The sequence below is a fragment of the Lithobates pipiens genome, unplaced genomic scaffold (genome assembly GCF_037356315.1).
Source record: "Lithobates pipiens isolate NorthernLeopardFrog02 unplaced genomic scaffold, aLitPip1_a1.2 Scaffold_8, whole genome shotgun sequence".
NCBI lineage: Eukaryota > Metazoa > Chordata > Amphibia > Anura > Ranidae > Lithobates > Lithobates pipiens.
The window spans coordinates 657,770,538-657,914,716 of record NW_027507903.1 but is presented as its reverse complement, the minus strand read 5'-3'; the positions used below and the strand labels follow the sequence as shown (position 1 = coordinate 657,914,716).

General features: G+C 46.7%; 2 protein-coding genes and 1 long non-coding RNA gene across 3 annotated transcripts; all 3 read left to right on the top strand.

The window, feature by feature from the left end:
• The first annotated feature begins 49,465 nt into the window (after positions 1–49,465).
• LOC143961760 (uncharacterized) lies at positions 49,466–120,649 on the top strand. The gene is made up of 2 exons (XR_013270547.1): positions 49,466–50,658; positions 119,914–120,649. It is a non-coding gene; the product is annotated as an uncharacterized LOC143961760 (long non-coding RNA).
• On the top strand, positions 112,772–120,649 carry LOC143961758 (E3 ubiquitin/ISG15 ligase TRIM25-like). The gene has a single exon (XM_077471099.1). The coding sequence runs from the start codon at positions 112,883–112,885 to the stop codon at positions 114,452–114,454; it is 1,572 nt and encodes a 523-aa protein (XP_077327225.1). The 5' UTR covers positions 112,772–112,882; the 3' UTR covers positions 114,455–120,649.
• A 20,523-nt stretch (positions 120,650–141,172) lies between these two features.
• Positions 141,173–143,076, top strand: LOC143961755 (E3 ubiquitin-protein ligase TRIM11-like). Its single transcript, XM_077471097.1, has one exon. It carries the CDS (start codon positions 141,231–141,233, stop codon positions 142,800–142,802), a length of 1,572 nt encoding a protein of 523 aa, XP_077327223.1. The 5' UTR covers positions 141,173–141,230; the 3' UTR covers positions 142,803–143,076.
• The last annotated feature ends 1,103 nt before the right edge of the window (positions 143,077–144,179 follow it).

Here is a 144,179-nt window from a genome sequence, read left to right as displayed (position 1 = left end):
CAATAGTCAAGGACAACACAAGTAAACACAAAATGCAATTTGTAAATGAAGGTGTTTATTATTAAAGGTGAAAAAAAATCCAAACCATCATGGCCCTGTGTGAAACACTTTTTCACACCACTGTATATCCCGACCTCGAGCTGTCACCACCCACAGTGGATCAGGAATATACCCAAGGGACAACTCATGCGGTTATATAGGAACTGCAGTAACATAGCGGATTTTGAACAACAGGCGGAAGTTATCATAGGAAGGTTTATATCGAAAGGGTATAAAGAAAAAGATCTTTGACTTCTCAAAGAGAAAGTAATAAAGATGGAGAGAAACAAGTTGATCGAAGGAACAAAAAAAAACATTAAAAAATTAAAGAACGTAGAGACCGCCTTCCTTACAGGCTTTAACAGACAACACAAGGAAGTAAAAAAGATTATAAAAAAACATTGGCCTATCCTGAAGACAGATGATATACTCAAGACGATACTGCCAAACAATCCTTCCTTTATTTATAGAAAGACCCCAACCCCAAGGAACAAGCTAGTAAGAAACACAATTGACCCCCCAAGGGAAATTAAGATAGCTAAGAACCTAAAAGGAATAGTCGGAATAGTAAAAAAAACAGTAGAAGAGCAACCACCTTCACTTCAACTACCAATGGAAGGGAATATACGATCAAAGAACTGATCACCTGCAACAGCACCTATGTTACCTATGTCATTGAGTGCCCCTGTCGTAAACAATATATGGGACGGACCACACGAGAGTTGCATAACAGGATTAGGGAGCACATTACCAACATCAAAAATGGGTACCACAAACACAGAGTCTCACGACATTTTAGAGATTTTCATAATCGAGACCCGAACCAGATGACTTTTTATGCAATTGATAAGATCAAGGGACATTGGAGGGACGAACATAAAACAATCAAGGTCTCACAAAATGAAACCAGATGGATTTTCAACCTGGACACCTTACAGCCAGCAGGATAGAATATAGATTTGGACCTTAATTGTTTCTTAACTAATTTCTGACCCCTCTGATATGACTTTCGGATGTAATAAATTTATTCACATGGAGTATCCCAAAGTTGGGGATAAATCATAGAATTTATGTAAACTTATAGAAGGATTATAACAACAAATCTGACCCTTTTTGTTAGGGAGGGTTGTATATGATACGTATTTTACATATCCTCCAGGATAATATATCTGGTCACCCCTTTCCCTCCTCCCCAGGGATAGATAATACACACCCCGGCCAAGCCCCAAGGTGGCTATATATTTCTTTAAACATCTTTCCCTGTGTCAATAGGTCCTATTGATATAGATTTCAGGATGTCTAACAACAAAAGTAGATGCCTCTCATACATTCAATAGGCGGCGTTTGCCCTTTAAAGTTGACTGGACAGGTTTCTACAAACAATACCAAAATCCATGGTTCAGGGTTTTCGGGTAACCCTACAGATAAAAATTGCAACTATACGGTTCCCACGCCAATCCCAAGTGCAAATCTAGAACTTGGGATTCATGGGTCGAATGTAATACATTCAAATGTCTCAAATCACTTTTTTTTCCCCCTATTTCACAGCTTTCCAACTTTTTACATATATAATAACATTGGACATTTAAGTTTAGAAGAAATACTCTCCTTTTTTTCATACTATTCACTCATTTATTCATTCAATTTAATTTTTTCACTTCTCTCAGCTATAATAGTGGCTATAATTTTTTATTGATTTTTCACGTATACTTTACCTTACAAAACTCCATAACATAATAGGAATATAATTTCTATATATCTTTTGTCCACTGAGCATAGTCATTTAAGCACTATGCAGCTGGATGCACTTACAGTTACCATTTTATTACCATTTTATTTCTACCCCACTTCCCTTGGATATGTGTTTCCTTAAGAGACGGATTGAGTGTTCAATCGTTCCACTCTTTTCCTTATTTCTCTTTTGGTTTTATTCCCCCCTTTTTTTTTTTCTTAACCGTATATATGTTTTCCCCTTATTTGTAAACAATTTCAAATATACTTTTTATTCTTATTTACATTTTTATTTCTATTTCATTTTTAATTAATTTTTTAATTAATTTTAAAAAGGTTTATTTGTGTTGGTAATATTGTATAGATTAAACATTAGCGTAAATATTATTGTTTTAATAATCCATTTATATGGTATGGCCATAATTTGCCAGGATGTATATAGAATCTATGCAGTTCCGACGCCGCTGGTTTCAAGCTGATGGTATCTGACCAGCTCCCAGCCACTAGCGGCCCCGGACGAAATACCATAATTATGCAAGTATGGGATGCAGTGCTCGCCTTCCTGCAATACATTTTCAGCCTTTGATGTTAGCCAGGGAGGGCATTCCCTCATTAAAAATGGCGGCAATCCGCCGCACAGGCGCAATACGAACCAACAAGCAAGGGGTATTCCCTCATCTAAAAAGGCGGTGACGCGTCACGTGCAATACGAGCTGTACTGGTAAATAGAGAGAGAGGGCATTCCCTCACTCAAAATGGCGGCAGGTTGTCCGCGCAGGCGCAATAGAGCACTGCACTCTATATAAAGTAAAAGGTGCACGAAGATGGCCGCTCCAGATGAGGTCGGTGTGACGAAACGCGTAGGGCGTGGCCATACAACGTGCACTTTCTACATAGACGGCAAGCGGCCGGCGGGATTTTTAAAAAGCGATCTGTGATCATTTGTTTTGTGAGTAGCATTCTTCTTTTTAATAAAACAACTGTCAATACATACTACACCATGGATGTGTCTTTTCCTCATTATACATAACGTGGACATAATACCAGCGGAAGAGCAGGCGTCTCCCAGGACAACATCAAGCCAATGCCAGAGTGCAGCACAGTGGCTCATACTGTGGAGGCTGGTCCACCCCAGTAGGGGTAAGATTTCTGGTGAGGGTAATCACATTACTATTCACTGTGAAGCGCACCGGAAGAAGCTGTTTGTTTTATGAAGATAATCAGCATTATTTATCATTATTTATCATTATTTATTTTTTGTGCACAATCCACTTTTGTTTATTTATAAGTGCAGGACTTTCACTCATTGTTATTATTTTTTATTATATTCTTTTAATATTTTTTTTGATTGATTTTGTGTTTTTTTTGATGTTACCACCATTTTGTGATTATAAACTGCATTTATGAATTTCTTTTAGGTGGTTGTTGCTAGCATATTAAGCACTTGATATATGGTACTTATAGTGATTTAGGCACTTAGAACAGCACCGTCCTTCCTTGTTTATCATTTAGCATTTGTTGGGACTTCTCTGTGTTTTTTTTTTTGTGTTTCACATCATTAGTTCATTATTTACCAGCAAGCTGACAATTTTTCACAATTTTTCACATATAGGTTTTTTATGAATTTTTTCACTAATATTTTAAAGGTATAGCGCCGGATCTACTCCCCCTTCTTCTTTTTTTTTACAACATACAACACTTTTTTGCACTCTCTCATACTAATATTGTTTTTTGTTAGTGCTACATTTTTGCCTCTCATGTTCTAAAAGGTGAATACATCCTTTAGGTTGGTACACATGCACAGGTGTTTTTTTTTTCAGATCACTAGCTGACAGGTTCTTGCACCTACACAAGCCATGCAGATGCAGGAATCCCCCCTGCTGGGGCACTTTAGTGACAGCGGGGACTCCACCCTGTTATTACACACTTATTAGTGCTGCAGCCGATTGGCTACAAGCCACTAAGTGAACAAAAGGCTTCCAGCAGTCCTGTTCAGGAGAAGCTGATCTAATGATCGCTTTCTATCTAACAGGAAGGGCTACACACACACTGAAATTCAGGGGATCCCTGCTGAACTGGATAAATCTCCATCCGTGTGTACCCAGCTTTACTTTATTCCTTGCTCCTGCAAGCTCCCTCCACTGCTGTGACTTGTCCCCTTCTCGCTGTACTAATGTCAGATAGTTAGTACAGTGGCTACTCCTGAGTGGTCAGCCTGCTGTGTCAAACGAAAAAAAAAAAAGACTACCGGTGTGTACTTTACTTACTATGGTCACAATCCAGCCTCAACATCATACCATGGGTTAATTAGACATGTGCATTCGTTTTCGTCCGAATGCATTTTCGTCCGAATTTCAGGTATTTTCGTTTTCGTTTTGACAAACGATAACGAAAGTGCAGAATCTGAAAAACGAAAGATCCGACATAAATAAATGTTTTTTTTTTTTTTTCGTTTTCGTTGATACAACAGTTCGATATAGAATAGGAGATTCGAAGTGACCGTTCGATATAGAATAGGAGATTCGACGTGACCGTTCGATATAGAATAGGAGATTCGACGTGACCGTTCGATATAGAATAGGAGATTCGACGTGACCGTTCGATATAGAATAGGAGATTCGAAGTGACCGTTCGATATAGAATAGAAGATTCGAAGTGACCGTTCGATATAGAATAGAAGATTCGAAGTGACCGTTCGATATAGAATAGAAGATTCGAAGTGACCGTTCGATATAGAATAGAAGATTCGAAGTGACCGTTCGATATAGAATAGGAGATTCGAAGTGACCGTTCGATATAGAATAGGAGATTCGACGTGACCGTTCGATATAGAATAGGAGATTCGACGTGACCGTTCGATATAGAATAGGAGATTCGAAGTGACCGTTCGATATAGAATAGAAGATTCGAAGTGACCGTTCGATATAGAATAGAAGATTCGAAGTGACCGTTCGATATAGAATAGGAGATTCGAAGTGACCGTTCGATATAGAATAGAAGATTCGAAGTGACCGTTCGATATAGAATAGAAGATTCGAAGTGACTGTTCGATATAGAATAGAAGATTCGAAGTGACCGTTCGATATAGAATAGAAGATTCGAAGTGACCGTTCGATATAGAATAGGAGATTCGAAGTGACCGTTCGATATAGAATAGGAGATTCGATGTGACTCAATATCAATCTGTCTATAGAACATGTGGTCGAATGTACCTAGGTTTCGTTTACCTCTATTAGTCCAAGATTATATAGAAAAGCTTTGACAGAGAGTAAATATTCGATGTAGAGAGAACAGAATCGACAGAGAGAAACGATTCTGGAATTGGGTGGGGGAAGTAAAATAAAAAAAAATAATGATGATGATGAATGTTATTGGCTGATTGTAACCAAAGAGGAGGAGCAGTAAACTAACAGAACACGTGTACAGCCAACTTACATTCACTTACGATTTGCTGGCAGAGAGAGACACACACTGAATTATTTCAGAAGACAGTCAATCTTAGGCCGCGTACACACGGGCGGATTGTCTGGCCAACTAAGTTCGTCAGACAATCCGACAGACAGCCCGTTCAAAATTTGCATGAACGGACTTGACCACACACGATGAGCAGACAGTCCACTGAAAGCTTGCGCGATGACGTGTACGACACGTACGACGGGACGAAAAATTCGACGTCCAATACACTGCAATGCAACCTTCGCCGTGTAAATCCTTTCTGAGCATGCGCCAAACTTAGTCTGTTGAACTAGCCTACTCACGAGCGGATTGTCCGCTGAAACCAAGTTTGGACGGACTGTCTTACGGAAATTCCGTAAGACTTTGTTCGTCAGACAATCCGCTGAAAAAGTCCGCTGAAGCCCACACACGAGCGGATTGTCCGCTGAAACACTGTTCAGCGGACTAAGTTGGGCAGACAATCCACCCATGTGTATGCGGCCTTAGCTCGTCCGTTTGTGTTCCTGAATCATTTAGCAATCAAGCATAAGCACAGCAGCAGAACAATAGTGAAGCAAGCTACAGTTCAACTTAGCTTTTTCCTAAAAATCTGATGCTATAGTGTTAGTGTGAGAAGCTTAGTGATTCTAGTGTTGCTATGATAGCCTCAGAGGCTGCCTGTGTTGTGTGGGGATTTATTAGACTTGTTACCTGTCTGATCATCAGTGATCGCTATCACCAGTCCACCAGTTTCTGTTTGAACGAGTACTCCCAGTTTAAATTCCCTTGTCTCTTGAATTTTTAGTCCTGTGCTGTGTCCTGATATCCCAGTGTGAAGTGCTGCTACTAATGCTGCCCAGCTCTGCCCTATTGTTTTGTACAAATGACTCACCTGCAGACCCTGTGTTTACATGTAATCATATGTAAATAGCTGCATCCGACAGGCATAGATATGTAAATAAAGGCGGCATTCATATGTATATCATGCCACCCTACAGTGAGGAGATGATGTGCTGTAATCTCTAGCAACCAATCAGCTGAGCAGTATTACTGTACAGTAATCTCTAGCAACCAATCAACAAGCAGAAATCGTGCTGGAACCTCTAGCAACTAATCAGTGAGCCGTAATGTATGCTGTAACCTCTAGCAACCAGTCAGTAAGCTGTAATGATACACTGTAACCTCTGGCAACCAATGGCAACTGCTGCCTGATCTGATACAGGAAACCTATTTCTAAGTCTAGCTGCTATTTATTGTATGTCTTAGAGCAGGTGGAGAGAAAAATTGTATTTTAGGGGGGCCCAAGAAAACATTTGCCCCGGGTCCAATCAATATTAAAGACGGCCCTGACACAGCCAGTGCCACTGCCCAACTCCCCAAAGAAGCAATTGAGGAAGACAGCAGCAGAGACAGAGTGCGAGACTTTTTTGTCATTGGCCCAAGAGAATGATTCTGAATGTGATGCTCCTCTTTCCCCAACCACTGCAGACGTTTTATACACTCTTACCCCACAAGAGTTGCAGCATGACGTAGAGAACGTGCAAGAGGAATATTCTGTGAGGAGTAGGACAGGTAGAAGTCCACTTTTCTCATCTGCTGCTAACTCCCCTTCTCCCTCTGTTATTATAGAGGAAGAATCCTGTGATGATGATAACACCGACCTCCCCAGCACCCCTGCAACAGCTTCCACCACTGGTGTGCTACCTGCTGCAGCTATATCAGCCCATACTACTACTACTACTAGTGATCAGGGTAAAGGGGCTGCATCCCGCCGCAGCAATGTGTGGAAATACTTCCAAACAGTGGAAGGCGGGTTCTTTGCAAAGTGCAAGTTGTGTGGGAAGCAAGTCAGCAGGGGTAAAAAGTTGGGACATTTAACCAATGCTGGCATGAACCTTCATCTCAGAAATCACCACAGTTCTACTTTACTGTGGGCAGAGGCAGAAAAAGATGGTAGCGCAGGAAGCAGCATAACAGACTCTGACTGTACTGGTGGTACCTCCTCAACCACACCACAGACTCAGAGCACAGCCCATAGAGAGGGTTCAATTAGGACAAACCATCCACATGCAGTAGTTCCACTGCAGGCCCAATCAGGCTCCTCATCCTCCCAAGGACATTATCAGCCTACCCTAGACAGTTTTGTTGGCTTTAGTTCCAAGGGCATGTCAAAACAGCAGGCCAACAAGATCACCCGCCTCATTGGCCAATTCATTGCTGTTGGAGGAGCCTCTTTTCGCATGATTGAAGGGGAGCCATTTAAACAGCTGATGCATGCCCTTGCTCCACAATTCGTTGTTCCTGCACGAACAACTTTCAGCAGAAAGATTGTTCCAGCACTATACCATTCGTGTGTTGCAGTATTAAAGGAAAAAATTGCCAAAGCTGAGGGTCAGACAATTCATTTGACCACTGATTTGTGGACAGCTCCCAGCGGTCAACATGCTTTCCTGTCTTTGACTGCACACTGGTGGCAGGCCACTGTGCCTGTTGGTGGTGGCACTACTGCAAGAGCTCAAACTTCATCAGGAAGCAGGTCTGCAGCTCAAGACCAGCAGCGTTATCAAGCTTTCCTGCTCCACACAGAAGTCCTTGATGAGAGACACAGCTCTGCCAACATATTGCGGGTAATTAGAGCGATGTTGGCCAATTGGTTTGGAGAGCGGGCAGTCACCAATGTTTCTGTTGGGTTCATAGTAACAGACGGAGGTTCAAACATGGTCAAAGCGCTCCAAGATGGATCTTTTGTCGGTGTGCGCTGTTCTGCACACATACTGCATTTAGTGGTCAAGGGTGCAATCCCAGTGGAGAAAAACAACAAGATTGCTCACATCTTGGACCTATGAAGGAAAATTGCAGGGCATTTCCACCGCAGTGTAGTTGCTAGTCAACTGTTGAGGGAGGAGCAAGAACAATCAGGACTCCCCATACATCACCTGAAACAAGATGTCAGCACCCGGTGGAACTATACCCTGGAAATGCTGGAACGCATTTTGGAGCAAAAGACAGCCATCCACAATATATCATCTCACCACAGCATTGGGATTGATTCCACACTGGGACGTGATGACTGGTGTATAATTGGCCAGCTTGTTTCTGTCTTAAAGCCTTTTCGTAATGTGACGGAAAACTTGAGTCAGAGCAATGCCAGCCTAGGACAGGTCATACCCTTGTTTACCTATCTCATAGATAAGATGCGATCATTCCAAGAAAGCAGTGAGCCTGTTTGTGGCAGCCCACTTCATGCCGATGTGGCGTCTTTCATCAGAAAGTTACAAGACAATTTAAAAGATCGGCTAAATGACCGTGTCCGCAAAAGCCCTGAACTCATGCTGGCTACCCTGTGTGATCCCAGGATCAAAGGTAAACTGGCACTGAGAGACAACAGCCTTTCCTACTGGAAAGAAAAACTCATTGAAAGAGTCCATAATTTGCAGCAACAAAGAGGTATGCTGAATGGGGCTGATTTGGAACATTCACCTGCAATGACTGCTATTTCAAGGCCTGACACCGTCACTCAAAAACAACTGAGTGGAGCATGTGCATGTTGGGTAGAGGCACTTGACAATCTGGTGGATGCAGGTCAAGCAACAGGTAATCGAGAGGGGAGCAGTGCCTCTGAAATGGTCAGGGCCTACCTATATGAAGCCCCTTTGCTTCCTACAGAGGACCCTTTGACCTATTGGGATGGTAAGAAAAGTGTGTGGCCTGGTCTTTGCCTGGTTGCCCAGAAACTACTATCCTGTCCTCCAACCAGTGTGCAAAGTGAGAGAGTTTTCTCTATTACTGGGAACATCCTTAATCCACACCGTGCACAACTAACAACCTATTTGATGGAACAAATAACTTTCCTCAAATTGAACCTCCCCAAGCTGGGTTACCCTACCCTTAACTTGTGAGACCTGAATCATTGCCACCATGTAAAGAAGATACATGGGACTCAGAGGAACCATCCAAATGCCGAGGAAAAGCATTTTTTTTATTTTCTTACCACTTGAAGTTGACATTGACAATAGCAGTTCTCTTCGGTGTGACCCCACGATTTAAATAGAATTTGTTTTTTTCAAGCAATCCTAATTACTTCCTTTATTCCTTCCATCATCCTTTTTTGTAATGAATGTGTAATTGTGTATGTGTAGAGTGACTAGAGTGTGTGTGATTGCATGAATGAATGTTGTGTGAATGGACAGTAGCAAGGGTTGAAGCCTTGACGTGGCGCTTCTGCTCACGTGTTGCTGTCTTTGTACATACAAATAGCAACGTGTGCTAATTTAACCATTTTTTGTATGATGGTCTGGAAATAAGAGACAATGATTGATTATTATTGATGGAGCGACTGTCAACTCAAGAAAAGTGATTCTATGCTAGATATGCTAAGATAGATTAGTTGGTCACTGCTGAGCTGCACCCAGATGCCCATGACCCCTCCTATTTGCCATCTCTGACCCTGGGGACACCAGGGCCCTCTCTGATCCTCCGCCTGTCAGGTCACCTGAGACCAGGTGACAGATGCACTCCGTAGAAGTCAGAAGTGCGCCGCTAGGTACAGGTAGCGGATCTTAGGACTGACTGCTGCGGATTGTACCCAGGGAGATTCAGGACACAGGTCTACAGGATCACTAACACAGATCCCAATGGGAGCTGGAGCATAGATTCCCCAGGGCGCGGAGTCTAAGAGCCAGCAGGTGTTCACCAGAGCCTCCAGTGGTGAGGATGGACTTCACTGCAGTCTGGCTCCAGGTCGCGGCCCCTAGGGTCTCACAGCTCACGCTCTCAATAGACTACAGGAGAAGGAAGCAGCAGGCTGGGACGACAATGATAGTAAAGGGATAAGGCAGAGTTTAGGGCAACTAGCAGACAGGAACAACAGAGTACACGCCAAAGGTTCCAGGTCACAGGCAGACAGGGATGATTGTAGACATGCCAAAAAGTCAAGGTCACAAGCAGACAGGAATCGCTGAGAACATGCCAAGGTCGGTAACAGAGACAAATGTAGAGCACACAGCAAGCAGGAACCAGGAAGCCAAACACACCTTGGATAGTGGTTGCTAATCACCGCTAGCTTGCGGTGCACAGGTTAATATAGGGTTCCCTGATAGGGCCTGGGGTGGAGCCATGCTTAGAGGAGAGGTTATAAAAACCACCAGGTGGAAGCGGCTGGCCTCTTAGTCTGAACACATGAAGGGAGGAAAGCAACAAGAGGAAGATCACTGCATAACAAATAACAATGACACCGCCTGTTTCCTGACCACCTGCAATTGTCTGAAGTCACCGGTGTAAGTAATCTACCCTGCTGCCATGTTACTCAAGCCCTGGAAATGATGCCTGCCCTTTGAGCTGTTGCCCCTTGTGATTGCGCTAGCCTCAGCCTGTGAACCTCTGTCTAGTTAACTGTTGCCCTCATGATTGCAAGCCTTCAACCTATGCCCTGTAAACTGTTGAGGGCTGTATGGTTAACCCCTGCTGTAACTATCTGCTGTGTATTCTGGTGGGGGGAAAGCTGAAAGGCGTGACTGGACACCAGAGGTGTAACTAGAAACCGCAGGGCCCCGGTGCAAGAAATCAGGAAGCACCCCCCAAAAAGCATTATTTTGATACTATGTTTTTTTTACAATGTATAACAAAGTAAAACATATCTGTTTCTGATTTAAACTTACCATACCTGTCAAGAGGAAGCTTCTATGAACAACTTTATCCATGCCCAAAAAATGCAGCCTGCCCCTGTCCATCATTGCAGCCTGTGTCCCCAATGCAGCGTGTGACACCAGTGCAGCCTGTGTCCCCAGTGCAGCGTGTGTTCACCAGTGCAGCCTGTGTCCCCAGTGCAGCATGTGACACCAGTGCAGCATGTGTCCACCAGTGCAGCCTGTGTCCCCAATGCAGCGTGTGACACCAGTGCAGCCTGTGTCTCCCAGTGCAACCTGTGTCACCAATGCAGCCTGTTACACCATTGCAGCGTGTGACACCAGTGCAGCATGTGTCCCCCAATGCAGCCTGTGTCCCCCAGTGCAGCCTGTGTCCCCCAGTGCAGCGTGTGTCACCAGTGCAGCGTGTGGACACCAGCGCAGCGTGTGACCCCCAATGCAGCGTGTGACACCAGTGCAGCGTGTGTCCACCAGTGCAGCGTGTGTCCACCAGTGCAGCGTGTGTCCCCCAGTGTGACCCCCAATGCAGCCTGTGTCCCCAGTGCAGCGTGTGACACCAGTGCAGCCTGTGTCCCCAGTGCAGCGTGTGACACCAGTGCAGCGTGTGTCCACCAGTGCAGCGTGTGTCCCCAATGCAGCGCGTGTCCACCAGTGCAGCGTGTGTCCACCAGTGCAGCGTGTGTCCCCCAGTGTGACCCCCAATGCAGCCTGTGTCCCCAGTGCAGCGTGTGACACCAGTGCAGCCTGTGTCCCCAGTGCAGCGTGTGACACCAGTGCAGCGTGTGTCCACCAATGCAGCCTGTGTCCCCAATGCAGCGTGTGACACCAGTGCAGCCTGTGTCCCCCAGTGCAGCCTGTGTCCCCCAGTGCAGCCTGTGTCACCAATGCAGCCTGTGACACCAATGCAGCGTGGGACACCAGTGCAGCATGTGTCCACCAGTGCAGCCTGTGTCCCCAATGCAGCGTGTGACACCAGTGCAGCCTGTGTCCCCCAGTGCAGCCTGTGACACCAGTGCAGCGTGTGACACCAGTGCAGCGTGTGGACACCAGCGCAGCGTGTGACCCCCAATGCAGCCTGTGTCCTCAGTGCAGCCTGTGTCCCCAGTGCAGCGTGTGACACCAGTGCAGCGTGTGGACAACAGTGCAGCGTGTGGACACCAGTGCAGCGTGTGACCCCCAATGCAGCCTGTGTCCCCAGTGCAGTGTGTGACACCAGTGCAGCGCGTGACTCCCAATGCAGCGTGTGACACCAATGCAGCCTGTGTCCCCCAATGCAGCCTGTGACACCAGTGCAGCGTGTGTCACCCAATGCAGCCTGTGTCCCCAGTGCAGCCTGTGACACCAGTGCAGCCTGTGTCCCCAGTGCAGCGTGTGACACCAGTGCAGCCTGTGTCCCCAGTGCAGCGTGTGTCCACCAGTGCAGCCTGTGTCCCCAATGCAGCGTGTGACACCAGTGCAGCCTGTGTCCACCAATGCAGCCTATGACACCAATGCAGCCTGTGACACCAGTGCAGCGTGTGACACCAGTTCAGCCTGTGTCCCCCAATGCAGCCTGTGTCCCCCAATGCAGCGTGTGACACCAGTGTAGCGTGTGACACCAGTGCAGCCTGTGTCCCCAGTGCAGCGTGTGACACCAGTGCAGCCTGTGTCCCCAGTGCAGTGTGTGACACCAGTGCAGCCTGTGTCCCCCAATGCAGCCTGTGTCCCCAATGCAGCCTGTGACACCAGTGCAGCCTGTGTCCCCAGTGCAGCGTGTGACACCAGTGCAGCCTGTGTCCACCAGTGCACCGTTTGACCCCCAATGCAGCGTGTGACACCAATGTAGCCTGTGTCCACCAGTGCAGTCTATGTCCACCAGTGCAGCCTGTGTCCCCAATGCAGCGTGTGTCACCAATGCAGTGGTGGTACTGGAGGGGGGCAATGGTGGTACTGGAGGGGGACCTCTTACTGATCCCATCCCCCCACCACCGATCTCATCCCTAAACACTGCACAGTCGCAGAGGGGAGAGATCCTCCACCGCCTTCAATGAATTGGTCTGCCCAGTTTTTTACGTGTCTGCTCCACCTCCCTTACAGTCTCTCTGCCTGTGGATAGGCGGGGGCGGAGCGCTTCTCTCTCAAGGTCTCTCCCCTTGCAGTGGGTGAAAGCCCCCCTCCCCGCGGCATGAACCCGACAGACACAAACCTTGGACAGGCAGGTGGGCCCTTCACACGTCGGGCGGGCGGCCAGTGGGCCCCCTGAAGTGGTGGAGAACTACAGGGCCCTATCTCCTGGTAGAGGAAGACACCTAAGGGGCTCAAAGGTCCCTCTCTGAACCCTGAAGCTATTGAGACAAGCTCGCCTACATTTTACCTTCTTGGAGAAGATACAAGAATTTGCTAACTGAATTTAAGAGAGTATGGTGCAAAATCACCTCCCGTTGCTGCCTTATACCATAAATATCTGAAGCCCTTATGCAAACCGCAGGCTCCTATACATATAAAAGTGTGATGTCGATGTGAAAATCGCTCTATCTGCCTAGAGAAATACTTCCTTGTTGTTCTCCTTTTTCTTCCTGCATATTTCTCTTGGGGTGCCCCCATGAAGAAATGTAAAAAATTTGATAAAGCCCCTGAGGAAGCGTTGACCAAAACGCAAAACATGTAGAGCGCCAGAATATATTTAAGATCGGTTCTGTAATTAATACCCTGTCTAGTGTAATCCTTTCTTATATTGAATATTAATGTGCAATTTTTCATTCTTCGGGTATATATAACTTATAGATACAGATATGGTTATTGCCTAAAATGTACCAATGACAGGATATAAAGCAGTACTTGATATGCTTTTACTCTTTTTTATTTTTTATAAATAAATATTTTTTTATATATTCCTTTTCTTTTCTTGTTTTTCCCTTTTGTGTACTTAAATATAATATTACGCCTAAAAAGTCCAACATAACCAACACTTTTTTTTGAGGTTTTTTTGTGTGTGGGTTTTTCTCCCCTTTCCCTGTTTTTTTTTTTCCCCCTCATTTTGCTTTATTTCAAGCTATTTAAAGGACGTGGCAATTGGATTTTTTACCTTTGAGAGTATCCACAGAAACCACCCTGTGATAGATACACACTACTTTTATTGTTAACTACAGGGCCCAGTCGCTCTTGCGACTGTTGCGACTCTGATAATTCCGCCACTGCTGGACACAATATACATGGGATTACCCTCTGCACAGTGAAATAGTGTAGAGAGAAATCTCTTACATTTTCTAAGTTCAGCCTGATGGTTAAATGTAGGAAAAGCACAATGATAAGGACTCTACTAAGTTTGTAACAATAAATGGAGTAGTTAATTTAGATAAACATCACATACATAATGAATCTAACAAAGAAAACAAAACTCAAGAAAACAAGTAGTTCTAAACAACAATTTTTTAAATTTAGAAAAATAAAAACATACAAAAATATATAAAACTAAACTAAAAACGATTTACATGTCCTCCACCAACCTGGTGAGCAGACGCTGTAGGGACATATTGATCCCAGCCATCTGCTCACCAAGGTGCCGAATAGCCTCCAGTTGCCTCTGAAGGCTCCTTCGTCACCTCTCCAGAGCCACATATTGACGGCGATTGTGGAGGCCCAAGGAGCGCCCTAGCCTGCTGGAAAAGGCGTAATGTCTCTCTTGGACCTCCACAATGCGCCGCAGGTAATCCAAATGTGGCTCTGGAGGGGGGGGGGGGGTGGGGAAACCTCGGCTTGAGGCACTGAGGAGGAGGCGGCACCCATGGCTGTGTCCAGGTGGGGGGAGGATAGCGGAGGATGGAAGGGAACATGCCCTGGAGAAGGTTCTGGGGAGGAAGGACGGTCAGGCCAACCAGACGCGGGCTGGTTGGACTCCTCATCCACCGGGTGGAGTTCCAGGATGAAGACTTCACCTGTGAGGAAAAGCAAATACATTAGATAGATAATACAATACATACATTACACATGGCTTCTTCACCGTAACCTTACATAAAGGCAATTATTTATCTCCCAGCCCTTGTAGACAATCATGTAACATCTTGAGATGTTTTCACTTCTACATATACCAGTTTTCCATTTTTGATATTCACTTCAGTGAGATGCACCTAATAAATGTGTGTGTAGAAGATAGTGGTGTCTGTGTCAATTTGCTGCGTCATCCCAGATTTGCAGAGCTGTGCAGGAAGATGTAGTACTTTCCTGTACTCTGACCGTGGCGGAGCTGTGTGTCCTCCCGGCCAGAGTACAAAGGGATTCCCCTCTATACACCGAGCCGTGGAACTGTAAAGGGGAATCTCCCAAAGATTTTATCCGCTTGGTCGCACGGCCGGCTGGAGAAAATTTTAAAGTGTAATGGAGGCCTAAGTGCTGACCAGTGACCATGACCACCAGGGGCGGACTGACCATTCGGTCACTCGGTCACGGACCGAGGGCCCGGCAACTAGGGGGCCCCATCAGGGTTGTCAGCCATAATAAAAACCAGGGACAGTATGTAAAAAATCAGTTTTTGTTACTTCTGTCCCTGAAATGTCCCTTACTGACATACTTTTAATGTAAAAATCCCGAGATTGTAGTTGCCCCGCCTCTCCACTGCCTCCTCAGCCAATGGGAAAAGAGTGTACCCGTCCCCTTCTACAGCGCGGCTTATTTGAGATATGAGCAGGAGATGCCGACAGCTGGAGGAGAGAAGAAGAAGATGGAGGGCGCAGCCTGCAGCCTGATAGAAGGTGAGCAACTGAGCTGAATGTATTATTATGAGTGGTTTACCCCTGTCAGCAAGGGGGAGGGGAGGCTGTGTTTGCTCAAGCAGGGCTCTTCCTGTCTCTGAAGCAGTTAGATCGTTTGTCTGAGGAGAAGTGAACGGCTTCTGGAGGAAGTACATGTGCTGAATGTCTCCCCCCAATCTCTGCTACACCTCCCTACTCATTACCTGCCCACCACTACACAGGCACAGTCCCCTCCCCCATCCATTACTACTTCCTGTGTCTGTGAGCTGCTGGGGTACTACAAGTCTCAGCATGCCAGGAGATGGAGTCAACAGTGTGTTCCATCACACTTTTTGGGTAAAAAGTGCTGGTGTGTGTACTGTGTATATGTATACTGTATGTGTACTGTGCATGCTTGTGTTTGTATACTACGTGTACAGTATACTTACAGACACACAGACACACACACACAGTAGTGCACAGTATACAAACACATACGCCTGCACAGTATACACACACACACACACACACACGCCTGCACAGTATATACACATGCACAGTATACACACAGTGTATATACACACACACAGTATATATATATATATACACATGCACAGTATACACACAGTGTATATACACACACACAGTATATATATATTTATATATATATATATATATATATATATATATATATATACTGTGCATGTGTGTGTGTATATGCAAGGCAGGTCTGGGTGCACACCTGTGCAGTGATAACACGGTGCACAGCTTTTATTCATATACCCCACTGCCCGATCTGAGGCCAACCCCAGCAGTTCACTATTCCGCTGGCTCTATGGCAGCACATGTGCAGTTCAGAGCCTGCAACATGTGGCTTTATTTTTTTTAAAGGCCTTGCCCGCCAGCTGCCTACCTCACCAAGCACCAAGGTGTGTGTGTGTGTGTGTGTGTGTGTGTGTGTGTGTGTGTGTGTAAGGGGATATTCATGGAAGGTGGCACTCTGGGGGCTCTGCCGTAGGGCATGTCAAAAGTGTCCAATCTGTCTGCCATAATGTCGCAGTCCCGCCGTCATTACTAGTAAAAAAAAAAAAAATTATAATAAAAATGCCATAAATCTATTCCCTATTTTGTAGACGCTATAACTTTTGCACAAACCAATCAATATACGTTTATTGTGATTTTATTTTTTATTTTTTAACAAAAATATGTAGAGGAGTACATGTTGGCCTAAACTCTGGAAAAAAAAAATGTATGTGTGTGTATATATCTATCTATCTATCTTACTTTTTTTATAGTATAAAGTAAAAAATATTGCTTTTTAAAAAAGATTGTCTGCCTTTTTTCATTTATAAAAAAACTAAAAATCCCACAAAAGAAAGCTCTATTTGTGGGAACGAAAGGACATCAATTTTGTTTGGGTACAACCTCACACGACTGCGCAATTGTCAGCTAAAGCGACGCAGTGCCGAATAGCAAAAAGTGCTCTGGTCAGGGAGGGGGTAAATACTTCCGGGGCTGAAGTGGTTAAGACTCTCCCATTGGCCATGCCCATTGTTCGCCTGGTTCACTAAGCATGCCACAGATCATCATCTCCCTGGTAGGGGTCCCAGTGCAGTATTTTGCCCAGGGGACCATGATGTTAAGGTGGCACTGCCCATGAGAGGCTCGTGGTACCTTTACTGGGTCACCAGCTCTAGGTCTCCTGCCACCCTGCATGTCGCCGAGCTTGGTGCCCCTCCTCTAAAAAAAAAAAAAAAAGGCTGCCACGTGGCGGCCATCTGTAAGCCTGGGGGCCCCATAATCTCTTATTGCCCGGGGGCCCCATAAGTTGTCACTCCACCTCTGATGACCACCAACCACCACGTAACTAATCTACCTCATCCAGACTAACTGACTGTCGCAAATATGGAAGATCAGTTGCACTTGCAGAAAAACATATCAGCTATACCAGATATTAATATCAAGTTATATATTACACTCACTCACCAAAGAGAAGCCATTACATTAGGGATGACCTACTAAAAAAAAAAGTAGTTTCATAAATAATAGCCGGCTACTTTTTAAAGGTTATAAATTTAGTGTGGCCACTGATTGAATAAGCCCCACTTCTGTTCTAGGCTAGGTAGATTATCACTCCTGGGCTAGGATGTATAACAGAGATGACATGAATTACAATTACTGAACCTTCCATATCCCAGTGCTTCATCTGCTCCCCTCTGATACTGCAGTGGTCTGGTCTCTCCCTGAGCCTTCAAGACCTATGCAGGTCATAAAGTGGAGGTCCACCCTAAAGTGGAGCTTCCGCTCATTGGAACCCTCCCCCCCCTCCGGCGCCACAATTGGCACCTTTCAGGGGGGAGGGGGGTGCAGGTACCTGTACAGTACAGGTATCTACACCCACTTCTGGCATAGATATCTGCAGAATCTACGCCCCTTTCCGCAGAATCTACGCCCCTTTCCGAAGGTCCCCCGCTGTCCGGTGGGAAACACACGGATCCCAGAGACAGCGGGGACCATCCTTATTGCGCAGCGCGACTCGCGCATGCGCAGTAGGGAACCGGGAAATGAAGCCGCAAGGCTCCACTTCCTGATTCCCATACCCAAGATGGCGGCGGCAGCACCCGAGAGACGATCGAGAGATCGGCTTCGGGTGCCGACATCGCGGGCGCGCTGGGCGGGTAAGTGTCATTATTTTAAAAGTCAGCAGCTGCAGTATTTGTAGCTGCTGGCTATAAAAAAAAAAAAAAAAGGCGGACTCCCGCTTTAATAACTGAGGGTGCATGGAAAACGTGTCCGACCACCACCGGGGAATGGGGATCCAAGGATCAGTGTGTCTAAAACTTCTAAAACAAAAACCACAAGACACAAATGAGCAGCAGTTAAAGAAAAACTCCAGGGTACATGTAAAATATGTCAGTAAACAAAACAAACAGCCTGTTGCCAATGTGCAACACAACACACTCTGGAGTCTGAACTATAGCCTAAAGACCCCATTTTTCAAGACATTTGCCCGCACAAAGATCTACGAGGTCACAAGGCCATTTACAAGTTTTTGCTTTAGATGATGACAAAGAGGAGGCACCAGACAATCAGACTAGTGATGGGAAGTGCGGATCTTTAAAGTGAATCGGTTCATTTGGAACTGCTCACTGAAATGAAGCGATTCAATGAATGGATTCTTCGGTTCTTCGGATCACTCGCTGAGTCTAGAACCGAAGCTCTGATTCAACCACATTAAATGATTAGCATCAGAAGAGTGATTCACACAGAAGGTTGGCAGCTCCTCCTCCAGACGTTTACTTTGATTTAGTTGATTGGCGCAGAGCACAAGTCTATTGTTGTCAGATGAGCTCAGTGTCATGAATTTTGGTGATACGCAAACAGCTGTGTTAGGCTGTGTTCACACTTGTGCGATGCGGGAACCCTGCGATTCCACTACGGGTTCCCGCATCGCACCCGACTCGCACAACAGTTCACAGCGACATATGCGAACTGCTGGGGAGTGTCATACAATGTTAATGACACCCCCATTTCAGCTCGCATGTCGCACTGCAAAGTGTCAGTTTGGACATGAATCGGATTGCATGGGTGCCATGCGATCCGATTCTGGTGCGGACCAAAAAAAGGTTCCTGTGCGAGTTTAGTCCGAATGTGATACGATTTCAGCCATACTATCTGTATGGCTGAAATCGCATTGCATGGACATCGCCTGTGATTTGCACTGCAGTGCAATTCGCATGCGATTTTGCACTATGCAGCAGTGTGAACTGGCCCTGAGCCTAGGTTTCCGCAAATTTGATGGTTAGCAATTCTAACTGTGAAGTTGCCCCAGAATGCAGTTCACATGCACACTAACCCCGCTTTTCTTTTAGGCTCTGTTTCCACTTGTGCAACTTGTCCTGCGACTTGGGACTGCAAAGTTGCATGACAAGAAGTACCCGATTTCCAATGAGTACCATTCATATCTGTGCGACTTCAAGTCACAGTGACTTCAAAGTAGTCCCTGCACTACTTTGGTCCCATTTTAATGTGACTTGAGGTCCATAAACCTCCAGAATACACAGGCATGGCTTCAAGTCGCAGCAGAATCGTGCAACTTTCCGGCTTTTCAGGCTAACGCAGCCTGAAAGTTGCACAATTCTGCCGCAATTCTGATGCGACTTTAAAACAACGCCTGTGTATTCCGGAGGTCTATGGATCTCAAGTTGCATCAAAGTGGGACCAAAGTAGTGCAGGGACTACTTTGAAGTCGCATAGATACAAATAATACTCATTGGAAATCATAGAGTACAAAGTCGCAGGACAAGTTGCACAAGTGGAAATGGAGCCTAAATGAAAAGTGGGTTTTTGTGCATGTGACCTGCATTCTGATGGGCCAACTTCACAGTTAACATTGCTAGCCATCAGATTTGCCCGTAGCCTTTACAGCGCATGCGCAGGAATGATGATCAGATTTTACTACCACTACCATGGGCGAAGTACCCCTGGTAGTAAAATTCAATCGTTAATGCTATTTTCACACTTGTGCGACTTGAAAGTCAAGTGCTTTTGCCATGATTTTTGCCATGACTTGAAGCAATGTCTGTGTAATCTTGGGGTCTCTGCCACAAGTCGCATCAAAGTCGGACAAAAACTACTTTGAAGTCGCACAGATATGAACTGAACTCGTTGGAAATCATGGGGTGTGACTTGTCATGTGACTTTGCAGTCTCAAGTCGCAGGACAAGTCGCAGGAGTGTGAAAGGGCCTTAGGCTGTCCGTACCACCTGATCACTGCTGCTACCTCATTGGTTTAGTGTATTGTTTTACTGGTGGTGACTCGTGGTTCTTTCAGTGTACTGGGTTCTAAAAACTGATATGATTCTTTAACTCGGTAACTTGTATGATTCTTTAACTCGGTAACTTGTACGATTCTTTAACTTGGTAACAAGTACGATTCTTTAACTCGGTGTACTGTGAACTCCTGACTCTTGTTTTAAGTTTGTATCCAGTTCCTGAGTGTCACTGTGCTTTGAGTCAGCTGATCTCACTCTAGGATCATATCACCAGGCCTGCTCTGCTATGTACTGACTGCATAGTGAACTGTTTCAAACAAATCTGTTCACTCAGATGAATTGATTCATCCAGTTCACTGAAAAGAATCGATTCAAAAGAACGATTCGTTCACTAGATCAGACATCATGAGGAAAGTGTTAATGCATGCATTAGGGGCTTGCCAGAGATTGAACATGTCCAGGGACAATAGCTGCAGATTCTTGTCTGACACCCCCCCTCCAGCCTGCTTTTTTATTCACGCTGATTGACAATTATGATTAACAGTGATTGGCTCAGACTGGGAATCTGAACTGCAGCAAGAAGGTGGCGTGATCAGGGAAGTGACATTGAGGAAGTGACAAGCACAGGTCACGTTAACTGGAAGACTGGAAGAGGGGGACTAATGTAGTTAAGAATTCCAGCTAAACCAAAGCCTTGCAGAATAAAGCACAACCATTTCTAGACAAGGTATGCCACCAGCATTTCATATTTAAAATACTATTTCCCTGGAAAATACTAAAAAAGTTGTACTTACTCCCTGCATCTGCCACGTCTGGCTGGTCACCTTCTGGTGCATCCCCAGCAGCCTCTCCAGGGCAGGTCTCCTCCACCTCCTGATCAGCCTCAGCAGCTGTTGATCAATTTAATATAGAAAAGACGATTAAAATCTGCAGTGTACAACAATCTCACACACATTAGTACAAAAACATTGAAACATGTATGATCACTCAGCAGCAGATACCAGCAAGATTATACTAACTTTCATGTGGGTGTTGCTGCCTCAGCCTCCTCCTCCTCCTCAGCCTCCTTCTCCTCCTCCTCCTCCTCAGTCTCCCCCTCTGACTGGATGATGAGACCTATTTAACCACTAGAGATCCGCGCTATAGCCAAATGACGGCTACAGCACGGACCTCCTTTGCCGGGACGACGTCTATTGACGTCGTCCTGTGCATGAGCGGCCTGCTCACCCCCTGAGGGGCGCGCGCGGCGCGCTCTGTGATCGGCGAGTCTATGAGACTCGCCTGATCACGGATCCGAGCAAGGGGTCGATCCAGACCCCTTACCACGTGATCAGCTGTCAGCCAATGACAGCTGATCATGTGATACAACGGAGCCGGTAATCGGCTATTATTCCTCCTCGCGCTGACAGCGCAAGGAGAAAAAAAAAGGGCCGATCACCGACGGCCATGATCGGGACATCAGTCCCGATCACAGCCAGTCCTGCCAGTGCCCACCTGCCCCCTGCCAGTGCCACCTCATTAATAAATAAGTGCCCCGTCAGTGCCACCCAGCAGTGCCCACAGTGCCACCCATCAGTGCCCACAGTGCCACCCATCAGTGCCCACAATCTGCCTCAACAAAGGCGCTGCACCCCAGTGCCACATATCTGTGCCCATCAGTGTCATCTACCAGTGCCCATCAGTGCCGTCCATCAGTGCCCAGCAGTGCCACCTATCAGTGCCCATCAGTCCCATCTATCAGTGGTACCTATCAGTGCCCCTTCGTGCCACCCATCCGTGCCACCCATCCGTGCCATCTTATCTGTGCCCATCTTTGCCCATCAGTGCCGCCTTATCTGTGCCTATCGGTGCCACCTTATCTGTGCCTATTAGTGCCGCCTTAACTATGCCTATCAGTGCCCACCAGTGCAGCCTATCAGTGCAGCCTATCAGTGCCGCCTCATCAGCGCACTTCAATGAAGGAGAAAAATGACCCCTTTGCAAAATTTTATAACAAACTATTAAACATGATTTTTTATTTTATTTTTATTTTGTATCTTTTTTTGTTTGTTTAGCAAAAAATAAAACTCCCAGCTGTAATTAAATACCACCAAAAGAAAGTTCTATTTGTGGGAAAAAAATGATAAAAATGTCATTTGGGTACAGTGTTGTATGACCGCGCAATTGTCATTCAAAGTGCATCAGCGCTGAAAGCTGAAAATTGGTCTGGGACTGAGGGGGGTTTAAGTGCCCAGTAAGCAAGTGGTTAATAATAAAGGAGAAATTATGAACATTACAATGTTAAAGCTTCAAAGATATTATTACTATAAATAAATACTGTATAAAGATAAAATTAATTATCCATTAGCATGGCAATCCAAAAATAAATAAAAAAAAAAAACTGTAAAAAAATTAAAAAAAAAGGAGGCACTTGCCTGTCCTGGTTCCAGCGGCGAGTGCTAGGTGCACGACACTGATCAGGCGCCTCAGTTCAGAGCGGCGACGTTCTGTCAGATTACGTAAGTTACACAAGCGCTTGCGTTACCTGACAGAACGTCATAGAGGCTCTACCTGTCACTGCTTGAGCGAGAAGCAATGACATTGGAACGGACAATGGAAGGCTGGACAAATGGAAAAGGACCCACCGTATTAGTGTCACTACTACAGTACTTACTGCATGTTGATGCTGAGGACGACGACTCCTCTTCCGGCGGCGCTCCTGGATACCATCTTTACGGTAAATAAAATCAAACACAACATGGTAAATGTCTGATGCTTGACAAACAAAAAACCGTCCTGCACAATGCAATGCTGACACCAACCTTGATGAGACAGGAGCTGGGTGATCTCCTCCTTCCCTATGCCCGCTAAGAGCTCCGCCTCATGGGGGAGGAGAGACACCCGCTTCCCTCTGCACCCCGACTGCCTGCGTTTACGTGTAATGGAGCTGCAAAACAAAAAGAGAAGAGAAGCGGGTTCCATAATTAAACTACATTTGTAATCTGAAAATGACATCAACACATGAAACAATTGTAGAATGAACCAGTAGTATGAAATGCAAATGGAATTTTTGGATTAGGCACTTTTTTCATTTAGCCCAAGATTTTCACATTTTTTTTATTAACCAAATTCATTTTAAGAAAAAGGTATGCTTTTTTGGTCCATAATAAAATATAAAAGACAGGATTGGGATTGTGCCGAGTAAATAAATATTCATATAGATGTCCACTGTGCAGTCCACCTTTCTAATTAGGCGCTTGTGTGAACTGTGTATGGTGTAAATTTCCTTTGTTTCTTTTGCATTAACCACTTGTGGATTTGGACCCCTCCGCATATGGTGGCGGGTCCGCAAGCTGGTTAAGTCCAGCCACCATAACATTTTTTGTTAATTTTTTTATATTTAACTCTTTTTTTCAATAACAAAATATGTAAAACCCAGTGTGGTGATCTAATGCCACCAATAAAAGCTCTATATGTGGTGGGAAAAGGGCATACATTTAATTTGGGTAGTACATCGCAGGAGCGTCCAATTGTCAGTTAACCACTTCCCAACCGGCGCACGACAATGTACGTCGGCAGAATGCCACGGGCAGGCATATTGGCGTACAGGTATGGCCACTTCTATATGCCACCCCGCCATCGTGTGCGTGCCGCCAGTCGGGACCCCCATGAGTCCTGTCGGGTGTCCCGCAGGCTCCATCGCTGTGGGGATACCCGTGATCATCTCACTGGGCAGATGAACGGGGAGATGCCATTGTAAACAGCATCTCCCCATTCTGCCTAGCAACAAGTGACTGATCTCTGATACATGTGATTGGAGCAGAGATCAGTGTTCAGTCACTAACACACAGCCACGCCAAGTTAGTAACACGCCCCTAGGACAGACTTAACCCCTACACTGCCACCCCCTGGTTAACCCCTTCACTGCCAGTGTCATTTACACAGGAATCACTGCATTTATATAGCACTGATTGCTGTATAAATGACAGTGGTCCCAAAAATGTCCTATGTGTCTGCCATATTGTCGCAGTCACAATAAAAATCGCTGATCGCCGCCATTACTAGTAAAAAAAAAAATAATTAATAAAAATGCCATAAAACTACCCCCTATTTTGTACACGCTATAACTTTTGCGCAAACCAATCAATAATCCCTAATTGGGATTTTTTTTTTTACCAAAAATATGTAGAAGAATACGTATCGGCCTAAACTGAGGAAAAACATTTTTTTTTTAAATTTTTCTTTATAGCAAAAAAAAAGAAAAAAAGAAAGCTTTATTTGAGGGGAAAAAAGGCCAATTTTATTTGGGAGCCACGTCGCACGACCGCGCAATTTTCAGTTAAAGCGACACAGTGCCGAATCGCAAAAATTGGCACTGAAATTTAACAGCCAAATCCTCCGGGACTGAAGAGGTTAAAATGTAAAAAAAAAAAATTTTTAATAAATCAGGAACGTTACTTACTGTTTTAGGTCGCTGAATTTTTTACGACAGGCAGTCGGGTCACGCTGGTGGTGGTACATTTCCTCCACCTTCCGGGCAATTTCCTCCCACTTCTGCCTCTTCCACTCAGGCGTGGTCTCCCTGGAGCGGGGGCCACACAGCTGCATCCAGCAAGGAAGGGTTTCCCTTATAAGGACCTGGGACTCTATATGAGTCCAGGTAATGTTTCTATTCCTGCTGGATGCAGCTTGTTTCCCCCTCCTGCCCTGTGGTTTTCGTCTTGGCACATCTACTGCTGCCACAGTAGATGGCCCTGCTTCCTCCTCAGATGCCTCCGAGTGCATAATATTGGTCTCATCTGTCGCCGCCATTTTCGATCTCCACTGACCACCTGGACGCTGGGGCGGAGACGCACGTAGAGTATTATTCATTTGAAATGAACAACGCAGATTCGACATGAACGACGCAGTTTCGACAAAGCAACTTAAAACATACACGTTGGGGGGGCGTGGCTTGGCGCCGGACATGAATGGCCGCCTGAGGAGAGAGCTCCCGCTCGCCGAGGACGAAACCCAGCTCCACGGAGGACATTCCCCACACCAACATGGGTAAGGGAGACCGGAATACCTCCGCGCCGAGGTCCCGGTCCCCGCGGGGGGGAGAGAGCCAGTCGAACAGCGGGATTCCCGCGATCTTCAGGCCGCAACAGCGGGACACGCCGCCACCCTCACAGGCCGCATCTCAGGCAGCGCGCTCTGGTAATCCTAGCCCGGAGCGCGCATCCCTCAGCCAGCCCAGCCCAGCACATAACACAGTGCACTCTACAGCCAGCGCTGCCCAGCCACTCTTCCTGCATGACATGCAATCCATAGCAACAGATATAAAAAGTACACTGGCAGCGGCTATTGGTGACCTCAGGCTGGATGTACAGGCCATGGCCACACGGCTGGACAGAATAGAGCAGGTCACTAGCATGCAGGAAACCGCCATATCGCAAGTGATGCGAACCGCAGACCATCACACCATACAAATAAGGGAGATGAGTAGGCACTTAGAGGACCTTGAGAACAGAGGACGGAGACACAATATAAGGATCAGAAATCTGACTGAAAATGTGGACCCCAGCAACCTTCAACAATGCGTTCAAGCAATATTTAATGGTTTACTTGATAGACCCCCTGATTCGCCAATAGAGTTTGAATGGATGCACAGGGCCTTGCGTCCCAGGGGTAGAGAAGCGGATCCACCCCGCGACGTCATTTGCTGTCTTGTGAACTTCCCCCTGAAAGAAGAAATTCTCAGACGCGCAAGAGAGAGGCGGCAGGTCTTTCATGAGGGCACTGAAATCAAGCTTTTTCAGGACTTGTCACCAATTACCCTTCAGCATCGAAAGGATCTCCATCCTTTATTGGATGTTCTGAGAGCAAGAAATATTGCGTACAGGTGGAAGTTCCCCTTTTGCCTGTCCGCCTCAGTGATGGGACGCACAGCCCTCCTCCGTGTCCCGGAGGATCTACGACAATTCTGCAGCATACTGAACGTGCCTATCCCACACCTGCCTGATTGGCACAACGAACATCGCAGCTCAGCTCCCCGGATTGCTGACCAGGGAGAGGATGCCATGGAATGGAACCCGCAGCGACATCGACGCCAGAGGTCGCCCCCGTCATCACCGCCACCTCAGGCAAGGCCTCCCCGGGCAAATAATAGCCCCTCGGCTTCACCAGTTCACAGAAGGCCTCGACAGGAGGCCTGAGGGGGGCTTACTCCTAATTTTGTCAGAAAAGGATCCACTGAATTCACTTGTTTCCTCACGCGTTGCCATAAACCTTTATTCTACATGTTCCTGGTGAAATAGGTTTCGGTTCGCAACGACTACCTCGTTCCTGGTATCAGTTTTGTGTTCGCTTGCCGTTCATCGGCAGTTTCTGCTCTCTGTGATTGCTTCAGCCTCAGACTACCATCCACAGGAGTATTTGTCTATCCGAACTCTCATGTCCTTCACTGATGTCGATTCCTGCCAGCAAGGAGACCACTTGCGGTATTTTGCCTACAATGGGGATTCCATACCTCGTCTTGAGCAAATTTGGAGCTGGAGTGACTTATCCTACCTGTTCTCTTGCTACTGGCCCTTTGGGCAACTGACTCTACAGATGGGATCGGTTTCCCGTGCCCCGGAGCTCTGAAGTTTGAGGAGGCTCACCCCTCCCCCCATCCTAAGAGAAGGACTTGTTGCCTCATGATCCAGGTACTTCATAGCATCTCCACACACCCCACAGTCACAATGCAGCAGGACTCCCACTTTTTTGACAACACTTCGGGATGATACCGGGTTTAACTGCACTGAGACGGGGTATGGGTCACTAGCTGAGACTATTGTTGATATATTGGGTTCCCTTGCTATATGCTACAACTGTAGGCATGTTCAGCTCGACAGGTGTATATGTGATTATTCTCTTTTATGTATTTTTCGGCTTGCGCAGGACGGGGGGGGGCCCAGCGTCACTTATTGGACCCCTCCTCGGGACCTCTGAGGAGGGGGGTTAGGAGTTTTAGCGGAGACTTCTCTGGCCCCCACCGGGGCTCCCCCATTTCATAACAAAAGAGAGGGGCTTCTCACTCCACATACACACCCAAGCCTCAAGCAAGAACCTCTTCTTGCCTCCCTAACAGTCATTACAGATAGTCATAGTCGCTGTACCCCCTTTTGTCCTGCAGATTCTCAGACACGCGTATACATGTATTAACGGACCACTGAGAGGCCATAGACACGAATCTTCAACTCCTGGGGGGCACATGTTAATTCACTTCACGGAGAATTGTTGTTCCAACGTTTTTTATAGACTTATGCTTTGATTTTTTACATATGGTTCCTGACCTCAGCTCACCTACCTATGTTCACCAATGTACCACTCTTCACAAGTTTCGAGGCGGTGCTCACTAGTGAGTCGCTTCTGGGTCATGTCTCCAGTCTCTATATTATGGCAACCCGTGTGGGTATCCATTTCCCATGTGCAGAACCATAATCTAATTTGTTTCAACTACATGTATGTGCCTCTCCTCTCTCGGTGCCTTTATCTTTGGTTAAGGTTGCAATTTCTGGTCACCAGCCTATGTTTATGTTTATGTTTTTGCTAATTGATTGTCTCGATAAAATGATCCCTCCTCTCGATATTGACCTTGACATGCCCTGCCATTTTATTAGTGTGTATCACTGCTACATTGGACGACTCTCTCTCCACCCACCCATACATCTTACGTAGACCCTCCTCCGACTTATTCACTCTAGTCCTCTGAGACGGGCTGAGGCTTGACACGACTGACCCTTGCTGCCCCCCAAACAGCAGACTTGGTATAGCTGCTGCTTTATTCCGGTAACCAAAGACTGTTTTGGAAAGAATAGCAGGTCTATTTCTTCCACCGGTTTAGATATCCCCTAGTCCCGAACCCCTTGTCCTTGGGAGTTTCTTCCCCCCCTTCCCTTAAATTTTTTTTTTTTTTTTTTTTGTGTTTTGTTGCTCTTACCTTGCTTGCTCCTTCCCTCTCCCCTTTAGCACACACTTATCCCTTTTTTCTGCATATCCATTCATACGTGCCCCCCCATCTCCCTCCCTTACGTGTAGTCCAAACACGACTCAAGTTGCAGCTTGTTCACGGTACATAATAATCCTTTCTACATTTGACTGCATTCAACTTCATGTCTGCCATCAACACCCCAAACCCTCTCACGCTTAAAATAATCTCCCTTAATGCAAAGGGGCTAAACACGCCGGAAAAACGATCACAGGTTCTCACAATGATGAAAATTAACCAAGCGGACGTTATTCTATTACAAGAAACACACTTCAGATCTAATAACATTCCAAAACTAGAAAATTATCAGTACCCTACAGTCTTCCACGCAACGAATCCCCTAGCTAAGTCGAAAGGTGTATCCATATTAGTAGCGAAAAATTGCCCTTTAGAGATTACAGACTACGTATCAGACCCGGAAGGCCGATACCTCTTAGTCAAGGGGCATATTCATAACAGGCCGGTCACCCTGGCCAATGTATATGCGCCTAATGTGAAACATGTCCCTTTCTTCCGCAAATTGGCTTCTATTATCTCTTCTTTTCAATCAGGAATTATTATTCTAGGTGGTGACTTCAATGCACCCCTTAACCCCGTACTCGACTCCTCAACAGGGACCTCGTCGATCCCGTATAGAGCCTTACATCAGATTCAATTACAACTACATAGTCTACTCTTACACGACTCTTGGCGTACTCTTAACCCTGATGGAAGGGATTACACATTTTTCTCGCCTCCTCACCAGCGGTACTCCAGAATCGATTATCTGTTCATCTCACAACAGGATCTACACCTCCTGGCCAGAGCCACCATAGAACCTATGCTTATCTCAGACCACCACCCCATCTCCATTTCTCTTTCTCTTCCGATATCGCTGGAAAGGTCCAAAATATGGCGCCTAGATCCTTCACTACTGACAGACCAGGCCAACATAGATCACGTACAATCATATTTAGATTCATTCTTCCGCATAAATAACACACCAGATACACACCCCATCACGCAGTGGGAGGCTCACAAATGCTCAATAAGGGGGGAATTCCTAATGCTCTCAGCCAAACGTAAACGTTTACGTCAAGCTCGCATTCAAGAGTTACTAGCACAAATTAAAGCGCTGGAGACAGCACATAAAAAAACACAAGCCACTCTGACTCTCCAAGATCTCACACACGCGCGGTCTCTCCTGCTTGACGAATTGAATTTGAAAATCAGAAAAAAACTGACACTTTCCCGCAAGTTATTTTATGAACATGGTAATAAAAATGGGACGCTCTTAGCCAGAGCATTATAGGGGAAGAGAGCCTCACAAACGATTCGAAAGATTAGGAACTCTGATGGGTCTCTAGCTACCAGTACTAAAGACATAACAGCCTGCTTCGAACGATACTACCGTACCTTATATGACTTAGATCATCAGAACTCCCAACAGACCTCTCAGGAACACAAGACTTCCGCTATTAGGGACTTTCTGTCCCAGTACGCACCCAAACCGTTGTCCCAAGAAACTGTCACTTCTTTGGAAAAGCCAATTTCCGGAGAGGAACTCATCCAAGCTCTAAAACAAATGAAAAATGGCAAAAGCCCAGGCCCAGACGGATTCACGACCCTATACTTCAAAACCTTCCTAAACAATCTCAGCGGCCCTCTCTTAACTACTCTAAATTCCATTACACTAGGAGATACCCCTCCTCATCGTCTTCTGGAGGCACATATAACGGTGCTTCCGAAAGATGGGAAAGACCACACTTTAGTTACGAATTACCGCCCAATTTCACTACTTAATGTGGACACAAAAATTCTAGCAAAAATCTTATCCAATCGCCTTCTCCCGCTGGTCCCGCATCTCATCTCCCCTGATCAGGTAGGCTTCATTCCTGGCCGGGAAGCCAGAGATAACACCATTAAAGTTATTAACCTCCATTCTTACTTAAAGTCTTCTGAGCAGAAGGGCTTCTTCCTATCCTTGGACGCGGAGAAGGCATTCGACAGAGTGGCCTGGGATTACATGTCTGAGACCCTTAGATCAATAGGTCTTGGGGACAAGATGCTCAAAATGATTCTTACACTCTACACGCATCCCACAGCTCAAGTGAAAGCCAACGGCCACCTGTCGAGTGCCTTCCCGGTCCGGAATGGGACGCGTCAGGGATGCCCTCTATCACCAATCATATATGTACTCACACTAGAGCCGTTCCTCAACCGCCTCCGTAGCAACCCTGACATTAAAGGTATTATGACTCCGAAGGGGGAATTCAAGGTCTCTGCCTTCGCAGACGACATTCTACTTTCTCTTTCGGAACCCCATATCTCTCTCCCTAATCTCTTGCAGGACTTTAGGGAATTCCAAGCTCTTTCCAATCTTAAAATAAATTTCGATAAATCGCATGCCCTAAATGTTTCCTTACCAGCGGAGACGGTAGCCCTATGCCAAGCCAACTTCCCCTTCTCTTGGAATGCCAAATCCATATCATATCTTGGAATCCAACTCCCGACACAATTGACGGACTTGTACTCTTTGAATTTTTTGCCATTGTTGCGTACAATAAAGAAAGACTTACTTAACTGGGACAATCCTTCATTTTCCTGGTTCGGCAGGGCTGCAGTTCTTAAAATGAATATCTTACCTAGACTTCTTTACGTCATGCAGGCCGTCCCAATCCATATTCCACCAGCCTTTTTTACTACGCTGAAAACCCTATGCTCCAAATTCCTCTGGCGTAATAAACGCCCCCGCATAAAATTTGACCTTCTGGCAACACCTGTGTCTAAAGGGGGCATAGGTCTTCCCGACCTGCTAAATTACTACAGGGCCTGCTTGCTCACTAGAGTGGTGGATTGGAACATCCATGCATCGACTAAACAATGGGTAGACCTAGAAGATCTAATAGCGGAAATGCCCCTTGCAACAACTCCATGGCTACCAGCCAATCGCATCCCGCGCACGGCTTTCTCGCACATTCTTATAGGCCCCACACTCCGTTGCTTTCACAAAGCTTGCTCCAACTCACATTTAGCCATTGTACCGGGCCCTATGACACCAATCAGATGTAACCCGGACTTCCCGCCGGGAATATCCCCGCAGTTTTTGGCCTCTGGGTGGCCACACAATCACGTGAGAGTTAAACATTTCTTTCAGGGACAGTCCCTTTTGTCTCGGGATAGGCTGGCCACACAAATGAAGGACAAGCAATTTCCCTTATGGCTTTACTTACAAATTAAACACTTCCTATCTAGCCCCCAACACAGCCAACATTGGACCAGAACTCTGACTCCATTTGAAACACTATGCTCGGAGTCCACTCCACAAAGACACTTGGTATCCTACATATATCAGACTCTTTTTAGTAAACACCCCAGGAAGCACAAAAACTGTCACTATTGGGAGAAGGAGCTTGCAATTTCCATCACAGAAGACCAATGGGAACGAATATTTGAATACACTCTCAAGGGCTCCATAAACGTGTCCACACAAGAGAATGGCTACAAAATTCTCAACCGCTGGTATAGAGTCCCAACCCTCATCAATAAATATGCTCCGAATACCTCAAACCTTTGTTGGCGGTGCAAATCACACCCGGGCTCCCACATCCACATATGGTGGTCGTGCCCCACACTCCAAAAATTTTGGCAGGAGGTTCACAAATTATCATCGAAAATTACTTCGTACTCCCTGGATTTCTCCCCAGCTCAGCTATTACTCCATCACACCACCTTATCTAGACGCACTTATTTCAAGTCTTTAACAATGCACCTACTGAATGCGGCAAAGTTGTGTATCCCTGTCCATTGGGGCACACCTGAGACTCCTTCAGTTAAGGAATGGTTTATAAGGATTAATAGAATCGCTGAAATGGAAGAACTCATAGCCATTGCTCAGGAAACTATCACCAAACATAATACACGTTGGGCCTGCTGGTACCACTTTAAGACAACCCCAGAGTACAAATGCATCATGCCATCGCATACCACCTGAACGAATTCATCCCCTCCCTCCTTTGAAATTTGCACCTTTTGGTTCCGTGGGGGGGGGTGGAGGAGACTGGTCAAAGTCCGGTGTTAGATTGGCGGCTTGTGCCCCCACCGGACAGGCCCGGTTTCATCCTCCCCTTCCTTTCTACCATCTGCTTCCTCTCTCCACAACAATCCTATCCCCTCAGGGAAAACCCCCTTACAAATTCGAATCTCAAGTGTAACAGAATCCCCATACACACTGTTTTTCAAAAATTTCCTTTTTTTTTTTTTTTTTTTCTTCCTCCCTTTCCCCTCCCCCTTCCTAATCCTATTCTCATATCCCCCTCTAGTAGGTACAACTACAGCAACCAGCTGGTCTGGTTATCTAATAACATCTAAAATACTTACGACCCCAAAGATATACATGACGTTAGCGGGTCACCCGAATGGACACTTACACGTCCTAATTCTCGAACCGTGCATTGCTGATTGTTGTGTGATATGTTTATACATAAGACTTTGTGTCGAGAATGGGGTAACTTACACGCACGATTATAGGAGCACGAAAGCAGATAGTCCCTGGTGCACTATATTTACAAACACTATCTAAGGTCTGTTATAAAGAGCTTTCATGTCAATCTTGCTTTAGATCGCTTACAGCACATGGTTATTATTGTTAGAGTATTTTTATGTTTTGACTCCTTTTCTGGCATATGTATGACATGCTTGTATATCCATTTCTATACTCTTTTTGTCTATAAGGTTGTACCTTAACGATCTGTATTTTCAAGTATGCTCAATAAAAAATTTTGAATGGAAAAAAAAAAAAAAAAACATACACGTTTATAATAATATTTGACGGGATCGTCGCAACTATACGACACTGCAATCGTACATTTCAGCAATTGAATGCTCCGCCTATAGGCTATATAGAGTTTAGCAGCTCCATCAAATCTTCTTTATCCATTCGACACACACCATAAGCCTTCAAAGACAGATTCTACAAATTCATGTGGATTTTCGGACGAATGCAATTTTTTAACGAAAAACGAAATAAATAAAAACGAATTTCGGAAGTAACTAAATAAATGTAGTTTTCGGACGAAAACGAAATAACGAAACAAAATATTTCACTCTGCACATGTCTATTGCCTACCCCTGATCTATCCCATAGCAACGCTTTAGCGTTTCGGAAAACCAAACAATACACACTTATTGGGATTTTTTTTACCAAAAACATGTAGCAGAATTATGGAAGAGCCCTGGGACCATCATAAAAAAATACAGAATTATGAGTTTGAAAAAAAATATATAAATATATATATTTTTTATAGAATTCTGAGTTTGAAAGTCGGAATTCTGACTTTGAAACTCAGAATTCTGAGATTGAGGATTGCTTTTATGTTTAAGAGCCCTTTCACACCACGCCGCCTAGGGCGTCAGCAGTAAAGCAACGTTATTTTTATTGCCACTTCACGGTAGTTTTAGCAGCGCCATTTGGCCCCTAGCATGGTGGTTTTAATCCCCCGCTAGGGGCCGAAAAGGGGTTAAATCTCCCGCAGTATCGCATCGCTGCCCCATTGATTTCAATGGGGAGCAGCAGTGGAGGAGCGGTGGAGCAGCGGTGAGTTCACCGCTCCTTCACCATTCCAAAGAAGCTGCTGGCAGAACTTATTCTGACGCCCTGCCAGTGCACCGCTCCAGTGTGAAAACCCTCGGGGCTTTCACACTGGAATGCATGGAGCAGCTGTTTCAGGGCGTTTTGCAGGCGCTATTTTAACGCTATAGGGTCTGCAAAATGCCCTCAGTGTGAAAGGGGTCTAATATGAGGTTAAGTGTCTGTGAAACAATTCTATTAGTCCAGACAAGTAATCACTCTGATCAATCCGCTATGACCATAGACACTCATTGTCCTGCTGCCTTCAAGCCATTCACAATTCCTTCATGTAGGGACAATAGTGCAATGTTTCCTACAAGTTGGGGTGCAGAGCTGTGCTGGCCATTGTGTTCTGTTATCTATGGAAGCTGTGTCGTCCCCACTCACACACAATACACGCGTTTTCAGCATGGCTCTTTATGTTGGAGCAGATGACAGAGAAGAAGGATAAGACAGCAAACCGAGGAACTATTAATACAGTAGAGGAACCAGAGAACCCGGCACTGCCTGCTTCCCTATACTGCGTGCTGTAACTAAGATAGATTTACATATCCATATACAGACCAGAAGACATGTATGTCTGCAGAATGATGGTCTGTGGGTGTCACTACATTATTGCTCATTGGTCCTAAAATCTTCCTAATAGAGACTACTATATTTATAAACTCAGAATTCTGACTTTGAATCTCAGAATTCTGACTTTGAAATTAAGAATTCTGATTTTTAATCTCAGAATTATTATTTTTTTAATTAATCTTTATTAAGTTTTTTCCATCTTCCCCCCCATACAAGGAATTCCCCTTAATAACTATAATGACATACAATCTTAATAAATATATCTATTACAAAGTACAAAACACCCTTTTACTTAATCCCAAAAGGACCCCCAAGGAGAGAGCAGCTAGTCACGGCTGCTTTTGGCCAAGGACTATCCATCTCAGGATAAAGGGGTCCGTCTATATGTCATAGCAGGAGGAACACAGGGTAGGTACTCCTCCCCCCAATCCTCCTACATTTTATGGCCTATAGACCCTCCCCCCCCCCCATTGGCTCCCCTAAATTTTAATTACTTGGTAGGTTACTATATTTTCCTTTCAACCAGGGTTCCCAAATTCCAATATACTCCTTGAGGCTGCGTCTCCTTACATAAGCTGCTCTCTCCTTGGGGAGGGTTTCATTCATGGCATCAATCTAATTTTTAACTGTAGGAGGCACCCTCGATTGCCATCTTATTGCTATCAGTTTCCTAGCTTGAAACATACTCCTCCAAATTGCTACCGTTGTGCTCCTATTTTCCCCTTGCTCCTGCCGGTAACCCAATAGGCATACCGCCACTTCTTTTTTCAGCCTAATACCCAACGTTTCTTGCAGGGTTTTAATTACCCCTTCCCAATAACGGAATGATTTGGGGCATTTCCACATCATATGTAGAAGGTCCCCGGTACCCTCACATCTCGGGCAGCAATAATCCGCTCTTTTTCCGAACTTGAGTAACCGTTTGGGAGTATAATATGCTCTATTTATCAACATTAACTGTGATATTTTCTGTGACGGAGCAACCAATACCAGCGAGGATGCCTCTAGAATTCTCCTCCAGTGATCCTGTGGTATTTCCCCTATATCGCGTTCCCATTTTAATTTTACTGAATCTATCTTCCCCTCCCCATTGGCCTGTTTGCAGTATTTGTCCATATATTTCTGAGATCAATCCCTTAACAGCACCTAGCCGGGCTATACGCTGCAAAAGGGAGACTTCTATCCAATGCAAGGGTTGATTTCTAAATTGGGATTTCAGGGCCTAAGGCGGACGGACTTGGTCCGCTGAAACATGTTTCAGCGGACAATCCGCTCGTGTGTGGGCTTCAGCTGACTTTTTCAGCGGACAGTCTGGCGGACTAAGTCTTTCGGAATTTCCGTAATATTGTCCGTCCAAACTTGGTTTCAGCGGACAGTCCGCTCGTGAGTAGGCAAGTTGGACGGACTAAGTATGGCGCATGCTCAGAAAGGATTTACACGGCCGAAGGTTGCATTGCAGTGTATTGGACGTCGTATTTCTAGTCCCGTCGTACGTGCTGTACACGTCATTGCGCAAGCTTTCGGCGGACTGTCTGTTCATCGTGTGTGGTCAAGTCCGTTCATTCAAAAGTAGGACGGACTGTCTGTCGGATTGTCTGACGGACTTAGTTGGACGGACAGTCCGCCCGTGTGTACGCGGCCTGACACACCTGGAGATAGGTATAATATGTATTCTGCGATATGTTAAACTCTCTTTTCAACACATCAAACTTTTTAAGAGTATTTCCCACGTACAATTGCTTCAATCTTTATATTCCACGTTTTAATCATTCCTTATTTTTTCCTATCGAGAGGATTTCCTGCAAATTACTGTTGTTCCAAATAGGGGTATATATGTTAAAACCATTATATTTCATCAGCTTTTTAACTGTTTTCCATATTTTGGTGCCCATTATAATTGTTGGATTCCTATAACAAAAGGAGTCAGCCTCCAGTGTCTCTACAATTGTATCATGCAATGCTCCTGTTAATAAAATGTTTCCATTAGGGGTTCCCCCATACATATCCCCACAACCCATTAAATGTTGCAGTTGTGAGGCAATGTAATAATACTCAGGATTAGGCAGTGAGACCCCCCCTTCCCCCGTTGGGAGTTGCAATGTTCGCAGCCTTATCCCAGCTTGCCCCCCCTTCCATATTAGTTCCCTAAATAACCCTTCTATTTTATTAAACCATTTTTTGGGTATCCACACCGGGGCATTATGAAGTATGTACAGAAGTTGAGGCAGCCACATCATTTTTATCAGGCTGCATCTTCCTGCTGTTGATAGTGGGAGCCGTTTCCATATATCAATTTTTTTTTTCATTTATTAAGTGGGACAAGATTTTTGTTTATATATTGGTTGGGATCTTTTGTTATTATTATCCCCAGGTATTTCAGTGTATCTACCACTGCCAATTGGGGCAACTCAGATATCATCACTCCCCTAGTAGTATCTATCGGGAGTAATTCAGATTTTGTTCAGTTTATTTCTAGCCTGGAGAACTCACCAAACGCTGCCATGATGCTCATTGCCCTCAGCAACCCGTATCTCCCAAGAACAATAGAATATCATCCGCATATAGCGCTATTTTTTCTTCACCTGAATTTCTTTGAAGCTCAATTATTTCCGTACTTTTTCTTATGGAGATAGCCAGAGGCTCCATTGCCAGGGCAAAGAGCAAGGGGGATAATGGACACCCTTGCATTGTTCCCCTTTCCAATTCTATCCTATCTGACTTTACATTATTAACTTTCAGTCTTGCAGTAGACTTATCATACAGCATCCTAATCCAACCGATCATCGCTGGGCCAAATCCAAACTTCTCCAATATTCGCCACATATATCCCCATTCTACAGTGTCCAATGCTTTGGTCACATCCAGTGACAATATAGCCCTTGATTCCCAATTTTCTGTTGGGGTTTGTAAATTTTAAAATGCTCTCCTTATATTTGTGCTGGTGGATCTGTTAGACATGAAACCAGCTCGATCGGGGTGGACCAGTTTGGACATAAATTAATTTAATCTAGCTGCAAGAACTTTAGCCCAAATTGTTGTGTCTGCACATAGGATGGATATTGGCTTGTATGCCGCAACATCCAACCGGTCTTTCCCTTCTTTATGAAGCACGATAATTGTTGCTTCCAGCATTGAGGCGGGTAAATGACCCACCTCAAAAGCCCCTCTTAAAGTTTTTAAAAGTTCAAGGATCAGTATCTCCCCATAGTATTTATATGTTTGGACTGGCAAGCCGTCTGGGCCAGGAGATTTTTGATTAGCCATATCGGCTACCGCCTGTTGCAGTTCCATGAGTGTAATCGGTATTTCTATTTCTTCCCTCACTTCTTGTGTTATTTTGGGTATCTCCAAATTTTCCACAAACGTTTCCATTTGTTCCCTCCCACTCTTTTTTTTTTTTTGCGGTATATAACACCTTATAATATTCCTTAAAAGCTTGTACTATTTTTATGGGGCTTGAAGTTATCTCCCCTCCCATAACCCTAATAGCAGCAATAGTGGATGCTGGGGCACTGGACTTTACCACTTGTGCCAGCATCCTCCCTACAGATTCTCCCTCCACAAAGGAGGCCGGACGCTGTAGAAGATATTTCGTTTTCACCCTCTGCATACAGATCAGTTTGTATTCCTGTTGTTTATCCAACCATGATTCTTTTCCTTTCTGGCGATGGATCTGCTATGTAATTGTTCTCAGCCATAACTACCTCTCTCCTACTTCTTTCCTCTCGAACCCTCTCAACCTTATTATATTTGGCCACCTGTTGTATTAAGTTACCCAGGAGAAATGCTTTTAAAGTGTCCCAGATTACTCCTGATGTTGCTGTACCTGCATTAAACTCTATAAATTCTCAAATTTTTGGAAGAGTCCCATCCATGTCTTTAATTCGAACCAATGTGGATTTATTTTCCACTCCTTCTGTGTTATTTCCTCCCCTATTTTTAACGTAACCATTAATGGAGAATGATCTGATATCCCTCTTGGACAGTATGTTACCTTTTCCACAAACTGTAATATTTTATCATTGCCCAATGCCATGTCAATCCTGGAAAGTGTGGAATATGTGGGCGAGTAACAAGAATATTGTTGGGCGCCTGGGTTCCGCACTGTCCAGAGATCATACAATCCCACCTCCTCTACAAACTGGCACAGTCTTCCCTTCTCCCTCCCCTCAACTATATTCCAGGCCGGGAACCTATCTAACTTACTGTCCAATACTTCATTAGAGTCTCCTACTACTATAGTTGAAACTTCTTGCTTATCCAACAGGAACTCATTTAACTCAAGCAGAACATCTATTTTGAATGGTGGAGGAATATAAACATTTTCCACCACCAACGCTCTATCATTGATTAAACAATAAAAGAAAACATATCAGCCCAACACGTCTACCCTAGATCGCCTGCAGGAAAAATTCCCCCCGGACTTCACCAACACACTTACCCCCCTACTGTACGCACTATGGGTTGAGTGGTACTGACTTTGATATTTTTGTCCCCACTGAGTTCGTAGTGCTGAGTCCTTTGTTAGGTGTGTTTCCTGCAGGCAAACCGAATCCACCCCACTTCTCTCTAGTGTGGAAAGTGCCAAAGCTTTTTTATCCACTGTGCCCAACCCTCTCACATTCCATGATCTAAATATCTACTTTGCAATATATACCACCTCTCATTACAAACCTATTTAAATATTATTTTTTTCCCTTTTACCTCGTTAGTGTTTACCTTCAATTTAACCGCTTCGTGCCCGCCCTATAGCCGAAAGACGGCTACAGAGGGGACGCTAACTGCCGGGAGGCCGTCCCTGGATGTCCTCCTGTTTACTTCCGCAATGCGCGCTCCTGGGAGCGCGCACCGGTGAAGTCCTGTGCTGGCTGTGTCCCCCGGACACAGCCAGTCACAGATCGCTGTAAACAGCCAATCACAGCGGCCGTTTACAGCGTGATCGGCGTGTCCAATGAGAGATGATCTCATATGTAAACATATGAGATCATCTCTCAGCGCCGCTCTCCCTCCTCACACAGACAGTGTGTGATAAGGGAGAGATGAACGGCTGCAGTGGGCGTAAGTTAAAAAAAAAGTAAAAAAAAAAGTGCCATCCACCTCAGTGCCATTCGCTCCAGTGCCATCCTCCCCCAGTGCCATCCTCCCCCAGTGCCATCCTCCCCAGTGCCACCTGTTAGTGCTATCTGTCCCCAGTGCCACCTGTTGTCAGTGCCATTTGTCCCCAGTGCGATCTGTCATTAGTGCCACGTATCAGTGCCATCTGTCATCAGTGCCACATAGTGCCATCTGTCATCAGTGCCACATATTAGTGCCATCTGTCATCAGTGCCACGTATCAGTGCCCTTTGTCATCAGTGCCACCTGTCAGTGTCACGTGCCATCTGTTGTCAGTGTCACGTGTCATCAATGCCACTTATCAGTGCCATCTGCCATCAGTGTCACGCGCCATCAGTGCCACGTATTAGGGTCATCTGTCATCGGTGCCACGTATTAGTGCTATCTGTCACCAGTGCTACGTATTAGTGCCATCTGTCATCAGTGCCACGTATTAGTGCCACGTGTCATCAGTGCCAAGTATAAGTGCCATCTGTCATCAGTGCCACGTATAAGTGCCATCTGTCATCAGCGCCACATATTAGTGCCAGCTGTTATTAGTGCCACGTATCAGTGCCATCTGTCATCAGTGCCACATATCACTGTCCTGGTGCTCCAGGGCCTTCAAAAGTGTAATAGGTAGTCAACAAGTTAGATGTGTAATTTATGCTCCTAGAACATGTGATGGCGCTCCCTGCATGTTGGGCCTCTCTATGTGGCCAGGCTGTGAAAAAGTCCCACACATGTAGTATTGTAATACTCAGGAGGAGTAGCAGATTTTTTTTGGGGGGTGTCATTTGTGGTATACACATGCCATGTAAGAGAAATAACCTATTACAATGACAATTTTGTGGGAAAAAAAAAATCTTAATTAAAAAATGACAACATCAAAAAGCTCACCATGCCTCTTACTAAATACCTTGGAATGTCTTCTTTCCAAAACGGGGTCATTTGGGGGGTATTTGTACTTTCCTGACTTGTTCGGGTCGCAAGAAGTGAGATAGGCCACCAGTACATCAGATGTGATCAATTTTGTGCGATTCGCACCACAGCTTGTAGACTCTCTAACTTTCACAAAGACCAAATAATATCCACAAATTTTTTATTTTTTTTTTACCAAAGATATGTAGCAGTATAAATTGTGGCCAAAATTTATGAAGAAAAATTAATAATTTGCATAATTTTGTCAAAGAAACAAAGAAATATGCATTTTTTTCAAAATTTTCGATCTTTTTTAATTTATAGCGCAAAAAATAAAAACCCCAGAGGTGATCAAATACCACCAAAAGAAAGCTCTATTTCAGTGCCTAGTAGGCAAGTGGTTAATATGCACCCCTATATTCTTAAATCCGTTTGTATAAAAACAAACCCCATTTCTCCATTTTTGCCCTGTGTTTCCTATATATTTTTTTCCTTTTCCCATCTCTTACACCGTCCTTATTATTTAACAAAGTGCTATTCTTTAACCCACACTTCTCCATTTTTATGCTTTGAACCAAACTAGTGTTCCCCTCCCCTTCCCCCTACACTATTCTCTACCACCCCCCCACCCCCCTTCCCTATACCCTTTACCCTTTCTCCTATCCCTTCCCCCCTCCCTCCCCCACCTAAGGGGCTTACAGTGACCTTTTCCCATACCAGTTGCTCTTCACTTCCCGGCACCCATTCATTACCTTCCATCACTTTACAACCACCCACTGTGCAAATCCCCCCCCCCCCCCTCCCATGGATCCGTACACCTGCAAACCATACCATTATAAATCATCATTTATACACTCATCAGGGTATCCGTAATTGTCCCATGTTTTCCTCCATCCACTTCTCAACCCCAGCCGGTGTATCAAAAATCTGGGTACCACCCAGAGCCGTCACACGTAGCTTTGTGGGGTAGAGAAGGGCATATGACACTTTAAGTTTTTGTAAAGTGCGTTTAACCTGGACATACTCCATTCTTCTTTTCTGAAGATCTAATGAAAAATCAGAGTAAAAATAATTTTTTACGCCATTGAAAAAGATGTTTCCCGCTTCTCTAGCTTTTTGTAGTAACAGAACTTTGTCTTTGTAATTCAAGAACTTCATCAGTAGCGTCCGGGGGTATCCTCCTGCTGGAGGGGGATCTAAAGGGCACCCTATGAGCTCTTTCTATACAAAATAAAGCTGAAAATGAATCCCTCCCAAACAGCTCAATTAGCCACTTTTCCAGGAATACTGCAGGGTTCAGGCCCTCACTCTTTTCGGGCATTCCCATCACCCATACATTATCTCTTCCACTTCTGTTTTCCAATTCCTCCAATCTGGAGGCTTGTTTAAGAACCTGTCCTTGCATGTTTTTCAGTTCCTTTAACATCGGCAACACACCATCTTCCAGCTGGCCAACCCTTCCTTCCAGTACTGTTGTCCTTTCTACTATTTTCTGTACTTCACCTCTTTTCACCACATTTATATCCTCCTTAACCCCCCTTATTTGTTCACCAAGATCTTCGATGTTTTTACTGCTTTCAGCACGTCTAGTAGCGTTGGCTCCTACTCTGCTGGAATATTGTCCACTATTTCTGAGGCGCCAATTGCTTTTTCCAGTTTGGTCAGGTAGGCCCACGTTTTTACTGTTGTGTGCCATTAATGACTGTGTCCGCGGAGTGGAGCCAGGAGCCTGAGCCTGGCCTTGACCATGACTTTTTCTATCTGTAGAGCTTCCCTGCTGCGATCTTGGCTGCGACCCCTTCTTAGTGGGGGACTGCATGGGGGTGTGCGCGTACTGCTCAAGTTTTGTGGCCGCTACAGCAGCAGTTGAGGCCAGTTGGTGAGGATTTTTATCTTTCGCGGAACGTAATTGCAGCATTTTGCTCCCCCTTTAATACTTAGGGGATTACTCCAGCACAAAAAAAAAAAAGCCTCTTTAACCACTTAAGCCCCGGACCAATTGTCAGCCTAAGGACCAGAGGTCTTTTTTACAATTATGCACTGCACTGATTTAACTGGTAATTGCGCAGTCATGCAATGTTGTACCCAAACGAAATTTGAGTCCTTTTCTTCCCACAAATAGAGCTTTCTTTTGATGGTATTTGATTGCCTCTGCGATTTTTATTTTTTACGATATAAATGGAAAAAGACCGAAAATTTGGAAAAAAAAAGATATTTTCTACTTTTTGTTATAAGAAAAATCGAATAAACTCAATTTTAGTCATACATTGAGGGCAAAATTTATTCAGCCACATGTCTTTAGTAAAAAATATGTCAATAAGCGTATATTTATTGGTTTGCACAAAAGTTATAGCATCTACAAAATAGAGTACATTTTCTGGAATTTACACAGCTTTTAATTTATGATGGCCTATCTCATTTCTTGAGGTGCTAAAATGGCAGGGCAGTACAAACCCCCCCCCAAATGACCCCATTTTGGAAAGTAGACACCCCAAGGAAATTGCTGAGAGGCATGTTGAGCCCATTGAATATTTTTTTATGTCCCGAGTGATTGAATAATGACAAAAAAAATGTTTACAAAAAGTTGTCACTAAATGATATATTACTTGGTCTATTGCCACATCAGAGGATATGCCCCTGTGTGCGTGGGCAATGTTTGGCCCCTGTGTGGGCAACTTTGTATGCTAATGGACAACTCAATAAAAAAAGATTTTTCAAAAAAATATATATATATATATTGCTCACACATGCCATAGTTATATGTGGAATTGCACCCCAAAATACATTTAGCTGCTTCTCCTGAGTACAGGGATACCACATGTGTGGGACTTTTTGTGAGCCTAGCCGCGTACGGCACCCCGAAATCCAAGCACCACCTTCAAGATTTCTAAGGGTGCAAATTTTTGATTTCACTCCTCACTACCTATCACAGTTTTGAAGGCCACAAAATGCCAAAATAGCACAAAACCCCCCAAAATGACCCCATTTTTGGAAAGTAGACACCCCAAGCTATTTTCTGAGAGGCATGTTGAGTCCATGAAATATTTTATATTTTGCCACAAGTTGCGGGAATATTACAAACTTTTTTGCACAAAGTTGTCACTAAATGATATATTGCTCACACATGCCATGGTTATAGGTGGAATTACACCCCAAAATACATTCTGCTGCTTCTCCTGAGTACGGGGAGCCTTTTTGGGAGTCTAGCCTCATACAGCACCCCGAAAACCAATCACCGCCTTCAGGATTTCTAAGGGCATTAATTTTTTTATTTCACTGAGCCTGAATCTGACAGATAAGTGACTTCCTCTTCACTATCTGCATTTTTTGGAACCCTAAACTGCTGGGGACGCTAGTATAGATCTGATCAGATCAGATATTGATCTGTTCAGATTCTATACCACTATGGGAGGTGTATACTTTGCGAGTGGGTGTTAGCGGTACTGGCACTAACCTAGCGCTGCCTGGGGCGACTCAGACCCTGACCCTAAAACCTAATTGATATCACCCGCCGGGTGATCAGGGGGTTAAACATTTATTGGGTAATAAATGGCGGGTGCCCTGATGCTATAAAAAGCAAACTAACTAACCAGAGTCACCCGTAACACTTATACGGTGATCACTGGTGAATGGGTTAAATCAGGGAGTTAAAACCTTTATTAGGTAGTATATGGGGTCCCTGACACTATATAAAAACCTGACGGGGAACCTAAATAAAGAAATAACTAACTGGCTAACCAGCGTCACCAGTGACACTTATACGGTAATCACTGGTGAAAGGGTTAACTCTAGGGGCAATCAGGGCGTTAAAACCTTTATTAGGTTGTATATGGGGGTACCTAACGCTATAAAAACCTGGCGGTGAACCTAAAAAATAACTAGCTACCTAGGGGGACCAGTGACACTAATGCAGCGATCAGAAAAACGATCGCTTAGTGACACTGGCAAAAGGGGGTGAAAGGGTTACCTGGGGGGCAATCAAGGGGTTAAACCTTTATTAGGGGGGGTAGGGGGCTACCCTGGACCTAACACTAACTACCCTGACACTTTTTACAGTCACAACAGACACTAAATGCAGTGATCAGTAAATAAATGATCACTGCAATCAGTGACACTGTGACTGGGGGAAGGGGCAGGGGGTGACCTGGGGGGTGATCGGGGGGTGACTGGAGGTGAAAGTGTGCCAATGTGTACCTACGTGTCAGTGGACTGTTGACGCACTTACTATGATGTCTTCTCTCCTCACTTTCCGGTCAAAAAGACCGCCACAAGGAGAGTGACATCACTTCCTCCTGCCTGTGTTTACACTTACACAGGCAGGGGAAGCTTCTCATTCGCCAGGAGCGATCGCGAGGGGATGGCCAGAAACCAACGGCCGTCCCTTCATCCTGGATCGCTCCTGAAGCGAAACGGACCACCGCTGCCAATGGGAGGGGGTCCGATCGGACCCCCCCACCCGCTGGAAGGCATGCATGTACGGATTACGTGCTTGTGCCTGTCCGTGCCATTGTGCCGACGTAGAATTACATGCGACGGCCCTTAACTGGTTAATGCGTACGCCGCTATGAGCTACCAGCCAATAACATAGCGACAGCGCTCAGCGAATCACCAACAGCTGATTTTTCTTATGCTTATTACTGTTTTTTTTACAGACAGTCTCCAAACTTCAGGATACAGTTACACTTCAACCAGCACTTGAACTAATATGTGGGGCTCCACTTTAACACTTCCATTCACCAAACGCTTGAACGCTTGAGCGGTCGTAACACTGTGATAGAGATATAACAGAGTCTAAAGGTCTCACAGGCTCTTTACTCACTTTCACCTTCAACAGATTCATGCAGATTAGAAAGAGAAGGAAGCCCGGTCCATATCAATGCGGTGTCACTGCAGGGTCAATATAGTATAGGGCAGCCTTCCAGGACTCATAGGAACACCACACAGGTCTCTCACCTCTCCTTCTCTCTTCCCCACCGCTCCTCATCTCCTCCGAGTCTCTTACCGCCATCAGCTGCATCTGTCTCTTGTACTCCTTATGCCACGTACACACGGCGTTTGGCGTTGGGGTTCTCCTTTAAGTCCATACCAAGTGGCGGAGCCTGAGACGTCTCCTTCGCAGGCCCCGCCTACCTGGAGACGCGCTCGAAATGAGCGGACATTCCTCCGCGTGTGTGGGCAAGTCCATTCATTTCAAAAGTAGGGCAGATAGTACGCCGTATTAGTCCGCTGAAAAAGTGCTGTGTGTGGGCAAGTAGCCTGTTCGGAAAGTCCGACGGACAGTCTGGCGGGAAGTCCGCCAGACTAAGTCTGTCAGATAGTCGGCTACGTGTGTACACTGCATTTCACGCTACCAGCCTCCTTTCCACCGGGTCCCTGACCAGAAGAGTCTCGTCTGCTGTGTTAGACAGTGAGAGGGGGCGGGGGAGAGGGGATCAGCACAGCGTTCTCACATCCCTCATTCCTCTCCGCTCATCTCCTCCGCGCACGCCACACACGAGGCTCGCCGCAGCTCACCGCACACACGTCCAGCAATCTCAGAATTCTTAGTTTCAAACTCAAAATTTTGTACAAAAACAAAATAAAACCCATAATTCTGTATAATACCACCAGAAGAAATCTCTATTTGTGAGGAAAAAAGTTATATATACTGAATTAATCTGCAGTGTTGCATGACCACACAATTGTCAGTAATAGAGTGTCATAGTGCTAAAAATGGCCTGGTCATGAAGGGGGGTAAATCTTCAGATGATTATATAACCAATTTCCTTTTCATCATGATGTACTCATCTCCACTTTTCATGTCATTGCACTTAGTGCTCCGCATGTCTTCTCCACATCCGTCTTTCCCTCTTTCTCTCTTCTAATGTTGGGAGGTATAATTCTCATTACTACTGCAAAACGAATCTCCTCCCTTCTGTACTCTGATCTCCGTGTCCTATAATATTCATCCAGCCTCACCCTGTGTAGGAGGACGTCACCCCTCCCCCATCCACATTCCTCTCCGGTGTCAGAGACTTTCAGTTTCGTTTCTCTTCTGCTGTCAGCGATGGCGTCTGGTGATCTGAGAGCTGAGTTGGAATGTTCCGTCTGTCTGAACATTTATACCGATCCTGTAACCCTGAGATGTGGTCACAACTTCTGCCGGGTCTGTATTGATCGTGTGCTGGATACACAGGAGGGGTCTGGAGGATATTCCTGTCCTGAATGTAGAGAGAAGTTTCCGGATCGGCCTGCACTGCACAGGAACATAACACTACGTAACATAGCAGAGACTTTCCTGTCTCCTCATCAAGATCAAGAGGAGTCCGGGGTCTTCTGTACTCACTGTGTGGACTCTCCTGTACCTGCTGTTAGATCCTGTCTGCACTGTGAGGTTTCTCTGTGTGATAAACACCTGAGAGTCCACAAAAAGTTCCCAGAACACGTCTTATGTGACCCCACCTTGTCCATGGAGAGCAGGAAATGCCCCATCCATAAGAAGATCTTGGAGTATTACTGCACTGAGGATGAGACCTGTATCTGTATGTCTTGTTATGTGATTGGAGGACATAAAGGACATGAGATGGAGTCACTGGATGAGGCTTCTGAGAAGAAGAAGGAGACACTGAGGAATGTTCTGCAGAAACTTCTGACAAAGAGAGAGGAGACGGAGGAAAGAGTCCAGAGTCTGCAGGAACACCGGAGGAAAGTAGAAGAAGAAGCCGCTGGTGACACCGAGAGAGTCACTGCCCTGTTTAGAGATCTCAGGAGACGTCTGGAAGACCTGGAGAAGAGAGTCCTGAGGGACATCTCCGGGAGGGCAGAGCGGATCTCCATCTCCATCCGGGATCTGGAAATAAAGAAGGAGGAGCTGTCCAGGAAGTTGCGTCACATTGAGGAGCTGTGTAACGTGACGGATCCACTGACTGTCTTACAGGAATCAGACACAGGTGACTTGTGTGATACTGAGGATGGAGATAATGAGGACAGAGAGAGACATGAGGAGCTCCTCCATGATGGAGGGGGTCTGGATGTGGCGGGGGTCTTACACACAGGTTTATCTGATATAATAACAGAGGTAAATGTATACTTCTATATACAGGGAGCTGCAGACATATTACTGGATGGAAACACAGCTTATAATTATCTACAGATATCAGATGACAGGAAAACTGTATCCGAGTCAGATAGAAACCAGAATCACCCAGAAACACCAGAGAGATTCCAGGATTATTCTCAGGTGTTGAGCAGTCGGAGTTTCTCCTCAGGGAGACATTACTGGGACGTGGATGTCGGGGGGGCAGATGACTGGATAGTCGGGATGTGTTACCCCAGTATAGAGAGGGGAGGGGAGGAGTCAGGGATTGGATGGAATAAGAAGTCCTGGGGATTGGACAGGGATGATGATGATGATGATGAGTGTTGGGTGAGACATGACAGTAATCAGATCCTCTTACCCACCAATCCCTCCAGTAACAGAGTCAGGATATATCTGGATTATGAGGCCGGGCGGATCTCCTTTTATGATCTGTGTGACCCGATCCGACACCTCCACACCTTCACCACCACCTTCACTGAGCCCCTCCATGCTGGGATATGTGTATGGAGAGGTTGTATAAAGATATGTGGGGGGTGGCGGGAGATGTGAGAACTCCGCCCACAGTCTGGTGATGTCAGACGAAGGAGGGGAATTCATTTAATATTCATCCAATAGTATATAGCAGTGGGCGGGGCTTCCTGCAAGTTTTTCTACTTTAAATAAACGTGAGATTTCTTACTGATCGCTGTGATTGGGTAGAATATCTGTCCAATTATTGGAGTAACAATAACATGTTCCTATTGGTCAGTGAGAACTAAATCTATCTATCTATCTATCTATCTATCTATCTATCTATCTATCTATCTATCTATCTATCTATCTATCTATCTATCTATCTATCTATCTCTCCAATAACAATCTGACATAATACTTTCTGTGTTTTGTCACAGTATTTGACATCAGCCATCTCCTCCCCCTGCCCCTCCCCTCTCTGCCCCTCCCCCACATGTGGTCCCCCCAATGGGGGAGGGGGCAGCCATGATCAGACATAGAGGGGGGGTGGGGTCACTGTGATGGGATAGGATGGGGTCACCTCTCCTCTCTGCCCCTCCCCCTCCTCCTCCATACAATCTATACTACAAAGAGATGGAAATAAATGGAACAATCTGAGAGGAAATCTATGAAGACGTCATCTAGAGATTTATTACTGGAAGAAGAAATGTGATCAGAGAGCCCAGACTGTTTTTTAGGCAGAGTGGGTCAGGATTAGATCCCCTGTCAGGTATTTTTCTTCTATCTGGGGCTCCATTACAGAGATTTCCCCTCACTTCCTGTCCCGGTGACAACATTTAGCTAGACAGGAAATGAGGGGAACTCTCCAACAGGAACACAGACTGAAATAAGAATGATATGTTTAGTATAATAAGGAAGGGGAAGGATTAGAGCCCCTGTCAGATGTTTATATGTCTGTGTCCCTGTACAGATTTCTCTCCCTCCTTGTATTGGTGTCACCAGGACAGGAAGTGAGAGGAAATCTCTCTAAGGCTGGGATCACATTGCTGTGCAGATCACATGTCATGTCTGTGTGATGTGAATTCAGCCGTACAAACTGTGTGACTGAAATCACATTCACACCAGAATGGTGCCGGACCCTTTTTTTGGTCCTCACTGGAATCGGATCACATTGGGTGTCACATCTATACAATCCGATTCCTGCACCATTTCAGCATTTGCACTGCGATCTGCGAATCGATCTGGGGGTGTCATTAACTTTCCATTGACCCCCCCGCAGCGGTTCTCAGATGTCAGTGTGACCGTCCGGTGATTGAGGTGTGATGAGGGAACCCGCACAGGAATCGCACTGGTTCCCGCATCCCACAAGTCTCATCCCAGCCTAAGCCTCCATTCACACCTATGCAGGGGGCTTTTCAGCCTTCCTGATGTGCTTTTTGCAGAATTTTTATACTGTGATTTGCGTTTTGTGTTTTTTATGCATTTTTTTTTGGGGGGGGGGATTTGTTGCTGGGCAGATTTAACCACTTGGTGCCCACACTATAGCTGAAAGACGGCTACAGCGCAGTCTTAAAATGCCGGAAGGGCGTCCATGTACATCCTCCCGTTCTCACACTGCCCATCCCCCTTGGGATTTGGCTGATCAGGTAAAGGGCCAATCACAGCGAGCCCTTTAACATGTGATCAGATGTCAGCCAATAACAGCTGATCACGGAACTAAACCGGAGCCGGTCAGCAGCTTTTTTCCCTCACACTGTCAGCATTAAGAAAAGAAGAAAGCTGATAACCGACTTCTGTTAGAGGGACATCGGTCCCCTTAGTGCCCACCAGTGCTGCTAATCAGTGCCCCTCAGTGCCATCTATCAGTGCCCAGCAGTGCCATCTATCAGTGCCCCTCAGTGCCATCTATCATCTGTCACTTTATCTTTCTGAAAGTATCTGAGGAAAGCCGGGGGCCACATATGTCACATGGCCAGGGGCCCCATAGTAGGTGACATTGTCTGGGGCCCACAAATAGATCACATTGTCAGGAATACGGGATGATATAACATTGTCTAAGGGCCCCAAATGTTTTGAAATGTCTGTTGGGCGGGGCCAGGCTAAGGGTTTGTAAAAGAGACGGCCACCTTGGGGGCTTCATCAGGAGGGAGCATAGAAATGGGCGGGACCTGCAATCTATGTTGCTGAAGTAGTTCACAATTCATGGGGGGCACATGTTGACCTTTTTTTCTTGTCATATCACTGCTTGGGGGCCCCAAGTATGTCATATTACTTAGGGACCCTTTATGTGTCACGCTACTTTAGGGTTCCAAATTACATTAATAAGTCTCTTTGTCATTTGCCCACTTAGGGCAGTCACAGCCCCCCGGCCCACTTCTACCTCCTTTTATAGCCCCCATCAATCCATGTCAGAGCCCTGAGTCCTCACCCATGTAAGATACATGGTGTGTTATGTCGGAGCTTGCACAGGATTGATGATGTCACCCCTCCATCATGTGACAGTATGTAAGTTCTGTGATTGGCCGCTCAGGCCTGAACACTGCATGCTGGGAGAAGGTCACATGATCCCTCAATAGCCGGGAAACTGGGGAGGATTTTGATGGAGGTACAATAAAGGAAAGTATAAGAGGGTGTATGGCTCTTGGGTCACCTACAGAAGGGGGCGGGGCGTTCATTCTAATTGAATTGTATAGAGTGCCGGAGCTGAGAGAGAGCACAGAGTGTAATATGACTTATTGTCTATGTCCGAGCTGTGATGTCATAGTAGAGAAATGGGAAGTACAGATAGAGGCGTCCTGGCCCTTTAAGAACAAATCTATCTCTATCTATAGGATTATAATGTGTAGACAGTCTCATTCCTTATTATTAATACATTTACAATGAGTTTATTGTATTGATTATTTTATTGTGTGAAGAAATAGAAATGAATAATAGATCTACAAATAGAAGGAGATGAAAATCAATGGAAAAATCTCAGAGGAAATATATGAAGAAATGATCCCGAGATTTACTAATGACAGAAATAATGGGATTTATCACTAATATAATGATATCACTATAATAATGTATGATTACTAGAACTGGAATGTGTCCCCAATATAATGTGTCCCCATAGAATGGATCACCAATAGAATTCTATGGGATCTCTTTTATAATGGATCCTAATATAATGTATCATGTGATGGTGTATTATAATCACTAGATGTGTCCTGGTGATGGGGGAGAATTAGGAAATGAAATGTTATTGTGAAATAAAGATTCTTTATGAAATTAGTATTATTATTATTATTATTCAGGGTTTATATAGCGCCAACAGTTTACACAGCGCTTTACATCATGAAGATATACATTACAATTACAGTGTAATATAGGAGGAATCAGAGGGCCCTGCTCCTTGGAGCTTACAATCTAGAAGGGAGGGTCAAGAGATACAAAAGGTAATAACTGTGGGGGATGGGCTGATGGAGAAAATAAATGTACAGTTGTTAGGTGGGGGTAGGATAGGCCTCTCTATAGAGATGAGTTTTCATGGATTGGGTGAAAGTGGACAGAGTAGGAGAAAGTCAGACCGATGTTGGTAGCGAGTTCCAGAGGATGGGAGAGGCTCTGAAGAGGTCCTGGAGGTGAGCATGGGAGGAGGTGATGAGGGAGTTAGAGAGCAGGAGGTCTTGAGATTAACATAATGAACGGTTTGGTTGGTATTTGGAGACTAGCTTAGTGATGTAGCTGGGGGCCAGGTTGTGGATGGCTTTGTAAGTTAGTGTTAGTATCTTGGGGCAGGACAGGGATGAGATTTTGTCATAGAGGTTGGTCAGTAGCAGAGTAGAGAAGAAAGGGGTTAATGTGTGGAAGGTTTCTATGGGTAACTGTTAGGCGGTTGGAGGGGGAGGAGACAGAAGACAGGGAGAGAGCAAAACGAATAAGGTGTGATCAGAGAGAGGGAGAGGATTGTTGGAGAGGTTGCACGGAGTGCATAGATAGGAGAACACAAGGTCGGGAGTATTGCCTTCGGAGAGAGAGGCCTGGGAGCGTGTGGAGTAAGGATGAGCCGAACACCCCCCTGTTCGGTTCGCACCAGAACCTGCGAACAGACCTAAACTTCGTGTGAACTTTAGAACCCTATTAAAGTCTATGGGACTCGAACGTTCACAATCTAAAGTGCTAATTTTAAAGGCTAATATGCAAGTTACTGTCCTAAAAAGTGTTTGGGGACCCGGGTCCTGCCCCAGGGGACATGGATCAATGCAAAAAAAAGTTTTAAAAACGGCCGTTTTTTCAGGAGCAGTGATTTTAATAATGATTAAAGTGAAACAATATAAGTGTAATATTCCTTTAAATTTCTTACCTGGTGGGTGTCTATAGTATTCCTGTGAAGGGGCGCATGTTTCCCGTGCTTAGAACTGTCCCTGCACAAAGTGTCATTTCGCAAGGAAAAAAAGTCTTTTAAAATCACTTTCCATTGTTGGCTCCTGTAATACAGAGAACACTCAATAAATGTGTTCTCTGTATTAGCCGACAATTCATTCACTGATTAAAAAAAAAAAGCGTGGGGTTCCCCTAAATTAAATTACCAGACCCTTCAGGTCTGGTATGGATATTAAGGGAAACCCCGCATCAAATTGAAAAAAAAAATCCATACCAGACCCTTTATCCGAGCACGCAACCTGGTAGGCCGCAGAAAAAGAGGGGGGGGCGAGAGACCGCCCCCCTCCTGAACCGTACCAGGCCACATGCCCTCAACATTGGGAGGATGCTTTGGAGGTCTGTGACCCCTCAAAGCACCATGTCCCCATGTTGATGTGGAGAAGGGCCTCATCCCCACAACCCTGAGCGGTGGTTGTGGGGGTCTGCGGACGGGGGGATTATCAGAATCTGGAAGCCCCCTTTAACAAGGGGACCCCCAGATCCTGGCCCCCCCTGTTTGAAATGGTAAGGGGGTACAAAAGTACCCCTACCATTTCACAAAGAAAGTGTAAAAATGGTTAAAAAAGACAAACAAACTTTTGAAAAATTACTTTATTAAAAATAAAAAAAATGAAAAAAAGATTCCAGCGGTGCTAATCCACTCTTGCTATCCAGTGATGGATGATCATCTCTCTGGGGTTTTACCCCATCCCCGGCCGGTAGTTCCGTGGCTTGGCAAAGCTGACAAGGAAGAGATGATGGACGGCCCAGTAGTTCCACACTGCATGCTGCAGGCTTGAAGACCGGAAAGTCAGTGGGTGGAGCCAGATAAGGGAGGCGTGGCCAATGAGGAAAAGAGTCGGCAGCATCCAGGCCCTCATCCCTGTGGTTGGATGACATGGAGCCCCTGCAGTCACCCAGTCACATGTCGGAAGGAGAGCTGAGCGACGCCAAGGCAGATGACAGGCAGGAGCATCCGGCACCTGTGGAGTCGGGAGCAGCGGCGGCGGGGACAACCCCTGCTTGGCCCGGTGATTCATCTTCTGTTTTGTCCCTGTCTGTGTCAAAAGTTTTGCAAAGTTTGAGGGGGTAACTGCATTGGGGGGGGATCAGTGACTTCAAGGGGTGGGCCGCACATACAGATGTCCCCCGGCCGGCAGCCACAGCACCCACCGTAGCGGGGCCTAACGTGCAGTTACAGGCACTATTGGGGGCTTGAGGGACCTGGTGCAGCAGTTTGCACATGACGTGGGTGGGCGCTGCAAACATCCGTGTGGTTGACGCCAGGTGGGGGGTCATCGGGGGCTGGGGTTGGGGAGTTAACCCCCGCAGCATGTGCGGAGACTGCTTCATCAGTGGTAGTGATGGTAGCGACAGGGGCCGGGGGAAAAGTGGGTTCTACCCAGGAAAAGGGGAGGCAAGACAGACGTGGTTCACATTGCGAATGCGGCCAAGTATGAGGTTTACGTCTGCTTCGAAGGGCCGCTGGGGTCTCATCTGTGGCCGGAAGTCAGAGAGAAGATCGTGAAAGGGGAGTATGTGGAAATATTTTCCCTTTTACCTTTGGAGAAATTTAACCCTGATAGAGTTAAGCTGGACAATAGTAAGGAGAATGAGGAAAAACGGCATTATAGGCTGATCCCGCGCACGTTTTCAAATTGGTTACAGGCGTTTGCCATCATGGCAAGTGTGATAGGCCAGAAGAACCCTGAACATTGTTTGGTGTTATTTTGCTACATGGACGCAATAGGAGAGGCTTACAGGGTTTAAAGGGGGTACAGCGTGGCTCAGGTACGATGAGCAGTTCCGGCAGCGCAGGGTGGTGCGCCCCTCCCTGTGATGGGACCATAAGGACATCAGCCTCTGGATGAGGCTGATTTCCTTAGCTCAGGCCCCAAACCAATTTTTTCCAGGGGGGGCAGTGGTCCATTTTCCCCCGGACAGCCATCCGCCAAACGATGGGGCATTTGCTGGCAGTATAATGATGGGACATGTACGTTTGGAGGCGCTTGCCACTTCAAACATGAGTGCTCCGGTTGCGGTGGATCCCATCCTGGAACCAGCTGTTTTAACGCTGGAGATCTTGGTAACAAAAGGGAAGACACCAGTAAGGGGGGAAAGGATGCAACCTTTCCTAAACAGGTATCCGGACTGAACGGCTGCCTGGCTCTTATGGGAGGGATTCACGGAGGGTTTCAGGATTCCCAGTGCTTTATCGGCTGTCCCTCGAGTTGCGAAGAATTTGCATTCAGCACTGTTGCACCTGGGGGTAGTGGCAGAGAAATTGGGTAAAGAAGTGGCTTTGGGGCGCATGGCTGGGCCATTTCAGGAGCGGCCGCTGCAAAACCTGGTGGTCTCCCCTTTGTGAGTAGTGCCCAAGAAGGAGCCGAATAAGTTTCAGTTGATGCACCACTTGTCATTCCCGAAGGGGGGCTCGGTTAATGGCGCAATTGATCCTGATTACTGTACGGTGTCGTACACGTCCTTCAATGCGGCTGTGGGATGGGTACGCCACTGCGGTAGAGGTTCGCTACTGGCAAAGGCCAACATTGAATCAGCTTTTTGCCTGCTCCCGGTTCACCCGGACAGTTTCTGGCTGTTGGACTGTTGCTGGGAGGGGGAGTTCTTTGAGCAGCTCTTAGGCAAGCGAAGATCGACAATCTCATGCGCCGTGTTCGAGACATTTGGTTCCTTTTGTGGAGTGGGTGGTCTGAGATGTTTCGGGTTTGAATTCTTTTATTTATTACCCGGATGACTTTCTTTGCGTGGGATCCCCGGCATCCAATGTGTGTGCAGTACTACTATCAACTTTGCAACAGACAGCGGAGAGATTCGGTATCCCACTGGCAGGCAACAAGTCGGCAAGCCCGACTACCATGCTCAGCTTTCCGGGCATAGTCATTGATTCGGAAGCTATGGAGTGTTGACTACCGGAAGGGAAGATGGTGGCACTGAAGGGGGAGATTCAGGTGATCTTGGGGCTGCGGAAGATCCAGCTTAGGCAGCTGCAGCCCTTACTTGGGAAGCTGCATTTTGTGGGATACTTTCTTGTTGCATTACAATATAAAATCACTGTGGATGTCCATCCCGGGGAGTAATTGGGACCTGGATCTGTTCACGGACGCAGCCGGGTCCACGGGGTATGGGGCATTTTATCAGGGGCAGTGAAGCGCAGAGCCTTGGCCCGGTTCTTGGAAGGAGGCTGGCTTCTGCAAAAATCTTGTACTACTGGAGCTTTTTCCCATGGTGCTGGCCGTTGAGATTTGGGGTGAGTCGTTTAGGGACTCCAAGGTCAGACTCAATTGTGACAACATGAGAGTTGTTCAGGTCATTAATCGCATTTCAGCGTCCTCACAACCTGCAGCATTTGGTGCTGCATTGCCTACAGATGAACATCATGTTATATGCAGTGCATCTCCTGGGGGTGGATAAAACGTTGGCTGATGCCTTGTCTAGTTTCCAGTGGGACACATTTCGGGAGTTGGCTCCAGCAGCAGCATGGCAGGGGGTTCAGTGTCCCCGATGGATGTGGTCAAGTCTACATGGGGGGTGTATGAGAGGGTCTGGGACAAATGGTGGGCTTTGCTCAGGCAGGTCGGTGTGGATCCCGGAGCGGCGGAGGTAAGGTGGCTAGTCATATATTTTGTTTCCAGGAACCTCGAGTGAGGGGTGTCGGCATCGTCTATGGACTGTAAGCTCGCTGGTTTGACATTTTTGTTCAAATTAATGAGCGCCACTGATTACACTAAGGATTTTTGTGTTCGACAAGCCATGAAAGGCTATCGTCTGGTTCAGAAGCGTAGGGATGTCAGGAGGCCAGTGACTTTTGGCAACCTTACAGCGCTATCGCACCAGTTGGGTGTGATATGCTCGTCTGCATATGAGGAGTCTTTATTCCAGGCAGCGTTTTCGTTGGCCTTTTTTGGCGCCTTTAGGATTAGTGAGCTGGTAGCCCTTCAAAAGTGGTAATGGGGGTTTGAAAGCTCAGGACGTGAGGTTTCATGGGGCTAGTATGGAGGTCTTGCTGCAGCGATCCAAGACGGATCAGGGAGGCAAAGGGGTGAAGGTGAGGTTGTTTCCATTGCCAGTGTGTTCGTTGGGGGTGGTAAGGGAATTCCTGAGTATTCACCCGGTAATAGGAGGCATTTTGTTAATTCACAAGGATGGTTCTTTTCTGTCCAGGTTTCAGTTTGTGTCAGTTTTCAGAAAGTGTTTAAAGGCAGCAGGTTTGGACAACATGCAGTATGCTTCGCACTGCTTCCACATTGGGGTGGCCACTGAGGGCGCACGATGCAGGTTGGACCAAGCTGCTGTTATGCGGATAGATAATTGGTATTCACGGAGGTTCTGTACTTATGTAGGGCCGCACTTGGTGGTTGAGTAGGGAACGGCTAACTGCTTTGAAAGGTCAGGGAATTTTGTGCTACTAGGGTGCTAAGGTCATAAGAGATGATGATGTGAGGATATGTTATGGTAATTTCCTGTGGTTTTCTTCATTTCGTTCAGATGGAATCCAGATGGGTCTCGTCTGGATATTGGACCACTCTTATGTGTTCTGGGTGGCAAGGAGGGCTGACATTAGACCCAATGGTAGGCAGTTTGGACTTTCAAGGGAGGAGGCATGTATCAGATGGATTGGGAGGCACAGCATGTAGTGGTAGGGTATTGCCCAAGGTGCAGCATTTTGCGTGCCTGGATAGACCACCAGACGTGTTGGTGCTTCACGTCAGGGGTAGTGATTTGGGGGGGTCGTCCCACTAGGGAGCTCATTCAGGATGCCAAGATTGATTTCCTTCCATTGAGAACTTCCTTCCCTAGGATGGTAATTGTCTGGTCCGATATTGTGGCCAGGACAACATGGCGTTTGGCGAGATCAGTTGACAGACTGAACAAGACTCGTATCAAGGTCAACAAGAGGGTGGGCTAATTTGTGATCCGGAACGGAGACTTGGTGGTGCGCCACTGGGAGTTGGAAAAAGATGTTGGGCTGTACCTTCGAGGGGATGGGGTTCACCTGTCTGAGGTAGGCACTGATCTCTGGTCCATGGTGTTGGAGGATGGTATACAGTGGGCACTGAGAGTGTGGAGGGGCTCCCAAGGGTGAGGGGGTCACCCTTGTTAGCTGTGTTGGTGGTCTTTGATGGTGGTAACTGACCCATTGAGATGGAAGTGTGGGGGACTCGTAGGTGGTACGGGCCCCCTTTGGTATACAGTTAACACTGGTTAACTGAATTTTTTTATATTTGTGAATAAAATTGCCGCTATAGCCAGTTTATACTCCAATAAAGTGTGGTTTCGTTATTATGGGTTAAGTTTAGGTGGGGATGTAAGGTGGAGTATATAGTGGCAGCAGCCTTATAAAGGGAAATGACATCTTACCTACACTGGTCATGAGTAGGAGCCTGTATCCATTGCTTCGGGTCAAAGGAGGAGGTTAGACTGAGAAGTTTAGAAGGAGCAGTAGTATCAGCATTAACCGGGATATTAAAGTCCCCAAGAATGTTTGTAGGAATTTCAGAAGAAAGTAATGTAGCCAGGCTGAGAAGTCATCAAGGAAGATTAATACTGGTCCAGGGGGTCAGTAGATCACATCAATTCTTTGAGAAATGGGAGAAAATAGACAAATACAATGTGCCTCAAATGAGGAGTATCAAAGAGGGAGGTTGGTGAAGTACCTGATAAGTGCTGTGTTGGGCTAGAAGGATTCCCACTCTGCCTCCCTTCCATCCACTGGGCCTGGGGGAGTGAGTCCAAATAAAGCCAACATGGGAGAGGGAAGCAGGAGAAGCAGTGTCAGATTCATGAAGCCAGGTTTTGGTAACGGCAAGTAGGCATAGCCGGACTGACAACTCATGGGACCCCCAGGCAATAGAAGATTATGGGGCCCATGGGCTTACAGATGGCCATCACTCCAGGAGTAAGTAACAAACAAAACAACATATCTAGTACAGAAGTCAGGATGAGCACCAAACTCACATCAGAGTTCCAACATTCTCCCTATAAATCACAGTCCACAGAGTGCCAGCTTACGACAGAGCCCCCCAGTGTGCCACCCTATGGCAGAGCCCCCAGAGTGTCACCTTTTATTAGTGTCCCCTTACACACACCTTTGCACCTTAGTGCTTGGTGTGACAGGCAGCTGTCGGGAAAAGGCCTTTAATTAGAAAAAATCCACTTGTTGCAGCCTCTGAACTACCCAAGTGAGTCGTAGAGCCAGCTGAATAGTGAACTGCTGTGGCTGGCCTCAGATCGGGCCGTGGGGCATGTGAATAAAGGCCATGCTTGATGTGTGCCATGATATCACTGCACAGGTGTGTACCCAGACCCGCTGCCTGATCCGAGGCCGAGCCCTGCAGTGCACCAATCAGATGGCTCCAAATGACAAGTACATTTTTCACAGGCATGGGATTGTTAGATCGACTTCTGTTGAGCAGCAGTCGGCACACCTGGTGAATACAGTATACACACACGCATCCATAGTATACATTTATATAGACACACATGCACAGTATACATACTCACATACAGTATAGGCACACATATAGTATCAGTGGCAGTGCATCCATAAAGGGCGCACGGGTGCTGCCCAATCTCTCCTGTCACCTCTCTATCACCATAGATAGATTCATGCATTGCCACCCCCTATTCAGGTGTCCGACCCCTTTTTGGGGGCCGGGCACCTGAATTACAGCGGCAGGGTATTTTTTGTAAGCACCTGATTAAAGAAATTGGCTCTAATAGGCATCCAAAAAGGTGAACAGCGAGCGCCATGCTGGGTGCTTGCTGTTCACTAAACGTGTTAGCAAAGAGAATGAATATTCACTTTCCTAACACTGAACTGCATCTCAGCCAATCAGGTGCTCGGGTCTGTTACCTGTCACCTGATTGGCTGAAACGACAAGCGCTATGATTGGATGCCTATTGCATAGGACGATGGCAGAAGACATCAAAGAGCATGGAGGACACCGGACACCGCTCGCCACCTGCTGCCGTGACCCACTGCCCCTCCAAGACAAGGTAAGTGCCGGAAGGGTGGGGGATGCACGCTGGCAGCAATTGATGGGCACAGTGTCAGCAATTGATGGGCACAGTGTCAGCAATTGATGGGCACAGTAGCTGCAATTTATGGGTACAGTGGCTGCATTTGATCGGCACAGTGGCTGCATTTAATGGCCACAGTGGCTGCATTTAATGGCCACAGTGGCTGCATTTGATGGCACAGCTGTCTGCATTTGATGGCACAGTGGCAGCAATTGATGGTACAGTGGCGGCAATTGATGGCACAGTGGCTGCGTTTGATGGGCACAGTGGCGGCAATTGATGGCAGTGGCTGTATTTGATGGCACGGTGGCTGCAAATGATGGGTTTTTTTTTCAGTTTGTTTGAGCCCCCCAAAAAATGTTGAGCACATGTCACCACTGTACAGTATACAAAAAGGTAAACACACACACACACACCAGCACATTTCACCCAAAAATCAGCCTGATTGAACACACTGCTGCCCCTATCTCCTGGCATGCTGGGACTTGTGATTGGATGCCTATCGCATAGGATGATGGCAGAAGACATCAAAGAGCATGCAGGACACCAGACACTGCTCACCACCTGCTGCCGTGACCTGCTGCCCCACCAAGACAAGGTGCCGGGAGGGCGTGGGATGCATGTTGGCAGCAATTGATGGGCACAGTAGCGGCAATTGATGGGCACAGTTTCAGCAATTGATGGGCACACTGGCAACAATTGAGGGGCACAGTAGTGGCAATTAATGAGCACACTGGCAGCAATTGATGGGCACAGTGTCAGCAATTAATGGGCACAGTAGCTGCAATTTATGGGTACAGTGGCTGCATTTAATGGGCACAGTGGCTGCATTTGATGGCACAGCTGTCAGCATTTGATGGCACAGCTGTCGACATTTGATGGCACAGTGGCTGCGTTTGATGGGCACAGTGGCGGCAATTGATGGGCGCAGTAGCGGCAATTTCTAGGTACCGTGGCTGTATTTGATGGCACAGTGGCTGCGTTTGATGGGCACAGTGGCGACAATTGATGGGCACAGTAGCTGCGTTTGATGGGCACAGTGGCTGCGTTTGATGGGCACAGTGGTGGCAATTGATGGGCACAGTGGCTGCGTTTGATGGGCACAGTAACTGCAAATGATGTTTTTTTTTTCAGTTTGTTTGAGCCCCCCCAAAAAATGTTGAGCACATGTCACCACTGTACAGTATACACACAGTACACACCAGCACATTTCACCCAAAAATCAGCCTGATTGAACACACTGCTGCCCCCATCTCCTGGCATGCTGGGACTTGTAGTAGGGTTGCCACCTTTTCTTCAAGTCAAACCCGAACACTTTAGTGGCGCACAGCAATGTTTTTTATACTATAAACTATACATATATTTTTTAAATTAAATAACATTTTTAATCATACGAAGTTAATAACAAGAGTCCCCCTTTACATCAGAGTCCACAGAGTTCCCCTTTTACATCTGAACTCGCAGAGTTCCCTTTCACTGTAAGGGGGGGAATCTGCAGACTCTGATTTAAGGAGGAACTCTGGGGACTCTGACATAAGAAATGTTCTGGGAATCCTGATTTAAGGGGGAACACTGAGAACTCTGATGTACGGAGCAGACTGATGTAAGGGGGAACACTGTAGGCTTCTGTTGTAAAGGGGAACTCTGATGTAAGGGGTGCTCTGAGAACCCTGATTTACCTTACCTCACTCAGAGGCAAGAGAGAGACTTCAGTCACAGACAGGGATGGATGGTGAACTCACTCGCCCCTTGGCAGTCAGCACCTCTCAGCCAGATGTATCTGAGGCTGCTGGACTTCAAATTTGCAGCCCCAACTTTCCTTTTCTGAGGCACGGTGCCAGGGATTAGAGTGTGGGCAGACAGAGAGGGGTAGGGGTGGGGGGGGGGGAAGAGGTGCAGATCGAGCCCTTTCTCCTCTCCTGTCTGTGTGTTTGGGGGGGGGGATTTCTTAGTGCTGGCTTTGGGCAGTGTGAAAGAGTGTAACAGACACTCTAAGTTTAGACAACTGCAGCCAGCAACCCTGCTTGGAAGCCATAGTCCAGTCTAAATAATGTGTCCGGGTTTCAGGTAGTCTGAAACCTGGACACATGATTCCAAACCCGAACTGTCCGGGTGAATCCTGGACAGGTGGCAACCCTAACTTGTAGTGCCCCAGCAGCTCACAGACACATTAGTTGGTAATACAGGAGAGGAGGGGGCTGTGTCTGTGTAGCGGTGGGCAGATAATGAGTAGGGAGGTGTAGTAGAGATTGGGGGAGACATTCAGGACATGTTCTTCCTCCAGGAGCATTGCACTTCTCACACATAAAATCAATCTAATAGCCTCAGAGACAGGAGGAGCTCCGCTAGAGGAAACACATCCTCCCCTCCCCCTCTCTGCTCACCAGGATAATCCACTGACTAGAATCCTTTTTGTAAAGCTCAGCCAGTTTACCTTATCAGGCAGCAGCCCCTCCCACACTGCAAGCTCTCCTCTCCTCTCCTTTTCTCTCCTCTCCTCTCCCCTCCCCTCCCCTCCTCTCCTCTCCTCTCCTCTCCACTCCACTCCACTCCCCTCCTCTCCTCTCCTCTCCCCTCCCCTCTAGCAGCCAGCATCTCCTGCTCCTGTGTCAAAAAAGCTGCACTGTGGAAGGGGGCGTGTACAGCATGTTCCTATTGGCCTGAGGGGGTATTGCAGAGGCGAAGCAAATTCTACCGGTGTCGAACATTTCCGGGACAGAAGTAAAAATACACAGACTTTTACATACTGTCCCTAGTTTTACTGAGGCTGGTAACCCTGAAGAGACCCCCTAGTGGTGTGGGGCCCTCGGTCAGTGCCCGAGTGCCCGGATGGTCAGTTCACCCCTGCAAGTAGGTTAAAGGAATTTGTGATAAGAGGTCATGAACAGAGGCGAGTTTGTTGCAGACAGATCGGGCATTTCAGAGGGCACAAGAGAAGGGAAGGCTAGTTTTAGGAAGAGAGGAATGGAAACCAAGTTGTGTGGCTTGTGGCTGCTGCCAGAGGGTGTAGGATGATGGGAGCATTGGGCACAGTTAAATGATGGATGCCCAGGGTTTGGGGATAAATCTCCAGAGGTTAGGAGGAGTAGAAGGATGAGGGAAGTAATGTGGGAGTGAAAGAGTTGGTAGGAGCAGTATTAGGGAGAGGAGAGGAGGGAGGGTGATACATACAGAGCGGAGAAGAGGGGCGATGGAAAGAGAGGGGTTTAGTTTGCACACATTTGCAAATACATGAGTAATCTACAGAGTTCCATCAAGGCACCCCAATATTTTCTGTAGTCATAACCCATCTAATGATGAGCCTCCACTGTGGGAGCACATGTATTATAATAAATAGGCAGAGGGCAGTGAGCCTGGAGGGAGCCCACCCCTCCTTAAAGGCACAGGGGTGCATACCCCCAACATAGACAGGACCCCTCAGATATGACAACAATTTGCTCACAGATCTCAATTTTATACTTTAGAGATTGTGATGAAGTTGCCACCCTCCCAGCCTCTCTGATTTAATTGAAGGGGGTGGCCACTGCATTTTACCTAATTAACCACCTTCCTCCCGGACACTTTTTATAAACGGCCAGATGGTTCACTCCTAGGGGCGGGAGAGCTCTTGCTGCTTGTGCACACCCTCTAAGGCAGGCAGCAGTGCATGCTGTGTCCTTCAGAAACAATGAGCCTGTACCATGTGATCACTGAGACCAACAGGACTGTCTTTATCGTGAGGCAAATGGGGAAGCTGCCCCGGGCCCAGTCACCTTTTTTGGGGCCAAAACAGCTGCCCCTGGAGACCATTCTGCCAGAATATTGGGGGCTGCCCCACACCCCCCAATGCAGCTGTCTTCAAGGCACCAGTAGTCCACAGAGAGCATAAGAGGGGGCGGGATGGGAGCACTACTGACTCTCAGACCCCGCCTGATGCAGTCTGTGGTCGGGAGAAGGCTAAGACTGCAGGTGCAGCAAAGAAATGGGTCACATTTGGAGTAGGAGTCGCAGCGCTGTGATCCCCGCTCTGAGCACTGATGGATACTGATAGGCTGCACTGATGGACACTGAGAGGCTGCACTGATGAGGTGGCACTGGTGGGCACTGATTGGAACTGATGGGCTGCACTTGTGGGCACTGATGAACACTGATTGGCACTGATAGGCTGCACTAGTGGACACTAATGAGGTGGCACTTATGAACACTAATAGTCTGCACTGGTGGGCACTTATAGGATGCACTAGTCGGCACTGATGAGGTGGCACTGAAGAACACTGATAGGCTGCACTGGTGGGCTCTGATGGGCACTTATAGGTTGCACTGGTGGGCCCTGGTGAGGCTGCACTGATGGACACTGATAGGTTACACTGGTGGGCACTGATGAGGTGGAACTTATGAGATGGCACTGATGGACACTGATAGGCTGCACTGGTGGGCACTAATGAGGTGGCACTGAAGGACACTGATAGGCTAAATTGATGGACACTGATGGGTTGCACTGATGGGCACTGATGAGGTGGCACATATGAACACTGATGGGCTGCACTGGTGGGCACTGATGAGGCTGCACTGATGGACACCGATAGGCTGCACTAGTGGGCACTTATTTACACGGATTGGTACTGATGGGCTACACTAATGGGACTGCACTGATGAGGTTGGACTAATGGGCACTGATAGGCTGCACTGATGATGCTGCACTAATGGGCACTGATTAGGCTGCACTGATGGACACTGATAGGATACACTGGTGGGCACTGATGAGGTGGCACTTATGAGGTGGCACTGATGGACACTGATAGGCTGCACTGGTGGGCAATAATGAGGTGGCACTGAAGGACACTGATAGGCTGAATTTATGGACCCCGATGGGCTGCACTGATGGGCACTGATGAGGTGGCACATATGAACACTGATGGGCTGCACTGGTGGGCACTGATGAGGCTGCACTGATGGACACTGATAGGCTGCACTAGTGGGCACTTATTTACACTGATTGGTACTGATGGGCTGCACTGATGTGGCTGCACTAATGGGACTGTACTGATGAGGCTGGACTAATGGGCACTGATAGGCTGCACTGATGATGCTGCACTAATGGGCACTGATAAGACATCACTGATGAAACTGCACTGACAGGCACTGATGAGGCTGCATTGATGAAATTGCACTGATTAGGCTGCACTGATAAGGTGGCATTGATGGGCACTGATATTCTGTACTGATAAGGTGGCATTGATGGGCACTGATATTCTGCACTGATGTACACAGAAATGCTGATGAGGCTGCACTGATCAGTGTAAATGTCCATCACAGAAAAGTGGCTTCCCTTTTCTCAGACAGTGACAGCACTGAGGAAAGGAAATTCCGATACCCGACAAATGTTTACATGTGCAAAAAAGGAGGGGAATTTTGGGACTTTAAATGAAGCACAAGTATGTGCCTCCATCCCGATAATCGGTACGTAATAGAGGAAGTTTGGGACTTTAAAATGAAGCACTTGGATAATGGAGGTAGGTTTTAACCATATTAAAAAAAAAAAAAAAAATTTTTATTGATTGTTCAGTAACAGATCATAAAAAATAATAAAGATCAAATTCATAAAGTATATAGGCATAAGTACTGTAGAAGCATGATATATAGTATTCACATATAGCAGCACATAGTAGTAATAAATAAAATAATTGGGTAGTATGGCATGGTAGTGCCTATGACAGCAAAACCGACATCAGCAAGTACATCCACATAATAGATATGCATCCACTAGATGTAAAACAAAAATAAATGTAGTATATAGTTAAAAAAGTAAATTCATAATAAAATAAATATAGTGCCGTATAAAGTATAGCTGGGACATCATTTCAAAAGCTCGACGCGTTTCGTGGGTGTCTCCCCACTCATCAGGAGCTGATGCGACCAAAAAATTCCTATGGAATAGAATAAAAAATAATATAATGTACTAACCATATAAATAAAAATAAATTAATGGGGATTTAATGCGTGTAAATGGTTAGCCAGGGCAGACTCACCAATCCGGATGGAAAGTGCAGTGTGCGGCAGTGGGCGTAGGGTGGGCCATGGGCAAGATCCCTCCCCGGGATGGGGATGTGATAGACATGGATGCGATATCAGGCAAAACCAAAAAGATACAGCAGTGTTGAAGAGTATCAGATATGGAGTGTGTGGCAATTGTTGAAAACAACATATCTAAAAACAAAATGTTAATAGTATGTGTGATTAATGAAAATAATGTGATGCGAAAGTAATTTGAAATTGATAGTGACCCTCAAAGGGTACAGAGAGAGTGCTGGCCATAAGGCAAGTATATACTATGTAGTAAGTATATGCAGATGAATGTAAACAGTGAATGGTGTGCAAAATTAAAAATAATGTAATAGTGTGAAAGAAAGTGTGAGTGTGCAGGTTAACAAAAAGTGAAGAAAATTGATGAAGGGGTGTACATAGACCATGATAGACAAGGAGAGTGACAGAATTACCAGTCAGCAAAAAAAAGGTGTGAGTAGTAGGAGAAAAACGATTTTTCACCTAAACATCGCTCCTAAAACACCAGCTTTTTTTTGCTGACTGGTAATTCTGTCACTCTCCTTGTCTATCATGGTCTATGTACACCCCTTCATCAATTTTCTTCACTTTTTGTTAACCTGCACACTCACACTTTCTTTCACACTATTACATTATTTTTAATTTTGCACACCATTCACTGTTTACATTCATCTGCATATACTTACTACATAGTATATACTTGCCTTATGGCCAGCACTCTCTCTGTACCCTTTGAGGGTCACTATCAATTTCAAATTACTTTCGCATCACATTATTTTCATTAATCACACATACTATTAACATTTTGTTTTTAGATATGTTGTTTTCAACAATTGCCACACACTCCATATCTGATACTCTTCAACACTGCTGTATCTTTTTGGTTTTGCCTGATATCGCATCCATGTCTATCACATCCCCATCCCGGGGAGGGATCTTGCCCATGGCCCACCCTACGCCCACTGCCGCACACTGCACTTTCCATCCGGATTGGTGAGTCTGCCCTGGCTAACCATTTACACGCATTAAATCCCCATTAATTTATTTTTATTTATATGGTTAGTACATTATATTATTTTTTATTCTATTCCATAGGAATTTTTTGGTCGCATCAGCTCCTGATGAGTGGGGAGACACCCACGAAACGCGTCGAGCTTTTGAAATGATGTCCCAGCTATACTTTATACGGCACTATATTTATTTTATTATGAATTTACTTTTTTAACTATATACTACATTTATTTTTGTTTTACATCTAGTGGATGCATATCTATTATGTGGATGTACTTGCTGATGTCGGTTTTGCTGTCATAGGCACTACCATGTCATACTACCCAATTATTTTATTTATTACTACTATGTGCTGCTATATGTGAACACTATATATCATGCTTCTACTGTACTTACGCCTATATACTTTATGAATTTGATCTTTATTATTTTTTATGATCTGTTACTGAACAATCAATAAAAAATTATTATTTTTTTTAATATGGTTAAAACCTACCTCCATTATCCAAGTGCTTCATTTTAAAGTCCCAAACTTCCTCTATTACGTACCGATATGTTTACATGTGATCAGATGTGATTGGACACAGCTGATCACATAATAAAGAACCATTGGCTCTTTACCGTGATCTGTAATGTCCTGTCTCCAAGGGACACAGCTCACCACCGATTGCCGTGCTGCACGTCATGAATGGGAGGACGTCATATGACATCCTCCAAGAACAAGAGCCGCCCCTCCCCCCTGTCATTGTACCATAGGCTGGGTGGGAACCAATTACATGTTGCTGATATATAATAGATATAAATGTGGAGCATCCAAAATATTTCCCTGAGAGCCGTGTTCCTCTCTATTGTCATCTCTTAGATGTGGAGCTCCAAGTCTTATTCTATCCTAAGGATTAAAGTGTCTGTAAAGGGTGAAGATTTTTTACCTTCATGCATTCAATGTGCACAGGAGCCTCTGTTCTCCCAGGTCTCTCCCTTTGCCATTGGCTGCCACTGCGGTCATTTACAGCCAATGAGGAGGGAGCGGGGGCGGGACTGAGCCATACTCTGTATGTCCCCTTGGTGGGGGGAGGGGCTTGAGAAAATGTTTGCCCAGGGTCCAGTCAATATTAAAGATGGCCCTGGTGACCAATCACAAGGATAAGACTTGTAAACAAAGGCTGCATGTTATAGCCCGGCCTTTGCTCTGTTTCCTCTCACAACGATTGGCACTCGGCACTATAGGACACCCTCGTTGTGTACAAAAAATATCATCACCAGATTACCAGTCCGGTGTCACTATGGTGACATTGTGTGTTAGAGAAATGAGATGTTTTATAAAATGTATAACTCCTTGTATATCACGGCTTAAATGTAGGATTGTTTTATGTAAACCACAGAGAAGATTCCATTTCCTGAAGCACATAAATCCCAGGAGATAATAGTTCCGGGTTACAGAGAAATGGAGTTTCAGTTCCTGAAATATACACAATCACTTCCATTTGTTTTTATTTTAGTTTGTGGGACTGAGCATGCTCACTTCTAAGATATGAAAATAAAGGTCAAGCCCAGACATATACGTCAACCAATCATATCTAGGGGAGGCAAATATCTGTCCTTTTGTTGTAACTTGTCTCCTCGTACGAGAATAAACTTCTTAACTTGATCCTGGGTGCGGTCTAAGGGGAATTTCCCTCACACATTGTACTGCTGTGGATAGAGATATCAGACTGGTCACTGATATCATTGTATGCAAGTACAGCCAGTCAGTGTCTCCGATCACTCGCCACAGCAGTTCCAATGTCACCACACCAGTGCAGCCATCAACAGTGTCCCTAATCACCATAACACCAGTCCCAGTGTCATCAGACCAGTGTGACCATCAACAGTGTCCCTGATCACCATAACACCAGTCCCAGTGTCACCAGACCAGTGTGACCATCAACAGTGTCTCTGATCACCATAACACCAGTCCCAGTGTCATCAGACCAGTGCAGCCATCAACAGTGTCCCTCATCCCCATAACACCAGTCCCAATGTCATCAGACCAGTGTGACCCTCAACAGTGTCCCTGATCACCATAACACCAGTCCCAGTGTCATCAGACCAGTGCAGCCATCAACAGTGTCCCTGATCACCATACCACCAGTCCCAGTGTCATCAGACCAGTGCAGCCATCAACAGTGTCCCTGATCACCATAACACCAGTCCCAGTGTCATCAGACCAGTGCAGCCATCAACAGTGTCCCTGATAACCATACCACCAGTCCCAGTGTCATCAGACCAGTGTGACCATCAACAGTGTCCCTGATCACCATACCACCAGTCCCAGTGTCATCAGACCAGTGTGACCATCAACAGTGTCCCTGATCACCATAACACCACTCCCAGTGTCATCAGACCAGTGTAGCCATCAACAGTGTTACCATATACCACCACACCAGTACCAGTGTCACCAAATAGCCATCATCACTGTTACCGTATAACACCATACCAGTCCCATTGTCACTAGACCAGTGTGACCATCAACAGTGTCCCTGATCACCATAACACCAGTCCCAGTGTCATCATACCAGTGTGACCATCAACAGTGTCCCTGATCCCCATAACACCAGTCCCAGTGTCATCAGACCAGTGCAGACATCAACAGTGTCCCTGATCACCATACCTCCATCAACAGTGTTACCATATACCACCACACCAGTACCAGTGTCACCAGACCAGTATAGCCATCAACAGTGTTACCATATAACACCACCCCAGTCCCAGTGTCACCAGACCAGTGCAGCCAGTCCCAGTGTCATCAGACCAGTGTGACCATCAACAGTGTTCTTGATCACCAATACACCAGTCCATAGGTGTGCGCAGCCTATTGCATTAGAGTGTGTACCCCAAAACTCAAACACATATCTGTGTGTGTATATAGAGCAGTAGGGTAATTGATAGTGTCAGTAGAGCAGAGGTTGGTTGGTGTCAGTAGGTTAGAGATTAGTGTTTAGTAGTTTATTTTTATTATATTTTTATTATTACTTTTTTACCATTTTATTTTTACAACTTTTTTTTTGCAATAATTTATTATTATTTTTTTACAATCGTTTACAAGCCCTATTGGGGGACTTTGGTGAAATATCAGGGGTCTAAACCTGCCCCCGATGTCTCACTTTTGACACAGAGATTCTCCAGTCTTTTTCTTCAGCAGCCAAGCAGCAGCAGAAATCTGTGCAGCACAGGGTGATTAGGGTGTGCCCAGGCACAACTGGCACACCCGGTGCGCACGCCTATGCACCAGTCCCAGTGTCACCAGACCAGTGAAAGTCAGTAACAGTGTTCCCGATCACCACCACACCCGTATACTTGTAGTGTAACAAAGTCTATCAATCACCTTCAGTACTCTCATCCTGTGGGGTATTTCTGTACACTGTGATGATACATTAGCGCAGCAGAAGGGATTCCACCAATAACACGGACTGTTCTGTTGGGGAATTTCTTCTAACTTGTGGTTGAAGGAAAGAAAATTGTATAATCTGTGGCCTGCCTTAGAGGAGAGCACACTGCTGCCTGTTCCATAGAAACTTAGAAAAGTACCTGCAGAAAAAAGAAGTGAGAAGCCTTCAGGATACGGAGAACCGGTCATACAGGACAGACACACCCTGAAAGATCAACGAGATACTGAGAGGAATGCGACAAATCAATACACAGCAAACAAGCAATGCAGGGGGAGAATGAGGGGAGTTGGAGCTTCAGTGAGACTTCCTCTGGTGAAGAGTGAATGGTAACAAGCCCTGAGCAGAGCGCCCCCAGCAGGTGACACCGGAGAAGTGCGGCTCCTTACATTTGTCTCATTGTATTCTCTGGATCCAGAGGTGTTAATAGAAATAGAAAAATGTGACACAACGACCAGTGTTTGTAGACAAACCAATGGGAGAGAATACAGGGACATAAATAAAACCCGAGTCTCCCGGTACTCAGAAGTTATACTTTAATTGCTGGGCCATCAGCAAGAGTCTGACAGACATGAATACTCCTCATCATCAATATTTTCTATCTAATATTCCCCTCTCAGCACAAATCTTCTTCCCCGACCAAATCCCTCCTTAAAACATCAATCCCCTCTTTCCCAAATCCCCCCCTCCAATCAGAAATTATTTCCTCTGACTATCCCACAAATCCCCCTCCCATCACAAATCCTCTCCCACCAAAAAAATCTTTCCCCCCCATCTATATTCCCCTTCCCAGCAACATTTTTTTTTTATTCCAATAAGTTTTTATTGAATTTTGTCAGAAAAGGTACAAAGTATACCGTGAATATAGTATAACACAATAACAAGATAATGAAAACATAATAAAAGTAGCGTCTTCTCTTATATTTAACCGAGCAATTTGTAGGCACTTATACAATGTATATATTGGTGAGATTCTTATTAGAAGGATTCAAGACAATGTCCACTGTCTTCTTATTGTAAGAGGGTGAATCCCCCCTCCGACACCCCTTCTGGGGTCACACCGTGTCCTGGGAGGGGGGATTCTCTATCCCTCCTGATGCACATGTGTTACTATCAGACATTTGTAGTGCTGACTGATTTACCCATCTTAGTTGGTTTTGGTTATTGCTTTGAGCAAGAAAATAAAAAATGTTTGAAACAGATTACAATGTACAATAAACAAATAATGAAAAGAAAAGAGAAAAATAATAACTGAAATGAAGTAAAAGGTGCGTGTACACAGCTTCAAGTGTCTTTTGATTGTATGGAAGTCATAAGTAGTATTCAGAACTTTTTGTCTGATACCAGTCAGTCCGGTTTCCATTGTTTGTGTGATGATTGAAATTTGCCCCGGGGTGAAGAGAACATAATTGTGTATGTGGCGTGTGTGTTAGTCGTTATTATTATTTCCTTCATTGTAGGTGCTTCCTGGTCTTTCCAATGTCTGGTAATCACTAGTCTGGTGCTTAGTAAGATGCGGCTCGTTATTGCCCTGGTATCTTCTGGAAGCGAGTCTATACCTGAGGATAGAATAGCCAATCCTGGAGTTTTGGGGAAACGGAGTTTCAATGTTTGTACAATCTTGTCAAATACTTTGTCCCGAAGCTTACGTGTATTTGGGCATCCCCAAAGTATATGGTATAAAGTACCTATATTGTTACATTCCCTCCAGCATAGTGGAGAAGCATGAGTATCGAATGTAGAAATTCTATATGGGGTTAGATATCAGCCCAATAATATTTTTTTGTGTTAGTTCCCATAGATTGATGCATTTAGTGGCAGAATATGTTGTTTGGAGTGCATGTTGCCATTGGTCTGGGGTGTAGAAGGCTCCCAACTCCTGCTCCCAGGCTTCCATGTTGGAGAGCTTAGTCAATGTTAGTTTGTTGTTTAGAGTGTTGTAGAATAGAGAAATTCCTTTGATATCAGTGGAGTGTTTGGTAAGGTGTGGGGGGTTATTTACGAAAAATCAGCAGAGCTTCCACTCATTTCAGATCTACCCCTTGGATTTAGAGTGACTGCACTTGAAAGTGCACTTTCATTGCAACGTAAATTTGCCTTTCGTAAATAAAACTCATAGTGTTATTCTCCAAGGTAATTGGACGGAGAGTGGAGGACTGGTTCGAAGGAAGGGGTTGATCTGGAGGTATCTGTAATATTCAGACTCCCCCAAATTAAATTCAATTTGTATTGCTCTGAACGTTTTCATGGTAGGTCCTATCATAAGGTCTGTAATTCCTGTTTCTACCCAGTGTATTATGTGGAGATCTGGTATAATTCCAGATAGACTGGTGATAGGAATTGGTAGTGATGATGTAGGGGAATTCGTTTTCTATGTTTTTGTCAGTGTTTTCCATGCCTGGAGTGAAGCTTTCATGGAGGGATCTAGGGAAGTGATGTATGGAGAGTTGAATGTACTTACCATTAAGTAGTCATGGAGGTTATTGTTTGGAATTTGATTTTCCTCTAATTCTTGCCATCTTGGTCTAGGTGAATTGGAGAACCATGTTCTCAATTGCGCAAGAATCAAGGCAATATAGTAATCTTTAACCACTTCAGCCCCGGAAGGATTTACCCCCTTCCTGACCAGAGTACTTTTTGTGATTCGGCACTGCGCCGCTTTAACTGATAATTTCGCAGTCGTGCGACGTGGCTCCCAAACAAAATTGACGTCCTTTTTGTTCCAATAAATAGAGCGCTCTTTTGGTGGTATTTGATCACCCCTGCGGTTTTTATTTTTTGCGCTATAAACAAAAAAGAGCGCCAATTTTGAAAAAAACGCATTTTCCTGACAGACTCTATGGAAGCCAACGTGTGGGTTTAGTCCCGCCTCTACTACCCTATAGGACGCTACTCCCATAAATATTTGCTCCCTGCCAGAGGCCGTGTTCTTTTTTTGTCCTCCTCTGAAGGACCTAGCTATTCGTCTTCCTACCCGAAGATTTCTGATCATCCCCTGTGATCTGGACCGGCCAAGCGACTTTGGGTTACACGATTCCAATAAGCCCTAGCTACTAACAGGAATGAGCATATGGAAGGGGCGCTGAAGAGGTGTAGTCCTAGCCACTGGCAGGCAAAACCGCACTCTGGTCATTCAACCTAGCTACTAGCAGGTGGCCCTTGCCCTACAAGTCCGGCTTGTGTGTGTATTACCTTCGGACGGGGGTCGATCGTGGGAGTGGTGAGTTTGTTCCTTGTTATCCATGGCAGCTATGTATGTATGTTTTGTACCTGGTCCAATGTCCCATTCCCTTTGCTTTCCTGTGTTTCCCCACACTGTTTGTTTCAGTGTGTTTGGCTGGCATGGCAGCTGGTTCCTCTGTGTTCCAGCCAACGTTCCACTTCCTCGTTCATCCCCGTGGCCGTTCTGCGCATGCACGGGTTTGGCATAAGAACAAGGCTTGGTTCGCGCATTAGAGTAGCAATATTTGCACATGCTCACTAGCGCTGGGACTGACGTGATGATGACGAGGGCGGCGGTTTTAAATGGAGAAAATAGCCTGCAGGCTTGGGAATGCTTGCAGGCTTGTAGCAGTATTTCCTCTGGACTTGAATTTTTGCATCCAAGGTAGGGGCCCTCTAGGGGACAGGTATGCGACCTGTTTTTTCTGCATTTTTTTCTCCCAACAACGCTGTTTTTCTTTAAGCCCTGATGGACCTTTCCAGAGCCCTGGATCCATCACCGCCTGCTAGTGGCCAGCCCTCTCGCAGCAGGCATATGGTAGGGGGGATTCCCTTGGAGTGTCTGCTGGGGGGGTAATTGGAGCATCAGTCTCTGATTGCTTCCATTAACACAGATGGTACTTTTCTTTCTGTCAGCCCTTCTAGGTCTATTCAGCAACGGAGTTCACACAGAGGAAGTGATTCTTCAAAGTCTCATCACTGGCATTCCTCTTCCAGATTCAGACACCACGGTTCTCCATCGAGACCTAGTCACCATAGCCGGGAATCATCCCGACCTTCCACGGCTCACTCGAGTCATACAGCCGAAGGACTCTGCTGGGGGTGTAGGGCTCATGTCCCTGTAGGCAAATCCCTCTGTGATACCTGCTATGTGAAAGCAACAGGTGAAAGGAGTTGTTCTGACCAGCAACTAATGTCTTTGGTTGAGAAGATGGTTAAGGACAGCCTGAAAAAGTTGGAGGCCCCCCACATGTCTCCCATAGAGTCTCCTCCATGATCTCCAGGGTGGGATACTCGGGCTCAGGACACTTGGGAGTCCTCTTTACCTAGCCATCCATCCGCTGTCCCCTCAGATAGTGAATCTGAGTAAGAAGATCCTGGCACCAGATTTGACTTTGCTCTGCTCCCTCCTTTGGTTAAAGTCACCAAGGAAACTTTAAACTGGGAAGAGCCAGTGACGGCTCCTGTGAAGCAGAGAAAAAATGTCAAACAATTAAAGAAGGAACGTATCAGCTTTGCCTTTCTCTCTGAATTAGGTGAAGTTATCACGGACGAGTGGGGAAAAGTAGAGAAGCAATTGGAGTCAGCACCTCTAGTGGATGAGGCAGTAATGAGGCTGGTCAGACACGTGAACCTTCCTCTAGATGACACGGTCTCATTTAAGGATGCCCTGGATAGAAGGATAGACTCTGACTTGAAGTGGGTCTACCTTACGGCAGGCATCGCTTGTAAACCAGCCTTGGTATCTGGCCGCTTTGTCTAGAGCAATGGAGATTTGGTCTGACAATGTGGATGAGACACTCAGAAATGTCTCAGATGACTTGGCCAAGAGTTCACCCATCCAAGAGTTGTGGCTGTCATCGGCTTTCTTGGGGGAGGCTTCAATTGATATTATCTAACTGGTGGCTTGAGTTATGTTTTCTTCTGTCACCGCCAAGCGTGCCCTGTGGCTTCATCCTTGGTTAGCCAATCCTGCATCCAAACAGGTATAATGCCAGATTCCTTTTGATGGATCTTCTTTTCGGTGATAAATTAGACCATAACCGAGCCACTGGAGGTAAGTCGGGGTTTCTTCCTCAAGACAGACGCCTGCACGGCCAAAGAAGATCATTCCCAAGGAGACAGAATCAAGATCATGCCAGGGAGGCGCGTAGTTATAGGCCCGGACGTGAATTTTCCAGGTCTTGGAAGTCTAGACAGTCATCTTTCAAGAAAACTGCAAAGAGCAGTTCGGCATAAGAGAAGGAACCAGCCAAGTCTTTTTGAGGTTGGGACCACCCAGACAGGCCAGGTGGGAGCTCGTCTTCTCTGTTTTCGGCACGTCTGGGCGGCCTCGATCCAGGACTTCTGGACCGTCAGAATGGTCTCTTCAGGCCACACCTGGACCTTCATCAGCGCTCCCAAACTCAGGTGTGTTCCCACGTCCCGTCCAGCTTCAGAAGAAAAAAGGGAAATCCTATCAGCCTACGTAAAATCTTTGTTGGATCAAGGCGCTGCTATTCCCATTCCAGTTGACCAGCGTGGTATGGGAATGTGTTCTCCTCTTTTTATGGTCCAAAAGAAGAATGGTGCATGGAGACCTGCAATAGATTCGACACATCTGAATCACTTCATCAAAAAAGAAAGGTTCAAAATGGAGACTCTATCCACGATCCAGCAGTCAGTTCAGCCAGGCGATTGGCTTGTCTCTATAGACCTCAAGGATCAGTGGTGTAACTAGAACCTTCAGGGCCCCGATGCAGGAAACCATGGTGGGCCCCCTCTCCCCCGACCTCCGGACAGGGCTCTTTTCTCCGAGCCCGATGGCAGAACACCAGGGCCCAGTCCCAAGTGGGTGGCCGCATGTAAAGGAACCGATTTAAAAAACATCAATTACAGCCACTGTGCCCATCAAACGCCACCACTGTACCATCAAACGCCACCACTGTACCATCAAATGTCACTACTATGCTCATAAAACTCTGCCGCTGTGCCATCAAACTCTGCCGCTGTGCCCATCAAGCTCTGCCGCTGTGCCCATCAAATGCCACCGCTGTGGCCATCAAATGCTGCCACTGTGCCCATCAAATGCCGCTACTGTGCACATCAAATGCCGCTACTGTGCACATCAAATGCTGCCACTGTGAATCCCCACTGCCCGCTCGCTGTCTGCCCGCCACTTACCCTGTCTTGGTGGGGCAGCGGGTAACAGCCATGAGCGGGGTCCTCCATGCATCTCCTGCCATCCTCATCTCCCGTCCTCTCCTCCTGATGGGCATCCAATAGCTGTGTCTATCGTTTCAGCCAATCAGGTGATGGGTAACAGACCCGCACACGTGATTGGTGGAGAGGCGGTTTAGTGTTAGGAAAGTGAATATAAATTCACTTTTCTAACACACCTGGGTAGACTGTGAGCGTCAAGCATGGCGCTCGCAGTTCACCTATTTTGAAGCCTATTAGAGCCCATGGCTCTAATCAAGTGCTGCAAACCCCCCCCCCCCCCCGCCTCTGTAATTCAGGCACCCGGCACCCCAAAAGGGACCAGACGCCTAAATATGGGAGTGGCAGCGGTGGCCATGGATAGATTCATGCTATGTTATGCAAGAATCTATCCATTGGTCATAGAGGGGGTGGAACCTGTGCACCCTTTTGGATGCACCGCCACTAATAAACACATGCACATTCACATACATACATATGCATACATGCACACTCACATACATGCACATACACATGCATACATACACATACATATATGAACACATACATGCATGCTCTCACACACACACACACACACATACAAGCATGCTCACACACACACACAAGCATGCTCACACACACACACACACAAGCATGCTCACACACACACAAGCATGCTCACACACACACATACAAGCATGCTCACACACATGCACATACAAGCATGCTCACACACGCACACACATACAAGCATGCTCACACACACACAAGCATGCTCACACACACACACATACATGCATGCTCACACACACACACACACACATACAAGCATGCTCACACACACACACATACATGCATGCTCACATACATACAAGCATGCTCACACACACACATACAAGCATGCTCACACACACACACACACACACACACATACAAGCATGCTCACACACACACACACACATACATGCATGCTCACACACACACACACACATACATGCATGCTCACACACACACATACATGCATGCTCACACACACACATACATGCATGCTCACACACACACGCGCACATACAAGCATGCTCACACGCACATACACACAAGCATGCTCACACACACACATACAAGCATGCTCACACATACATGCATGCTCTAACACACACACACACATACAAACACATATACAGTAGATAGTCTTAAAAAAAAAATGGCAGACATTTACCTTGGCTCTTCCTGCCGGGTACTGCCCTGTAGGGGGAGACAAAGAGCACAGATTGTGCTTTCGCTAAAGGCTAATGTGAGGAGCTCCCCGCATAATGTCGATTTCAGTTCGGCTGATAATCAGGGAGCTCCTCTCAGCCTACCCTCCTATGGAAGAGTACAGGGGGCCCTCAAGGGCCCCCTGCAGCAAGGGGCTCGGTGGCCATGGCAATCTTGGCGACCCCTATAATTCCGCCACTGTCAAGGATGCTTACTTCCACGTTCCAGTGGGAACAGACTTCCAACATTTCCTCCGGTTCTCCATAGGCCAACTTCAGTTACAATTTACATGCCTTCCCTTTGGACTGTCGACTTCTCCACATGTCTTCTCAAAGGTCCTGTTGGCGGTCGTGGCTCTGTTAAGGATCAGAGGGATCCGTATCCATTATTACCTAGACGATCTACTCCTTCTGGCTTAGGACAGAGATCATCTCTTGGAACACAGAGATCAAGCCATTTCAACCCTCATGGAATTCGGGTGGCTCTTGAACCTGGAGAAGAGTCAGAACCTTCGCAGTCTCTTGTGTTCCTCAGAGCTCTCTTCAACACAGTAAGAGGTACCATCTCTCTGCCCGAGGAGAAGGTTTCAATAGTTTGAGACAGGATTCATCTGGCTCTCTTATCTTCTCATTTCAATGCACTTCAGTGTCTAAGGATCATAGGCACCATGGTGTCCACAATACCAATGGTGAAGTGGGTACAATGGAGGATGTGTCCCTTCCAGAAGGGCTTTCTTCACCAGTGGTTGGGAGACAAAGTCCAACTCATTTGCATCACTCAGGTCATGAGGAGTTCCCTCTTCTGGTGGCTTTAACAGGAGAATCTCCAAAATTGTCATTCCATTCTTCCAATTACGTGGATTGCAGTAACATCAGACGCCAGCAACAGATGTTGGGGTCTAACGGAAGTGGCTCAGGGCACTTGGGATTTTTCCTCTTGGGGAATATTGTCGAATATCTTAGCGTTACGAGCAGCATTTCAGGCACTGCTGGCATTTCATCATCTGATAGCAGGAGCATCTGTAGTACTCAGATTGGACAATACGATGGCTGTAGCCTATATAAGGAAACAGGCGGGTACCAGGAGTCGGGCCCTGCTACAAGAAGTGGAACCGATCATGTTCTGGGCACAGAAGAATCTGGCCAACTTAACGGTAATCTATGTTCTTGGAATTCTCAATGTCCAAGCGGACTTTCTGTCGCGAGTCCACTTGGACAACAACGAGTGGTCTCTTCACGAGGATGTGTTCAAATGGATCTTAACCTTGGGTATCTCTCCATAACTTGATCTCTTCTCCTCCCCGTGCAACAGGAAACTAATGAGGTACTATTTGAGGTCCCGGGATCCTCAGGCCTACGGAATAGACGCACTGACAGAACGTTGGTGGTTCCACAGAGCATATTCCTTCCCTCCAATTCCCAATGTCTTTCAATTCCTGAGGAGACTCAGGTAGTAGGAGGTGGAGATAATACCCATAATTCCTCATTGGCCCAACAGGCCTTTGTTTCCTCTCCTAACACTTCTCAGCTTCCGAGAACCAGTTCCTCTACAGATCAGACGGGATCTGCTCTCCCAAGGTTTCTTCACCCATGCCCAGCTCACCTGCAGTTGAGGGCTTGGTTTTTGAGAGGGGAAGGTTGGCAGCACTAGGATGTCCCAAGGAAGTTATTCCCACTCTCTTGAATGTGAGAAGACGAAGTACTAACACAGAGTATGAACATATTTGGGATAAATTCTCATCCCATATGTCTTCTAGAACTAATTCATGTGGCACACATGCAGTTCAAGACATCTTGAGTTTCCTGCAGTCAGGCCTGGATTTACCCTTCTCGGTCAGTTCCCTTCGTGTACAGTAGGGATGAACTTCGAGATCGAGTCAAACTCATGTTCAACTCGAACATTGCCTGTTCGGTAAACAGTGAACAATTTGGGGTATTTGCGGCAAATTCGAAAAGCCGCGGAACACCCTGTACAAGTCTATGGGAAAAATCGAAAGTGCTAACTTTAAAGGCTAATATGCAAGTTATTGTCCTAAAAAGTGTTTGGGGACCTGCGTCCTGTGCTTAGAACTGTCCCTGCACAAAGTGTCATTTCTGCAGGAAAAAAAGTCATTTAAAATCACTCGCGGCTATAATGAATTGTTGGCTCCCCGTAATACAGAGAACAGTCATTGAAAGTCATTGATAAAAAAAAAGCGTGGGGTTTCCCAAATTCAATTACCAGGCCCTTCAGGTCTGGAATGGATATTAAGGGGAACCCCACGTCAAATTAAAAAAAAAAATGGCGTGGAGTTCCCCCTAAAAATCCATACCAGACCATTTACCCGAGCATGCAACCTGGCAGGCCGCAGGAAAAGAGGGGGGACGAGAGAATGCCCCCCTCCTGAACTGTACCAGCCCACATGCCCTCAACATTGGGAGGATGCTTTGGGGGTCTGTGACCCCTCAAAGCACCTTGTCCCTATGTTGATGAGGACAAGGGCCTCATTCCAACAACCCTGGCTGGTTGTTGTGGAGGTCTGCGGGCGGGGGGCTTATCAGAATCTGGAAGCCCCCTTTAACAAGGGGACCCCCAGATCCCGCCCCCCATTTGAAATGGTAAGGGGGTACAAAAGTACCCCTACCATTTCACAAAGAAAGTGTAAAAGAATGTTAAAAAAGACACACACCATTTTTAATCCCTTGTAATAGGAATCTATGTGACAGGTCCTCTTTATGGAGAGATATGGGGTCGGTAAGACCTCACATCTGTCCTCCAGGCTGGAAAGCATGAGATTGTGAAAAAAATTTCACCAATCCCATGCTAACAGCCGCGATCGCGGCTTTGTTTACTTCTGGGAACCCGGGCCTCCGAGGGTCATAGAGATGACTGGTGACCATCTGGACGATTCTTTCTCCGGGTCTCCGATGGCACGGGAGAGCCCAGAGAAGCACCGGATGGCAGCGGGAGGGGGGGATGTCCTCTCCCGTCGCCTGGAAGAATGATCAAGCAGTGGAACTACCACTATGATCATTCTTATGGTGCACAGAATCGCCGGCTGAAAAAAAGGATATCTGAATGATGCCTGTGGCTGCTAGCATCATTCAGATATTCCCACTTAAAGTCCAGGACGTCATATGACGGCCGTGGGTGGGAAGTGGTTAATATCCATATCAGACCTGAAGGGCCTGGTAATTCAATTTGGGGAACCCCTTTTTTTATCAATGACTTTCAATGACTGTTCTCTGTATTACGGGGAGCCGACAATTCATTATAGCCGCGATTTTAAATTACTTTTTTTCCTGCAGAAATGACACTGTGCAGGCACAGTTCTAAGCACAGGAAACATGCGCCCCTTTGCAGGCATACTATACACACCCCCCAGGTATAAAATTTAAAGGAATATTACACTTTTATTGTTTCACTTTAAACATTTTTAAAATCACTGCTCCTGAAAAAACTGCCATTTTTAAACCTTTTTTTGCATTGATCCATGTCCCCTGGGGCAGGACCCGGGTCCCCAAACACTTTTTAGGACAGTAACTTGCATATTAGCCTTTAAAATTAGCACTTTAGATTTTGAATGTTCGAGTCCCATAGACTTTAATAGGGTTCTAAAGTTCACACAAAGTTTAGGTCTGTTCACAGACTATGGGATCGGGGGGTGTTCGGCTCATCCTTAGTGTACAGGTGTCAGCTATCTCAGCCTTCACTGGGGTGTCGTGGGCCAGACACGCCCTTATTCAACAATTCTTTAAAGGAGCAGTTAGAATGAGGCCTCAAAGGCAAACCCAGGTTCCCTAAATGGGATCTGCCTCTAGTTTTGGATCTTTTCTCTCATCTTCTCATCTTGATAAGACACTATCCATCAGAGAGCTTACTATTAAAACTGCCTTTTTGGTGGCCATCACCTCGGCAAAGAGGGTATCCGAAATTCAGGTTTTAGGAGCCAAAGAACCTTTTCTAACCTTTTTCCTGGACAGGGTGGTCCTGGTTTCGATGTTAGGGTCAAACCCTAAAGTCACCTCAATCTTTCATGAGAACCAAGAGATCTCATTCCTCACCTTTAGATCTACCAGAAATTCAGATATTCACTCTCTTGATGTTGGTGTCTCCTTGAAGCATTACTTGGAAGTAACAGCTCCTTTCCGTCAGTCGGATTATCTTTTAGTTTTGTTCTATGGGAAAAACAAGGGCCTCCGGGCATCCGTCAGATCAATTTCTGCGTGGATTGTACAAGCAATTCGGTGGGCATATAGAGAGAAGGGCTTGGCTCCTCCTGAGGCGGTAACAGCGCACTCAACTAGAAGTCATTCAACCTCGTGGGCAGCTTCATGCCATGTGGCTCCTGAAGTGATCTGCAGAGTGGCATCCTGGTCATTGATTCATACCCTCATGTCTCATTATTGTGTTTAGCCAGCGGCTTTATCCTCAGTTGACTTTGGTGGTATAGTACTGTAGGTTGATTGTGTTAAATATTTGTTTTTTCAGCATTTTTCCCACCCGGGTGTGTACGGCGAGTTATTTCCCACATGTTGGCTGCCATGGAGTCTGTCAGGAAAATTGAAAATTCCTATCAAAATACTTACCGTCATTTTCCTTTCCTGATGGACTTCATGGCAGCAGAAGTTCTCTCCCAAATGGCTGGAGTACGCTAGTTACCGAACACGGCCTCTGGCAAGATTTATGGGAGTAGTGTCCTATAGGGTAGTAGAGGCGGGAATAAACCCACATGTTGGCTGCCATGGAGTCCATCAGGAAAGGAAAATTACGGTAAGTATTTTGATAGGAATTTTCCGTTTTTTTTTTTTACTTTTGCTATAATAAATATTCCCCAAAAAAAAATATATATATATATAGGCCGATATGTATTCTTCTACATATTTTTGGTAAAAAATTGCAATAAGCGTTTATTGATTGGTTTGTGCAAAAGGTATAGCGTCTACAAAATAGGCAATAGTTTTACGGCATTTTTATTAATAATTTTTTTACTAGTAATGGCATCAATCAGCGATTTTTATCGTGACTGCCACATTATGGCGGACACATCGGACAATTTTGACACATTTTTGGGACAACTGGCATTAATACAGCGATCAATGCTATAAAATTGCATTGATTACTGTAAAAATTTCACTGGCAGTGAAGGGGTTAACCAGGGGGGTTAACCACTAAGGGGCAGGGAGGGGTTAAATGTGTCCTAGGGGAGTATTTCTAACTGTCTGGGGGATGGGCTGTGTGTGACGTGACACTGATCGCTGCTCCCGATGACAGGGAGCCGACGATCAGTGTCCTGTCATTAGGCAGAACGGGCAGATGCTGTTTACATCGGCATCTCCCATTCTTGAACTCTGTGACGCGACCGCGGGTATCCCTGCGGCGATCGGTCGTGGAGCTTGCGGCAGGCGAGCGCATACAGGTATGTTACTTTGCCCAGCTGTGCCATTCTGCCGACGTGTATTTGCCAACAGCGGTCAGCAAGTGATTAATCAATACATTTCCCACTCCTCCCACCTTTCTTGATGTTATTGATTTTTTGAAGGCCCATCATGCTTTCTTCCCTTTCCATAGAAACCTGTTAACTATGGATTGAACTTTGGAGAAATAAGAATTGGGAACTGGAATAGGAAGTGCCCTGAACATGTAGATTAGTTGTGGTAGTATCGCCATCTTAAAAGCTGCTAAACGCCCTGACCATAAGAGTTCTGTTTTAGCTAAATCTTGAAGTCTTGATGTTAGGGAGTTGAGAAAGGGAACATAGCTATGAATAGATCCTCTGTTAAAGCGGTTAAGGTGATTCCCAGATATTTTATACTATCATTACTCCACGTGTATGGGAACCATGAACTGAGTTTGTTCTTTAATTGTGTGTTTATGCCCAGTCCCAATTTGTAGGATTTACTTTCGTTCACTAGGAAATTTTATTAAACAATTGTAGTGCCTCGTATACCAAAGCCAGGGATGTTTCAGGGTCTGTGAGCATCAGAATGATATCATTGGCAAATAGGCTAATGATATGTTCAGATTTGTGGATCGGGAATCCTTTGATGCTCTGGTGTGATCTAATATACGTAGCCAAGGGTTCTAATACTAGGTTAAAGATTAACTGCTTGCCGACCACCAGCTGTCAAACAAATGACGGCCAGGTGGCGCGGCTCTTGTTTAAACGGGGAATGCGTGCGATCCCTGTTCCTTCAGTGGCGGCGTGTCACCGAGACACCGCTCGCCACCGAGTGGGGCGAACAGCCACTGGGTATGGGTGGTTATCACATGATCGGCCGTGATGAAGTCACAGATGGTTACACCCACACTGTGTGCGCGATCGCAAGTGCGCTGCACATGCACATTGGTGGCGGTGTGTTCCCGGGAACACTGCTCGTCACTGACACTGATAAACAGCCATTGGCCGGCTGTTTACCCATGTGATCAGCTGTGATCATTTCACAGCCAATCACTAAGTGTAAACGAACCACGGTAACGAGATGTTACAGGGTTCTCCTCCTCACACAACGATCGTGTGTGAGGAGGAGATTGCAGTAACATCTCATTACTGCTTACAGTGAACACACAAATCACACTGATTGGCCCCCCAATAAAGAGGACCTGTCACCACCCATCATAGTACCTGTCACTCACAGTCCATCAGAGTACCTGTCACAGTCCATCCGAGTACCCAAATACCTGAGTACCTGTCGCAGCCCATCAGAGTACCTGTCACAGTCCATCCGAGTACCCGAGTACCTGTCACAGTCAATCTGAGTACCCGAGAACCTGCCGCAGCCCATAAGAGTACCTGAGTACCTGTCACAGCCCATCAGACTACCCAAGTACCTGTCACAGCCCATCAGAGTACCCAAGTACCTGTCACAGTCCATCTGAGTACCCGAGAACCTGCCGCAGCCCATAAGAGTACCTGAGTACCTGTCACAGCCCATCAGACTACCCAAGTACCTGTCACAGCCCATCAGAGTACCCAAGTACCTGTCACAGTCCATCTGAGTAACCGAGTACCTGTCACAGTCCATCTGAGTACCCGAGTACCTGTCACAGTCCATCTGAGTTACCCAAGTACCTGTCACAGTCCAACTGAGCACCCGAGTACCTTTTCCAGTCCATCTGAGTACCCGAGTACCTGTCACAGTTCATCTGCGTACCTGTCAAAGTCCATATGAGTACCTGAATACCTGTCACAGTTCACCTGAGTACCTGTCAGTCCATCTGAGTACCTGTCACAATCCATATGATTACCTAAGTACCTGTCAGTCCATCTAAGTACCTGTCACAATCCATATGAGTGCCTGAGTACCTGTCAGTTCATCTGAGTACCTGAGTACCTGTCACAATCCATATGAGTGCCTGAGTACCTGTCAGTTCATCTAAGTACCTGAGTACCTGTCACAGTCCATATGAGTACCTGAGTACCTATCACCGCCCTCCAGAGTACCCGAATATCAGTCACCAGGCCATCAGAGAACCTGTCACCAGGCCATCAGAGTACCCGAGTACCTGTCACCAGGCCATCAGAGTACCCGAGTACCTGTCACCAGGCCATCAGAGTACCCGAGTACCTGTCACCAGGCCATCAGAGTTCCCGAGTACCTGTCACCAGGCCATCAGAGTACCCGAGTATCTGTCACCAGGCCATCAGAGTACCGAGTACCTGTAACCAGCCCATCAGAGTACCCAAGTACCTATTTGCAGCCCATACGTCATAGAATATACATTGGGGTGTTTGCTTTCCAAAATGGGGTCATTTTGTGGGTAATTCTATTGTCCTGGTGCTCCAGGACCTTCAAAAGTGTGATGGGTAGGAATGAAATGAGATGTGTCATTTATGCTCCTACAACGCCTGAAGGTACTACTTCAATGTTCGGCCTCTCTATGTGACCATGCTGTGTACAAGTACTACACATGTGGTATCGCCATACTCGAGAGGAGTAGCAGAATGTGTTTTGGGGTGTAATTTTTGTTATATACATGCTATGTGTTATAAATATCTTAGAAATTGACAACTTTGTGTAAAATAAAAAACGTTTTCATTTTTTTCCACATTTTCCAAAAACTTCTGGAAAAAAATGAACCATTCAAAAGACTCATTATGCCTCATAGATTATACATTGGGGTGTTAGCTTTCCAAAATGGGCTCATTTTGTGGGAAATTCCATTGTCCTGGTGCTCCAGGGCCTTCAAAACTGTAATAGGTGGCTGTGAAATGAGATGTGTAATTTTTGCTTGAAGAACGCCTGAAGATGCCACTTCAATGTTGGTCCTTTGTATGTGGCCAGGCTGTGTAAAAGTCTCACACATGTGGCATCGCCATACTCGGGAAGAGTATCAGAATGTATTTTGGACTGTAATTTGTTGTATGTATATGCTGTTTGTGAGAAATAACCTGATAATATGACAATTTTGCAAAGAATTGTGGGAAAAAATTACAACTTAAAAAAAACTCACCATGCTTATTTGATACCTTGGAATGTCTACTTTCTGAAAAGGGGTCATTTGGGGGGTATTTATATTTTCCTGACTTGTTTGTGTCTCAAGAAATGAGATTCACCTGATCTACTGAAGGCCTGATCAGAAGTGATCAATTTTCAGTGATTGGCACCATAGTTTGTGGACTCTATAACTTTCACAAAGACCAAATAATATACACTCATCTACATTATTTTTACCAAAGATATGTAGCAGTATAAATTTTGGCCAAAATTTATGACAGAAACAAAGAAAAGTGCATTTTTTTTCACAAAATTTACGTATTATTTTATTTATAGCACAAAAAATAAAAAACCCACTACTGATTAAATACCACTACAAGAAAGCTCTATTTGTGTGGAAAAAAGGACGCAAGTTTCATATGGGTACAGTGTTGCATGATTGAGTAATTGTCATTCAAACTGTGAGAGCGCTGAAAATTGGTCTGGTCAGGAAGGGGGTGTAAGTGCCCTGTATTGAGGTGGTTAAAGGTGAATGTGGGCAACCATGGCGGGTTCCATTTTTTTATGTTGAATGGTTTGGAAAGTACCCCCTATGTATATACTCGGGCTGAGGGTTCTGAGTAAAGGGCCATTATTACCATTAGGATGGTTTCAGAAAACCCAAGTTTCTTTAGGACCAGATCTCGGTATTCCCAGTGGACTCTATCAAAGGCCTTCTCTGTGTCCAGTGCTGGCAACAGAAAAGGCCTTTGCTGGATCTTGGCTAAGTGAATAATGTTTGTCAGCCTCCTAGTGGCGTCGGAGGTCTGATGCCCCCTGGTAAACCCAGTCTGGTCCGAATGTATTAGATGAGGTAGAATATCTATCAGGCGATTTGCTATAAGTTTAGCGTCATGAGACCACGTGATGTTGTTAATAGATGAAGAAACAGTTCTAGTTAGAGTCTGTTAGTCTACCAGGAATAGGTCAATTCTTGTGCATATACAATGTGGGGTGGAGAAGAACTTAAAGTCTTTTTCTCCAGAATGCAAGCACCACCACACATCATATAGGTTCTCTTTATGAAGGGTTTCTTCAAGGGATGCAGTTGGACGTTTCGCCGTTGTTGCGTCTATGGTTGGGTCTGGCACTATGTTAAAGAGGAGTTTCCATTTGAAAAATAAATAAATAAAAGTGAGCAGCTACAAATACTGCAGCTGCTGACTTTTAATAATCGGACACTTACCTGTCCCAGGGTCCAGCGATGCAGGGAGTCGAAGCTCCGCTTGTCTCCCCCTCTGCTTGACGGCACTGGCATTGCAACTGTGGGCACCCAGCTGTGGCTCCACAGCCGTGAACATGCTGCGCATGCGCGAGCACCAGTCCCAGTGTCACCAGACCAGTGAAAGTCAGTAAAAGTGTTCCTGATCACCACCACACCAGTGTCACCAGACCAGTGTAGGCATCAACTGTGTTCCCAATCACCACCACACCAGTCCCAGTCCCAGTATCACAGACCAGTGAAAGTCAGTAATGGTGTTCCTGATTACTGCCACACCAGTCCCAGTGTCACCAGACCATTGTAGGCATCAACTGTGTTCCCAATCACCACCCCACCAGTCCCAGTGTCACCAGTCACAGTGTCACCAGTCACATTGTAGCCATCAACAGTGTTCCTGATTACTGCCACACCAGTGTGGTGTTAATAGACCGGTGTACTCCTTCAACAGTGTTCTGATCACCACCACACCCGTATACTTGTAGGGTAACAAAGTCTATCAATCACCTTCAGTACTCTCATCCTGTGGGGTATTTCTGTACACTGTGATGATACATTAGCGCAGCAGAAGGGATTCCACCAATAACACGGACTGTTCTGTTGGGGAATTTCTTCTAACTTGTGGTTGAAGGAAAGAAAATTGTATAATCTGTGGCCTGCCTTAGAGGAGAGCACACTGCTGCCTGTTCCATAGAAATTTAGAAAAGTACCTGCAGAAAAAAGAACGACTTGATGATGTGATTGTGAGATATATTGGAATGTTCACCCTCCGTGTCTCTCGGTGTCAGTGAGAACCCTTCAGGATACGGAGAACCGGTCATACAGGACAGACACACCCTGAAAGATTAATGAGATACTGAGAGGAATGTGACAAATCAATACACAGCAAACAAGTGTAGTACTGACCCTCGAAGGAGCTGCTGGTTTGATTGGGCTTACCGTTACCGTTTTTTCCTCAATTCAGGTCTTTTATTTGCAAAATATGTAAACAATGAACAGTCTCTTAAATCGGTTTCAGAGGGTTAGGAAGAAAGTTCAGGTACTCTTATGCTGCGTACACACGATCAAACAATCTGGTGGAAAAGTCCGGCGGACTCGAGTCCGCCAGACAATCCCCCCCCCCGTGTGTGGGCTCTGACGGACTTTTTTTTTACCCAAAAGTCCAGCGGACTAAGAAAGTAGTTTTGCACCAAAATATGTCAGCAGGACTCACAGTCCGGCGAACAATACGGCCACGTGTGTGCTAGTCCGCCATACTTTTGAAATGAACGGACTTTTCCCGCACAGAGAAAAGTCTGTTCATTTTGAGCGTGGCTTCAGGTAGCCGGCACTAGCGATGGAAGCGTCGCTGGCCCCGTCACCTGGTATGGACTTAAAGGGGAAGCCCTACGCCGAAAAAACGGAGTGGGGGTCCCCCCTAGGTCCATATCAGACCCTTATCCAAGCGCGCTACCTGGCTGGTCAGGAAAGGGGGTGGGGAAGAACGAGGCCCTGTGGCCCCCCCACCCCAAAGCACCTTGTCCCCATGTTGCTGAGGACAAGGGCCTCTTCCCGACAACCCTGCCCGTTGGTTGTTGGGGTCTGCGGGCGTGGGGCTTATCGGCATCCGGTACCCTCCTTTAATAAGGGGGCCCCCAGATACCGGCCCCCCACCCTATGTGAATGAGTATGGGGTAAAATGTACCCCTACCCATTCACCTGTGAAATAAAAAAATAAAAAAAACAACACACAAGGGTTAAAAATAGTTTATTGCACAGCTCCGGGGGTCTTCTCACTGGACTCCTCCGCTATCTTCTGCTAGCTCTTTTACTAGCGGAGGAGCCCGGCTTTCTTCTTCGTCGCCGCCGCCCGGGGGTCTTCTGCCGACTTCGGGGGTCTTGTCCCCCTCTTCGGTTCTTCTTGCCGGGCCTCTGCGCCTTCTTCTAGCTCTTTTACAAACGGTGGCCCGGTCTTCTATCGCCGCTGTTGCCGCTGTCTTCACCGCCTTCTGTTCTTCTCTTCTTGAGCTGTTGACTCGTCGCTGTCTCTGGCCACAATGACAGGGATGCGGCGTGTGGATGCTGGGACTGTGACATAATGGGCGGGGACATCACCCGGCATTGTCCCTATATAAGTCACCGCACGGGGGGGCGCTCGCTCGTCCCCACCCCCTTTCCTGACCGGCCGGGTAGTGTGCTCAGATAAGGGTCTGATATGGACCTAGGGGGGACCCCTACGCCGTTTTTTCAGCATGGGGCTTCCCCTTTAAGTCCATACCAGGTGACGGGGCCAGCGACGCTTCCTTCGCTAGTCCCGGCTACCTGGAACCACGTTCAAAATTAATGGACATTCCTCCCTGTGTGTGGGCAAGTCCGTTCATTTCAAAAGTACAGTGGATAGTCCGGCAGACCTAGTCTGCTGGAAAAGTCACGTGTGTGCGCAGGTCCGCTCAATCGGACAGTCCGGCGTACTTTACGGCGGTTTGTCCATCAGACTAAGTCCAACGGATAGTCTAATCGTGGGTACGCGGCATTAGTGTCAAAGTCAATAATGAAGAACTTGCTTACTTTGGCTGAATAGCCATTCACAGCTGGATGTTCACTCAGGTTGGATAGTCCCTCTCTCACAAGGCCCAGCAGCCAACAAGGTGCTTAACTTCAGGAATAAGGATGAGCCGAACACCCCCCTGTTCGGTTCGCACCAGAACCTGCGAACAGACCTAAACTTTGTGTGAACTTTAGAACCCTATTAAAGTCTATGGGACTCGAACGTTCACAATCTAAAGTGCTCATTTTAAAGGGTAATATGCAGGTTACTGTCCTAAAAAGTGTTTAGGGACCCGGGTCCTGCCCCAGGGGACATGGGTCAATGCAAAAAAAAGTTTTAAAAACGACAGTTTTTTCAGGAGCAGTGATTTTAATAATGAGTAAAGTGAAACAATAAAAGTGTAATATTCCTTTAAATTTCGTACCTGGGGGGTGTCTATAGTATGCCTGTGAAGGGGCGCATGTTTTCCGTGCTTAGAACTGTCCCTGCACAAAGTGTCATTTTGCAAGGAAAAAAGGTCTGTTATAATCACTTTCCATTGTCGGCTCCCATAATACAGAGAACACTCAATGAGTGTTCTCTGTATTAGCCAACAATTCATTCATTGATAAAAAAAAAAAAAAAAAAAGCGTGGGGGTTCCCCTAAATTCAATTACCAGGCCCTTCAGGTCTGGTATGGATATTAAGGGGAACCCCGTGTCAAATTTTTAAAGAAAATTGACATGGGGTCCCCCTAAAAATCCATACCAGACCCTTTATCCAAGCACACAACCTGGCAGGCCGCAGGAAAAGAGGGGGGGACGAGAGAGCGCCCCTCCCTCCTGAACTGTACCAGACCACATGCCCTCAACATTGGGAGGATGCTTTGGGGGTCTGTGACCCCTCAAAGCACCATGTCCCCATGTTGATGGGGAGAAAGTCCTCATCCCCACAACCCTGGCCGGTGGTTGTGGGGGTCTGCGGGTGGGGGCTTATCAGAATCTGGAAGCCCCCTTTAACAAGGGGTCCCCCAGATCCCGGCCCCCCTGTTTGAATTGGTAAGGGGGTACAAAAGTACAGAAACCTGCGTTACATCAGAGAGGGGTGGGGTCACCCATACGTCACTTGGGAACCCCATGGCTTCCCTCACCAGCGTCAGAGGGGGCGGGGTCAGGTGATGGGTGGCCCCGCCCTCCTAATATAAGAAACGTCATCGCTGGGATCCCCGCAGTGTCTCCGCAGTGGAGACGGATGCATGTATGGACAGCGCTGGACTGAAAGATCCCCCGTCGCTGGATCAGATCAGCCATCGCTGGACCCCGGAGAGATGATCATCCATCGCTGGATAGCAAGAGTGCATTACCACCGCTGGAATCTTTTTTTTTATTTCTATTTTTTTTAATAAAGGAATTTTTCAAAAGTGTGTTTGTCTTATTTAACAATTTTTTACACTTTCTTTGTGAAATGGTAGGGGTAATTTTGTACCCCCTTACCATTTCAAACGGGGGGGCTGGGATCTGGGGGTCCCCCTGTTAAAGGGGGCTTCCAGATTCTGATAAGCCCCCACCCGCAGACCCCCACAACCACCGGCCAGGGTTGTGGGGATGAGGACTTTCTCCCCATCAACATGGGGACATGGTGCTTTGAGGGGTCACAGACCCCCAAAGCATCCTCCCAATGTTGAGGGCATGTGGCCTGGTATGGTTCAGGGGGTGGCGCTCTCTCGTCCCCCCCTCTTTTCCTGCGGCCTGCCAGGTTGCGTCCTTAGATAAAGGGTCTGGTATGGATTTTAGGGGGACCCCACGTCAATTTTTTTAAAATTTGACCGGGGTTCCCCTTAATATCCATACCAGACCTGAACGGTCTGGTAATTTAATTTAGGGGAACCCCCACGCTTTTTATTTTTTTATCAATGAATGAATTGTTGGCTAATACAGAGAACACTCATTGAGTGTTCTCTGTATTATGGGAGCCGACAATGGAAAGTGATTTAAAGACTTTTTTTTCTTGCAGAAATGACACTTTGTGCAGGGACAGTTCTAAGCACGGGAAACATGCGCCCCTTCACAGGCATACTATAGACACCCCCCAGGTACGAAATTTAAAGAAATATTACACTTTTATTGTTTCACTTTACTCATTATTAAAATCACTGCTCTTGAAAAAACGGCAGTTTTTAAAACTTTTTTTTGCCTTGACCCATGTCCCCTGGGGCAGGACCCGGGTCCCCAAACACTTTTTAGGACAGTAACTTGCATATTAGCCTTTAAAATTAGCACTTTAGATTGTAAACGTTCGAGTCCCATAGACTTTAATAGGGTACTAAAGTTCACACAAAGTTTAGGTCTGTTCGCAGGTTCTGGTGCGAACCGAACAGGGGGGTGTTCTGCTCATCCTTACTCCACACAAACTTTTTTTCCCAAATCTCTCCTCCCAGCAAAAATCCCTTAACCCTCAAAAATCCTCCAAGCACAAATCCTCTCCCCAAAATCTGCTGCCCTAACACAAAATGTGTCCCCCACCCAAATTCCACCACAAATCTCTATTCCCAGCATAAATCCCCTCTCCCTAAATTTCTTCTCCCAGCATGAATGGTCTCAATCACAAAATCCCCCATCCCAGCAAAATTTCTTAACATCCCACCAAAATCTCTCCGCGCAGGACAAATCATTACCCTATCAAATTTCCCATCCCAGCATAAAACCCCCCTCCCCCTATTCAAATAACCCTTCCCAACACATATAATCCTACCCCGGCTCCCCCACAACACAAATAATCTCCTCCATCCACATCTCTCCTCCCAGCACAGATCTGTGTCACCCACTCAATTCTCTCTTCCCAACACAAATCCTTTACCCATCAAAATCCCCACTACCAGCAAAAATAAACCCTTCCCAAAAATCCCTCCTCCACCCAAGTCCTCCCTCCCAGAACAATCTCCCCTCTAATCTCTCCTCATTACACAAATGCTCCCCCATAACCCCCCTATCAAATCAACTTCACCCCAAATCCCCGTCCCATCACAAATCCTCCCCCCAAATTCCCTTTCCTTGCACAGATCTTTATCCTCTGCTCAAATCCTCCCTTTAAGCACAAATCCCCCCTCTAAACTCCCCTCCCAGCACAAATCTTCCCTCTCAGCTCAGATACTTTTCCGGCCAATCCCCCATCGTAACACAAATACTCTCCCTCCGAAAAATCCCTCCTCCAAGCACAAATCCTCTCCTCTCCCAAATCTTGCTTCTCAGCACAAATCTTTTACCCCCCTTCAGCACAGATCATCTCCCTGCAAGTCCACTCTCCCAGTACAAATTTCCTTCCCCCAAACCCCAACCCCAGCATAAATCCTCCCTCCAAACTCACGGTCCAGCAGAAACCCCCTGGCACCCCAAAAGTTCAACTCTCAGCAAACATATCATCTTAAATCTCCCCAACCTAAAAAAAAAACCTTCTTCCTTCACTCAATCCTATCTCCCAACACAAATTTCCTCTCTCCTCCAAATCACCCCTTCCAGCACACATCACATCCTCATAAATCTCTCCTCCTATAATATTTTCAAAAATCCTCCATCCAGCACAAATCCTGTCCTCTCCCAAATCCCCCCCCCCCACAGAAAACATCTTCACCCTCTGTCCATATTCATTCAAAGCACAAATCTTTACCTCCATCCAAATCCCCCCTCCCAGCATCAATCCCACAAATCCCTTCTTCAGCACAAATCCTCTCCTCCCTTCAAGCACTAATCCTGCCCTCCAAAATTCCCCATCCCAGCACAAATCTTTGTCCCACATCCAAATCTCCCATCTCAGTACAAATAATCTACCCCTCATAGTCCCAACTCCCAGCACAAATATCCCCCCCTAAAAATCCCTTCTCCCTGTGCAAATCTTTGTCCATTAACCAGATGACTCTTCCCAGTACAAATCCTTTCCTCAAATCCTCTTTCCAACACAAAAGACTCCGGCTCTTGTTGCTTCTCATTGGTTCCCATCCCCCCGCCCTCACACAGCTCCCGGGGAAAGATTAGTGGTATAGGTGACATTCTATGCATTTATCTATTTTTATCAATGTTTTGTTTTGAAGTTTTTAAAATTAAGGGTGGTGTACCCACCTGAATACATCGATCTCCCGTACATTTTATAGCCAGTCATCTATATGGTGCCCGTAGGCCAGGATTTTTTTCATCAATTGTAAGTGGAAATTACTGGATATTATATGTAAATGTTTGGTGTCCCCACCCTCATTATTTTTATACTGGTTCATTTATTTATTTCTGCTTTTGATCTCCTGGCATCTATCTGTGCTTCTCCCGAAGAAGCGAGACTCCTCTCACGAAACGCGTCGAGACCCAGCACAGTTGTCCTAGACTGTTGGCAGTCAATATGTTGATGCTTAATATATTTTCTTTTTTTCTGTATTACATGTTGTTTTTAAATGTTTGTTAATAAATCATTTATAAATTTTACTTGGCACGTTTGAGGTGTACGCTTTTAAAGTCCCATGGGCAATCTTGTTTTTTGTCGTGTGCATTTTTTTCTTGTCTCTTTCTTATAGTGGAGTCATGAACACTGACCTGAACTGAGGCAAGTGAGGCCTGCAGTTCTTTGGATGTTGTTGTGGGGTATTTTGTGACCTCTTGGATGAGTGGTCGCTGAGCTCTTGAGGTAATTTTGGTTGGCCGCCCAATCCTGGGAAGGGTCACCACTGTTCCGTGTGTTCCCCATTTGTGGATAATGGCTCTCACTGAGGTTCTCTGGAGTCCCGAAGCTTTAGAAATGGCTTTATAACCTTTTCCAGACTGATAGATCTCAATTACCTTCTTTCTCATTTGTTCCTGAATTTCTTTGGATCTCGGCATGATGTGCAGCTTTTGAGGGTCGTTTGGTCTACTTCACTTTGTCAGTCAGGTCCTATTTAAGTGATTTCTTGACTGTGAACAGATGCGGCAGTAATCAGGCCTGGGTGTGGCTAGAGAAAGTGAACTCAGGTGTGATAAACCAGCGTTAAGTTATGTTTTAAAAACACTTTTTCACACAGGGCCATGTGGGTTTGGATTTTGTTTTTCCTTAATAATAAAAAGATTCCTTTAAAAACTGCATGTTGTGTTTACTTGTGTTATCTTTGACTAATATTTAAATTAGTTTGATGATCTGAAACCTTAACCACTTAAGGACCGCTGTATGCCAATGTACGTCATCAGAATAGCATGTGCAGGCAGAAGCACGTACATGTATGTGCTTGCCTTCCAGCGGGTGTGGGGTCCGGTCGGACCCCCTCCCGCTGGATGCGGCGGTCCGTTTTGCTTCAGGAGTGATCCAGGATGAGGGGACGGCCGTTGGTTTCTGGCCACCCCCCTCTCAATCGCTCCTGGCGAATGAGAAGCTTCCCCCGCCTGTGTATAGTAAACACAGGAAGGAGGTAGTGATGTCATTCTCCTCGGGGCGGTCTTTTTGACCGGACTACGAGGAGAACACCCCCAGTCACAGTGTCACTGATTGCAGTGATCATTTATTTACTGATCACTGCATTCAGTGTCAGTTGTGACAGTAAAAAGTGTCAGGGCAGTTAGTGTTAGTGTTAGGTCCAGGGTAGCCCCCTACCACCCCCCCAATAAAGGTTTAACCCCCTGATTGCCCTTAGAGTTAACCCTTTCACCCCCTTTTGCCAGTGTCACTAAGCGATTGTTTTTCTGATCGCTGCATTAGTGTCACTGGTGCCGCTAAGTAGCTAGTTATTTTTTTAGGTTCACCGCCAGGTTTTTATAGCGCTAGGTACCCCCATATACTACCCAATAATGGTTTTAACCCCTGATTGCCCCTAGTTAACCCTTTCACCCCCTTTTGCCAGTATCACTAAGCAATCGTTTTTCTGATCGCTGCATTAGTGCCACTGGTGACGCTGGTTAGCCAGTTAGTTATTTAGGTTCTCCGTCAGGTTTATATATAGCACCAGGGACCCCCATATACTACCTAATAAAAATTTGAACCCCCTTATTGCCCCTAGTTAACCCTTTCACCAGTGATCACCGTATAAGTGTTAAGGGTGACTCTGGTTAGTTTGTTTTTTATAGCATCAGGGCACCCGCCATTTATTACCCAATAAAGGTTTAACCCCCTGATCAGCCGGCGGGTGATATCAATTAGGTTTTAGGGTCAGGGTCTACATCGCTCCAGGCAGCGCTAGGTTAGTGCCAGTACCGCTAACACCCACGTGCAAAGCATACACCTCCCGTAGTGGTATAGAATCTGAACAGATCAATATCTGATCTGATCAGATCTATACTAGCGTCCCCAGCAGTTTAGGGTTCCAAAAAACCGTATTGTTAGCAGGATCAGCCCAGATACCTGCTAGCACCTGCGTTTTGCCCCTCTGCTCAGCCCACCCAAGTGCAGTATCGATCGATCACTGTCACTTACAAAACACTAAACACATAACTGCAGCGATCGCAGAGTCGGGCCTGATCCCTGCGATCGCTAACAGTTTTTTTTGGTAGTGTTTTATATTTAAATCCGAAGGCAGTGCTTGGTTTTCGGGGTCCCGTACGTGGCTAGGCTCCCAAAAAGTCCCACACATGTGGTATCCCCGTACTCAGGAGAAGCAGCAGAATGTATTTTGGGGTGTCATTTCACATATGCACATAGCATTTGTGAGCAATATATCATTTAGTGACAACTTTGTGCAAAAAAAAAAAAAAAAAATTGTAATATTCCTGCAACTTGTGGCAAAATATAAAATATTTCATGGACTCAACATGCCTCTCAGTAAATAGCTTGGGGTGTCTACTTTCCAAAATGGGGTCATTTGGGGGGGTTTTGTGTTATTTTGGCATTTTATGGCCTTCGAAACTGTGATAGGTAGTGAGGAGTAAAATCAAAAATTTGCACCCTTAGAAATCCTGAAGGCGGTGATTGGTTTTTCGGGGTGCCGTACGCAGCTAGACTCCCAAAAAGTCCCACATATGTGGTATCCTCGTACTCAGGAGAAGCAGCAGAATATATTTTGGGGTGCAATTCCACATATAACTATGGCATGTGTGAGCAATATATCATTTAGTGACAACTTTTTGTAAACTTTTTTTTTTTTTGTGTCATTATTTAATCACTTGGGACAAAAAAAAATATTCAATGGGCTCAACATGCCCCTCAGCAAATTCCTTGGGGTGTCTACTTTCCAAAATGGGGTCATTTGGGGGGGTTTGTACTGCCCTGGCATTTTAGCACCTCAAGAAATGAGATAGGCAGTGATAAATTAAAAGCTGTGTAAATTCCAGAAAATGTACTTTAGTTTGTAGACGCTATAACTTTTGCGCAAAACCAATAAATATACGCTTATTGACATTTTTTTTTACTAAAGACATGTGGCTGAATACATTTTGCCCTAAATGTATGACTAAAATTGAGTTTATTCTATTTTTCTTATAACAAAAAGTAGAAAATATATTTTTTTCTCGAAATTTTCGGTCTTTTTCCATTTATATCGCAAAAAGTAAAAATCGCAGAGGCAATCAAATACCATCAAAAGAAAGCTCTATTTGTGGGAAAAAAAAGGACGCAAATTTCGATTGGATACAACATTGCATGACCGCGCAATTACCAGTTAAAGCAGTGCAGTGCGAAATTGTAAAAAGACCTCTGGTCCTTAGGGTGACAATTGGTCCGGGGCTGAAGTGGTTAAATATGTACATCACTCCTATAGACAGGCAAAATCTCAATCATAAAGAAAGGTAGAACAACTTGGTCTCATACCCGTCTATTTCATCCCCAAGAAAAGGCACTTGGATCAGCCGATTCATCCCCACAGTATGGATATATAGAGGAACAGCACATCCCCTAGAGAGCACACAGGATGCCAGTCTCAGGAGATGTCTAAGAGACAAAAGTATATAAGAGGGAGAGAAAGGATAGAGAGGCATTAGGAACAATGTCCAAAATAAACCCCTCACCCATGATACACACAATGAATAATACAGATTGCAGGGGTTTGTGCAATCATATCATGGCCCTTGTACATACGGTCAGTGTACAAAGGTAACCTGGTATAACTCCCTTAGTTGGTGAACAAGTAAGCGGGCAAACTATTTTTTTAATTTTTTCTAGGAAAAGAGAAAAATTATATACAAAGTACCTCTATGGGAAGATCAGCAGCCACGTTGTCCGTCTGATATTTATGACAGCATGAGACTGGACAAGTGTGTGCTGCATTTAAGCCCAACAGCTGATCGCTGAATCAGCTACAGCTGGAGCAAAGGAGGTTAGATATGTAAAAAGGGAAGGAGGAAGGGAAACACCCCCCGACCCATCGGCGCGCAGGCCCGCCCCCAACCCCTTCCCAACGACAGACGCTAAAAATGGCAATGGCGTCATGGTATACGCCCCCAAAGGGGGGTGTGGTCATGGGGAGGGAGGTGACCGGCATCCGCGTCGATCGCCCGCGGCGTGCCGGTCACCAGGGCAACATGTGACAACACAGTCTCCAGCCCAGGCAGCCAGAAGTACGGCGGCCACAAGGGTCCATAACAAAAAAAGATGACCCTGTGGCCCCCGTGCGCCGAGTGTGCCGCCCCAAAGAATGCCGATCCACAATCATACTCTCCCGAACTCATCGAGATGTCAGAAAAGAATCCCAAAAGGCAGAGACCCCTCCACTATACTTAAGGGGCGACATACCACACAGGGAAAGAACCTATACACAGAACCCACTGGACAAGATAATGAAAAGAAGGGAAGGGCATCCATGAGAAGTCAAAATAAGATTTAAGAAACATATACAATGCATAAATATAGAGAGCATTATTCATACAAAATATGGAGAAAAGAACAGGTGTCATTACAGCACAGGAAAGTACAACGTAGATCTCCCATGGGAATCACCAATTAATAATATGGTCTGCAATTTTCAACTATACATAGTCCAGATGGATATATATATATAGCATTAAATTACAGATGCAGAAACTCCTCCCAAGATAATAAAGAGAATATTGGAATACTTGGAATTGAGGTCACACAGTCCAAATGATTAATGCCACGGTTAGAGCTTATAATGGTATCACTTTTACGTACCGCTAGTTGTTGTTAATCCAAATGTTAGACATTATGAGTGAAAAACTCCAATTCCCCAATTACTACCAACTGGGTTAATAATATTGAGACATATTGGCCTCAATGCAGTCCCACTCCGACCCCCCCCCCCCCCCCCCGAGGTAAACCCCTCGAAAAAGGGTTGGAATGAGACAGCATCATTGAGACCAGGAGGTTTGGTTGCCTGGAGGTGATAAATCCATATCTGCTCGCATTGCAGAAGGATTTTGTTCCAATCGCCTCCACGCAACCCAGAATGTACGCCATCCAAGATCAGAAACGAGACATGTGGAAAAGTTCCCGCATGGACCGCAGTGACATGTCGCCCAAGAGGTAAGTCTTGTGGCAGTATGCCCGTCTCCAGAATTCTTGATTCGTCTTACCTACATAATAGCACGAACAGTCACACAATAGTAAGTATATAACACCAATCGTCTTACAATTCACGTAGTGTCGAGGTTTGTATTTTTCACCATTTGGAAGTCTAATGTTTGAACTGATGTTCATGAATTGGCAGTATGGACACCCACCACATCTGAAGGTTCCCATCCGTTTACAGGGGTCACGTTTGCCCCCTCCACCCAAATATTCACTAGACACCAGACTATCACCAATCGATTTAGCCTGTCTGAATGTGAAAGAGGGTTGATCCGAAACAAAGGGACCAATGGTGGGATCCATTTTCAGTACATGCCAATACTCTTGTACTATGTTCTGTAGACTTTTATGTTGGTTGGATAATGTAGTTATAATTCTAACTGGATTAGTTAGATTTTGCTTCAGTTTGGGATGATGTATAAATTCCCGTCTAGTTTTGGCCTTAGCTCGTTTGAATGCTTTCCTCAAGCATTTTTTAGAATACCCACGTACCAGGAGTCTGTCCCTCAATGCGTCAGCCTCTTTTTGAAAGACATTGTCATCAGTACAGTTCCTCCTGACACGTAGGTATTGACTATATGGAATTGACCGAATGAGGGGCTGTGGGTGAAAGCTGGTGGCATGTAGAATGGAGTTACAAGCTGTTGGTTTACGGAATAGGGAACTAGTCAAAAATCCATCCGGATGTCGATAAATGGTTAAGTCTAGAAATGTAATCTTCTTTTCATCATATGCCATTGTGAATGTGAGATTGAACTCATTGTTGTTCAACTGGTTAACAAACTCCCGAAGAGAGTCAGACATGTCGTCCCATACCAGGAAAATGTCATCGATATAATGACGCCATAGTATCACCTTTTCCATGAAAGGATGTAGTGGTTCGGAAGTGGCAAGCATATTTTCCCATTCCCCCAGGTAAAGGTTGGCATACAATGGGGCACAAGATGTCCCCATCGCAACCCCCTGTACCTGGAGGAAATGGTCCCCATGAAACATGAAGTGATTATAATTCAAAATGAAGTCCAAGGCATCAATCAGGAAACTAATTTTTTCCTCACCCAACTTGCCATCCTGCAGAAGCACATGGCGAATACATGAAAGCCCTCTATCGTTCGGAATCGAACTGTAGAGGGCTTCAACATCCAAGGCTACCAATAATGACCCTGGAGGAATATAAATATCCTCCAACATCTGTAAAAGATGTAAAGTATCCTGAGTATGGCTGGGTAATTTAAATACAAACGGTCGCAAGTGGCCGTCGACAAATTTACTGAGTTTCTCTGTCAACGACCCATTGCCCGAGATAATTGGTCTGCCAGTGGGGTGAAGTAGGTCCTTGTGTAGCTTGGGCAACGTGTAGAAAGTAGGAATGCGTGGTAAAGCAGTCCTAACATAGTCATATTCAGATCGAGTGAGTATATTTGACTCGTCTATGAGTTTATAGAATTTACGATTGAATTTATCGATCTTGGTTGAGGAGATCTTGCAGTACCACTGTCTATTAGACAATATGTTACGACACACTGCCTCATATTGACCATTGTCCATTAGGACAATGTTCCCTCCATTGTCTGAAGATTTAATAGTGATCGAGGGATTAGTGGCTAGAGACTTCAAGGCCTCACGTTTCATAGTTAGTTTCATAGTTAGTTAGGTTGAATAAAGACACCAGTCCATCCAGTTCAACCTAAGTAAGTGTCTACAATTGTCCCTATCCCTGTACATTGCTACACCCACATTGGTCTCTATCCTCAAGGAGCCCACAATCCAAGGTCCCCATTCATATACTAGGGCCAATTTTGGACAGAAGCCAGAAGCCAATTAACCTACCTGCATGTCTTTGGATTGTGGGAGGAAACCGGAGTACCCGGAGGAAACCCACACAGGCACAGGGAGAACATGCAAACTCCAGGCAGGTAGTGTCATGGTTGGGCTTTGAACCAGCGACCTTCTTACTGCTAGGTGAGAGTGCTAACCACTACACCACTGTGCCGCCCACGTTCACTAGGATTTAAATTCGATTGTTCCTTGGCTGCGATAGAAATTTTACGGACGTCGTTACAAGTTAATCTGACAAAGGCCAGGACATTGGGATTGATGTTCAAAGCTGGAAACTTGTCACATTTTTTCTTAAAAGGTTTAGTAGAGAAGCTTGGTAGATCTGATTGATCGAACCGACCCAATAATTGTTCCAGATCAATTTGGTCAATTAAATCGGGCGGTTCATTCTCATACAAGAGAGATATTAGATTGTCCAAGGCCGCAAGTGGTTTAAAACTAGATTGTTTCGGTATATCTCTAGAATAGAGTTGTTTTAGAATCAATTTGCGCCCAAACAACTGTATATCTTTTGTGGCTTCAAATCTGTCTATGTCCTGATTGGGACAGAAACTTAGCCCTCTACTTAAAACTGATAATTCAACTTCTTTAAGTTCGTATGATGAGAGATTTACCACATTTAAATTGATAGTCTCCTTATTAGGAGGGAATGCTCCATCAGGATTCATACCTCTCATAAGGTCGCATTTTCGATCGGTTTCACTACAAAATTGTCCACAACGGGAGCCGAGGCAAACGCTTCATTCCCCAATGGGACATCGTTTGTCGTCAAATGTGAGGGAACTATACCCCCTGTTTTGCTACCCCCAGGCCTGGGCTGGCAAAGCCAGGCGGAATGGAGGGATTGGTAATCCTTTTTTTAGGGATTTTTTCCTGTGAACTCCACCCTGGGAGTTTCTCTTTGATTTCCATGAGGGCTTCTGTCTACTCAAAACTCTTAACAAGAGGGACCATCGAGAGGACGCTCCAGATAACAAGTTGTCATTTTTAGCGTTCTTGTGATGATGCCAAACTGCTGGTTGCAAGCTGAACAGTGGAGCCTTGAGTGCAATGTCAATAAGTATTGCTTTTTGACTACTGGTGACTGCTGGGTTGCATTTTTAGGTTCTTTTGGGGCTTTTCCTTGTAGCTTTTTATACCCTTTTCTGTCACTTTTTTAATAGTGTTTTTTTTTTTTTTCCTTCCTTTCCTTCCTTCAGCCTACTAATTAAGGGGAGGGTTTAATTGGGCACAGGTGCTTGAGGTCTATATAAGTTTGGGTAGAACTCATTTGAGCCTGCTCATCTTGAGTCTGTGAGAACTCTGTCTAAGTGGAACTGGTCAAAGTGGTGAGTTAAAAACCAGAGTTAGTGGAACTGGTCAAAGTGGTGAGTTAAAAACCAGAGTTAGTGGAACTGGTCAAAGTGGTGAGTTAAAAACCAGAGTTAGTGGAACTGGTCAAAGTGGTGAGTTAAAAACCAGAGTTGAAAACAGGAGGTTATAACGGGTCATAGTAGCTGTGTAGTGTGAGACTTCCCGAGTGTTTGTCTGAGTAGTGTGTGTGTGTGTGTGTGTGTGTGTATATCGTTAGTGCTTGTACATTTTGGGTGCACGCTGATCTGTGAGTACCTGTGTACTCTTGTTGAGTATCAGCGTCAGGAAGCTAGTTGTTAGGTAATTTGGACTGGGTATAATCTCTAATCCTCATTAAATTAATAGGTACGATGACTGGCGGGTGTGGAGAGGCGACTCGGTGTACATCTTGCGGCATGTATGCGTTCCTTGATCATCTGATCGAGGGTGAATACTGCTGTGCAAAATGTAAGCACATTGTTTCCCTGGAAGCCCAGGTTCTGAATCTGGGGAAGCAACTTTCAGCACTGAGAGGCCCCTCCACCCTAAATGAGAACCAGGAATGTACACGGCAGGTGCCGGCAGGGGCCAGCATAGAGGTGGGTGGAGACAAGGAGGTGCAGGCAGTAGCAGAGAGTAGATGGGTGACAGTCAGGAAGGGTAGAGGGGCAAGTGCAAGGGAGGCCGATCCAGGGCTGGAGCATCCCAATAAGTACACTCCATTGAGTGACATTGGTGATCCCAGTCAGGGACAAGCACTACTGGAGCTGAGGGATTCTCCTAGCTGCCAGGAGAAGAACTCCTCCAGTGAGAGTGGGGGGGAGAGAAGGGAAAGGAAAGACAGATTCTGGTGGTAGGGGACTCAATTCTTAGGAGGACAGAGAGGCCAATCTGTAACAACAACCTGAAGTGCCGAACTGTATGTTGTCTGCCGGGCGCTCGGGTTCGGCACATCACGGATCTGGTGGACAGATTACTAGAAGGGGCTGGGGAAGACCCAGCTGTCATGGTGCACGTTGGCACCAATGACAAAGTCAGAGGCAGATGGAGTGTCCTAAAGAAGGATTTTAGGGAATTGGGAGCTAAGTTGAGGAAAAGGACCTCCAAGGTAGTATTCTCAGGAATACTACCAGTACATAGAGCCACACCAGAAAGGAAGAGGGAGATTAGGGAAGTAAACAAGTGGCTCAAAAGCTGGTGTAGTAAGGAGGGGTTTGGGTTCCTGGAGGACTGGAACGACTTCTCAGTCGATAACCGGTACTATAGAAGGGACGGACTGCACCTAAATGAGGAGGGTGCAGATCAGCTGGGATTAAGGATGGCCAAAAAGTTAGAGGGTTTTTTAAACTAGGTGATGGGGGGGTGGGTTCAAAGATAGAGATAGTCAGCGTGGAGCATATTCCAGAGGGTAATATTAGGGGCATTAGTGGTAGGGTAACCGAAGCACATAAACCCAAGGTAAATATAGTAGCGAGTCCTAGGTGTAATCTTGGAACACCCAAGAGGATAGTATGTGACCGGTCAAAATATATTAATACATTAAAATGTTTGTTCGCCAATGCCAGAAGTCTGCCAAGCAAAATAGGCGAGTTGGAAGCTCTGGTGCATCAGGAGAGCTATGATGTAATCGGTATTGCTGAGACTTGGCTTCATTCCTCACATGACTGGGCTATTAATATTCCTGGCTATGCACTCTTTCGGAAAGACAGAGTAAAAAGGAAAGGTGGAGGGGTCTGTCTGTATGTGAGAAATAATCTCAAAGCGAGTGAGAAAGTGGTCCTGGTGGGCGGAGAGTGTGATGAGTCTGAGGCATTATGGGTAGAACTGTATACAGATGTGCGTAGTTCAAAGTTAATCATTGGAGTTTGTTATAGACCACCCAATGTTAATGAGGAGGTGGAGACTCAGCTCCTTGCACAGATAGAAAGGGCTGCAAGGGCTGGGACAGTGATAATAATGGGGGATTTCAACTACCCAGAAATTGACTGGGGTAATGGCACTGCTGGGACAGTTAAAGGGCAAAGATTTGTAAACCTATTACAGGACAATTTTATGGTACAGTTTATTGAGGCCCCAACTAGGAATGATGCTCTGTTGGACCTGGTAATCTCAAACCATGCAGAACGTATTACTAATGTTCAGATAAAGGAACATCTGGGTAGCAGTGACCATAACATGATTTTATTTGATGTTAGCTGTAAGCAAGAATCACATACGGGAAAGATAAAAACACTTAATTTCAAGAGAGCAAATTTTCCAAGGATGAGGGCTGCTCTCCAGGACTTAGACTGGGAGAGAATATTGGCACCAATGGGCACAGAACAGAAATGGGAATTCTTCAAAAAGCTTGTTTGTGATCTCACGGCAAAGCATATTCCCATGGGCAATAAGTTTAAAAGGTTAAAAATAAAGCCGATGTGGCTAACGGCCAAAGTTAAAAAAGCTATAAACTATAAAAAAAGAGCTTTCAAAAAATATAAAGGAACGCTAGTGTCATTTAAATGTTACAAGGAATATAACAGAATATGTAAAAAGGAAATCAAGGATGCAAAAATTCAGAATGAAAGACAGATTGCAAAAGATAGTAGGACAAACCCCAAAAAATTCTTCAAATATATTAATAGTAAAAAGGTTAAGTCTGAGCATGTAGGCCCTTTGCAAAATAATCTGGAGTGGGTGACTGGGGACAAAGAGAAGGCTAACTTATTAAATACTTTCTTCAGCTCTGTGTATACAAAGGAGCATGGGGGAGCGCATGTCTGTAATGGGGGTGGTAGTGACACAGCCCCAAATCCACAATGGCTCAAAAGTGATATGGTCCAGAAATATTTTGACAGAATTAAGGTGGATAAAGCACCTGGACCTGATGGCATCCACCCACGGATCCTAAAAGAATTGAGCTCTGTAATTTCAAAGCCATTGTATCTAATTTTTAGAGACTCATTAATGACAGGAATAGTACCACTGGATTGGTGCAGGGCCAATGTGGTGCCTATATTTAAAAAGGGAACAAAGTCTTTACCAAGTAATTATAGACCCGTTAGTTTAACTTCTATAGTTGGGAAGATACTGGAGGGATTAATAAAAGACCACATAGACGAGTTCTTGCTGGAAAAAAATATTTTGAGCAACAGACAGCATGGATTCATGAAAGACAGGAGTTGTCAGACAAACCTGATTTCTTTTTATGAGGTGGTAAGTAAAACCTTGGACAGAGGGGTGGCGGTGGACGTGATATATTTGGATTTTGCAAAAGCGTTCGATACAGTTCCCCACACACGGCTCATGTGTAAGGTAAAGGCTACAGGTTTGGAAACATCAGTTTGTAGATGGATAGAAAACTGGCTTAATGACAGAATTCAGAGGGTAGTGGTTAATGATTCTTACTCTGAATGGTCTAAGGTTATGAGTGGTGTACCCCAAGGTTCAGTGCTGGGACCCTTACTTTTTAATACCTTTATAAATGATATTGGGTCTGGGATCGCGAGTAACATTTCCGTCTTTGCAGATGATACCAAGCTATGCAGTGCAATAACATCCTTACAGGATGTCTCCAATTTACAAGCCGTCCTCAATGCTCTGTCTAATTGGGCGACTATGTGGCAGATGAGGTTTAATGTTGAGAAATGTAAAGTTATGCACTTGGGGGCTAAGAATATGCATCATACACGCTAGGGGGAGTACAACTGGGGGGATCCATAGTGGAGAAGGATCTGGGGGTTTTGGTAGATCATAAGCTCAATAATAGCATGCAATGCCAAGCTGCGGTTTCCAAAGTGAGCAAAGTCCTTTCTTGTATAAGAGAGGTATGGACTCCAGAGAGAGAGACATAATTTTGCCCCTGTTCAAATCATTAGTAAGACCTCATCTGGAATATGACATTCAGTTTTGGGCTCCAGTTCTCAAAAAGGATATCGGGGAACTGGAGAAAGTGCAGAGAAGGGCAACCAAACTGATAAGAGGCATGGAGGAGCTCAGCTATGAGGAAAGATTAGAGGAACTGAATTTATTCTCTCTTGATAAGAGGAGATTTACCACCTTCAGACCGGACCATTTTGCTGGTAAATGACCAGAGGTCTTTTTACAATTTCGCACTGCGCTGCTTTAACTGGTAATTGCGCGGTCATGCAATGTTGTACCCAAACAAAATTTGCGTCCTTTTCTTCCCACAAATAGAGCTTTCTTTTGATGGTATTTGATTGCCTCTGCGATTTTTATTTTTTGCGATATAAACGTAAAAAGACCGCAAATTTTGAAAAAAAATGATATTTTCTACTTTTTGTTATTAGAAAAATCCAATAAACTCAATTTTAGTCATACATTTAGGCCAAAATGTATTCAGCCACATGTCTTTGGTAAAAAAAAAGTCAATAATTGTATATTTATTGGTTTGCGCAAAAGTTGTCACATCTACAAACTAAGGTACGTTTTCTGGAATTTACGCAGCTTTTAGTTTACGACTGCCTATCTCATTTCTTGAGGTGCTAAAATGGCAGGGCAGTACAAACCCCCCCCCAAATGACCCCATTTTGGAAAGTAGACACCCTAAGGAAATTGATAAGTGGCATGTTGAGCCCATTGAATATTTTATTTTTTTGCCTCAAGCGATTGAATAATGACAAAAAATAATTTTTTTTTTTTTTTTTACACAAAGTTGTCACTAAATGATATATTGCTCACACATGCTATGGGCATATGTGAAATGACACCCCAAAATAAATTCTGCTGCTTCTCCTGAGTACGGGGATACCACATATGTGGGACTTTTTGGGAGCCTAGCCGCGTACGGGGCCCCGAAAACCAAGCACCGCCTTCAGGCTTTCTAAGGGCGTAAATTTTTGATTTCACTTCTCACTACCTATTACAGTTTTGAAGGCCATAAAATGCCAAGATGGCACAAAACCCCCACAAATGACCCCATTTTAGAAAGTAGACACCCCAAGCTATTTGCTGAGAGGCATTTTGAGTCCATGGAATATATTATATTTTGCCACAAGTTGCGGGAAAATTACAAACTTTAATTTTTTTTTTTTTTTTTTCACAAAGTTGTCACTAAATGATATATTGCTCACGCATGCCATGGGCATATGTGAAATGACACCCCAAAATAAATTCTGCTGCTTCTCCTGAGTACGGGGATACCACATATGTGGGACTTTTTGGGAGCCTAGCCACGTACGGGGCCCCTAAAACCAAGCACCGCCTTCAGGTTTTCTAAGGGCGTAAATATTTGACTTCACTCCTCACTACCTATTACAGTTTTGAAGGCCATAAAATGCCAAGATGGCACAAAACCCCCACAAATGACCCCATTTTAGAAAGTAGACACCCCAAGCTATTTGCTGAGAGGCATGTTGAGTCCATGGAATATTTTATATTTTGCCACAAGTTGCGGGAAAATTACAAACTTTTTTTTTTTCACAAAGTTGTCACTAAATGATATATTGCTCACGCATGCCATGGGCATATGTGAAATGACACCCCAAAATAAATTCTGCTGCTTTTCCTGAGTACGGGGATACCCCATATGTGGGACTTTTTGGGAGCCTAGCCGCGTACGGGGCCCCGAAAACCAAGCACCGCCTTCAGGCTTTCTAAGGGCGTTACAGTTTTGAAGGCCATAAAATGTCAAGATGGCACAAACCCCCCCCCAAATGACCCCATTTTGGAAAGTAGACACCCCTAAATTTAGGGGTACACTAGTGAGACTAGGTAATAAATGGCGGGTGCCCTGAAACTATAAAAAAAATAACTAACCAACCAGCGTCACCTGTAACAGTTATATGGTGATCACTGGTGAAAGGGTTAACTAGGGGGCAATCAGGAGGCTTTATGCGGTAGTATATGGGGGTCCCTGGCGCTATAAAAAGCTGCGGCGAACCTAAATACCTACCTGCCTAACTAGCGTCACCTGTGACACTAATACAGCGATCAGAAAAACGATCGCTTATTAGGCTGGGTTCACACTGGAGCGATGTGGGAACGCCACGAATGCGCGGCGGGTTCCCGCATCACATGCCTCCCTGCGGCAGTTCACACTGCCCTATGCGAACTGCTGGGAGTGTCAGTGAAATGTTAATGACACCCCCAGATCAGTTCGCATATCGCAGTGCGATCTGCAAACTCGGATCGCATGGTGTGAACACCCATGCGATCCGATTCTGCTGCGGGCCAAAAAAAGGGTCCCGTGCGAATTTGCGGCGGGTGCGACGCGAATTCAGCCATACTATCTGTATGGCTGAACTCGAATCGCACAGAGATCGGATGTGATTTGCACTGCAGTGCGGTGCGAATCACATTCGTTCTCATAAACCGCTGCAATGTGAACCCAGCCTTAGTGACACTGGCGAGGGGGGGTGATCACGGGGTTAAACCTTTATTGGGGGGGTTAGGGGGGCACATTAGAACTAAAGGGGGCTAACCCTAACTGCCCTAACAGTTATTACAGTCACAAATGACACCAATGCAAAAAAAAAAAAAAGCAATTGGTGTCACTGTGACTGGGGGGGCAGGGGTAATTGGGGGGTGATCGGGGGGTAAAGGGGGGGTGTGAGTGTGCCTGGCATGTTCTACTGTGTAGTGTAGTGCTTGTGCAACTCACCGATGCTCTCTCCTCGGTGCCGGAACGAAAACTACCGACACGGAGGAGAGAATACATCACTTCCTCTCCTGTGTTTACATTACAGGAGAGGAAGTGATGTCACCGGACATTTTCATTCGCCGGGAGCGATCGCGAGGGGGTGGCCATGAATGAATGGCCGTCCCCTCGTCCGGGATCGCTCCCGAACGAATACCGACCGCCGCAGGCACCGGGCGGGGGCCCGATCGGGCCCCCGACCCGCGGGCAGGCAAGGACGTACATGTAAGCCCTTATGCCTGCCCGTGCCATTCTGTCGACGTACATCGTCGTGCGGCGGTCGGCAAGTGGTTAAGGGGGGATTTGATAAACATGTACAAATATATAAGGGGTCCATATAGGGAATTTGGTGTCGAGTTATTCACTTTACAGTCAACAATGAGGACAAGGGGGCACTCTTTACGTCTAGAGGAGAAGAGATTTCATCTCCAAATACGGAAAGGTTTCTTCACAGTAAGAGCTGTGAAAATGTGGAATAGACTCCCTGCAGAGGTGGTTATGGCCAGATCAGTAGATTGCTTTAAGAAAGGCCTGGATTATTTCCTAAGTGTACGTAATATAACTGGGTACTAAAATTTATAGGTAAAGTTGATCCGGGGATAATCCGATTGCCTCTCGGGGGATCAGGAAGGAATTTTTTCCCCTGCTGTAGCAAATTGGATTATGCTCTGCTAGGGTTTTTTGCCTTCCTCTGATCAACTGTGGGTATAGAATTGGGTATATGGGCTGGTATATTTATTATATATATATATTTTATTTTTATTTTTTGGTTGAACTGGATGGACTTGTGTCTTTTTTCAACCTGACTAACTATGTAACTATGTAACTATGTAACTATGTAACTATGTCCTTGGTTTCTGGTTTTTATAGTATTATGATTTCTCCAATTGTAATCCCGTGATTCCTGAAAGGCAGCCTTGTCCCCTTCTTCTTTTCTTTTTTTTAATTACAATTTCTTTATTAAAGTGTTCCAATGATTCATTAAGTTCCTTATCATATTTCTCATATAGGACATGGTCCTTAAAAGAAGTCAATTGCCTATATATTGGTTCCAATTCCTTTTCAATTTCAGTTATTTTGCGTTGATATTAGGGACACCCTAAGTAGGGACATCATACTCATTGAGCAACTTGAGAGATTTTTCTTTATGATTGAGATTTTGCCTGTCTATAGGAGAGATGTACATATTTAAACTCCTCTCATTGGCTCAGTGTTTCACACTCAGCTAATTGAAGAGAATGCCATGTCGCTGATTGGTTGTTTGATCTTTTTGTTTTTGATCATAGAGCTACTTGGCTACATTACCATTCTTGGGTGGAATCCGCCTCTTGTGTGCAGCTCGAGTGCCGAATCCACTTGTACCCCCCGGGTTCTTCTCATCGGGTTACAGATCTGATGCTGGCTGGCAGACATTTCTCCATTACACCTTTCTAATATGTTGGATGCCCTCTGAACAGCGATTTACAGCATTACATGGTTAGAATATACCATACAATTGTTTGATCATTTCTTTATTCAAATATTGCTTGAAAAAGATCAACTATTTGCAAATACTGTTTGTTTACCATTACTTGTGTCTTCTTATAATGCTTATAGATGGGAATGTAATACATCACCAGCCCCTGAAGAAGAGGTTAGATCTCTTAACAACCTTGAAATGCGTCGGGCCGTTTCTTGGTCCCATTATTTAGCTGGGATCGATATTTTTGGTGATAATATCTCTAATATGTTGGTATATTAACACTGTAGTTTTTTGTGCATCCTCTAATAATCACTGTGCATCCCTAAGTTCCTATTGTTATTTATGTGATTTTCCTCTTTATGGCAATAAAATGCATACTTTGTTACAAACTTTGAAGACTACTGCCTAATTAAAGTCCCACTAGAGGAAAAAATTGGTTTTGTATTCTTCATAAATCAGATGTCACCAGCAGAGCTCCCCCCCCCCCATAAATCAGATGTATCCTCAGGGGAGCCCCTCCATAAATCAGATGTCCCCCAGCAGATTCCCTCCATAAATCAGATGTCCCCCAGTGGCGCCCCTCCATAAATCAGTTGTCCCTCAGCGGAGCCCCTCCATAAATCAGATGTCTCCCAGCGGAGCCCCTCCATAAATCAGATGTCCCACAGCAGAGCCCCTCCATAAATCAAATGTCTCCCAGCGGAGCCCCTCCATAAATCAGATGTCCCACAGCAGAGCCCCTCCATAAATCAGATGTTCATCAACGGAGCCCCTCCATAAATCAGATGCCCCCAGCAGACCCCCTCCATAAATCAAATTTCCCCCAGCGGAGTTCCTCCATAAATCAAATGTCCCCCAGCGGATCCCTTCCATAAATCAGATTTCCCCCTGTAGATGTCCCCCCAGCGGAGTGTTCCTTTACAGTGTTGTATAAATGTACTGTACTCACGACAATGTGCAACTTCCACCATCTAAGAAAAGACCAAATACATCCAGAAACAACCACCGTCCACATCCAGAAACAACCACCGTCCTCATCCAGAAACAACCACCGTCCACATCCAGAAACAACCACCGTCCACATCCAGAAACAACCACCGTCCTCATCCAGAAACAACCACCGTCCACATCCAGAAACAATCACCGTCCTCATCCAGAAACAACCACCGTCCACATCCAGAAACAACCACCGTCCACATCCAGAAACAACCACCGTCCACATCCAGAAACAACCACCGTCCACATCCAGAAACAACCACCGTCCTCATCCAGAAACAACCACCGTCCACATCCAGAAACAACCACCGTCCTCATCCAGAAACAACCACCGTCCACATCCAGAAACAACCACCATCCACATCCAGAAACAACCACCGTCCACATCCAGAAACAACCACCGTCCACATCCAGAAACAACCACCGTCCACATCCAGAAACAACCACCGTCCACATCCAGAAACAACCACCGTCCACATCCAGAAACAACCACCGTCCACATCCAGAAACAACCACCGTCCACATCCAGAAACAACCACCGTCCTCATCCAGAAACAACCACCGTCCACATCCAGAAACAACCACCGTCCACATCCAGAAACAACCACCTTCCACATCCAGAAACAACCACCGTCCACATCCAGAAAAGAAAGCTATAAGATCACCCCACAATCCGTGTAATAACAAGTGTTTTCGGACCCTACGACGTTGCGCGCATGCGCGGAGAGTGAGGCAGAATCTTACATTTAGATTCTCTCTCCTCACAGCTGACGAACTGAGCATGCCCAGTCTATACGTCACACCAGCTAATCAGGATATCAGCTAAAGTGACGTGATGTACTGCGCATGCGCAGTGCATAGGATGCATTTTTCTATGAGAGGCATTATTCAACAGGACACCGGCACCCATGCAGGGGGTTGCCTACCCCTGATCTATCCCATAGTTTGTAGACGCTTTAGCGTTTCTGCAAACCAATCAATACACACTTATTGGGATTTGTTTTACCAAAAACATGTAGCAGAATAGATATTAGACTAAATTGATGAAGAAATTAGATTTTTAAAATGTTTTATTGGATATGTTTTATAACAAAAACTAAAAAAATACATTAAAAAAAAACATTTAAAAAAAATATATATTTTTTTATTTTATAGCGCTAAAAATGCAGTGATGATCAAATACCACCAGAAGAAGCTTTGTGGGAAAATTGCTATATATTGAATTTATGTACAGTGTTACATGACGACCCAATTGTCAGTTAAAGTAACGCATTGTCGTATCGCAAAAAATGGCCTGGCCATGAAGGGGGGTAAATCTTCAGATGGTTATATAACCAATTTCCTTTTCATCATGATGTAGTCATCTCCACTTTTCATGTCATTGCACTTAGTGCTCCGCATGTCTTCCCCACATCCGTCTTTCCCTCTTTCTCTCTTCTAATGTCGGGAGGTATAATTCTCATTACTACTGCAAAACGAATCTCCTCCCTTCTGTACTCTGATCTCCGTGTCCTATAATATTCATCCAGCCTCACCCTGTGTAGGAGGACGTCACCCCTCCCCCATCCACATTCCTCTCCGGTGTCAGAGACTTTCAGTTTCGTTTCTCTTCTGCTGTCAGCGATGGCGTCTGGTGATCTGAGAGCTGAGTTGGAATGTTCCGTCTGTCTGAACATTTATACCGATCCTGTAACCCTGAGATGTGGTCACAACTTCTGCCGGGTCTGTATTGATGGTGTGCTGGATACACAGGAGGGGTCTGGAGGATATTCCTGTCCTGAATGTAGAGAGAAGTTTCCGGATCGGCCTGCACTGCAGAAGAACATGAAACTACGTAACATAGCAGAGACTTTCCTGTCTACTCAGCCAGATCAAGAGGAGTCCGGGGTCTTCTGTACTTACTGTGTGGACTCTCCTGTACCTGCTGTTAGATCCTGTCTGCACTGTGAGGTTTCTCTGTGTGATAAACACCTGAGAGTCCACAAAAAGTCCCCAGAACACGTCTTATGTGACCCCACCTTGTCCATGGAGAGCAGGAAATGCTCCGTCCATAAGAAGATCCTGGAGTATTACTGCACTGAGGATGAGACCTGTGTATGTAAGTTTTGTGTTACTGGAGAACATCGGGGACACCAAATGGAGATGCTGGATAAGGCTTCTGAGAAGAAGAAGAAGACACTGAGGAATGTTCTGCAGAAACTTCTGACAAAGAGAGAGGAGACGGAGGAAAGAGTCCAGAGTCTGCAGGAACACCGGAGGAAAGTAGAAGAAGAAGCAGCCGGTGACACCGAGAGGGTCACTGCCCTGTTTAGAGATCTCAGGAGACGTCTGGAAGACCTGGAGAAGAGAGCCCTGAGGGACATCTCCGGGAGGGCAGAGCGGATCTCCATCTCCATCCGGGATCTGGAAATAAAGAAGGAGGAGCTGTCCAGGAAGTTGCGTCACATTGAGGAGCTGTGTAACGTGACGGATCCACTGACTGTCTTACAGGAATCAGACACAGGTGACTTGTGTGATACTGAGGATGGAGATAATGAGGACAGAGAGAGACATGAGGAGCTCCTCCATGATGGAGGGGGTCTGGATGTGGCGGGGGTCTTACATACAGGTTTATCTGATATAATAACAGAGGTAAATGTATACTTCTATATACAGGGAGCTGCAGACATATTACTGGATGGAAACACAGCTTATAATTATCTACAGATATCACATGACAGGAAAACTGTATCCGAGTCACATAGAAACCAGAATCACCCAGAAACACCAGAGAGATTCCAGGATTATTGTTATCAGGTGTTGAGCAGTCGGAGTTTCTCCTCAGGGAGACATTACTGGGAAGTGGATGTCGGGGGGTCAGAGAGCTGGAGAGTCGGGATGTGTTACCCCAGTATAGAGAGGAGAGGGGAGGAGTCATGGATTGGAGATAATAAGAAGTCCTGGGGATTGGACAGGACTGGTGATGAGTATTCGGTGATACATGACAGTAAAGAGATCCTCTTCCCCACCAATCCCTCCAGTAACAGAGTCAGGATATATCTGGATTATGAGGCCGGGCGGATCTCCTTTTATGATCTGTGTGACCCGATCCGACACCTCCACACCTTCACCACCACCTTCACTGAGCCCCTCCATGCTGGGATAGGTGTATATGGAGGTTGTATAAAGATATGTGGCGGGAGGCGGGAGATGTGAGAACTCCGCCCACAGTCTGGTGATGTCAGATGAAGGAAATTCATTTAATATTCATCCAATAGTATATAGCAGTGGGCGGGGCTTCCTGCAGGGTTTTCTACTATAAATAAATGTGAGATTTCTTACTGATCGCTGTGATTGGGTAGAATATCTGTCCAATCATTTGAGTAATAATAACATGTTCCTATTGGTCAGTGGGAAATCTATCTATCTATCTATCTATCTATCTATCTATCTATCTATCTATCTATCTATCTATCTATCTATCTATCTATCTATCTATCTATCTCTCCCATGACAATCTGACATAATAATTTCTGTGTTTTGTCACTGTATTTGACATCAGCCATCTCCTCCCCTCTCTGCCCCTCCCCCACATGGGGTCCCTCTTGTGTTGGGGGAGGAGTAGACATGATCAGACATAGAGGGCATAGTTGCCAACATTGTAAATAAAAATTCGGGACACTTTTTTGGCAGTGGGCGGAGTCGTGGTATAATTAGGGGGCAGGGCGTGCATTTATAGGTGTGGCACAGGAAAAGGTAAAAATGCGAAAGATGGGCATGGTTTACGTAAAATAGTGGGCGTGGCTTACACGGGGCGTGGCCCAAAGGGGTGTGGTTAGAGTCTGAGATGAATGCGGGATGGAGAGGGAAAGGAGGGGGATGGAGAGAGGGGGGGAGGGAAAGGAGGGAGAGCAGCCCCCCGATCCTACACCACAATAGCAATATGTGTTTTCCAGAGTTTGACAATCAGCAGATAAAGATACTCCAAATACCTGGTGTTGGCACTTCAATCATCCCAGCGCCATGATTGTTATGGTGTCAGGATGATTGAAGCGCATTATTTCTATTATTACATTGTAATATGAAATGAAATCATTCCACTCACCATAATGCAGAATCAGTGGTAGCCATGAGCGCGTCACAAGTTGCCTGCCACCAGATGCCATCAGGTGTCCCAAGCGGAGTCTGTCCTTACATCAGGTGCCCCATCAGAGGTACCTTCCTCACATCTGTGTCCATCAGCGGAGCCCCTCCTTACATCTGGTGTCCCTCTGACATCCACAGACCGCCCCCCCCCCCACATCCTGCACAGACCGCCCCCCACATCCTGCACAGACCGCCCCCCCCACATCCTGCACAGATCGCCCCCCCCACATCCTGCACAGACCGCCCCCCCACATCCTGCACAGACCGCCCCCCCCACATCCTGCACAGACCGCCCCCCACATACTCCACAGACCGCCCCCACATACCACTGGCCCCCCAACATCCACAGACTGGCCCCCGACATACAACTGGCCCCCCACATCCACAGACTGGCCCCCCACATCCACAGACTGGACCCCCACATTCACAGACTGGACCCCCACATTCACAGACTGACCACATACCATGACTGTCACTGGCCCCCGACATCCGACTGGCCCCGACATCCGACTGGCCCCCGCTCCAACATCCACATCTCCAGACTGACCCCCGGCATACCACTGGCCCTCCAACATCCATAGACTGGCCCCGACATCCACAAACTGGTCCCCACATCCACAGACTGGCCCCCGACATACCACTGGCCCCCACATTCACAGACTGGACCCCACATTCACAGACTGGCCACATACCATGACTGTCACTGGCCCCCAACATCCGACTGGCCCCCGACATCCAACTGGCCCCCGCCCCGACATCCACATCTCCAGACTGGCCCCGACATACAACTGGCGCCCGACATCCACAGACTGGCCCCCCACATCCACAGACTGGCCCCCGACATACCACTGGCCCCCACATTCACAGACTAGCCCATACATTCAGAGTCTGGCCTCCCACATTCAGAGACTGGCCCCCACATTCTCAGACTGGCCACATACCATGACTGTCACTGGCCCCCACATTCACAGACTGGCCCCCCACATTCTCAGACTGGCCACATACCATGACTGTCACTGGCCCCCGACATCCGACTGGCCCCCGCCCCAACATCCACATTGACAGACTTCTGACTGGCCGCCGTTGCCGCGCACAGACATAACTGTGGCGCCGCCCACCGCCCTTCACTGACACAAACACACACTAGCAGCGGGGGTGGGCGGCGCCACAGGTGTAGACCAACTTCTGGTCTTCTTAAAAATGGCGGCCGGCGGAGACATTGTCTCCGTAGGCCGCCGACCTCTAGCGGGCAGCGGCAAAAAAACGGGAAATTCAATTTCCTGTTACGAACCGAATTTCGCTGGACATTTCCCGGGACAAAATTAATTCGGGACAAATGTCCTAATGGCAGGAATGTCCCGCGAAATTCGGGACAGTCGGGACTATGAGAGAGGGGGTGGGGTCACTGTGATGGGATAAGATGAGGTCACTTCTCTCTGCCCCTCCCCCTCCTTCACCATACAATCTATACTACAAAGAGATGGAAATAAATGGAACAATCTGATAGGAAATCTATGAAGACGTCATCTAGAGATTTATTACTGGAAGAAGAAATGTGATCAGAGAGCCCAGACTGTTTTTTAGGCAGAGTTGGTCAGGATTAGATCCCCTGTCAGGTGTTTTTCTTCTATCCGGGGCTCCATTACAGAGATTTCCCCTCACTTCCTGTCCCGGTGACAACATTTATCTAGACAGGAAATGAGGGGAACTCTCCAACAGGAACACAGACTGAAATAAGAATGATATGTTTAGTATAATAAGGAAGGGGAAGGATTAGAGCCCCTGTCAGATGTTTATATGTCAGTGTCCATGTACAGATTTCTCTCCCTCCTTATATTGGTGTCACCAGGACAGGAAGTGAGAGGAAATCTCTCTAAGGCTGGGATCACATTGCTGTGCAGATCACATGTCATGTCTGTGTGATGTGAATTCAGCCGTACAAACTGTGTGACTGAAATCGCATTCACACCAGAATGGTGCCGGACCCTTTTTTTTGGTCCTCACTGGAATCGGATCACATTGGGTGTCACATCTATACAATCCGATTCCTGCACCATTTCAGTGTTTGCACTGCGATCTGCGAATCGATCTGGGGGTGTCATTAACTTTCCATTGACCCCCCCGCAGCGGTTCTCAGATGTCAGTGTGACCGTCCGGTGATTGAGGTGTGATGAGGGAACCCGCACAGGAATCTCACTGGTTCCCGCATCCCACAAGTCTCATCCCAGCCTAAGGCCGCGTACACACGGCCGGATTGTCCGCCCAACTAAGTTCGTCAGACAGTCTGACAGATTGTCCGTCGTACTTTTCAATGAACGGACTTGACCACACACGACGAACGAACAGTCCGCTGAAAACTTGCGCGATGACGTGTACAGCACGTACGACGGGACTAGAAATTCTAAGTCCAATACACTGCAATGCAACTTTCGGCCATGTAAATCCTTTCTGAGCATGCGCCATACTTAGTCCGTCCAACTTGCCTACTCACGAGCGGACTGTCCGCTGAAACCAAGTTTGGACGGACTGTCTTACGGAAATTCCGAAAGACTTGGTTCGCCAGACTGTCCGCTGAAACAGTCCGCTGAAGCCCACACACGAGCGGATTGTCCGCTGAACTGTGTTTCAGCGGACTAAGTTGGCCGGACAGTCCGCCCGTGTGTACGCGGCCTCAGGCTCCATTCACACCTATGCAGGGTGCTTTTCAGCCTTTCTGATGCGCTTTCCACAGGTTTTTATACCGTGATTTGCATTTTGTGTTTTTTCTACATTTTTTTGGCGGGGGATTTGTTGCTGGGCAGATTTAACCACTTGGTGCCCACACTATAGCCAAAAGACGGCTACAGCGCTGTCTTAAAATGCAGAGAGGGAGTCCATGTACATCTTCCCGTTCTCACACTGCCAACACCCCCTTGGGATTCGGCTGATCACAGATCAGGTAAAGAGCCAATCACAGCGAGCCCTTTACCATGCGATCAGATGTCAGCCAATGACAGCTGATCTATGGGATGACTTTTATAATGGATCCTAATATAATGTATCATTGTGATGTTGTATTATAATCACTAGATGTGTCCTGGTGATAGGAAGGAATTAGGAAAGGAAATGTTATTGTGAAATTATTATTATTATTTGGGGTATATACAGAGCCAACAGTTTACGCAGCGCTTTACAACATAGTGGCAGACATTACAATTAGAGTGTAATGCAGGAGGAATAAGAGGGTCCTGATCATTAGAGCTTACAATCTAAGAGGGAGGGTCAAGAGATACAAAAGGTAATAACTGTGGGGGATGGGCTGATGGAGAAAATAAATGTCCAGTTGATAGGTGGGGCAGGATAGGCCTCTCTGAAGAGCTGAGTCTTCAGGGATCGTCTGAAAGTGGACAGAGTAGGAGATAGTCAGACAGATTGGGGTACTGAGTTCCAGAGGATGGGAGAGGCTCTGGAGAAGTCATGGAGGAAACCATAGGAGGGGGTGATAAAGGAACTAGAGAGCAGGAGGTCTTGGGGGGCAACAAAGAGAACAATTTGGTTGATATTTTGAAACCAGGTTAGTGATGAGACTCGGCTGATCACAGATCGGGTAAAGGGCCAATCACAGGGAGCCCGTTACCATGTGATCAGCTGTCAGCCAATGACAACTGATCACGAAAGTAAACAGGAGCCGCAACAGCTTATTTCCCCTCATGCTGTCAGCATTAAGAAAAGAAGAAAGCTGATAACCGGCTTCTTTTAGAGGCACATCAGTCCCCTTAGTGCCCATCAGTGCTGCTAATCAGTGCTCCTCAGTTCCATCTATCAGTGCCCAGCAGTGTCATCTATCATCTGTCACTTTATCTGTCACTTTATCTTTCTGAAAGTATCTGAGGAAAGCCAGGGGCCACACATGTCACATGGCCTGGGGCCCCATAGTAGGTGACATTGTCTGGGGCCCACAAATAAGTCACATTGCCAGGAATCTGAATGATATAACATTGTCTAAGGGCCCCAAATATTATGAAAGGTCTGGGGGACGAGGCCAAGCTAAGGGTTTTGTAAAAGATACGGCCACCTTGGGGGCTTCATCAGGAGGGGGCACAGAAATGGGCGGGACCTGCAATCTATGGTGGGGAAGTAGTTCACAGTTCATGGGGGGCACATGTTGGCCTTTTTTTCTTGTCCTATCACTGCCCGGGGGCTCCATGTATGTCATATTACTTAGGGACCCTTTATGTGTCACGCTACTTTAGGGTTCCAAATTACATTAATAAATCTCTTAGTCATTTGCTCACTTAGGGCAGTCACAGCCCCCCGGCCCACTTCTACCCCCCATCAATCCATGTCAGAGCCCTGAGTCCTCATCCATGTAAGATACATGGTGGGTTATGTCGGAGCTTACACAGGATTGATGAGGTCACCCCTCCATCATGTGACAGTATGTAAGTCCTGTGATTGGCTGCTAAGGCCTGAACACTGCATGCTGGGAGAAGATCACATGATCCCTCAATACCCGGGAAACTGGGGACTTAGTGAGGACTTTGATGGAGGAACAATAAAGGAAAGTATAAGTGGGTGTGTACGGCTCTTGGGTCACCTACAGAAGGGGGCGGGGCATTGGTTCTAATGGCTCCTCCCAGTATGTGAGCACTGTGTATAGTGAGATGGGACGGTGAAGAATTGTATAGAGTGCCGGAGCTGAGAGAGAGCACAGAGTGTAATATGACTTATTGTCTGTGTCTGAGCTGTGATGTCATAGTAGGTAAATGGCTACCGAGGGACCCAATGTGGAAAGTACAGATAGAGGTGTACTGGCCTTTTAAGAACATATCTATCTCTATTTATAGGATTATAATGTGTAGACGGTCTCATTCCTTATTATTAATACATTTCCAATAAGTTTATTCTATTGATTATTTTATTGTGTGAAGAAATAGAAATGAATAATAGATCTACAAATAGAAACAGATGAAAATTGATGGAAAAATCTCAGAGGAAATATAAGAAGAAATGATCCCGAGATTTACTAATGAAAGAAATAATGGGATTTATCAGTAATATAATGATATCACTATAATAATGTATGATTACTAGAACTGGAATGTGTCCCCAATATAATGTGTCCCCATAGAATGGATCACCAATAGAATTCTATGGGATCTCTTTTATAATGGATCCTAATATAATGTATCATGTGATGGTGTATTATAATCACTAGATGTGTCCTGGTGATGGGGGAGAATTAGGAAATGAAATGTTAATGTGAAATAAAGATTCTTTATGAAATCATTGTTATTATTATTATTATTATTATTATTAATAATAATATTATTATACTGGGTTTATATAGAGCCTATATTTTATACAGGGCTTTACAACATGAAGACAGACATTATGAAGGCAGACATTACAATTAGAGTGTAATAGAGGAGGAATCAGAGAGCCCTGCTCCTTTAGAGCTTACAATCTAGAAGGGAGAGTCAAGACATACAAAAGGTAATAACTGTGGGGGATGGGCTGATGGAGAAAATAAATGTCCAGTTATTAGGTGGGGGGAGGATAGGCTTCTCTGAAGAGATGAGTCTTCAAGGATCGTCTGAAAGTGGACAGAGTAGGAGATAGCCGGACAGATTGGGGTATCGAGTTCCAGAGGATGGGAGAGGCTCTGGAGAAGTCCTGGAGGAGAGCATGGGGTGAGGTGATGAGGGAATTAGAGAGCAGGAGGTCTTGGGAGGAATGAAGAGAGTGGTTTGGTTGGTATTTTGAGACTAGCTTAGTGATGTAGCTGGGGCCAAGTTGTGGATGGCTTTGTAAGTTATTGTTAGTATTTTGAATTTGATTTACTAGATGAGTGGAATCCAGTGAGGGATTGGCAGAGAGGGGTGGCAGACACTGAGCGGTTGGTAAGGTGGATGAGCCTGGCAGCAGCATTCATGATGGACTGAAGGGGGATTTTTTGCTAAAATATTGTGCTTGTAATGCCGCGTACACATGATTTGGAATTGCGCTCAAGCTTGTGTTGCCTACATATGGTCACACCAAATCCCAACAGTCAAGAACACGGTGATGTACAACACATGACAAGCCGAGAAAATGAAGTTCAATGCTTCCGAGCATGCCTTGAATTGTTTCCGAGCATGCGTAGGAATTTTGAGCTCCGGAATTGCATACAGACGAACAAGAATTTCCGAGAGAAACTTTTTCCGTCAAAAAAATTGGGAAAATGCTCTCAATCTTCTGCTGGCTGAAATTCCGCCAGCAAAAGTCCGATGGAGCATACACGCGGTCGCATTTTCCGATGAAAAGCTCTCATCTGTCTTTTGCTGGCCGAATTTCCGATCGTGTGAACGCGGCATTAGACCGCTGCGCAAATACGATGTGACATAAAGTATTGCAATGACCAACATTTTGTTCTCTGGGGTGTCTGAATTTTTTTTTGATATAGATATATATATATATATAATGTTTGGAGGTTCTATGTAATTTTCAAGAAAAAAATAGATTTTAACTTATAAACAACAAATCTCAAAAACAGGCTGGGGGGGGGGGGGGGGGGCTGAAGTGGTTAAAGATCAGGTGACAACCCTATATACATAACATAATGACATAAAATATAAGAGACAAATAAGATAAGTAAATAAAAGGTAAACTGTGTGAAATAATAAATAGCACTAGAATCCAGAGATCTCCAACGTTTGCTGGACACCCCCAAACATCTTCTGGAAATATAATCTACACAAAAGGGTTTAAAGCGCGTTAGTAATGAATTTTATGGGTTTTATGCTCATAGCTGTAAAGCTGTAATTGTGACAAGTAACTCACCTTTCCAAGTTTATGGACTTGACCATCAAACAATCCAGTGGAAACCACGGCACAAATGTGGCCAACAGATTCCTGTTTAGAATGAAATGACAAATTATCAGGCAAAACAACAAAATCAGCAAACATGTAACAGAAGCATACACATAGTTCCCATAGAATTCACACTTACCTGCTGGTGTGTAATTAGGTGATGTAGGTACGCATCAATTACCTGCATTGTAAGAAAAATATGACATTTTAATAACAATAACACAATCTTACAGGATTGATTTGGATACATTTTGTGTGGTCTCTTACCTCATCTACCAACCACTTTGTTCCACGCAGTGTTATGAAGGAAGAGACATGGAGCTTGTAAGGCCCTCCAACCACTTCCAATGACTCCTCATCTTCCTTACTCCATAACATTTCAACTGGAGAGAGAAAAAAAAGGTTTGTTTGGTAGAATATCAAACCTATAAGGTTAATGAAACAAGAACTGGATAAAACGTAATGCCAAACAGTGGCAACTTAATAACGGCCATAAGATTGAAAAGGCCAGACCAACAGGGCACAGCCAAACATATGACCAACGGGGTCAAACTATCAATAATCCATTAACTGATTCCTCTCTCCTCTACGGTTTGCACAATACTCCATGAAGTATCTAGCGAGGGCTTAAAATGCAAGATTTATGTATTGAATTACATGTATAATAAACATTACACTTGATATAGTACATAGAAGGTAAAACAGACTGACTAAACACAGGAAAAATAAATATAGATATAAAAAAGTACAATAAATATATATCTATATACCGTATATACTCCAGTATAAGCCGAGTTTTTCAGCACATTGTTTTTGTGCTGAAAATGCTCCCCTCGGCTTATACTCGAGTCAATCGCTTTTCTGCAGCAGAGAATGACATTTTCTGAACCGACTTTGAGGCCCCCGTATCTCGGGGCCACTTGGTGCTAGGAACCCCAAATTTGGTGTGCAAACCCAGTGGAACTAGCACTAGCACTAAGTAGCCCCGAGATACGGCCCCAAAGTCGGTTTGGAAAATGTCATTCTCTGCTGCAGAAAAGTGCTTGATATTTTCCGAACCAACTTTGGGGCCCTGTATCTTGGGGCCACTTGGTGCTAGGAACCCCTGCTTGGATATGTTGTAGTGTTAGTTCCACTGGGTTTGCATGCTACATTTTGGGTCCCTAGCACAAAGTGGCCCCGAGATACGGGGCCTCAAATTCAGTCAACTGTGTCCATCTGCAGCAATGTCATTTCGGGACCCTTTGGGTCCAGAGACCCCAAATTTTGGCTGCAGCTAGGGGGTATCTAACTAACTACTAACTACTGAGTTTGAAGTTTGAGGGACCTATGGCTGCAGATGGGCACAGTGAGGCATGCAAATAGGCAATGTGGACCCTCTTTTCCACTTACAGTAGCTGCACATTTCTCACCCTAGGCTTATAATCGAGTCAATACGTTTTCCCAGTTTTTTGTGGTAAAATTAGGTGTCTCGGCTTATATTCTGTTTGGCTTATACTTGAGTATATACGGTACATCCTATTCAGACCCTGAGTTTCTTGTACCTCAATAGTGACAATCTTTTGTTGGTGTATTCTACAGTATAACAAATAACTGAAGGCCTCTGTTGACTGGTAGAAGTACTGGCGCTGTTTCCTTGAGGCGTCTCCATTGATTGATTCTCATCACGTTCCTGGAAGGTGACTGGGTCGTCTTCCGTTTTGGTCCTCCCGTACAGCTTTAGGTGGTCCACATTGTATTTGTTCTTTAGAGCTCCTTCTTTATTTGGCAATGTAGCCATCTTCCCAGATATTACCTGGATGACATTAAGCCCAATTTCTATGGGCCTTATCGTTCCGCCTTTCCTTCCTTTATTCCGCATGTTGAAGAGTAGGGATGAGCCGAACACCCCCCTGTTTGGTTCGCATCCAGAACCTGCGAACAGGCAGAAAATTGGTTGGAACACACGAACACTGATAAAGTCTATGATACACTAACATGAACAATCAAAGGTGCTCATTTTAAAGGCTAATATGCATGGTATTGTCATAAAAAGTGTTTGGGGACCCGGGTCCTGCCCCAGGGGACATGTATCAATGCAAAAAAAAGCTTTAAAAGTTTTTTTCGGAAGTACTGATATTAATAATGCTTAAAGTGAAACAATAAAAGTGTAATATTCCTTTACATTTTGTACCTGGGGGTGTCTATAGTATGCCTGTAAAGGGGCACATGTTTCCCGTGTTTAGAATGGTCTGACAGCAAAATGACATTTCTAAAGGAAAAAAAAGTCATTTAAAACTATTCGCGGCTACAATGAATTGTCGGTCCGCAATACACAGAAAAGTTTATTGGTAAAAACGGCATGGGATTTCCCCACAGGGGAACCCCAAACCAAAATTTAAAAAAAAAGCGTGGGGGTCCCCCTGAATTCTATACCAGGCCCTTCAGGTCTAGTATGGATTTTAAGGGGAACCCCGCACCAAAAAAAAAAAAAAAAATGGTGTGGGGTCCCCCTAAAAATCCATACCAGACCCTTATCTGAGCACGTAACATGGCAGGCTGCAGGAAAAGAGGGGGGACGAGAGAGTGCCCGGTGACCCCGCCCTCCTCTGATGCACGGGGACTTCCTTATGGCTTTCCCCGTGATGTCAGAGGGGGGTGGGGTCACAGAGCAAGATGCGGGACGAGAAGAGCGGAGGAAGAAGAAGATGGAGAAGAAGTAGTTGGAGGAACAAGAAGAACACCGAAGGATGACCAGTAGAAAGAAGATGAAAGAAGAAGCGGAAAGAAGAAGAAATTATCAAAAACCGTCTCACATATCTTGATAAAGCCAAAAACTAAAAAATATTTTCATAGTTTTATAGAGGTGAGGAAATTTACAGTCTTACTATGTTTTGCAGTTGTCTGTAACTGTCTACTTTGGTAATATACTGAACATTTAAAACTACCCTTATTACAATATATAAGCATTAAAGGGGTTGTAAACCCTCGCCGTTTTTCACCTTAATGCATTCTATGTATTAAGGGGGAAAACGTTCTTTACTGCAGCAGCGCCCCCGAGCTCCCCTTATACTTACCTGAGCCCCGCAATTCACACAATGGAAATGAGCACACCAGCTCCGTGTCGTGATTGGATAGATTGATAGCAGCATAGCCATTGGCTCCTGCTGCTCTCAATCAAATTCAATGATCCGGGGGCGGGGCCGAGTCCAGCATTCGTGTCTAAGGAACTGCAAATGCTGGACTCAGGAGCACTCCCTGAATTTGAATTTTGACCAGCCCATTTTTGTAATTTTGTGTGACATTATGTCCAATTTGCTTTTTTCCTCCCGTTTTTTGTTTTGTTCCAATACACACAAAGGGAATAAACATGTGTATAGCAAAACATGTGCTACTTCACTACTTTTTTGTGAGAAATACTTGATTTTCTGGAAAAAATTCTGGGGTGCCAACAATTTCGGCCATGACTGTAATAGGTTGCTCCCAAGGCAGACAGAAACGATTGAACAATGGGATACAGCCACTTAGCAATAAACACATAACAAACCCCACCTCACACTATCTGCAGCAGTCTATGAGACACTCCAGTAGCCTGATAGGTGGAATCAATTTATCTTCATATATTTCACCGGATATTGTTGATAACTATTACTGTCTCAAGTGAAGGAGCCTCTCCAACTTTCAACACAAACCAAACATATAAGATGTGGTTGTACTATGAGTCTGGTTAGTGCAAATCAGACTGGGCCTTTCGGTCACCATGTGCCCCTAATAGACACAGGGTAACTTACACATAGCAGGGGCCTAGGGAGCTGAAAAAGGGGTTTACCCAGTGCTGTATCCTGGCATAGGCCAACAAGGCCCAGACCTAGGGCAGAACTTTGTGAGGGGAGTCAAAGAAGCCACATCCACTTGCTAGGGTGACGGCAAAAAAGACGCTCCTGCTATGTCCAGCAATTAAAAAGACACAGAGCAGTCTGACAATGCAGGCAACAGGGGCAGACAGAGCCGCCATAGAGCTGGCCCCACCCCCACCTGAGACTGGTCACTAGTTGCTAGAGCCGCTTGGCGTCTAGCAAACAGTGACGTCACAGCCGCGACTCCCTGGCCTTACCTAGCATTCAAAGCAGAGGAGCTACTCCTCTGTGCCTGGTGCTGGTGGGGCCCAAAGCAAATGCCAAGTTGAGTCCTTGTCATGGAGAGTTCCAGTGGTGAGCTGCAGGGCAGTGGAACTAAGTCGGCAAATCAGAGTATTCACATAGCGAGCGGGCAGCCCTGGAGTCTACGGGGAAGCCTGACCTGAGCATCAGCGGGTGCAGCATCCCTAGTGCCTCCCAGAGCCTGCATGCCTTCTCTAACCTCCTCTCTGCTCCCCGCTGTGACATCAGTAGGAAGACAGGCTGACTGAGGGCCCAGAGGATGAGGATGGGTAGGAGGTTGGTTCATCACACACCTACCCACAGACAGGGGGGGCACAGGGGGGACTGCAGGCAGGGCTAGGGGGGTCTCTTCCTCATTTTTATTGCATTTTTTTACTAGTAATGGTGGTGATTAGCGACTTATAGCTGAACTGCGACATTGCAGCAGACAAATCGGACACTTAACTCACACTTCTTGGGGACCAGTGACACGAGTACAGTGATCAGTGCTAAAAAAATGCACTTTCACTGCACTAATGACACCAGCAGGGAAGGGGTTAACATCAGGGGGTTAAATGTGTGCCTAGGGAGTGTTTACTAACTGTGGGGGAGGTGCTTTCACTGCATGAAGACATGGATCGGTGTTCCTGCTTCACAGAAACACAGGATCCATGTCTTCTGTACTCATGGAATGACAGTCTGCCTTGTTTACATAGGCAGACTGTCATTCTGCCACAGTACCAAACGATCAATGGAACCCAGCGAACATCAGGAGACCAGCATATGTCCCATACATGCACACAGCCCAGTATATCATCTTTATATGTGTACACTGAGCTCTGTCCCGAGACCCCCATATCCCAGAATATAGGGATCACCTATAGCAGGGGTATTGAATTAAAATTCAAGGAGGCCCAGCCATTAAAATATTCTTTGGACTGAGGTACGAATCTCAAGTCGGTGCCATGACTCTGAAAGATTGTAGTCCTGCCCATCAGCGTGTTCCTTAACATAAAAATTGCCCATCACCGTGCCCCTTAACCTAAATTGTGGGGCATGCTGATGGGCACGTTTTATGTTAAGGGGCTCTCTGATGGCCACAACAATATGTGCCCATCACAATGTCACCTTACATCAGGCATTCCCAGCAGAGACCCTCCTTACATCAGGTGTTCCCAGCGTAGTCCCTCCATAATTTAGATGTCCCCCAGTGGAGCCCCTCCATAAATAAGATTTTTCCCAGCGGAGCCCCTTCATAAATCATATGTCTCCCCAGCAGAGCCCCTCCATAAATTGGATGTCTCCTCAGGGGAGCCCCTGGATAACGCAGATGTCCCCCAGGAAAGCCCCTCCATAAATCAGATGTCACCTAGCAGAGCCCCTCCATAAATCAGATGTCCCCCAGCAGAGCCCCTCCATAAATCAGATGTCCCCTCAGAGGAGCCCCTCCATAAATCAGATGTCCCCCAGCGGAGCCCCTCCATAAATCAGATGTCCCCCAGCGGATCCCCTCCATAAATCAGATGTCCCACAGCGGAGCCCCTCCATAAATCAGATGTACCCCAGCAGATTCCCTCCATAAATCAGATGTCCCCTCAGAGGAGCCCCTCCATAAATCAGATGTCCCCCAGCGGAGCCCCTCTATAAATCAGATGTCCCCCAGCAGATCCCCTCCATAAATCAGATGTCCCACAGCGGAGCCCCTCCATAAATCAGATGTACCCCAGCAGATTCCCTCCATAAATCAGATGTACCCCAGCAGAGCCCCTCCATAAATCAGTTGTCCCTCAGCGGAGCCCCTCCATAAATCAGATGTCCCCAGCAGACCCCCTGCATAAATCAGATGTCTCCCAGTGGAGCCCCTCCATAAATCAGATATCCCCCCAGCAGAGCCCCTGCATAAATCAGATGCCTCCCAGCGGAGCCCTCCATAAATCAGATGCCTCCCAGCGGAGCCCTCCATAAATCAGATGTCCCCCAGCAGAGCCCCTCCATAAATCAGATGCCTCCCAGCGGAGCCCTCCATAAATCAGATGTCCCCCAGCAGATTCCCTCCATAAATCAGATTTCCCCCAGCGGAGCCCCTCCATAAATCAGATGTTCCCCAGCGGAGCCCCTCCATAAATCAGATGTCCCCCAGTGGAGCCCCTCCATAAATCAGATGTCCCCCAGCAGAGGCTCTCCATAAATCTGATGTCCACCAGCGGAGCCCCTCCATAAATCAGATGTGCCCCAGCAGATTCCCTCCATAAATTAGATTTCCCCCAGCAGAGCCTCTCCATAAATCAGATGACCCCAGTGGAGCCCCTCCATAAATCAGATGTCCCCCAGCAGATTCTCTCCATAAATCAGATTTCCCCCAGCGGAGCCCCTCCATAAATCAGATGCCCCCCCATAGGAGTGCTCCTTTACAGTGTTATATAAATGTACTGTATTCACGACAATGTGCAACTTCCACCATCTAGCAAAATACCAAATACAGCCAAAAGCAACCACCGTCCACATCCAGAAACAACCACCGTCCACGTCCAGAAACAACCACCGTCCACATCCAGAAACAAACACCGTCCACATCCAGAAACAAACACCGTCCACATCCAGAAACAACCACCGTCCACATCCAGAAACAACCACCGTCCACGTCCAGAAACAACCATCGTCCACGTCCAGAAACAACCACCGTCCACGTCCAGAAACAACCACCGTCCACATCCAGAAACCACCACCGTCCACATCCAGAAATGAAAGCTACAAGATCACCCCACAATCCGTCTAATAACAAGCGTTTTCGGACCCTACGACGTTGCGTGCATGCGCGGAGAGTGAGGCAGAATCTTACATTCTTACAATCTTACAATCTCTCCTCGCAGCTGACGAACTGAGCATGCCCAGTCGATACGTCACACCAGCTGATCAGGATATCAGCTAAAGTGATGTGATGTGCTGCGCATGCGCAGTGCATAGGATGCATTTTTCTATGAGAGACATTATTCAACAGGACACCGGCACCCAGTGGCGGCTGGTGAAGTTTTAAGATGGGGGGGGCGCTAGACCACGCCCACCCTTTTGACCCATCCCACTTCTCATAAGCCCCACCCATTATAGAATCCACCAACTCCGTCCCCTGTAGTACATCATATACAAGGCTCTACATTATACACAGGGCTCTATACTTCATATACCAGGCTCTACATTATACACCAGGTTCTAATGACACATCAATATGTCTGACAGCCCAGCCACACTCCTCGTTCACCAGAGAAAAAAAAAACAGGAAACACAAAAAAGGTGCTCGGGAAACAGCAATAGGCAGAGGTCACCGCAGACAATGAAGTACAAGAAAGCCTAATAAAATAAAACAAATACAGTCATCACATTTAGTGACTGCAATAATGCAATATCTTACATGTTTGCCTTTGGTGGTGGGATCAGAGGGATGATGATGATCAGAGACAGAGGGATGGAGGTGGGGTGGGGAGTTGGATCAGTGGTGGGTGGGATGGGATCAGGGACAGAGGGATGGATCAGGGACAGAGGGGTGGTGGGATGGGTCAGGGAAAGGGGGATGGTTGGTGGGATGGATCATGGACAGAGGTATGGGTGGGTGGGATGGATCAGGGACAGAGGGATGGGTGGATGGATCAGGGACAGAAGAATGGTGGGATGGATCAGGGACAGAGGGATGGATCAGGGACAGAGGGATGAATGGGTGGGATGGATCGGGGACAGAGGGATGGATGGGTGGGATGGATCAGGGACAGAAGGATGGTGGGATGGATCAGGGAGAGAGAGATGTTGGGTAGGATGGATCAGGGACAGAGATATGGTTGGTGGGATGGATCAGGGACAGAGAGATGGTGGGTGGGATGGACCTGGGACAGAGAGATGGTAGGTGGGATGGATCAGGGACAGAAGGACGGTGGGATGGATCAGGGACAGAGAGATGGTGGGTGGGATGGATCAGGGACAGAGATATGGTGGGTGGGATGGATCAGGGACAGAGATATGGTGGGTGGGATGGATCAGGGACAGAGATATGGTTGGTGGGATGGATCAGGGACAGAGAGATGGTGGGTGGGATGGACCAGGGACAGAGAGATGGTAGGTGGGATGGATCAGGGACAGAAGGACGGTGGGATGGATCAGGGACAGAGAGATGGTGGGTGGGATGGACCAGGGACAGAGATATGGTTGGTGGGATGGATCAGGGACAGAGAGATGGTGGGTGGGATGGACCAGGGACAGAGAGATGGTAGGTGGGATGGATCAGGGACAGAAGGACGGTGGGATGGATCAGGGACAGAGAGATGGTGGGTGGGATGGATCAGGGACAGAGATATGGTGGGTGGGATGGATCAGGGACAGAGATATGGTGGGTGGGATGGATCAGGGACAGAGATATGGTTGGTGGGATGGATCAGGGACAGAGAGATGGTGGGTGGGATGGACCAGGGACAGAGAGATGGTAGGTGGGATGGATCAGGGACAGAAGGACAGTGGGATGGATCAGGGACAGAGAGATGGTGGGTGGGATGGACCAGGGACAGAGATATGGTTGGTGGGATGGATCAGGGACAGAGAGATGGTGGGTGGGATGGACCAGGGACAGAGAGATGGTAGGTGGGATGAATCAGGGACAGAAGGATGGTGGGATGGATCAGGGACAGAGAGATGGTAGGTGGGATGGATCAGGGACAGAAGAATGGTGGGTGGGTGGGATGGATCAGGGACAGAGAGATGGTGGGATGGATCAGGGAGAGAGAGATGTTGGGTAGGATGGATCAGGGACAGAGATATGGTTGGTGGGATGGATCAGGGACAGAGAGATGGTGGGTGGGATGGACCAGGGACAGAGAGATGGTAGGTGGGATGAATCAGGGACAGAAGGATGGTGGGATGGATCAGGGACAGAGAGATGGTGAGTGGGATGGATCATGGACAGAAGGATGGTGGGTGGGTGGGATGGATCAGGGATCAGGGACAGAGATATGGTGGGTGGGATGAATCAGGGGCAGAGGGATGGTGGGTGGGTGGGATGGATCAGGGATCAGGGACAGAGAGATGGTGGGTGGGATGAATCAGGGACAGAGGGATGGTGGGTGGGATGGATCAGGGATCAGGGACAGAGAGATGGTGAGTGGGATGGATCAGGGACAGAAGGATGGTGGGTGGGTGGGATAGATCAGGGATCAGGGACAGAGAGCTGGTGGCAGGGGCGGATCCAGGGGGGGGGCAATTGCCCCCTCCGAGAATACCGCCAGCTGGTCCAATCGCGTCCGGTTCCGCGGGCCGGTTCCGCGGGTCCAATCGCGGCCGGTTCCGCGGGTCCAATCGCGGCCGGTTCCGCGGGTCCAATCGCGGCCGGTTCCGCGGGTGCCCGCGGCCGGTTCCGCGGGTCCAATCGCGGTCGGTTCCGCGGGTACCCGCGCGGCCGGTTCCGCGGGTACCCGCGCTGAGTGGACGGGTGAGGGGGTTGGGGGCAGCTGGGCTGCTTAGGAGGGCTGCTGGCCAATCAGGAAGCCAGCAGGCAGGGGAGCAGGGAGATGACATCATCTCTCACTGCCCTGCATCCCTCCAGTTCCGCCCTCACTGTGTAGGAAGCTGTGTGCAGCAGAGAGATTGCATCATCTCTCTGCTGCCTATCTTCACTCTGGGACCCAACAAAAGACCACCAGTAGGTGACAATCCGCAATGTGTGGCAGGCTACGTGGCAAGTGGCAATCCGCAATGTGTGGCAGACTACGTGGCAAGTGGCAATCCGCAATGTGTGGCAGGTGACGTGGCAAGTGACAATCCGCAATGTGTGGCAGTTGACGTGGCAAGTGACAATCCGCAATGTGTGGCAGACTACGTGGCAAGTGGCAATCCACAATGTGTGGCAGACTACGTGGCAAGTGGCAATCCGCAATGTGTGGTAGGTGACGTGGCAAGTGACAATCCGCAATGTGTGGCAGGCTACGTGGCAAGTGGCAATCCGCAATGTGTGGCAGGCAACGTGGCAAGTGACAATCCGCAATGTGTGGCAGGTGACGTGGCAATCCGCAATGTGTGGCAGGTGACGTGGCAAGTGACAATCCCCAATGTGTGGCAGGTGACGTGGCAAGTGGCAATCCGCAATGTGGGTCAGGCAACTTGGCAAGTGACAATCCGCAATGTGTGGCAGGTGACGTGGCAAGTGGCAATCCGCAATGTGTGGCAGGCTACGTGGCAATCCGCATCTGGTGGCAGGCGACGTGGCAAGTGACAATCCGCAATGTGTGGCAGGTGACGTGGCAAGTCACAATCCGCAATGTGTGGCAGGTGACGTGGCAAGTGGCAATCTGCAATGTGTGGCAGGCTACGTGGCAAGTGACAATCCGCAATGTGTGGCAGCTGACGTGGCAAGTAACAATCTGCATTTGGTGACAAGTGACAATCCACATTTGGTGGCAGGCGACATGGCAAGTGACATCCTCAGGGCTCCCACTGATTCTGCATTATGGTGAGTTGAACCATTTAATTTTATATTACAATGTATTAATAGAAATAATGCGCTTCAATCATCCTGACACCATAACAACCATGGTGCCGTAATGATTGAAGCGCCAATACCAGCCATTTCCCATATAAATTGCCCCCCAAAAAACATATTTTATAGCAGTGCCCCTCCCGAGATTAGACTCTGGATCCGCCCCTGGCTGGTGGGTGGGATGAATCAGGGACAGAGGGATGGTGGGTGGGTGGGATGGATCAGGGATCAGGGACAGAGAGCTGGTGGGTGGGATGAATCAGGGACAGAGGGATGGATCAGGGATCAGGGACAGAGATATGGTGGGTGGGATGAATCAGGGGCAGAGGGATGGTGGGTGGGATGGATCAGGGATCAGGGACAGAGAGATGGTGGGTGGGATGAATCAGGGACAGAGGGATGGTGGGTGGGATGGATCAGGGATCAGGGACAGAGAGATGGTGGGTGGGATGAATCAGGGACAGAGGGATGGTGGGTGGGATGGATCAGGGATCAGGGACAGAGACATGGTGGGTGGGATGAATCAGGGACAGAGGGATGGTGGGTGGGGGGAGGCTTCATATGGGCTGTGTGTTTCACAAGAGCCTCCACTGACACCGCCAAACCGAGACACAGCAACACCAGTGGAGATAATAGAAGCATTGTGACGATCAGCACTTGATAAACACACAGCCTGTGCGAAACCTCCCCCTCCATCCATCCTGTAGAAATAAGGAGACCGGCCTTGTGTGATCGTCAGTGATTCTAATATCTCCACTGGTGTTGCTGTGCCTCGTTTGGCTGTCAGTGGAATCATTGAGCTCTGCCCCCCTCCTGCGGATTTCCAGCATCTACCTTGTTGTTGTTTCATAGCAGCAAGTGCAGGAGTTCACTCCTCCGCTCCTCTGCTCCTCCGCTCGGCGCACTGGTCTGACACAAGGGAAACCGGAAGTGACAGACTAACTAGTCTGTCACTCAAAGCCCATAGCATAGTAAACCTATGGGCGACGGGCGGAGGCAGAACGGCACTTTTAATTGCGCCACAAGGCGGGTTAAAACCCCGCAAATGAAGCGCCGCGTCTGCAATCTTGTGATTGCGTTGACGTGGCGCTTCACATAGTGCACTGTGTCCAGCGCTGCACTGTGTCCGGCGCTCGTACACAGTGCACTTAAGGACTTTTTTTCATTTTTTTTTTTAAAGGGCCATTTCAAAAAAATATATATATATATTTTTTTTCGTGACTGCCTGGAGGGGGGGGGGGGGGGCGGCGCCCGGGCGCCCCCTATGGGCGGGCCGCCACTGCCGGCACCCATGCAAGGGGTTGCCTACCCTTGATCTATCCCATAGTTTGTAGACGCTTTAGGGAAGCCCGAAAACGCAGGCTGGACGGAGGTGCAGGGCTGGCATGACTGATGCTAGGTAGCCCCTATAGGGTTAAACCTAGTGAGAAGACAGAGGGAGGGGTGGAGCGGCAGGAGGGAAAGAGGAGAGGGCGGAGCGGTATAAAAGTAAGGGGAGGAGCTACGGCAGAAAGCGTGGGGTCACAAGCAGGAAGTTGGCCAGGAGTGAGGACGCACAGGACGAGCTCCGGTGGCACGGCGGCATCGCGGGCGGGACGGGGGGGTTTTTGGCACACGGGGGGGCTTTTGCTGGACTGTCATAGCATGGGGGACGTAGCGGAGCTTTTGGAGCGGCTCCGGGCGGCAGCGGGAACACGCGGGACGGACTGGTTGCAAGAGCAGGTGGCAGCCATTACACGTGCGGCGGCGGGGGGGCCTGTAGAAGGGGGGATGGCACACCACGCGCTCAGCGGTCCAGGCCACCGGAGCGCTTCTCACCTGGCCCCTCCACCAAAGTCCAGCACCCTACCAGGAGCCCGATAGCGGACCCGCCGCCCCCCCCCCGCAAAACGGTCTTCAGCGGGGGCTCGGGGGGGGGTCCGGGCGGAATCCTATTCGTGGGCGGGACTCGGGGAGTGGGGGATTGGAGTCAGCGATCACCCCCTCCCCACCGGCGTGGTCAGGGGACGGACGGAGCACGGTTCCCCTTGCGGCCGCGGTGCTGCCACCGCGGGGGGAGACACGGCGGGGGAGATCCAGCGACACACCTGCGCGTCCGCTACCAGACGCGGCGGGCAGGTCGGAGCGGAGCGGAAGTGGAGCCCGGAGGGTGGACGGGGACAGGCCTATGGGGCCCGCACGTGGACGCCTTGCTCGGCAGGAGGGTCGGTCGGGCCTGCTGCGACGACGGAGCATCTACTAGCACAGCTACTGCACCCCCGGGCTGCTCCACGGCCGGAGGGTCTGTTACGCCTATGCCGTCCGCGGCGGATGCGCGTTCCGAAGGGGAGCTGTCGGGTTCCGAGGAGGACGTCCTTGGTCGAGTGGAGGCGGCTGGAGTTTCCGGAGGGACGGCTGACGGGAGGGGGACCCACGCAGCCAGGTAAGGGGCTTCATTTTCCTTCTCACGTTTTGCCTGATGCTTTGGGGTGTCTGTCGGGGGGAGTAGGTCGGGGCGCGGAGTGGGGCCGCGCGGGGGGGGGGGGTGCCGCGGGAGGCGGGTGCCGCGGGAGGCGGGCGGTTTGCCTGCCTCAGGCGGGACCCAGAGATCGTTGCAGGCGTTGTTGGGGGGTTTACAGGATCTGCTGCAGAGGTTTGCTGACGGGGTGTCCGCGGGCCCCCCACAGGTTGCGCCTTGGGTAGATGGTCCGGGGGCTGGGTTGGGCTCGAGTTCCCTTCCGGGGGATGGGGCGTCCCGTGGGGGTGGGGCATTACAGGGGCCCGGGGCTGGGGTGTTCACGTCGCTGGAGGCGGGCTCCCCCTCGGGGGTGCAGGTGCCGGTGTCCGGGAGTGTGGAGGTAAGTTCGCGGCAGGAGGCGCCGGTGGCTGGAGCATCCTCGGTAAGTACGGGGGACGACCTGACGGCAAAAGAGGCCGCGGCTCGGGTGGACTTGGTGCGGCTGGCTGACGCGGCTAGGTGTGAGGTTTATGTCTGTTACGAAGGGCCATTGGGGGCGCATCTCAAGCAGGAGGTAGGGGAGAAGATCAAGAAGGGTGAGTATGTGGAGATCTTTTCGTTGCTTCCCTTGGAAAAATTCAATTTGGATAGGGTCAAGCCAGATAGCTCTAAGAAAGATGATGAGGAGAAGAGGCGGTATCGGCTGATACCGCGGACTTTCCCCAATTGGCTGCAGGCGTTTGCCATTCTGGCCAGCGTGATTGGCGAAACGGCGCCGGAGCATTGCTCAGCCCTATTTTGTTACATGGATGCTATCGGGGAGGCGCATAGGGTGTATGGGGGTACGGCTTGGCTGCGTTACGACGAGCAGTTTAGGCAACGGCGGGCGGTGCGGCCTGATATTCGGTGGGATCACAAGGATATCAGCCTTTGGATGTGGTTGATGGCATCGGCGTGGACGCCGTCGCAGTTTTTTCAAGGGGGGGCCGGGGGAACCCCCGCCTCTGGACTTCCGGCCGGGAAAAAAATGGGTGTTTGCTGGCAGTTTAACGAAGGGGCCTGCAAGTTCGGGGGGTCCAGTCGATTTAAACATGAGTGTTCCAGTTGCGGTGGCTCTCACTCCCTCTCCCGTTGTTTTAAAAAGAGCAAGCGTGCCGGGGAACCTGCGTTCAAGGGGAGCAACCCCGGTGAGGGTGGAAAGGATGCGTCCTTTTCTAAATAGGTACCCGGACAAAAGGGCTGCGCGGGTGCTGGGGGAGGGGTTTGCGGTGGGGTTTCGGATTCCGTGTTCGTTAGAAGTTGTTCCTCCATTGGCTAGGAACTTGAGGTCCGCCTTGCAGCATCCGGGGGTGGTTAGCGACAAATTGGCTAAGGAGGTTGCCTTGGGTAGGATGAGTGGCCCGTTCGTGGAACAGCCGTTGCCGGTTTTGGTGGTGTCGCCGTTAGGGGTGGTGCCTAAAGCCCCGTACACACGAGAGGACTTATGTCCGACAGACTTCCGAAAGAGTTCCGTCGGAGTTCCGACGGAGTTCCGACGGAGTTCTGACGGACTTTTCGGCGGAGCGTACCTGGCCACACACAATCACACTAAACTCCGATGGATTCGAACGTGATGACGTACGACTGGATTCAAATAAGGAAGTTCATAGCCAGTAGCCAATAGCTGCCCTAGCGTCGGTTTTAGTCCGTCGGAGTAGCATACACACGAGCGGATTTTTTGAAGGGGACCGGGTCCGGCGGAGTTCCTTCGGAAAAATTTGAAGCATGTTCCATATTCTAAAGTCCTTTGGACTTTGGCGAGTCAAAAGTCCGTTGCAGCCCACACACGATCGGATAGTCTGACGGACTTGGTCCTTCGGACTTTGGATGTTGAAAAGTCCGCTCATGTGTACGCGGCATAAGAAGGAGCCTAACAAGTTCCGGCTTATCCATCATCTGTCCTTCCCAAAAGGGGGTTCCGTGAACGATGCCATCGATCCCGAGGCCTGCGCGGTGTCTTACACGTCGTTTGACGCGGCGGTGGGCTGGGTGCGGCGTTACGGTAAGGGGGCCCTTATGGCGAAGTCTGACATTGAGGCAGCATTTCGGCTGTTGCCGGTGCACCCGGAGAGCTTTTGGCTCTTGGGGTGTTATTGGCAGGACCGGTTTTACGTGGACCAGTGCTTGCCCATGGGCTGTTCCGTGTCCTGTGCCTTGTTTGAACTGTTTAGTTCATTCTTGGAATGGGTGGTGCGCGACGTGTCGGGCTGGGCGTCGGTGATTCATTACCTGGACAACTTTCTCCTCGTGGGCCCCCCATCCTCCAATGTGTGTGCGATCCTTTTGGCGACGTTGCAGCACATTGCGGATCGTTTTGGGGTGCCGTTGGCGGCCGACAAAACAGAGGGGCCGACCACGGTCTTGAGTTTTTTGGGCATTGAAATAGACATGGAGGTGATGGAGTGCCGCTTACCGGAGGACAAAGTCGAGGGACTGAAGCAGGAGCTGCGGGAGTTGGTCGGCGTGCGGAAAGTGCAGCTGCGGAAGTTGCAGTCGGTCCTGGGTAAGTTAAATTTTGCTTGCCGGATCATTCCGATGGGGCGGATATTTTGCCGATGGCTGTCGGGGGCTACGGCGGGTGTTCTGGTTCCGACCCACTTCATTCGGTTGACAAGGGAACTTAGGGAGGACTTGAGGATTTGGCAGACTTTCTTGGAAGGCTTCAACGGACGGTCGGTGTGGATGAAGGGGCCGGTGAGTAATTTTGAGGTGGAGTTGGTGACGGATGCGGCAGGGTCAGCAGGCTATGGGGCCTTTTTTCAGGGGCAATGGAGCGCGGAGGCGTGGCCCCGGTCGTGGGTGGAGGCGGGGTATGCGAAGAACCTGGTGCTGCTGGAATTGTTTCCGGTGGTGCTGGCGATGGAACTGTGGGGGGAGTCATGCCGGGATCTGAAGATCAGGTTGCACTGTGACAACATGGGCGTGGTGCAGGTGATCAATCGGATGTCGGCGTCTTCGCAGCCGGTGATCCGGCTGCTGCGCCACCTGGTGCTGAGGTGTTTGCAAGCGAACGTATTTTTGTATGCCGTTCATGTACCGGGGGTGGACAATAACGTGGCTGATGCCTTATCTCGATTCCAGTGGGAGAGGTTTCGGGCGTTGGCTCCGGAGGCGGCGAGAGAGGGGATCCCCTGCCCGGGGTGGCTCTGGGAGGTTGCGTTGGAATCGCCACGGACTGGATCAGGAGGTCGGTGAGCGGTGCGACCTGGGCGGCATACAGTAAGGTGTGGAAGGAATGGATGGACTTTTCACGGCTAGCGGACGCTGAGCTGGGTGGGGGTGGCGATAAGGGGCTGTTGGTGTTGTGCTTTGTAGCTAAGATCATGGAACGCTTGGGGTCGGTGTCCTTGCTTGAGCGTAAGCTTGCGGCGCTGGCCTTTTGGTTTAAGTTGCGGGGGGAGGTTGATCACACAAAAGGTTTTTGGGTCAAGCAGGCGGTTAAGGGGTACAAGAAGGGCAATCCACGGAGGGATATGAGGAGGCCGGTGACCTTCCAGGTCTTGCAGGTTATCTGCGAGCGGTTGGGGGAACAGTGCACTTCTGATTATGAGGTGCGGTTGTTCCGAGCGGCTTTTTCATTGGCGTTCTTTGGGGCTTTTCGGGTGGGGGAGTTAGTCAGTCCGGCAAAGACTGTTGGGGGGGGTCTGTTGGGTCAAGATGTGACCTTGGGAGCTGATAGGGTGCGTTTGCGGCTGCGTAGGTCCAAGACAGATCAGACTGGGACTGGGGTGGACGTATGGTTGTTTGCGCTGCCGGGGTCGGGATTATGCCCGGTGAGGGTGGTTTCGGAGTTCCTAGGGGTTCGGCCGCAGGGGGTGGGCCCGTTGCTAGTGCATCAAGACGGCACCTTTTTATCTCGTTTTCAATTTGTGGCTGTGTTTCGGAGGTGTCTGCGGGCCGGGGGTTTGGATTGCTCTCAGTTTGCCTCCCACTCCTTCCGCATTGGGGCAGCCACTGAGGCGGCCAGGTGCGGGTTGGACGAGGCTGTGGTCAAGAGGATTGGGCGCTGGGAATCACGGAGGTTTCGGTCGTACGTGCGGCCACACCTGATGTAGGCGGAGTTCGGGGTTTGGTTCATGTTTTACAGGTGGCGGGGCGGGGGGTGTATGTGTTAGGGGGTCATGGTCGGGTTTTTTGCATAGTTGCTTTAGTATTTTGTTTTTCCTTTCAGATGGAGGTCGCGAACGCCTCGTCTGGATATTGGGGCACTCCTATGTTTTTTGGGGTGCCAGGAGAGCAGATGTCAGGCCGGAAGGAAGGCAGCTGGGGATTTCCCGGGGGGAGGCAAGCATACGGTGGTTGGGGATCCCCGGGCTTAAATGGGACAGGGTGGTGCCGGAGTTTCATAGGTACGCCAGACTGGATAGGCCCCCGGATGTGTTGGTGTTGCATGTGGGGGGGAACGACTTGGGGGACCGGTCCACCAGGGACATCGTTTCGGATGTAAAGAGGGATTTTCTCATGCTCCGGAGGGATTTTCCGAGTATGGTGGTGATCTGGTCGGACATCGTTGCACGGACCGCGTGGCGTATGGCTCGCTCTGTGGTTCGACTCAACAAAGCTAGAATTAAGGTTAATAAGGCCCTGGGGAGGTTTGTGTCCCCGGAATGGGGGATTGGTGATACGGCACACGGAGTTGGAGGTGAATGTGGGCATGTACCTTAGGGGGATGGCGTACATCTCACGACAGTGGGAACTGACCTTTGGACCCTGGGGGTGCAGGGGGGATTGAGAGGGCCCTGCGGGTGTGGAGGGGCCCTTAAGGCTAAGGTGGTCATCCTTGCGGGCGGTGGCGGTGTCTTTGGTCTTTGACGGGGTAAAGGAAATTAGGTGATGGAACGGTGTGGGGGGCTCATAGGTGGTATGTCCACCTTTTTGATGTATCCCAGTGGAAGGGTAGGCTGGGATACAGGTTTGGTGACACTGCGGGAAGGTGGGGTTGTCTCCGGGCTGTTAAACGGCCGGAGGCCTTGTATGGTACAAATTTGGTCCCGCAGTGGGTTTGGAAAAGGGTAACGTTAAATGGAACCGAGGTACCGTCAAAGACCAAACGACTGGGAGTTGTAATTGCTGCTGCAATATATATATAAGTATGTTTCTATTTAACATTAAAGTTATTTATTTTATTTTGGTTAAAAGTTTTGGTTAAATAAAAGGCTGCTATGGCCAATTTATACTCCAAACTCCGGTGTGGTCTATTTATTGGGTATGGGGGAGGGTAAAATGGAATGGTACAGGTATGGGTAGTAAAAGGGAATATTTACGGAAGGGGTAATTACCGAATGCATAGGTCAAGCGTTTTTGCAAACCAATCAATACACACTTATTGGGATTTTTTTACCAAAAACATGTAGCAGAATACATATTAGACTAAATTGATGAAGAAATTAGATTTTTAAAATATTTTATTGGATATGTTTTATAACAAAAAGTAAAAAAAAATTTGCTAAAAATGCAGTGATGATCAAATACCACCAGAAGAAAGCTTTGTGGGAAAATTGCTATATATTGAATGTATGTACAGTGTTGCATGACGACCCAATTGTCAGTTGAAATAACACAGTGTCGTAACGCAAAAAATGGCCTGGCCATGAAGGGGGGTAAATCTTCAGATGGTTATATAACCAATTTCCTTTTCATCATGATGTAGTCATCTCCACTTTTCATGTCATTGCACTTAGTGCTCCGCATGTCTTCTCCACATCCGTCTTCCCCTCTTTCTCTCTTCTAATGTTGGGAGGTATAATTCTCATTACTACTGCAAAACGAATCTCCTCCCTTCTGTACTCTGATCTCCGTGTCCTATAATATTCATCCAGCCTCACCCTGTGTAGGAGGACGTCACCCCTCCCCCATCCACATTCCTCTCCCGTGTCAGAGACTTTCAGTTTAGTTTCTCTTCTGCTGTCAGCGATGGCGTCTGGTGATCTGAGAGCTGAGTTGGAATGTTCCGTCTGTCTGAACATTTATACGGATCCTGTAACCCTGAGATGTGGTCACAACTTCTGCCGGGTCTGTATTGATGGTGTGCTGGATACACAGAAGGGGTCTGGAGGATATTCCTGTCCTGAATGTAGAGAGAAGTTTCCGGATCGGCCTGCACTGCACAGGAACATAACACTACGTAACATAGCAGAGACTTTCCTGTCTCCTCATCCAGATCAAGAGAAGTCCGGGGTCTTCTGTACTTACTGTGTGGACTCTCCTGTACCTGCTGTTAGATCCTGTCTGCACTGTGAGGTTTCTCTGTGTGATAAACACCTGAGAGTCCACAAAAAGTCCCCAGAACACGTCTTATGTGACCCCACCTTGTCCATGGAGAGCAGGAAATGCTCCGTCCATAAGGAAGTTTTGAAGTATTTCTGCACTGAGGATGAGACCTGTGTCTGTATTTCTTGTTGTATGATTGGAGAACATAAAGGACATGAGATGGAGTCACTGGATGAGGCTTCTGAGAAGAAGAAGGAGCCACTGAGGAATGTTCTGCAGAAACTTCTGACAAAGAGAGAGGAGACGGAGGAAAGAGTCCAGAGTCTGCAGAAACACCGGAGGAAAGTAGAAGAAGAAGCCGCTGGTGACACCGAGAGAGTCACTGCCCTGTTTAGAGATCTCAGGAGACGTCTGGAAGACCTGGAGAAGAGAGTCCTGAGGGACATCTCCGGGAGGGCAGAGCGGATCTCCATCTCCATCCGGGATCTGGAAATAAAGAAGGAGGAGCTGTCCAGGAAGTTGCGTCACATTGAGGAGCTGTGTAACGTGACGGATCCACTGACTGTCTTACAGGAATCAGACAAAGGTGACTTGTGTGATACTGAGGATGGAGATAATGAGGACAGAGAGAGACATGAGGAGCTCCTCCATGATGGAGGGGGTCTGGATGTGGCGGGGGTCTTACACACAGGTTTATCTGATATAATAACAGAGGTAAATGTATACTTCTATATACAGGGAGCTGCAGACATATTACTGGATGGAAACACAGCTAATAATTATCTACAGATATCAGATGACAGGAAAACTGTATCCAGGTCACATAGAAACCAGAATCTCCCAGAAACACCAGAGAGATTCCAGGATCATCCTCAGGTGTTGAGCAGTCGGAGTTTCTCCTCAGGGAGACATTACTGGGAAGTGGATGTCGGGGGGTCAGAGAGCTGGAGAGTCGGGATGTGTTACCCCAGTATAGAGAGGAGAGGGGGGGAGTCATGGATTGGAAGGAATAAGAAGTCCTGGGGATTGGACATGGATTATGAGCAGTATTCTGTGATACATGACAGTAATCAGATCTTCTTACCCACCAATCCCTCCAGTAACAGAGTCAGGATATATCTGGATTATGAGGCCGGGCGGATCTCCTTTTATGATCTGTGTGACCCGATCCGACACCTCCACACCTTCACCACCACCTTCACTGAGCCCCTCCATGCTGGGATAGGTGTATGGAGAGGTTGTATAAAGATATGTGGGGGGAGGCGGGAGATGTGAGAGCTCCGCCCACAGTCTGGTGATGTCAGACGAAGGAGGGGAATTCATTTAATATTCATCCAATAGTATATAGCAGTGGGCGGGGCTTCCTGCAAGTTTTTTACTATAAATAAATGTGAGATTTCTTACTGATCACTGTGATTGGGTAGAATATCTGTCCAATTATTGGAGTAACAATAACATGCTCCTATTGGTCAGTGAGAAATCTATCTATCTATCTATCTATCTATCTATCTATCTATCTATCTATCTATCTATCTATCTATCTATCTATCTATCTAATCTATCTAATCTATCTATCCCATGACAATCTGACATAATACTTTCTGTGTTTTGTCACAGTATTTGACATCATCCATCTCCTCCCCCTGCCCCTCCCCCACATGTGGTCCCTCTGTATGGGGGAGGGGCAGCCATGATCAGACATAGAGGGGGGTGGGGTCACTGTGATAGGATAGGATGGGGTCACCTCTCGTCTCTGCCCCTCCCCCTCCCCCTCCATACAATCTATACTACAAAGAGATGGAAATAAATGGAACAATCTGAGAGGAAATCTATGAAGACGTCATCTAGAGATTTATTACTGGAAGAAGAAATGTGATCAGAGAGCCCAGACTGTTTTTAGGCAGAGTGGGTCAGGATTAGATCCCCTGTCAGGTTTTTTCTTCTATCCGGGGCTCCATTACAGAGATTTCCCCTCACTTCCTGTCCCGGTGACAACATTTAGCTAGACAGGAAATGAGGGGAACTCTCCAACAGGAACACAGACTGAAATAAGAATGATATGTTTAGTATAATAAGGAAGGGGAAGGATTAGAGCCCCTGTCAGATGTTTATATGTCTGTGTCCCTGTACAGATTTCTCTCTCTCCTTGTATTGGTGTCACCAGGACAGGAAGTGAGAGGAAATCTCTCTAAGGCTGGGATCACATTGCTGTGCAGATCACATGTCATGTCTGTGTGATGTGAATTCAGCCGTACAAACTGTGTGACTGAAATCACATTCACACCAGAATGGTGCCGGACCCTTTTTTTGGTCCTCACTGGAATCGGATCACATTGGGTGTCACATCTATACAATCCGATTCCTGCACCATTTCAGCGTTTGCACTGCGATCTGCGAAGTGATCTGGGGGTGTCATTAACTTTCCATTGACCCCCCCCCGCAGCGGTTCTCAGATGTCAGTGTGACCGTCCGGTGATTGAGGTGTGATGAGGGAACCCGCACAGGAATCGCACTGGTTCCCGCATCCCACAAGTCTCATCCCAGCCTAAGGCTCCATTCACACCTATGCAGGGGGCTTTTCAGCCTTTCTGATGTGCTTTCCGCAGGATTTTATACCGTGATTTGCCTTTTGTATTTTTTATGCATTTTTTG

Coding starts and splice junctions, on each gene's coding strand:
- LOC143961758 (XM_077471099.1), top strand. CDS start 112,883: ATGGCGTCTGGTGATCTGAGAGCTGAGTTGGAATGTTCCGTCTGTCTG.
- LOC143961755 (XM_077471097.1), top strand. CDS start 141,231: ATGGCGTCTGGTGATCTGAGAGCTGAGTTGGAATGTTCCGTCTGTCTG.